The 144,179-nt window shown below is 41.5% G+C and overlaps 1 protein-coding gene and 2 long non-coding RNA genes across 3 annotated transcripts; 1 reads left to right on the top strand and 2 right to left on the bottom strand.

Moving 5' to 3' along the window:
- The first annotated feature begins 35,480 nt into the window (after window positions 1-35,480).
- LOC122970270 lies at window positions 35,481-58,216 on the top strand. The gene is made up of 4 exons (XR_006399181.1): window positions 35,481-35,556; window positions 42,811-42,864; window positions 43,518-43,545; window positions 56,816-58,216. It is a non-coding gene; the product is annotated as an uncharacterized LOC122970270 (long non-coding RNA).
- A 16,479-nt stretch (window positions 58,217-74,695) lies between these two features.
- Window positions 74,696-84,092, bottom strand: sox4a (SRY-box transcription factor 4a). The gene has a single exon (XM_044335200.1). It carries the CDS (start codon window positions 78,098-78,100, stop codon window positions 76,982-76,984), a length of 1,119 nt encoding a protein of 372 aa, XP_044191135.1. The 5' UTR covers window positions 78,101-84,092; the 3' UTR covers window positions 74,696-76,981.
- Window positions 84,093-84,147: 55 nt separating this feature from the next.
- On the bottom strand, window positions 84,148-136,180 carry LOC122969498. Its single transcript, XR_006399033.1, has 3 exons — window positions 135,968-136,180; window positions 114,191-114,327; window positions 84,148-84,347 (listed from the first exon to the last, which is right to left on the bottom strand). It is a non-coding gene; the product is annotated as an uncharacterized LOC122969498 (long non-coding RNA).
- Between the last annotated feature and the right edge of the window lie 7,999 nt (window positions 136,181-144,179).

Here is a 144,179-nt window from a genome sequence, read left to right as displayed (position 1 = left end):
CAAATATATTTCAAATAATTAACATGTTGTAGTCTACTTATCCTCGCAAGGCTGGTTCAATCTATTCATCTCTCCTTGGGAAGCATTGCTCACACATTTCTTTGCGCTTCTGTTTAACCACTCCTCTACAGTGCTACATTGATTATTGCCGCGGTGCACTCAACAAAGCAAAAGGCGCCTTCTTCTCTCTTCCGCTTGTCAGAGTCTGACGGACAAGTCTATTGTCGGCGTCCTTGTGTTCGCCGCACAGAAGGCTACTTGCCTCTATTGCCTTGGCCGCGATGGACGGTTTCCTCTCTGTCCGCTGTCCTTGTGGGCAAACTGGAGTGAAAAACAAGAGATAGGTGTTTAGGTTTTACAGGACTCCATGGATGTCTAGTAAAAGAAACACAAGCTGATCAAGCGGAAAAGTGTGGCAGGAATTCAGGTTTCAAGGTAGATGAGTTCCACCAGAGAGAGACGGCTGGTAAACCTTCATATCAGGCAGGGTCATGAGGTTGGTATATGTGCGCGTGTGTGCATGTGTGTGTGATGTATCGGGGCATATTCAGAAGGAGAGGCGGTCGGCTCCCATCCATAACATTTAACATTTAAGTGAACTGCAGAGATCTGAAGGCGGCTGATAAGCATGACAGCATGGCAGCGAAATATCACTGTACTGCTGAGGACACACACACACACACACACACCACACACACTCAGCAAGCAAGCTGGGCATGTATGTATAAATAGAAATATTTATTCACATGTGCTCACAAACGCACACAAAGACGGTCGTCGCACACAGACACACAATCACACACGCTGCATCTATAAAACACCCTATTAGGCCTCATCCCATCATATCTGAGCCCACCTCATCACTGACCTCACACTATAAAACTTTAACACACCTTGGTGTGCGTGAACACACTCTACAGTGTCATTACAGAAGCTCTAATAGGGTTGTGCGTGTGTGTCGGCTCCTCTGGGTTTATTTGCTCTGTGTTTCCTCTGCAGATGGAAGCTTTACAAGCCCAGGAGCCTGTTATTGGCCTCCTGTCACTGTCCCAGTGAGCTGTGTTAAATCTATAACCAGCTGACAGCTGAGCAGATATTGGAGGACTCTCCAGGAACAATAGCCTGGCAAGAGAAACACTGTTGCTATCACTCGGAAAAAGACAAGGCTTTACAAGCTACTCAGCGGACATTGCTGATGATGATCATAATCGCGAGTCGGTTTGCTGCTGTGCTGCACAGATAGATACCAGGTGTGTGTGTGTGTGTGTGTGTGTGTGTACAAGTATGTGGCCAGTCCTTCTGTTTGTTTGTCCAGAAAGCTGCTACAATAATGCAACCTGACTAATATCACACTCATGTACATACTTTTCACACAAACCTCATTAGCCTCTGTTAATATATGCGTGTATGCAGCCACCGATTCACAATGTTTCCTGCAACACACAACGAGCACAGATGCATTAGTGGTGCGAGCCATGCACATTACAGAGGATAATTGCCTATGCATATTTCCTCATGTGCGCTCCCTGCTCTCCCTGACTAGCAGTGGATTGGATTCGAGCGCCAGTTGCAGAACCATTAATAGAAATTAAGTGCCAGGGAGAGCTACTGGAGAGAGACCAGTGGAGCTGGAATGGAGTTTATGTGAAAGATAAATACATTTCTACAGAAGAGTGCCTCCGTTTATTGGTTGGGAAATGCACTGTGATATGATAGAGGGGCAACAAATGAGTATGGAATGGGACGATATGGCTGAGAGAGAAGAGAATGTGGTGGAATTAGAGGCCTGACTTGAATAGGAAATGCAGCAAATAAGTTAGGTTGCAGCTTGATTTTTTTACATTTGTGATCAGTGTGTTGGGTTCAGAGACTTCAAAGATAAAACGGATACACTCAGATGTGACAGCCACACATTTACCATCAAGACTGTAATTTACCAACAAACAACTGTAAAATCAAGCACTGCTGCCATCCAGTCACTCCGGGTTGCTCTCTCTGTCCTGTGAATGCCGAGTTATTATCCGTCATCCCTCGAGTGTCTCTCCCTCTTGGCTGGCTGGTGTCAGACAGATTACATACTCATCACACAAGCACACACAAGCGCACGTGCATGCGCACACATTCACTTGAGCTAATGAAAATTCAGCCTCATCCCAGGCTGTCTAATGGGCCTAATAACGGAGAGTCACTGGGGGCCTCGCGCGTGTCAGGCAGATTACAGGACGCCTGTGGACTAGACGGACAGGTCCTTGGCAGCAACACACCCACACTGACACATGCAAACACCATGGATGTATCCATGGCAAACACACACAACTCTCATCTTCAAGTGCGGGGCTCGCTTTAAGAGGTGCAACTGCCTCCCTGGCCACTAGGAGGCAAGGGTGAGCTTTGCCAAACAGAGACAAAAAGCCACTGAAGCTCCTCATAACAGGCTGAAATGTAGGATCTTCAATTACACACATGACTTATCCCATTGTCATTTTGTTCTACTGAGCAACAGATCATGTTATGCATAGTTACTGTATATTAGCCCTTATTGTCAGCACATTGCTCTGATAAAGTTTCATTATTAAACCATTCCTGATGACGTTCGTTCCCTAAAAAGCACAAAAAAATTGCCATTAAATACAAGTAAGCACAATGTCAAACACAGACGCAGCAGCTCATTTGATCAAACACAAAGTCCGAACCACAGGGGACTGAATTACGATTGCCATTCCGGCGGCTTTGAGCTCCGAGGCTGATCCCATGTCAAGAAGAAGCCAGGGGAGACTTTCACATGTCAGCTTAGACGGGGGAGAATAGAGAGAAGGGTACCGGGTCTGCATCTGAACTCTACCTGAACTCCAAATAACTTTCCCCGTAGTCATTTAAAGTCATTGAGGGAGTGAGAAGAGGGTGGGGAGGGAGGAAGGGAGAAAGGGACAGACAACAGAGAGAATAGATGAGGAGAGAGTGGCAAAGATGTGACAGGGTGAACAAATGTACATCATTCCAAAAGGACTGAGGGACAGAGGAGAGGACGAGTAGAGGACAAGAAAGAGGTAGAGAGAAAGAAGAGAAACAAGCCCAGGGAGGAATATAAGCACAACCCTTCCATGAAATACTCCTCAGGCTCTCTTTCTTCCTCTGCTCGAGTCTATATAATTCAAGATTTTGGCATTAAAGTGCAGCTCAACAAGTCTCCTCTTCCCAACCACAAGCTGTACTCTATTGATCCATGGTATCCAACACATATGGATTCCTACATATGCGCATATGATTTCCCAATTGCACTATTATTATTAATATGTATTGATTCAATCCGACTCAATATGAATTATTGAACCCAACTAAATGACTTCACCTGTGACCCTTTAGTATCCGTCTTGAGAAGAAAGTGAAGAAAGAGCCACAGAATCAGGGGAAACGGAAGTGTGAAGTTGATAAAAGTGGGCTTGGGAAAAGGGTTTCGGGTGAAATCCCCGGATCAGCGGGGGAAATAGTTGTTGTGGGAATTAAATAAGTAATAGTTTCTACTCCTTTAACAGCATCCGACATAAAACATATGCAGCAGAGGGAGAAGTTTTGGAAGGCATCGGTGTCCTTCAACTGAAGTGCTTGTTGAAGGATTCAAAAGCATCTGAATCCCCCAACAAACAATTCGGACTCGCACGGCCACTTCAAGCAGCGATTGGCGAGGTGTGCAGAGGTGAGAGAACCTCTCTCTCAGTGTTCTCTTTTACATTCTTGTCACTTTTTGTATGTACAAACATGTGCGACAATTTTGAGGAACTATTGTCCATAGATGTTATCCCCATTTGAACAATCATCACAGTCCGCCCTATGATGGCAGGCATTTTTCCCCACTTTTGAGTGTGGCAATTTGGAACAGGTATAAATACACAGCCTTCACACATGTGCGGACTAGTTTGTAGTAAATAGAAATAGAGTTAAAGGCTAATTCTTTATGAATTTGTGTCATATTTTTGTAGCTTTCTATTGGTTATGATACACTGTACTCACTGTACATTCAGACATTGCTACAACAAGGTTTTGATGGGCCCATGCAGAAACACAAGTGGTTAGATGATCCGACGGGGTTTAAACAAATCAAAAGTTTAGCAAAATTATCTGAACCACTTTATTCGGAGCTAAAACCAAAAGTGGTTTTCGCTCACCTAAAATGTTGCCAATAACGCCTCATTGCACAGGAAAACTCTGTGTGTGTGTGTGTGTACTATAAAAGTATGTGATGGTAAACTGTGATGGATGCTTACAATGGAGAGGTTGGGTAATAATTTTATAGCTGACCTTTGTTTTCTCCTCTGCATAAGTATGACTAACTTGGGGTTTTGTTTAAAACTTGTCTGACCGCACGTGTTTCTTGCCTGGCCTAACTTATTCCCAGACTTATGAAAATAAGTTGAATGATATTTCATTGATATTTCATTACCTGGATGGTATGTCAGTGGAAAGCGATGTGCCATCTCAATGATATAGAAAATGAGTTTCATTTTGTTTTCTATTGTAATTTTTACTGAGAACCGTGCAAGTAAGATTAAAAAAAGAAATTGAAAACAGAAATCTGGGAAAAATTAGGGGAAAAGCTCTATGTCAGGATAAACTTCAGACTTCAGACCAGTCAGCGGACTATTTATTTGAAATTTTGCACATTATTTCAAAGCATAGAAGTGCATATAATTGATGTTTTTCTTTTGGTTTTGTATTTGTATAACCAGAATTTGTCTAGTTATGCAGTATTTTTTTTATGTTTGACACATCATGATGTCTTGTGATCCCATGTGGGAAGTAAAAAATCACTTATCTGACAAACTAAGTGTAAAGAAGGAATTTAACCCCAACTACTGCAGAGACAGAAATAGTCAGCTGAAAGTGCAAGTGACAGTAACGTGTTGAGCGTGAAAGAAAAAAAAAAAACCCACTGATGAAGGCCAAATTCTTGACAACATGTTGTCCACATCTCAAAATAAACATCCCAATAAAGCCTCTCTGCTGTTTAGTCTGACTCTGCTCTGTCAGATAGACATTTCATACACACCTCTTTCCACCTCCCTTCTCCCTACAACACCCCCAACCACCCACTCGCCCACTTACAGCTCCACCTGCCCACGCCGTGCCCCCCCATCCTGTTAGAAAGCTTGGACATGCTTCCCAGCCCGCTGCCCACACATTTCTCAGCTCCTCTTCATTTTGGACACTCATACATTTATGGAGTGATTTGGTGCAGTTCTCCCTCCGAGGCATCCAGGATTACTGCACATACTGAGCCGTGGTGAGCAGAGGGGCTCGGGGTGTGGAGGGTATAAGGGGGAGACAAGAGAGAAGGTGGGCGGTCACTCAAAATAGGGGAGGAAAGGGGGATCTGTAAGTGAGTGGATGAAAAGACAAATGAAGGATATAGAAGGCTGGCAGTGAAGTGGTTTCCAAAAAATGAAAGAAAAATGACAAGAGAGAAGAATCAAGATTGTTTCTGGCCAATACAGGAACGCTTTATTTGTCCCAGAGAGTGTGTGTGAGTGTGTGTGTATAGATGTACAGTATATAGGCACCCCTACTGTATGTGTGTGGTGATGTGTGTGTGTGTGGGTGAGCCTTGTTTGAGATGTCACTAGTAATTTAAGGCCCTCTTTTGGTGCAACACCCACTTTTCTCTTGTGATAAAGCACTGTCTATATCACCCGTGAGTTTGTGGCCTCTCCGTGTGCGAGTACATGTGTGTGTTTGAGTGGGAGAGGGTGTGCGTTGTACTCTAATTAGCACCTAAACACACAGGAGAGTGCTGAAGCCAGACAGCAGATAAATCAGACAAGGCTATAAGATCGTAACACACTAACAGAAGATATCAGCTGCACTGCAGCTTTAACGCACTTGATAAATTGACAATATAGCAGTAAGGTGTAAGCAGCTGGCTCCTTTCCCAATTCTAAAGCATTGGATTGTGGGGACAATTTTGTGTTTGCATTGCAACTTTCTTTGTCCCAACTACAAAGATGCAATAAGTAATGAGACATGCACCGAGAAAGGTTTTTCCTTTTCTTTTTTCTCTCCACATTCATTTGCTAATACATGCCCACTGCATTTCTATATGTTTCCCTCCAATTACCAACATTACTCAAAGTCAGAGCCTCTCCCAGCACATTTTTCATCTTTCACTTTCCTCACTCTCATTCATTAATTTGAATATCCCAACCCCAACCGAGCGGTTCTAGGCAAACACAACAGTGGCGGCGGAAACGAGCGTGCTCCCTGATGTGTGTTGTTTCTTTCTTTTCACTCCGTCTCTTTGTCTCCCTCTTTCTCTGCTGCTCTAAGCACTGCAGGCGTGAAGGAGACAGATCCCAGCAGTACAGTATGGTCTGGCACCGGTGTGTCCCCGCCCCGGGGGAGTCTGGGAGAATGAGTCCCAGTGGAGGTTTGTTTAAATGCTAGAGGGAGTGTTTGCCCCGGACTAGCCTCTCTCGCGCTAATGGATATGTCTGTGTTATTGATAGTGGGACTGCAGAAAAAAATGTGTATAAGCTTTTTTATGCATTCATTAGATTGTGGCCAGCGTTTGGGGATGTCTCTTTGCCCTTGCGGGTGAGATCTTTGTATCAGAGAAAACTGTTTTGGCATAAAAAGATGCTGAATTCTGCAACTTCTCCAAGTTAGATATGTATGAAAAATAAAGCCATACTATCAGCCTCAAGCAGAAAGTGGGTTGCATCAGAGAAGAGTTTCAAATCACCTCTAAGACTGACCAAATATGTCTGAAAGAAACGGTAGTTTCAGGTGTGAACACTGGCAGGAAATCTCTATAAATAATAAACAGGAAAAGACAAAGTTCTATTATGGTGACCCCACTGTGTCAGAGTGTCAGTTTCTACATCATCACCACATCGACCTCTAAAAGGATGACATTTAACTGCTCTAATCAACGTTTTTTTTTTTATTTTTAGTTATTTATATTAACAATGACTCAGATGGCTTCCTGTAATTTCTAAGGTGTCACTTGAAAATGATGAACGTCACTTTGAAATTTGCTTTACTTCTGAGGATTTTATCTCCTTTCAGTGCCTTGTTTTAGTTTTCAACCCACAACTGTATTGTTTCGGTTCACCCTCACTGCTCTCTTCAACACATTTCCAACTGCAGAAGACAGTTCTTTTCAGTGAAAAGCTCTGATAAACTCACTGTATGTTGACCTGCCAAGCCCCAAACAACAGACAGACAAAATTAGCGACTATAGCTGGTGAAAATAGTTGAGCATTTAGCAGCTAAAGAGCTAAATATTTCCCCCAGAAATGGAGACCAAAACAGAGACAGAAGAAGAGTTGGGTACTGGACTCACATTTGCCAGGTGACCTGAAACACAATTCTGCAAATGAATGCTAATGTTACTCCGTACCTGCTGGATGTGTAAATAGGCGACTGTTCGCTAACACATTTGCAATATGAACTTTATAAGGTGATTATATAGTATGTTGTGCTCTCCCCAAGTGGCCAAAAAGATCAATTTCTGCAGGTTTACTAAAGTTAGATTTTAATATCTATTATCTATCTATTTATCTGCAATCTGTATAAGCTTACATACACATTTACGAGGAATCTACAAGTCTTCTGTTGCATTCATGTGTTGGAATCTCTAAGCTTGAAATAGTGTTGCATTCATGTGCTGTGTACATGGCCAGAGGACAAAGTGTAAGAAAACATAGATGTTGTGAAAAAATGTTGGCTGCCTCATTCTTTATCTTATGATAATTAGTCATGCATAATCATAGTCCAAGATTCACTTTTCTGACATGGAAATACAGATGGTGCAGCATCCTATCATTATGTGTATGTTCACAGCTATAAAGTGACATACTGTTCTAAAGCAATGTGTTTACTGTTCAAACTTAAGTATTTTGGGGACACATTTCCTCTTGTTCATGTTTGTCAGACTGTTTGTTTTCCCACAAGACATCTGTAAATGCATGTTCCTTTACTGTGCTGTACCTGTTCAACAGCCTTTATATCGCTTTCTGTCTACTTCAAACGGCTTTCATCTCTCCAGTTTCACAGTGGTAAAAGGCAAGATAAAGAAAGCACAATAGGAGAGACAGACAGAGTGAGAACGAAAGAGAGAACATCCTGTAAGTGAGAGTTTACCCAAGAACAATGCTGTCTGCTTTCAGCTGAGGCTGTCTGCAGGAGACATTATGTCATGTGTTACGCCTGCAAAGGCGAGAAACTGTTGTAGTCAATATCTTGCTGGGTGCATCTCGCTCTCCTTTTCTCTCTCCCTCCTCCTCTTATTGTGAGTGAAGAACCTGAGGACTTGTGGATGTAGTTGTGGGCTCTTCTCTGACACAATACATATTCACATAGAACCTCCTCAGCAGCAGCTCTCTCGATCGCTGCTGGCAAGGTTAGCTCTGTTTATGAAACCATCAATTACACATATTTAATTTAGTAAGAGAAGAAATGCCGCCACACTGACTGAATCCAGACCGAGTGTCCCCCTGAGCACTGGGATAAATAGAGCAAGGGAAGAGGAGGAGGAGAAAGAGAGAGAGATAGAGTGAGAGAGATAGAGACAGAGAGACAGACTTCATTAATTCTGTCGTCCATCTAATTGGAGTCCTGTTGGACCCTACAGCTAAAATGAAGTCCGAAACGAATTCTAATGAGAAAAAAAAATGTGAGGGGGAAAAAAGTTGGAGCGACTCATATCTAGAGAACAACCTTGGGCGAAATCAAGACTTCATGTACAATAGAGACCCTTGGGATACCTCCAACTCCCTTGGTTGGACGCTGATTAAAATTGGACGGTATTCATTCTAAATAATGAGACTAGAGGCCTACCTGAACTTTCTAATCTGACAAACCCAATGTAGTGAAGCAGAAAATGTGAAGGGTTTACATCAGAAATTCAACATCTTGCTGTGATTTGCATTTAAGGTTTACAAGCAGAAAATAAAACATTATGCACTTCGGTGCAGAAGGTCATGTTTAACACATTTTTATGTTCTCAAATCTATACTTACTTTGGAAAGTTGGTCTGTTTCAGACACTTCGAGTCTGCTGAAGTGTCTGAAAACTTAGGCGGCGTGATTCTGCATCTGACGCTCTGACCTTCCTGCGGAGGAGAGCAAAGGAAAAGAGTATTATCTACAGTGAGCAATAAATCTCCTTCATGAGAATAAACCCATGGTAAATTTTTTCCCAAGTCTTTGCAGATTTACTCAAAGAAATGCATCAATACATAACATAAAGCAAAGCACACACTCACAGAGAGGCAAAAACATGCATTTTTGGTAATTACATTTCCCTGGATGTGTATCAGAGCCCCACCCCGAAGCCCCAGCCATAACAAATGTGGCATCATAGGCGACTCTGGTTATAATGGCATCAGTGCATCAAGTCTTCATCTTTCATTATGGCTGTGATCAAAACCAAAAGCCAGACCACAAATTAGAGGAAACTGAGCTGAACAAGAAAAACAAGCACAACCAAATAAACAAGAATACTGTGTAAAAGAAGAGGAGAGGACAAACACAATACAATTGATCTTTTGAGTAGAGCAGAGTAGAACATAGTAGAGCGCTGTAGTAGATAAAGAAGAGTTGTACTGGGCAGAGCAGAGTGTAATAGAGTACATTTAAGTACACCAGAGTAAAGCAGAGTAAAGAAGAATAGGGTATATGAAAGCAGAGTGCAAAGAGCAAAGCAGAGTAGAGTAGATTCGAGTCAAGTCAAGTAAGACAGAATGCAGTCAAGAGGGCTAAAGTATAGATTAGAATAGGGTTTATTAGAATAGAAGAAATGAGAGAGGAGATAAGTAGAGTAGAGTAGAGTAGAGTAGTAAAGAGGAAAGTATTGTACAAAGGAGTAGAGTAGAAGTCAATACAATAGAGCAGAGTACAGTAAAGTGTTGTACACTGCAGTATAGCACAGTAGAGTACAACACAGTACAGTGCAGTAGACATGTTGTACATCAGATCAGAGGAAGGCTGTGTTTTGTTAGTGCCTTCACTGTGTAAATGTGCTGCGTGCCGGCTGCTGTAAAAAAAAAAACAGTGTCTTGTACAGGATGTTCAGTTAATTTGTTTGTGTGATGTGATGGCAGGGTGGAGTAAGCTCTGGCTTCTGCTGACTGTCAGCATGTTACCAGCTCACTGGGAACCATCCTACACGCCAAACCCACCAAATCTGAGGCCTCATAGTGAAAATGATTAGTCTAATCTAATTCATCGCTGAGTGTCGCCTCATCCCCGTCTTCATCCCCCATTCACAGAGACACACACACACAATGTCCTGTGCTGTACATCCCCTTCCCAGGAAAAGACACACTGTTCAGTGGCATTCCTACAGCAATCCAATTAGGTTTGATTTCAATTCAATTACTGGACCGTTCAGGGAGCAGAGTGGAGATCCATTGAATGAACTTTACTTGGGAATTCCATTAGTACTAAGAAAGTCCATAATCTGGATGGGAATAGCTTACTAGAAGCGAGAGCGGCCGATATTAACCATCACTATATCCCTTGGAATGAAGTGGAGAAGTAACCGTCTGCTGTCTGCCGCAGTGGCTCTTCTAGTCAAAGAGGGAAATCATTAAGGCTCTGGTTCAACAGAAAACTGCACAGCCTCACACAGGAAGACATCTGCTACGTGTGAGACCACAAACAGCAAACTGTCAACAACTATCTACCCCCACAACCTCCCTCACTGTCTGTGTGTGTTTTTGTGCGCACGTGCAGTTCGGCACATGTGTGTGCAGCTCTGTGACTGCAAGAACAACAGATAAGCATTAACGCACCTCAGTGGCAGCGTGTGCTACCATAAATTACTACCTCCTGAAGATAAGAGGCCGCTATCACTTCAACCCCACTGCAAGAAATGTCCGACTCAAAAGTTGTTAGTATCAAAGTCTTGGTGTGTGTGTGTGTGTGTGTGTGTGTGTGTGTTAAAAGGATGTAAAAAGTCAGTAACACTTTATTTTTACAGCTCTGCTATTTTCTTAATTTCTTATTAAGTTTCCTGGAAATTATTTTATAGGGAAAGTAGACACATAGAGCTCCCAAGTCAACCCAAGTAAATATCCATTCATTTTTTATTAATTATTGGAGACTTTACTCTAAATATGTAATTTGTTATTGTATTCAAATTCATGTTATGTTTCTCTGTAGACAAATTTCACATGTGTGCATGTTCAGCAGATCTGCTCTGGCTGAAAGACTTTCTGGGCTACATTAGAAATGTCACTGAGTAATCAACCAACTGATCACATTGCTGTAAAATAAAGCATTACCTCAACATTGAAAAGTTGTTTCCAATTCAATTTCATCCTGTAAAGGAATTTTCAAAATACAAAAGTGTTGAATATTATGAAACAAAGCACAATCAGGTAGAATTATGTTGAAGAATATATGATGAGGACATCCGAGCTGAAAATCAAGAATTAGACGGAGACAATCTTCAGATCTACATGAACAATAAATATTTAAGAGTCAACCCCAGACTAAATGACTTTCATTTTTTGCAGTGTGCAGTATGGTAATATACCTTAGAGCATAAAGGAAGTTCCCAGACAGGGGGAGCAGACGGTTTCTGTCACAGATAAGAGCTGATGTAGATCTAAGACAATAGGCTGTTTATGGCACCGTATCTATATCCAGAAGAGGAACAATGACTTCAGTAACTTTTTAATATCACGGTTTTAGAAAAGAGGATATTGTTTGTGTGGCAAACTCCAAACGTGCCTCTTTCTCTCTGCATTTGACTCTTTCTTCCTTTTCATCTCCTACACAAACAATGGACACACAAACCCCCTATTGAGAGCTCTTATATTTGAGTTTATCCATTATCCATATCCATCAGCATCAATCACTCACCCCATAACTGCTCCCCGTCTACGGCCACACACACGACCAGGTACACACACACAAACACCAAAACTCAGATACACTTCACTGCCGGCGAATAGACTATCAGTGTGGTTTTTACTGGCGTGTCTGAGGCGGTGACACCTCTGCGCGCGGTCTATTGATTTTGTTGTCTTATCCTAATGAGCCTTGTGTCATCCATCACTGCTCCAGTGGTAGCACTCAGGCGGCCAGGATGGCTGGGAGGACTGAATTAAGGAGGGACAGCGACTATCACCTTGCCACTGGGTATATATCAATGAGAGTTTCCTGAATACCGTTTTTGAAAGGCATCAACCGTAATAAAAAAAAAAGGGGTTGCACATCTGTTTGAGATATGTGATGTGAGGGTTTGGAATAGGATAAGTGCATTCTGACATGATTTCAGGTCCCTTAGCTGATGACTTCTGACCTTGCAGGCTCTTGCCTTTAACACTTGCTTCCTTGTGTCATGAAAGATGCTTTTAGGTTGTGTTTGCCTGTGCGTGTGTGTGTGTGTGTGTGTGTGTGTGCGGCTATGAGCGTGTTTGTTGTGCAATCTCATGTGCAGGTGTTGACTACAGCGATGATGGGGATGTTAGAAGGCAGATAGCACCCATTACTTACTTACACCTTTTGGAGGACAGACTGGAGATGAAACACTTCCACACCCTGCAGCTCCTCTACTCCATCCATCCGTTCATCCACTCAGCCGTTACGGAGGCTGTCCCCCTGCTTTTCCTCCTCTCTGTTACTGACTCCAAATGGTGTTTTGATGTTGCTTCTCCATCCTGTAGCGTCTGCCTCTGCCATTTGTGTCACCAAAGGAAAGATTCTCTCAGTTGTCAGTCTTAATGTCAGAATTTAAACTAAACGAGCACTCTTGCGCTGGTCAATTTCTATCTTTTCTGTAGAGTAGCAGTATTCCATGATTGATTTGGCAGTCAACAGTAAGATTATCAAATGTTCATACAGCCTTTACAGACTATATTATACATATATATAGCCCACACCCAATGTCCTACATTCCTACATCTTCTACTCTGTATACTGCATTCATTTTCATGTATCCTTCTATATGTACTGCATCTATAGCATACATCCTGCTTTCTACATATTACACAGTGTGTTTTACATTGTCCTACTTCTGTTGACAATCAGCAGATGTAGGAGTTACGTAGTTTTTGAAGACTAGAATTTAAAGCAAACTTGTCTGTTTCCACGATAAAAACACTTTCTACAACTTAAGGCTGCAAATGTTCTCCAAAAAAAGAACAAAACCTTGATGAGTAAATAACTGCGTAGGTTGGTAAAGTTGGGCCTAAAGAAGACCAAAAATACCCCTTCCTGTCTTCAGGGGGCACTTTGCTCAAAATTACTGGTCTAATCTTATTAAACCCAGAGTGTTGCCACTATTTACTGGTTTTAAAGAGGATAAGCTACTTACGGAGTGGTGGGGAATGAAGTGAAACTGTGTTGTGAGAATATTTCTCAATGTCACTCATCACACATAAGCAAACTGTTCATCCTCATGCTATGCTAGCACAACACACACCAACACCAGCCAAACACTATAGTTTACAGTGTGTATAAAAAGATAACGCACATGCTGTTCTGTCATGTGACTTGACTTTGACACAAAAACAGTTTGTGACTTTCCCGTAACATTAGCAGGCAGAGCTTCATGCACCCTAAGGCTAACACACATACAAATGCCAACACACACATTCAAGAAACACAAACGCATGCATGCACAAACACTTGCGCGCATCTAGACACAGAGTCACACACAGGCACCAAAGAACCCAGCAGGCTTTGGGAGCCATGCCCTGACCTTTGGTTTCCAGTCAAAGGGGTGCTGTTCACCAGTACACAACAGCACCACTGATCCCCTGTGTTCCTCTTGTAAATTTTGCTCTTTCTCCTCGGGGCTCAGAAGAGTCCTGTGTTGTTTTGTGAAAAGGAGGAGGAGGAGAAGGGAGGAGTGGAGAGGCAAGAGAACAGAGGAGTGAAGCCACAGTCTGTGTGTGACCGCTAAATCACTGTGTCTGCATGAAGGCCGGGATTGTGCATGTGTTTCTTTGTGTTTGTGTGTCTGTGTATGTATGTGTGTGTGTGTGTGTGTGTGTGAGAGAGTGCGCATGCATGCGTGTGTGGTGTGTGACCCTCTACAGTACATGTGCGTATAAAAAGAGCAGAGAACAAGGGACCTTTAGTCTGGGATGAAAACATAGACCAATGTTACCGGCCAAATAAGATTAACTGGTCTAATGGACACACTTATTTTCATTATTCTGCATCGTCGCTACAGCTCGGAGAGAACAGGCTTCTACTACTAGCGGCCCCGCGGCAATGACGTCCTGATAAAGGAGTCTTCACTCCGTCCACTTCCAATTTCCAAGAATTCACTCATTCATCCTCCCATTTGCCATATTAAAATGTTACCTCAACAGGATTTTCCATCTCTCTCTATAATTTATTCATTTAAAGTACGCACAAAAGATACTTATATCATTCGTGGAAGTACGGTTTGCTGTGATTTGTCCATGAAATTTAATACAATCCTTTCCCTATTACAGATAGGAATGTAGATCCAATTTATTTATACTTAATGAGTATAAATAAATCAGCGATATTGAGGGAGGAGCCACTTACATACCCCTCCTCCCCCGCTTTAATCTAGCCTTCCTCATTAACACAGGCGTAAATATGTAAATGAGATGAGACAGCATGGAAATATACAAGCCTATTACACAATTAACATGACTGCTTGATTAAGTAATATAAAGAGACCTTATAATATCGCCATGCCCAAGTTTATATATGCATGAGCATTAAAACTCATTTATTGTGTGAATAATTGTCTTCACTGGAACCACAACCACATCCACTTAAGTCACTGTTTTTTTCTAATTCAGGGATGTTTTTCTTTTTTTTCCACTTAAATACTCAATCATCTATAGTTTAACCTTGAACCAAAAACAAAGCCCCAAATCCAGATGTCATACATCTCACAGCCGGATGAGCGATGTGATGCAAGCTCATTGAGATTAACAACATAACCATATAACATTACATCTAATCCCATTCTCTTCCTGATTACCTCAGAGCCAGATACCATCTAAATCTGCTCAATAATTGCAATGCAGATGATGATGAAGCGGGATGGAGAGCGAGTGACAGTGAGGGGTATCGCCAGTTTGACATGATTACAGCACCAGCCTCCAGGGACCCATATCTTGATTTAGATTAAACCACGCTCGTCAAACAGAAAGCACCCGTCTTTAATACAGCCGTATATCAGCCGCCGCATAAAAATCTGAGGCTCCATCAAGTCCATGAACAGTCCACGAGGGGCTTGATTAAATGAAAAGAGATGGAATGAGGGAAAAATCTAAATACAGAGTTGATCAGAGAAAGAACGTGAAATGACACCCAGCAAATATTTTGACACTGAAAATAAGCTGATACGACAGCCCGCAATGGAAAAAAATGGATCTGAAATACTGTCCCTTTTGCTGCCATGTTTACTGTGTAAATGTGGCATCAAAAGGGATGAAATCTGCGGTCATAAATAGCTGTGTGCAACATTTAATGGATTTAGGATGTAATGTTTTTTTATTATCAGCTCCAAACCATTTTAAAGGGTCAGTTCACACAAATTACAAAAAAAAACTGTTGTTCTCACTTGTCCCTATAGCCACACAGATTTTCCCAGGTGTTGAGATGTACCTCTCTGAAGGTGTGTTTGCCTCATGTTATCTGCATGAAATTCGACTGTTGGACTGTTTGTGCAGTCTGTGTTTATTCGCTGCAAACAGCCAAAGTACCTACTAAAGCATTTTCAACAGACACACTTCACCTCAGTGAATTTGTGACTATTAGCGGCCATTTGCATCTCTCCATTGACTTGGTATGGATTTGTACCACATATTGCTTCAAATTCTGTATAAACACACCTTAAGATTTCTGCTTCCACCCTAATATGATGGAGAATTTGGTCTGAGTTGGTCACAACATTGAAAAACTGCATTTAAAGACTTAGGGCTCTGTTTTTCTGCTGGCGCAAAGCTAGTGCCAGGACTAATACAAATTTCTTTGTCTGTTTTGGGATATTTTTTGGATCTACACATTAGGTGTCGCAGTGCAATCTTGGTACTCATTTTGATGTTAAATTGTGCTTGTGTTCTAACTTACTCTAACATACTCCCTCAAAATCACAAAACACCAGTAACGCATATTAGGTTTGGCCTCTTTCAGTTTACTACACTTTTTGTCATTTATTGCAGATTGATATGTGGATAAAAATATATATATTTTTAATCTGACTAAGATAGAGTCTTTCCAATAATATCATCCTCATCAGTGTACTTCTGTGACTCTGAGTTCTGCAAAGACGTCATTACTGACTTTCTATTTGATGACTGAGCTGCCCACAATAACTCATACAATGTCTGATCTTTTCCATGCAGTTGATTAAACACCTGTGGTCATCACACAGCAGCAGAATGCTGCGTTTCATCTACGGTCTCTGATTTCAGAAAGGGACTGTACGTAATTTGCATGGATGGCACAGCAGGGATATCTTAACTAATTACTTAAATCTCATGACACGGCGACAGGATTGATCAGGATCTAATGGTAATTGACAAAGTTTTTTCTGACACCAAAATGGAAAGCTATTACTCACAGATTTCAAAATTTAAATGTGAAATCATTTGAAGTCTCGTGGCTGTCCTCAGGATGGGTCTTGAGCTCAATTAAATGTGGTGTAACGTTTTCATTAGAAGAAGAAGAAGAAGAAGAAGTCCAAATTCTGCTTGAAGAATCTAAATATTTCTCTCTGTTATGTCAAGATGATTATTACAGTAATAGTGTAGTCATATCTTAAAATATTTGCAGTGGTAATCAGTAAAACCACAAAATGATCCATCTGCAAATAACAACAAAAAAAAAACATGTTGGTGAAAACATTTCAAACCAATGTATATTAGTTGGTGGCGCCAGAGGAAGAGTTAAGGGATCACCAAATTTATTATAAATCATCCTATGGGGAACATGAATGTTTTCCAAATTTCATAGCGGTGGACCAACATAAACCACATTATCATCCATAGAGACATGTTGCTAACATGGCTAAAAATTCAACAGCAGCCTGTCTTTCCAGAAAGTGTATCTCTATTACTCTGGATAATCCACAGACCTTGCTGAGAAGATTGTACTGGAGCTTCTTTCTTCTGAGCAAATAGAGACTGAGATGGCAAAAAAACTGTTGATACAAACTGAATTTCATGAGAAAATATGTTTTTTGTCATTTGGGGGAACTGACCCTTTAATATTACTTTGTCATAGAAGTAAAGATGTGTTATAACTGGGGTTGAAGTCAAACTTGCATGTCATACCTGCCTACAGTAAGACTCTGGTCTTTTTCACAACCAGCTCCTTCTCATCTATCAAACGCTGCGACTTGGCATGAACTGATACTGATGAGGAAACACTGAAAGAGATACACAACACTCGGGGAGAAAGCTGACAGAAAACACAGCAGACAGTGTGATTTTCCCTTAAGGGAAGCCTGCGCAGGGGACCACTTCATGAAAGAAAGTGATGGATGATGATCACATGAAAATGTTCTTTCACATGCAACACATTAGCAGCGCGTCCACAGAGAAGCGACTGTGGCCTGCGCGAGAATCTTTCTGCTGACGATCAGAAAACAATGCTGTGTACTGTGTGTAAAAAGAACAAACTGCACTGTCTAAATGGAGGAAACCGTGGGATGCTGTATGTGTCACACAATGAGAACTGGCCTGAAGATTGGAATTAGCCTGTGACATAAGGAATGTGTAAGAACCAGTATATGTGCTAATGGCATGAGCTTTACCCATACAATACGGTTGTGTCTCTTATTTGAGCTGCAGGAGTATTAAGACAGAGCGCTGCTTCTCCACCGCTCCTTCAACATCTATCTTTCTCTCTTCCCCCTCTTTTCTCTCTATCTTGCACTCTGTTGCTCTCTCAAGAAAAAAAACATGTTTTAGAAGGTGTCAGGCAATCAATATAGTGATGAGGGCTGTTGTTTTGAGGCCTGATATACTACATGCACACCAACACAAGAGTAATGACTGCTATCCACGGGCACTGTAACAGTCATGAATTATACTTTATTGGCTGCACTTCGTCAGATATATGACTCTCCTGCCTCCCCGTATGTATTCTGCGGCTGACAAGATTTGATACATGCATGAACACACACACGCACAAACGCACACACACATACACACATAGGTAAAAACCACTGATCACAGAACATTCTATAAACTCCCCAACCATGACCTCAGGCACTCCGCCAGCACAGAGAAAAAAAAAATACAGATGAAAGCTTTGAAAATAACAGAACAAGACATTTTCAAATCAATACTTGTTTCTCTTTTTTTTTTCTCCATCTTGAACAGTGCTTGATGACCCACACTATTAGAGCAGACTGGGAGGCGCGTCGGTGACGTGCTCAATACGCTGAGCAGCATGAACAATGCCGGGGCTGATTGTAAGAGCCTGTATGCTCTTGGGGGGGGGGGGGGGGGGGGGGTGGGGGGGGGGTTAATAAAGGGGATTGTTCTGTGTTGTATTTTCTCTTTACTCATTTATGTTCAGCTAGGTGGAGGTCAGACGTAGTGTCCCTGAAGCCATACAGTAGGGTGTATGTTTTCAGCAGGATGAAAGTGGCCTTGACCAGAGAACACAGAGAACAGTGTGAATACACATTCTCTGCTTCACTGGCTAAATCAATCTTTAATACACAGAGCTGCTGCATTCTAAGAAATACTAAGAAATACAGGAATCGTGGACCATGTGGCACATACATGTACAGTGTGTGTCAACCCACATGAGTGAATGTGCCCATAGTGTGCTTGGATGCATTATAAAATAATAACACATACGCCATATAAATGTTAAAGCGTTGTGTTTTAAAGCAGGTTCAAGGTTTGAAACTGGTCCATACTTCTCTCCACGCCAAAGAAAGTTCAAGTTACAGCAGCCAAGGCAACAGCATGAAAAATACACATTCTCACCGCACTGCTACACACTCACACATGAGCAAAGACCTGGCTGCAGAAGCTGTAGATACTTTACAGGTCTTCCAAGCTCCTCCATCGCACAAAGCACCTCAACTCGACACAGCTTGAATATCCGACGGCTCCGAGCAGCCAGTTCATTCATTTCGCCTGTTTGGCTGAGAGAGTTGGCTAATGACATGACAGAGGAGCTCCATGCAAATAGCCAACATCTGTCACAGCGCTAGCTCCACTCCATATATTTATTTGCTGATCCTACTTAATATTTCTGCATATTACTGGCTGTTTGTTGGAGGCGGACAGTGATGCATGTTCCTGCATGATGCCGTACAAAAGAAAGCAATCTACTGCAACCCTCACATCCACTCCTGCTGCTTCTTCTAAATGCATATTTTGTGCTGGCTTTGCAGCCCGCTGAAGGTCAGAGGAAAGTAAGGCCCCTTTATTGTGGAAATAGGAGAAACACATTTGGTGGAGTTAATGTGTGCTGCATTTATCACCGACACAATAAGGAAGGCTAGATAATATATCTCATGCAATGTGCAGGGAATACATTACATGGAGGTGTTGTGATGGCTGCATCTGGGTGTTATCTGTGGGGGTTATTTAGGTTTATCTTGTATCACGGTGACATTCAGATTCTAAACATCCAAGGTGCCCGCTGACTTAGTTTAAACTCATTTCACCATGTAAATGTATATGTTTATATACCTATGCTAAAACTTTAATAACTCTGATGCCGCTGTCTTATCTTTAAAATAGGAGCCGGTCAGATATCAAATCCTCCTGAGACAACCTATTTGGCATTTAGCTGTCAGTACCTCATCCCCTTATACTGCTGTCTTCTCTGACTTCTTCTTCTTTTTTTTCCATTTGTGGGGGTGGGGTCAAACGTCGACATGGCTGGTTTTTTCCTGTCTCTGATCCAGTGTCAGCCTTCAGAAATGATCCCTCACCGACACGGGGCTGTCTCAGGTGCCCCCAGCGCTGACTGGCAGGCCTTGGAAGTGGAGAACTGCTTTAGCCCGACGTTCAGTCAGCCTGCCTGCTCGCTGACACATTCAGACAGATAGATCACTGAGGGCCAATGACAGCTCGTTATTGCTAGAGATGATAGAAGCTCACCATAGGGATTTGTATCAAAGCGGGAATGTTTGTGTGTGTATGTGTGTGTGTGTCTGTGTGCATGCATAGAACCCTTAGATGAGAGGTGAACACACAGAGTACGGAGGCTGCAAGCGGTTTTCTAACCTGAACATGGGGAAAAGGGTCCTTACTTTGAGGTAGAGAGAATTTCGAAAGCACCAACATCCAACCAGCTTTTAAACTCTAAGACATCCTTCCTTTTATTTGCAATGTGAGTTCTTGGCAAACCTAGTCTTAAGATTTGGAATCGAGTTTCTATCTCTGTTTGTTTGATTATAGCTAGAAAAAATATTTTTACATATTAAGGGAAACCACCATAATCAAAAGACTTGTTCCTTGGCTCAACTGCTAATTTGTCTGCTAACTTCTGTGGAAATCTGTTCATATTCAATAAAGGACAATCAAAGTGACCAACAAGAGTGAAAACAGAACCACACTGGTACAAGTAGACAATAAAAAAAGGCAGAAATTAAGTTTTATAAGCTTGTTTGAAAGGGACAAACTGCCAGATTACATAAATATCATGCTGCAATAATACTTATCCGCTGTACATGTGTGCAAAATAACATTATATATCATCATCATTATAAATTTACTGTATGTGCTTTCATAAAGCTATGGGGATTTGATGAATAGTTAATGGAATAGTTTGGCACTTTGGGAAATATGCTTATTATTAGTTTAGCATAGAGGCTGGAGGCAGGGAGAAACAGCTAGCCTAGCGCCCTGTATAAAAATATACAAAACATACTAAAATGTTGAAACAACATTTTTTAGTTATATGGTGAGTCACATGTTGGACTACCTCTTGTCTCTTGACTCAGTGACTTTTATATGTTCTGGTAGGCTAGCTATTTCCCCCTGCTTCCAGTCTTTATGCTAAACTAAGCTAAGCTAATTGCTTACTGATGTCTGCTTCATATTTAGCATACAAACACAGGGTTCGTATTGATCTTCTCATCTAACTCTTGGCAAGAAAATTGAATTGCTGAAAAAGTTTAAACTATTGCTTTAATCACTTTGTGTTATTGGCTTTATGGGAGAGTTATAATTGTGTAAACCTCTTTCAGATGACATAACAGGACATATTATATCACAAACCCCTGTAGTGAACTTTTATCATCACTCTTCAGAGCGTTGTGTGGGTGCAAATGTATTTTCATGTCTCTGTGTCTGTGAGGTGTCTGTATCCTGTTTAACATTTTAATCTTGTTCACACCCTCAAATCTCCTTTGCACAGTTTGATGAGACTCCCTGCCATATGATGCATGTTGTATTCTTCAGACTGTGTGTGGGACACATTGTCACCATAATCAACATGCCATAAAACAGTCAATCCCAGCTACAATCAGGCCTTTTCATGGGATGGCTGAGGCAAAATGAAGCTTTCTTGCTCAGACAGTAAGAGCTATTGATCTCAGCTATGTAATCTGAAATTATGTCTGTGTTATTATTTCTCTTGTACTCTGTGACCCAGATAAAGCATGAAACAAGTGTGTGTGTGTGTGTGTGTGTGTGTGTGTGTGTCTTAGAGGATGATGTGCCTCTTTTTATATCTGACCTCTGTTATGCAACCCAGGTTATTCAACATACTAGGCCAATGGGAGGGTTACACCCTGGAGTGTGTATGTTCTTGTTGTGCATGTGGGATTAAAATGTGTTTTTTTTCCTGTGTCACCCCCTTTTTTTTTTTTTTTAAACAGTCAGTTTCACTTACCGGTTTAGGATCAAAAGTGGTGAACAGCAGAGGACAGTGGAGGAGTGGTGAGTCATGTTCTGAATCTGTGATACATATATAACCACTATGAGAGGGGGAGAGAGAGAGTCCTGCTGTTAGATTGAGTGAATGATGTGATAGTAACCAGATCCTCCATGGATTAGCCTCTTTCTCTCTATAATAACTGCTGCTGCTTTTTGTGCAGCCAGACCAAAGCTCAGACTCAGTCTGACTGAAATTGTGCCAGGGATATGCTGCAAGAACAACTTCATCCTAGATTGTATCTCATTTTCATAAATAAATGTCAGGTCCTATTTCACAATATTGATTTAGTCTACATTCAGTTTATTAAAGGTTGTACATTTGGTTCTCTGAAATCGGTGCCTTGTTGGTCATTTCAGGGAAAAAATCAAGTGTCCCAAAGGAAGAAATGTGTATGATGTTACTGGTTTGTTTGGAACAGGGTAGTGAGCATGAGGAGCCATCATTGCTGGACAGAACCAAAAATACCTAACTTCCTTGGAAACTGAAGTTGTCCTTGGAAACTGTTTGGAAAAGTGCAGGCACTTTCAAAAAATACTTGGCAGGTGTTTGAATGAACCATCTGTATATCACAGGCTAACTTCTCGCTGTCATCACACCTAAACCACGCCTGTAGTTGCCAGCAGTTCCTCATAGAATGCTGATTGGTCCAAATCACTGATGGTTTGGCCACAAGCTCGTAACCTGAAGCCTGACAAGATGGATTCTCGTGTGATTCTTCGCAAATCCAGCTGTCTCGCAAGGTTAAAAAAAATACCCCAAACTCTCTGAAACTCAAACTGTCGGCCAGCACAAATTCTAAAACCCAGTTGATTAGACAGAAAAAAAGGGAGTTGCTAATAAGGGCAGTAAGGCATAACTTGCAAAGGTGCTCTGATTCCTTCTTTGGAGTTTCTCAGCAGGAGGTCTCCACACTGCCTGTGCATTTAACATCGCCTCTGTGAAGACTAACCACTGGAGGCTTTTTGGCTTCAATCAGCCAGGATCAATATGAGTGCTTGGGAATGAGTACGAAGTTTGTTTGGCAATATACTGAAGATTTACACTTGTCTGAAAAGCAGTGTGTACAGCTCTATAGACAGCACATATTACTGTAGTATATAATAAAATACTCAGTGCTACTACAGAGGTGATGCTTCAGTTTTAGATAGTTACACATCTTCCAACCATCATTTGTAGGATTCATACATTTTATCACATACAAACTACTTCTGATATTGTTTTCACCATTTCAGCATCACTATGCATTTCAATAAAGAGAGATCAGTTGAACGTGAATAAAAATATTTATTGAGGTTTGCAACAGAGACAGGCTTTGGCAATTAAAATCTATTGCTGTGAAGCATCTTCATTAAGTATAAGCCCATAAAGACAAAAGTTAGGGCATCCCCTTGAGTCTCGACGCTGGCGGTGATGGTGAAGTGGAACCAGCAGGTGGAAGATGGAACCTCTCAGTTGAATGTTCCGGAACAGCCTGAAGGTAAAAGTAGTGATGAGGGGGTCATGGGTTGTGCAACAATACCGTACGTCTGAAAGACAGAATGACAGGAACACAGCGATATTTCAGGAACAGCATCCAAGGACTGATTGCTCCAGGAACACAGGCAGAAAGAGCACTGGTCAGATATGGTGACATCAGAATTGTGAATGGAGAGGACGCAAAAAAAAGCAAAAAGTGGAGAAATTAAGTCATAGACCTTCATTATTGAATATTTGCCAAAGATTCTTATCATGTATCCCAAGAGCTGCTGATGGAAACTGGACTTGCTGCTTGATCACAAAGATTGCTCACCACTCACGAACAAGAGCATTTAAAACTCTGCCTGTTATTCACACTTTGATATCACAATCATCTGAGGTCACGTATGAGTCATTACGGTTATATGGCAGAAATGAAAGTGTGACTACATGAATGAGTGTAAGGTGTGAATTGTTGTGAAACTGCTTCCGATGTCTCCCTCCCGCTGATCATTTTAATTTAGCTGAGAATCTTCTTGGACAGACCTATTTCAGAGTCACAGTAGTTTCAATCTGATATTTGAACTGTAAAATATGCTCTTTCATCAAAGCTTTTCACTGCCTCTGAAAACTGTTTGATCCTTTCTTACTAAAGCATTAAATCTTCTCAGACTGTTCGCTTGTTGTGATCTGTTGTATTTAAAAGTCACAGTTACCCAAGAGGCCGATCTCCACCGTGATTATAGGGACCGTGATGATGCCGGTGCCACATACGTAGCCACATCACCATCACACCTGTAATCAGAGTAAAGAAGTCCCTCGTGGGTGTTGCTGCAATAATGATGCATGACTTCATTTCTGAATTTCATCACTTGAACAGTGTGTGTGACTCGATTTCTCCGTATGTGAGCATGTTTTGCATCCTTTGGGAAATGGGACTGTCAAGCATGCAGAAATCATGGCTTTAACTATAAATACTGCTGATGTCCCATATTTCAGGTGAACAAACAACAGTCAGCTTACAGTGCTGGTTTCAGCTCTGTACTTATCAGATTAGTCAAGTTTAAGTCTCTCAGATGGGAATTGAGTCCCATCATCCTTTCAGGGTTTGTTTTTGTGCGCAATTTCAATTGCACATGGACTAGACCACCATATGTGTGTATATATATGTGTGTGTGTGTGTGTGTGTGTGTGCGCGTTCATGTATGTCTGTGTATACTAATGCTCATCAGTATTCATCTGCCAGAAATATGCATTTTAGAATGGGCAGTCGTCTGGCTGTAAAAGTAAGATAACAAGAATATTGCACCTTTTTGAAAAAGACTGAAAGGGGACAAATCTTTAAGCACTTGACCCTCTGCCCCGCTAAAGAAAATAGCTAAGTATGTAATTTAAAAGTGTGAAATGTGATTGCATGTTTTTTAGCAGTAAAACCACTTGCAAAACCATTTTGAGATTTTCCCCGTGCCTAGATAAGGAGACTTTGAAGAAGCAATTTCATGTGATGTTAGTCCAAATCCATTCCCCTGAAGCCTTTAAGCTGGGGCTGAAATCTCGCTGGTGTGAGGAGTTTGTGTCTTACTGATCGGCTAAGCCCTGTGCCTCTTTAGCTGCCACTATTCACCGCAGCACTCCCTTATTGGGGCACACTTTAGCCTTATACACCTCCCCTCAAGTCAGAAGTCAGGGAGGTAAATGACAGCGAGACAGGTTCAGAGTTAACCGTGCAGCTCCGACGTGCGAGCGGAGGGACTCGTGTGATAGTTTCAGATAAACTTTTAAAAAGAGGAACGGGAATACAAAATAGAGTCTTGTAAGCAAAGAAGAAGAATAGCCTTTACCCACTAGCTGCGAAAAAAATCAGAAGGCATAAAAGATGAGGAGAGTGAAAACAAAACACTAAAAATCCAGACGATTGAATCAGCCTCAGAAGCAGCCGTGTACGCTACATATTCCATACGGTCCAATAACATTTGTTGATCCCTCGCTCTGTATTGTGCTCAGATCTCTGCGTATCCCTCACAGGAGTTTCCCGTAGTTTTAATTACCAGCTTGTCAGCCGCCAGAGGAGCATCAAGCCTGTTCAACTTTATCTGCAGCTTTCATGGTATAAAAACTACACACGCTCGGTGATTCTCTCCGAACTCGCTTCTCCTTTGCCTCTCCGTCTTGTTTCTTTTTTTCTTTTTTTTTCTCTATCAGTTTCCTCTTGTCTTTTTTCCTGGTGACATGACACAATTATTTTAAGCTGCGAAGACAATCGGTGTGTGCAGAGCAGAGCTGCTTACAAACGAGGATTGCAGGGCAATTGCACGAGCAACAAATATCACCAACCCACGACGGCAACAACAACAGTCATAGATCATCATCTGCAGCAACAGCAGCACATGAGCCTCCAGATTACATTTACTTCAATTAACACAGTTAAAACAAGAGAAGAAGAGAGGGGGAGAGATTGTAAATGACATTTCATGTTATTTGTTGTTTCTTTGCTGTCTAAGTGATGGGGGAGAGAGGGAGGTCAGATGGTTAAGTGAGGTTAGAGTGTGAATGTGTTTGTGTGTGTGTGTGTGAGAGAGAGAGAGTGAGAGAGAGACAGCAGAGTCCTCTACAGACACTAATGCCAGCACATCCGCCTCGGGGAGGAAACATAACGGTAAACCTGATGAACTCATGTTATCTAATCCCTACTGGAATACACTCTCTCTCTCTCTCCCTCTCTCTCTCTCTCTTTCTCTCTCTGTATTTGACTCATTCGGTCTTCCTGAACAGGCCCTTGCATGCTACCTTCAATAAGAACACTTTTCATCAGTACAACACCACACTGATGAATCTTTTATTTCTTATCTGCACCCAGTGATTATGACACTCTGGCTGAGGCTAAGACTTGAGCATTAGTCTCAATAATTGATGCAATCCAAAGGAACACAGTCTCCAATAAGGATGCGGTTATGAGAGCTTCCAACCGGGTTTGAGGAATCACCCGGTGTAAGCGATTAGTCACTGGTGCATACACACTGCAGGGTGATTCTTGGTTTAAATTTTTTTTTTTTTAAATGCAAATAAAAACTTTAAACCCCAGGCCATTGCCAGCTCCTTGCAGAGGGTAGCTGCTGTTTTGCTGCCTCGTTTTCTTCTTTTAAAAAAGTACACAAAACACTGCCCCAGAGCACATTCAAGTATGTTTGTATGTTTTTGCATGTGTGTGTGTGTGTGTGTGTGTGTGTTTGTGTGTGTGTGTTTTAGGTGCCCTCATCTTTCATTTGCGCGGTCAAAACACTGAAATTCAGTAATTGGATGGACATATGTACCATAACTCAAGCCACGTTTACCTCACCACTGCATGCCCTCAGGCAAGGTCTGAGCATAGATTAGCAAAACTGTCTGCAGAACTCTGCACTCATCTGCGGCACTGGGGCTTTTAATGTGAAATCCAATAGTTTCAGGGTCAACTGATCTCTGACAGCATGTCTGGATGTATTATTCAATGCCAGTGGAGGTTCGGCAGCAGGAGGACGGACACAGAATTACAGGCAGACAGGCCTGAAAAAACAATCCAAGCGCATGTCCTTCAAAGATGCAAAGAGCCGAAGTACACAGACAAAAACAACAACTGTTTTTTTTTTTTTTTTTTTTTTCCTGTGTGGGGGCACATTATGCAACAGATTGAAACTTGAAATCCACAGAGCAGAGCGGTGGCTTCAAACTAAAGCTGCGGTTAAAAAAAAAAAAAAAAAAATCAAAGATGGTGTCTGACCCCTGCAGGGTCACACTGACGTTCTGCTGAACAGATCCTGTTACAGCTCACGCATAAGGTCTCAACATTTTATTTTTATTGCTGTCATGTTCAATCAGCTCCCTTGAGAATTGGGTCACCCCTCCTTCTCTTTCTCCTCCCGTCTCTCCATCACCATCCTTCACTCCGGGCCTCCACTGCTTTCCCCGACACAAAGAGGTCTTCTCTGAGACGTAAACCATGCTGTTAATTAAAAGATTCCTCAATGGGCATCTGTGCAGTAATCTGTGTTCACCGCATCCCAGTCGCACATGGATCATTTGACTAACGCACAACTACCCATGCATTAATGAATGTATAATCATCCATATACAAAACTGTTCTGGGGAAAGAGAGAGATGGAAGAAAGGGGGGGGGGGGGGGGGGGGGGGAGAGATTGATTGTTAATAGTTTTATGACTGATAAACAAAGCAATCGATCAATCTGTGTGTAGCCGTAGAGGCACTTACATGGGTTCCTGGATGGTTGGGAATAATTTGTCGTCTTGCGGTGTTAACCCTTCCAACCGTGGAGGATGTGGATTAATTGTGAGATGGGTGAGAGGGATGGGCGGATTTCTCCACCATGCAGAAATGATTAACGCTGCAGTTAGGGTGCGCCACAAACATAACAGCTGCAGTAAACGTCTGAACGGATATGAATGATTTTGTCTGTGCAATGTGTGTGGATACATATATGTAAAATTCTGAGCGTGTTGCACGAAGACGGCGCAGAGAGGAATCAGAAATTGAGATAAGCGAGAAGATTTCTGCTTATCTTATTGTCTGTATTGATTGCAGAGAGGGTTAAAACAATACAATACACACGCTTTCATAGAAAGTCTAATATTTTTCACAAATGATTATTGCACACTGTTTGGGAAGGCCTGAAACTGTCCCAATAGAGGCCAGATCATGCGACCATCTGCAACATCCCATCTGGGATAGTCTATCATAAATGTTGATTTGGCCAAGAACATGCACTCTCTAAACATAGTGCACTCTGCCAACCAGAGCAGTTGCCAAGATGAGGGAAAACATTCGCACAGTTTTCACAGCTAATTGTAAAACATCATCATTAGGAGAAGCCCAGTATGCCAAAGTCAAATCAGCATCAGACAAAACTTTTGTCAGAGGGACTGTGGCGCAGTAATGCTCAGCAGGGGACAGGAGTTGTTGTTTTTTTTTTTTTTCAACGAATCTGCTTACGAATTAGTCATTTGTGCTCATGAGTTACTTAATTCGTGCACACAAATTAATAATTTGTGCTCTCTCATTTGTGTAAATGACTGTAACAGTAGGGACTGAAGTTACAGGTTGTCGTTTGGTCAGTTAGGAGCACTTGCTTTGTGACAGATTAACAGCTGTGTTTAGGTGTTGCAGTGCAAGGAAATGTCATAGCGTAAATGTGCACCGTGGTTCTCATTGAATGGCTGCAATTTAGCTCCTTATCTACTAAGGCAGCAGCTCATTACACAGTCAGCACCTGGACTGTGCTTGGATAGCACTCCACATGCATTCTGTGAAGACAGGAGAGCACAGCGCAGTTCAGCTCTGGCATTTCTATCAAATCACCAAACTCAGCAAATGTAAAGATATATAATTCTATAATATACAGTATATAATCAACTCATTTATATGTATAATTTTATATAATGACATTTTTTACTTCAACTGCAGTTACACTGTGCCTGAGAAAAGACAAAATGGGTCAAATCTGCGCCTGAAAAAGGTGTTTTAGCAAATCTGGCCCAGATCTCATTAGGTTATTGAATTCATTAAGTTTGTCTTTGTTCCTTCTACACTCTGTCTTTATACAGTTGTGATGCTACACATGTGGCCACGGGAACTAAACTAGGAAAAGCCCCTTTTGTGCTGCTTGCTTTTAAACATCATCTAAAGAACCACAAAGTTAGGCAATTTAGTCCAATAACTGATTAAAAAACAACATTACTGTTGCACATCTCTTATGTTTGAATGGATGTAATGAATGAAAAGAGGTTAAAACTGCTCAGTGTCTGTCTACAAGGTCTCAGAAAGTACTATCAGGGGTCAGGAACTATGGCTGAGGAGTTTACAGTTTACAAGCTGTGGCCTCCGGATGAAACACAGGTAAGGCTTCTAATGCTCCTGAGCTTCTAAAAATGGTTCCAGGATCCTCTTGCAATGAAAATAGGCTTAAAATGAGCTGCTTGGGGTTTTGCAGTGATATGAAGGGATACAGTATGTGTCAAAGTTTGCTTGTTAAACAACACTGTATCCCTTAAATATGTTAACAGTATTCTGTGGTAAGATATTCTACACTCAAGGATTACTTTCGACCTTGACTTTGGAATATTTTAACACAGATATGTATCCCCAAGGTCAAGAATGAATATCACTCAAATGAGTTATTGTTTAGCATTATGTTCTGTCAATTCAACAGGCCAGAACACCAAACCGTCTGTGCCAGAGCCCGGCAGCAGCAGCGGCAGATGAGGCATCTATCGGGGGCAAGGACTGTTGACAGTGAGTCAAAGTGACAGATCACACTTTACATCAGCAGCAATCCCAAAGCACAGAACGCCAGTCCTCTGCACCAACACCTTCAGTTTCACTCTGGTGTCATCACCCTGCCTTCCCCTCCTCGCCTCACCTAAACTCACCCCTCACCCTCTATCGCTTCCACTTTTCCCTCACAACCCAGACAACACACACAAGAGGGGGGGCCAAGAAGAACAGCACTTTATAACAACAATGTTCAAATGTTCATGAATATTCAAACACTAAAACCCCCGGGGCAATGTTCTATTGATCGCACACGATCAATGCCTTTTATTTCTTTCGTGTTTAAAAAGCAGTATTAAGTATACACACCAGGTGGGAGACTAATTAAACGCTCCAACAAAGAGATCTTGGACTAATCACTGGTCTGACCGCAGCCTCTTGTTATGAATACTACATCTAAAATAGTTTCATAAAATCATCCTAATGACCTCAACTGACTTCACACTGCAATAATGGGAGCCTCTGGGCGCCGGGTTTACTTTCTGCTTCAGCATGCGCGTTTGTTTGCAGCATACTATGCGCTGTTGTATTTGTGTACACTGTAAAAATCACAACTTTTATCGTAAAATCATTTTCATTCTTAAAACGACTAAATATTTTTCGGTCTCTACTACAGTGGTGTGTTTTATTTACCTTGTTTCAACACACTTGAAAAAAAAGTTCAGCTATTTATAATTATGATAAATATATTTATATCCTGGGCGTAGTAACGCAAAAACACAAAACTCAGAGTCTTCGTCACCTTGGCTGCTTGCACCTGTCGTGGTTGACAATGCCAATAAAATCTGTTCAAAGCAGTGCACTGGCGGTGACACATTCTACACCACTTCACACATCAAATCAACAGCATAAGCCCGGTAGTATCACACTCAGTCTGACTTCACGTTTCAAGTTTTGTGATAACTGATTCAAATAAACAACAGGCTTCCGCAGTAAATCTAGCGTCTTTGCTGTAGATTCAACCTCATTTCTGTTTCGCTGAAAGAAAAAAATATTATCGCAGCTGAATATGACATTTTTGCAGTGTGCATGTAAATTTGACCCTGTGGTTACTTGTGGATGAGCATCCCGTTTTCCCACAAATTACATTTACATACAACTAATTTGCAACAAAAACATTTTGAGAGAAACATAACGCCTCCAGGATCATTTTTTTAATCAAAATAATGTGGAAATATCTACGTATCTTCCTCTGTTTTCCTACAATACCTGTTCTTTCAATACAATATCCACTCATAGCAACTAATGCATGATTAGCTTTTTATGTGGTTATGTTTATGCACTCACTGCACTTGGTTAAAACAGCCATAATCAATATTTGTACATTAACAATCACACAACATGATCACATGACTATGTGTAATGTGAATGGTGATGAACTCACAAAAAACAACTACGTAACTCTGCAGTTTTCCTCAGCTCTGTGATGCATTTCAGTGTTTTTCAGCTAATTGTTTTGTTTTTATGGCTTAACTGTTCTGTTTCAGTCTCACCGCTCTCATTAGCGTCATTTTTAACTCTAAAAACCTGTTGTATACTACCTGCCCAGCACCAAACTGAAGACAGACAAAGTTAGAGACTAGCTGGTGAACATAGTAGAGCATTTAGCAGCTGAAGAGCCACATTTCCCTCAGCAGCTGGTAGAGACCAAAAACAGAGCAAAAGGAGCATGAATATCGCACTTACATTCATCAGTAAGACAGAAACACAACTCCAAATGAACGATAACTGTTGTAGGATGTGTAAATAAGCAACTGTTTGCTAACAATTTTGCCATATCAACCTAAAAGGGGATAGATAATTCCATATTTCCTCAAATAGTGGCCGGGGCCTTTATTTACCTCAACTGCAGAGGGTGCCAGGCCTTTATTGGAAGCAGACTTATATTAGAGAAAGGCCTTTATTTCTGATTCCCTCTGTTTGATAAGCATATTTGCTCATATTTTAGTATGAAGCCTCTTTGTTTTCTGATCTGCCTCCGTTTGCTCTGTTAAACGTTACTGCATTATGAGTAATACACTTACTCCAACGTGCAGAACAATAATTCTAGCGCTTGAGCTCCACCCAGAAGGTTTTGGCAGTGCATGTTAGCTGTTGCATGCAGGTAGCATGCTCATGGATGTATGCTCACCAGCTTAGTCAGGTTTTTTCCGCTGTCCCCAAGTGGTAAAGAAAGCAGTTCATTTGGTATAAGGTTAAGTAGAGATCATGGTATTGGTTAAATATTGAAAAAGTCAATGAAACAGGATTTGTTTTGTAGTTAATATTTAACCACAATCTTTTCCTAACCTTCTCTCACCAAAGTGCTTTTGTTGCCTAAATCTGGACTTGAGATGTGAACCCCAGTCTCCAGTGACAAACTTGTTGGATACCCACCATCCCAACCACCGATTCCCTGCAATTTGTGTGTGGTACAAGTACATGTCTATCTCTGAAAAGAATGTTTCCACTGAACATAATCCAGGCTGCATTTACATTAACTTTAAAACCTATTTGGCAAAGCAAAACGGTATTATATAAATGTAATTCCTAGAAGACAGGGCTGGTATGAGTGTTTTTATTGTCTTTTATTGCATGGTGAGCATGTTTGTGGTTGTAAGAGAATGTCTTTGTAAAGTAGCCTACTGTACCACTGGGGCCATAGACTAAATCTTACAAACTCATATCCTGCAGCCATTCAGTATCTGGTCATCTACAGTTTACAGGCCCAGCAAGACAGATCGGTGTGGTTTATTTACACCTGGGATGTAAATGTTTTGAGAGACTGTCATTTCAGAGATGCGCACGTGTAATGACTCGATGGACCTAAGGTGCTGAGGATTTTTCTGCAACCAAGCCACACATTTAGCTTTTGATTAATGCTGGAGAGTGATAGATGGGTAAATTGTCCCTGGCGTATGTCTCCGTAGCCTCCCCGCCTACTGTCTTTCCATTCATCTCACCCTCCTTCCCCTTGCGCTCTATCCCTCCCCTTTCTCCAGCAGCAGTAGGGAAACTGGGGATGTGAACACACACCTCTTTGCCAAGCCTCACAGCTCCCCTGGCACCACGCTGCAACATAACACCTTCCAAACCCTCCTCCTTCCTCCCTCGCACTGCTCCCCTTTTCCTCTCACAGCACGGCAAACCAGCATGTTTGATTTTACAGGGCCTAACTCTGCTAGGGTTTGACCTTTATGGGTTTTCAAGGCCGATATTTTTGGATTTTAACTGCTGATAGTTTTTTCAGTGGCTCCTTCATCATTGGTTCAGTGTAAAAGCATCAAACACAGTATCAGACCATGAGCAAATAAAACATGAAAAACCATTCATGTAGTTGGATCATCAGCTCTTAATTCAGGTTTACTACTTTGGATATATATTTGGAGGTTTGCTCATAATTTCTATCAGTAGATTTCCAGTTCAGATGCAGTAAACAGCAAGCCAGGAGAGTTTTGCTGAAATTCTGGCTAACACTTTGATAAAACCCAGAGATATCCATCAAAATGTTGGTTATAATCCCTATTTGCACAGGAAAACTATGTAAGTCCACAACTGCAGCAAGTAGCCTAGCCTAGAGTGGGTCAAAGCTGAATCAGGAAGTCAATCTATAAACTATGATGGATGTTTACAGTGGACAGTTTGGGTAATAAATTCCTTGTTCACCTTTGTTTTCTTTTCCAAATAAGTTTGGCTGTCCTGGGGGTTTGTGTAAAACATATCTGATCATCTAACTGCTTGTGTTTCTTCCTCATGTGACTTGCTGCATTTCTAGATCCCAGCAATTAACCTGGTGAGTAAAAAGTTATCACACCCGACAGTGACAAAAAGAGTCCAGGAAGTCTCTGTGTCCGGCCAAGACACAGTCAGGCATATAACCCTTTGTAAATCCACATTTCTTTTTAGGATCATGGTCATTTTTACACTTATTTTTTTGTTCAAATTAAATGAATGAGATTCAATGTGTTGATTAGTGAGCTTTAGAGGTGCTGGTAGGCAGATTTTTTTTGGACAGTGCCATCTGTTTCCCTGTGTTTCAAGTTTTTATGCTAAGCTAAGCTAATTGTCTCCTGGCTCTAGCGTCACACTGAGCTGACAAACATAAGAGTGGAATCAATCTCCTCATCTAACTCAGTAAGAAAGCAAATAAGTGCATATCTTAATGTGTCAGCCTATTCCTTTAAGGCTCTACAGGGTGTAATTAATTATTTGGTCAAGATGTTACAAATAAAGATCTAAGAAGAACCTCTAGTATCAAGCATTCACTGGCCAATATGTGAAAGGCCAGTATTGGCCATGGATATTGGTCTAAACCGAAAGTCTACAAGCCAACAACCCTGACAGGATGTGCTCTCTCACTCATATTTTTCTCTTATTCTTTCTCTCTCACCCTTGCACCTCGCCAGCTGCCTCCAACACGGTAATGACAGTTTTATCAGTTTAACCACGTTTGCCATCTCCAGGACTGGGCTCCTCTCCAGTTCTGTCTGCTGTGTGCTCAGCTCTGTTCAGCTAAAACCAGACACTAACAAGAGCCCCTTGTATATCCATTATGCAGATCTACCATCGGTGTGCATGTGCTGTACTGTATATGTGCTGAAACCTGTCCAGGTTTAACATATGGAACCTGCCTGCCAACACCTATTTCACTGACACCTAGGCTCTTCCAACTACAACCTGACTGTTACGTGTCCTGGGCCATGTGGAAGCTAGATGGGGATTTAAATGAAAAAGAAAAAACAAGTATAAATCAAACAAATGAGAAGCACATTTGCCAGATGTACCTGATTAATTTTCAAGAAAATTCTGAGAATATACGGGATTTGACCATATTGCATCATTGTAACAGAAAATTAACACTGCCTTCACACTTCTCTTGCTTTAAAACCCACAGTAAACGTTTTGCTCTGAGAGTAGGGGGTCAAATACCAAGTATAGTTTAGGTCAATAAGGCCTAAACTAATACTGTCTTATTACTCTTGAAGTCATCACTAGATCTGAACCAGCATTCACACCGCAGTTCTAAATCTAACTCCCCTCCCATCTAAAGATAGACTCCAGCTCTTTTTATAGAGGGCCGAGCTGCAGAATTGCATATTCTATTTCAGACGTCCTGGGCTCACATCATTGTTTGTTTTAGCAGACTAACCTTCCCCATGTATTTATAGGTGTCGAGGCCAGGAGAAAGACCACAGTAGCTCCATAAATAAGCTGCCCGGGCCTCCAGCGAGCCTCCCGACCAACAAAAAGCCCAGTCATTTCACAGTCCATTACCTGGAGCTGCCTCGCAGGGAGGCTGGCCTGGCCTCAGAAGCAAGGGAGGGTCGCACAGCTTTGAGGGTGAGTTGACCCGGTGGGAGGAAGGGAGATGTTTGGATTAATAATAAATATGGTGATCTGTTTTCTGTGACCGGAGCCTATGAAAATGCGATGGAAGTAAATGGAAAATAACCAACTGCGATGCGCCGCATCTCAGGCTGTTCAGCACTGTAGCTCACATCGTTTTCACTGTCATCCCTCATGTCTTTCATCCCCTTCCCTTTGCTTTCATGCACACAAGCTGCCACTCGCTCTTCTCTCTATCTGTCTGTCTTTCTCTGAACTTTTGGCCTCAGGATCCTGTTGGAACCTCACCCAGATGCCCCCTGGCTCTTAAAAATAGATGAACCAAAAACATCACACACTTGCACAGACACACAAAATCCACCCATGACGTCATACCTCAACAGAGTGTGTGTGTACTATGTGTGTGTCACTGCTTATCTCTGCCTCCACAGACGCTGTGCAGAAAGCCAGTCAGCAGAGGCCACAGCCAGCCCGCTCCACCGCCTCTCTGGCAGCCAGACCTCGCTGCGCTGAGGAAACTGCACCCTGCAACACAAACAACCCATCAGCCACGGCAGCGCTGCAGCTCTGACTGCTAATTCTGGTACCTCCCTGCAAGGTACAGCACTGCAACACCCACAAAGCTTTAGGAAATTGATGTCATCCCCGCCTCCTCCCGGCTTTAATATAGCTTTTCACAGTGATGAAATATTCAAAAGCATTGTTTCGCAGGGCCATTCGACAGTGGCATTTGTCCTAAATATTGCTGTGCTCATTTGCTGGGTGGCGACAGTGATGATTCCATAAAGCATATGAATGGAGAGAGTTGTCATGCGGATGTGGCTGAACACTGAAGGCTCATGATCTTAAATCAGAGGGGAGTGCTGCTGACTGGCACAGTGGGGGTTCCAGTGGAGCAACTACAACTGCTAATTTGTCTCAGAATGGCCCTTTACGATTTCAAGGGCACAATAACTGTTAGATGAAGAGATGTTTTTTATTTTCCGATTGTATCCTAGCTGCATGTAGTGTGTGTGGTAAGGTGAGATAGCAATATGAAAGCCATATCTTTGCCTGTTCTCGTAATGTCTTCAGGAATACCTGATTCAAATATACTAGCTTTCTGTGACTGCACAGTTAATATCATTGCCAGTGTAATACAGTCATGTATGGCAAAGAAGACTTATAATGAAAGTTTCCCAGTAGAAGGTCATCCATCATTTGCCTGTTGGGTAATAACCTCAGTCTTTGCTGTGCGTCCTATTAAAATAAATCGAACGTTCTGTGCACAAGGTTGTGATGTAACCAAGAAGATTGTTTAAAAGAGTCGAACAAAAGTCTGTACAAAGATTGACAAAAATGAGATTGTGTAGGTGCAGTTTCACCACATTGAGAGGGAGACCCCGAAGGATTCATGGGGGCCAGACTAGCTAATCCCGGAGCAAAGGAGTGACTTAAACATGGTCAATCCATTGGCCACCTGGTAGTAATGACAGAAAAAAAAAGATTGTGAGTTATATACATATAAAGAGAAAAGCCCAATAATGTTACAGTTACAGTAATGTTATTATTTTATGTAGTGTTGGACTACTTAAAAATTTAAGTAATTATATTACAGTTACTAATCCCAGGAATGATCCGTTACTTTGACATTTTGAGAGTTAGCTTGTTTGCTGTCTTACTGGTAATTTGATGAGGGGCTGATATCAATTTAATCTATGTGTGTTCAGTATATACACACTGGCCTACAACATGTTACAGTAGCTTGCTATAGCCAAAAAAGGAGAGATGTACCTTCCTGCTAATTCCAGAGTTGTCTTATTCACATGTTTTGTGTTCTTAGCTGGCTGGTCAGTCAGAAGTTTCATAGTTTGTCAGAGCTGGTGAGTGTGTGAGCAACGTGGTTTCACGGTGGGGACAGGCCTTCTGGTGTGCTACTGCAGACAGTTGCTAAGGCTAAGCTAACGCTGAGCTAGCTGTTGATGTTCAGTAAATACCTCCAAACTGGAAACTGGAAGCTTATATTCTGTCTTATTTTCTATTAAATACACAAGATGTAACGTGAGGAATTGAAGGCTTTGTTGGAAAGCTCCTTCACAAAGCTGAGCCAAGTGACAAATGTCATGTAATGAGTGGGCCTAATATAAGTAATTACCTCTGTTGCTGACTAATCAGTAAAGTCATAAAATTACTCTATCAGTGAGTAATATTTAGAATGAATAACTGATTACATTTTCACGTAACTTGTCCAATAGTGTTTGGCAGTGAAAGAAATAGTGATTATTCAGCCTACATCACCACGACATGCAGAAATAAACTGAGTAAGACACAGATTTCTGCCAAAATGTTCTGTCATTAGAGAACCCAGAGTCCTTGTAGTGCCTCTGGATGGTAATCTTGTGTAATCTTGATGTAATCTTATGTTAGACACGCCAGGTGATGTAGTAGAATATGATGTAAAATTAACCGCTATTTCAGATCAATTAATAATACTTATGTAGCGGTACATTAGATTTAACCTAGGAAAAGGAAATCTGAAGAGCAGACAAAAACATTCAGTATGACTAGCATGGCATTCAAAAAAGATGAAAATAATCAAAGTGGGAAGAGGGCCTACGCAGAGACGTCTTTTCATATTCTTTCAAATAAAAAGAAAATGAGATGAATGCTTTAGAACTAATGACTCTTTATACAAACATAGGAAGAAATTCAGACCCACACTGATCAGAAAGTACTTTCCTGGCTGAAATTATGTCTATAAACAGCACTGAATTCAGACATTAAAAATCTTCTCATGGCTGTATCTTTTCTTTGTGAACGTATAGATTTGACTGTATGAGGGAAAAGGCCTCAGAGTAGGTGGGGAGGTGATAGTTACTAACACATACACACACATATGGCTTCAGGAATGCCAATCCACCCCGCACTTTTCTTTATAGAGCGAAACAACAGTCATTAGAAGATGTAATGGATTAGCTACGGATAGAGTGAAGGGAGACAGAAAAGAGAGGGAAGAGGGGACAAACCAAGATCGAAATGATGGAGATTGGCAGATGGGTAAAATGGATTGGATAGACCGCTCTACGGATGAGAAGACAGGACGGAGAGCTGATGCCTACCGCTGCGGTGAGAGATAATGGAAACTGATTACAGAAAAAATCAACAAGGTTTCTCTCATTCCAGGAGCACTGCTTGAAAACGTGGCAGTAATATGATTGGCGAGGTCCCAGATCCTGGTTAAAACTGAATTTGGTCCCCAGCATCAACAAGTTCTAAATATAGAAAGAAAAAAAACACACGAGCAAGGTGACAGAGGATAAAAATGTAAACCAGAGACCTGACTGACAGGAATTGCAGTTGTTTTTAGGAGTTCTTTGTACTTCCGTGCCGCCTTCTCCTCAGAAACTGCTCCGCTGTTTACACCGTGCCTCCCTGGCTTATGTTCATCTGAGGGAGCAGAGGAGCTGCAGGAGACAAACAGGATGTCTGTGGGAGGACAAATGAGAGGGGGTAAATCTGACGAGGAAGTTTGTGTATGTGCCTGTGCCTGTGTGTGTGTGTGTGTGTGTGTGTGTGTATTAATCCCAGGAAGGACTTCCTCTGAGTCTGAGCTGCCTGGGAGTTCTGTGGGAGTTCCAGACGTTGACACGGGAAAAAGCAGAGGAAGAGAGAAAGAAGAAAAGAAAGAGGGCTAGGGAGAGAGAGGTACAAGAGAGTGAGAGGGATCAAGGGCAGTAGCACTATTGAATCCCACTTCTTAAACACACACACGCAGAGGAAAACCACCCACAGTGAGAGGTTGCGATAACAGAAACCTCTCTCTGGCGTCATTATGAGCTGATGATGATGATGAACATAGGCCCACCTCGATGACACACAGCCTGAACCCACTCAGACACTTTGGCTCAATCAAAGCTGTGCTCCAAACCTCTAACTGAACAAACACACCATCTGACCTGGACTGAACAGTGTGAGCAGTCACTGTTTGTTTTAATCTTCTGGGTGTGCCAGGAGGGTGGGGGTCGTGGCACAACAAGACACTTTGAGTTAGAAGATTTGAACACCAGATGTGTCAGCTTTACATAGTGTGAAGAGCAATGGTGAGCAGTTAGATTTTTTAAAAGCTATTTGATTGAGTAACACGCTTTATAAATTATTTATAATTTGCAATTAATGTCTTTATTAGTAGTTAATAAATCCTTTATTAATGCTTTATAGACCAATAACAAACCATTAATAAGGACAACTTTTGTTTATGTGTATCAATGATCTCCAGCCTTGGGATGAGGACCCCCCCAATGGTTTCCAAGGTAAACATAGAGCTAGTGGGTAAGAGAAGGGGTAGTGAGATGATTAACAAGATAGAAGAAAAATAAATAGAAAGAAATATATTTCTGCTACACATAGTTGTACAGTATTTTTTTTCCCCCAAATCCTTTTTTTCTTCCTTGCAGTTGAGTTTTGCCTCTTCAGGACCCTAAAAACTATAAACACGATACACTGTATTGTATTTCTGTAGCTTTAAAGTAGCATTTCACCCATTTTTCAAATGAATATAATTTTATTCATCATGAAGAGTAATATTAATAGTAATCTAATGTCTTCTATGGCTCTAGAGAGGCTTCCTCAAGTCTGAGAAAGTAACCCTGATGATGTCATCATCAAGCTCGACCCATACTAAGGACAAAAGTCAGAAAGTCAGGATATCTCAGCCTCCACTGCTTCAATTTTGATCGTTCTTGTTTTAATCTCTCTCTCTCATGTCTCCCAACTTTATGGAAGTGCAATACTAAAACACTTCAGTACACCTTTAAAATGAAACAATCCGGGAAGAGAAAATCTCACAGTTCATAGACATATGCAGCCTATGAAGAAAGTTTGTGAGTAGGCCCTGCTATGATATAAAGGCTCACGAGCCAAAAAGGTTGGGAACCATGATGTACGTCATAAATGTCCGTCTTGAATATTTATGTAAGCCTATAATAGCAGATAATGTTTAATGCAATTAAAAAGAGTGGGAAACCTTCGGAAAGTTTAAGTAAATTCATCCTTCCCTATATCCTTGAACTGGAACTGAATCTATGTATAATTTACCCAGATGTGTCATGCTGACCATATCACTTCCTAACCAGGAAGTTTTCAGAGGTTACGTAACTGGCAGAACCCACATCTTGTCCACTAATTAGACCGGGGAAAAGTCTGGCCGGTAAAATGCTGCGTAATATATATTCCAAACTCCCTTGTGAATCCTGCCTCTGTGTCAGGCAGAGCTCTGGATACCACACGCATACCCACTCCATCATATGTCTGCTTACTCATCATCACACCGCCACATCACAGAGGACTCATGCACAATACACTTGTCTGCCAGCCAAATGTTGAGAAACCACAGCAAGGAGACCAAAGAGACCAGAGAGGCCGACCTCCCCGCTATCCCAAACGATCCCCCCCCCCCCCCCCCCCCCCGCCCCACTTCTCACTCAACCTCCTGAGTCATAAACTATCACTGCCTCAGAAGTTCGGGTTCACAAACTAACCATCTCAGTCTCTAACCCCTGCTTGAAAGAACAGTGTTTCCACCATAAACGCATCTGTCAAGGCAAAGACAATGGTAAAGAAAAACACAAATTTAACACTTATACTTGGCATGCGGGGATGGGGGCGGGGGGCAGTGGGGGGGGACATTTGAAGCAGGAGAGCTGTGTGGTCGAGAGATGTCAACAACTATGACAAGGTTAATCAGTGCCCGCTACTTTCACTCCCAAACGTTTCAAGGCCTGCATGAACAAGATTTTAAAAAACCAATTATCTCTTTTGAATAAAGGGTGTTCGCCTATCAAGAGTGAGCCCACTTAAACAGGGTCAAATACAATTCGCTATCACGCCACTTTCAAACAACATATCAAATTGTTGTCACTTCCATTTACGACAGTAATGTGTACCTAGTAAATTGCACTACTGCCTTTGACTGCTGACAACAGCTAATTGTAAATGTCAGAGTTATTCATGCGTGTCTCACCATGGTACATGATTAAAAATCACCTATAGTTCTTTTCAAATGTGTGATAGAGAACATCTCATATAAAAGCTGTAAACATATATTTGAGTGGGAAGAATCTCTCATTAATTTGCCGGTGATGTATCGAAAGCAGACTGCAGCATGGGGACTGGTGAGGACTCCACAGTGAGACAATTAAGACAAAGTTGCTCTCTTGTGTATCATTCTTCTCACTTAGTGGAAAGTGTTAGCGTTGCTCCTGGCAAACGGACTCAAAGAAAGGAAACAAGATACACGTTTGTATTTCTGGATTTAGATTTTTTGATTTTTTATTGTCTCTGGTCATCCAATATCTTTACCCCCCCCCAGCAGCAAATCAGGAGTGTGTGTGTGTGTGTGTGTGTGTCCACATGTGAAAATGATTTGTTTTCTCCCATGACCATGATTACAGGTTGTCAGCCATGCTTTTACTAGAGCTGATGGCTAATTTCACTCTTTAACAAGGTTTAGAAGTGACGGCTAGATTGGCACACATGTGAACGCACACACACACACACACACACACACGCTTACACACACATGAAACATATACACGCGCGCACACTCTTGAGCACCCAAGGGTACCGCGTACACACATCTGCACACACACTGATAGACAAACAAATCAAGTGCCATGTCTTTTAGAGTGGACTAATCAACAAGGCCTACATGCTCTGTCACAACTCACACAAGAACATTATGGATAATTTGTGTCTATAACATTGCATGCAATTATTCCTGCATACATTCCTGTGCGCATGGCGTTTAATGAGCCAAGCTAATTAAATATGGAAATTAATGAGATACAAAGGAAATAGGGAAAAGCACAGTCCTGATGCATTTGAAGGAGCTGCTAAAAGCCTTTTATTACATTAGGGACTGGGAGGGAAACGTGCCTTCCTCTAAGGAGACTATTAACAAACACAGTGATTAGCCCAAGCCGAAACACCACAAACTATTAGATATGTTATTCTCAATACTGTGCATTAACATCAATCTACACATTCCAAACATGAAATATTAAAAAGTAAACTGCTGTAACTCCCTATGTTGCTCATTCATATATTCTTTCATTGGAGCTTTTTGATAATGAAGCTTGTTGTAGCTGGAAAATGTGTATGTGGCAGATTCATCGCCATTTGAGCAGTGAATCAAAAGCGTATGCAGTGTGAATTGCTATTGTACGCTCGCTCTTTCTCACGCGCTATACCCATCTGCGAGCCTTGCATGAGATGATGAGAGGCTCGCCCCCCACCCCCCCCCCTCAATCAAAGAGGCCTTTCACTGAGAGGCAAGTCATCACATCATGGTGAACGCAGTGTGTACCCCACTAAGGAAGCATTCTTGTGTGTGTATGTGTGTGTGTATGTGTGTGTGTGTGTGAGAGAGAGAAAGAGAGAGACTTTGCATCATGGGGAGAGCCCTCCAGATACACAGGGTCAGACACAGTTTACAGACGGGCCGACTCCATCCCAAAAAAGCACACACACGCCATGGGACACCAGCCGGGTCAGAGGGTGTATAATCTTGAAGCAAAAAGAGAGAGTGGGGAGGCGGGGGGTTACAGAAGGGGGAGAGGGCTAAAGTTCATCTGAAATCACCTCACCCCCTGGGGAAGTACCCGTTAGGCAGCCCCGAGGACACCCACAGGTGACCCACGCACACAGGTCACAGCAAACGAAGCATAACGCCTTCGCCTCTCGGGTCCTCACCTTCGATAAATTCCAAAGGCTTGTCCCTCTCTGCGAAAAACAAACTATCATCTGTTTAGCCTTTGACCCCTGTTCTTCCTGATGTCACCGTTGATGTCACTCCTTTTCTTTGCTCTTCTTTCAGTAATCTCTCCTTCTCGCCGCCTCACCCTGGAAAGAAGACCGACGAAGGAAAGAGGTGAGGAGGAGGAGGAGGAGGAGGAGGAGGAGGAGGTTGGAGGGGTTTAGCAAGTCGGCGCAGGCCTCTCCCATAGGCCTTACCTCATCCTTCTTTCCGTTCCCATCCCTCCCACCTCTTTTTTCTCTGTCTCTCTTTATTTATACTGTACTTTTTTTCCATCCCTATCCCTATCCTTTTCTAGTTTCTGCTGCTCTTTCCCTTGCAGCTGAAGTTCTGGCTGCATAGCTGATAACAGAGATGTAGTGGCATTTAAAAAAGAATAGTCCATCATCATCCAAAAACCAAACAAAAAAAAAAAAAAAAATCAATATCATACAGTACAGTCATTTTTGTTTTCTTTCCCCTCATTGACTCAAGTGGTTAATCTGAGTTCAGGTGGGTTTATCCTACACTACCGTACATTACTGGGTGACACTAATAATAGTGATAGTAATAGTAGAGCTGCTTGGATAGGTTTAGCTATAGTTTCACCCCTCCGAGGAGCTTCATTATCAGTCTTCAAAGAAAAGGTCAACAACAAACAAACAAAAAAAGCATCATTAGTCCCTTTTTCTTTGTGGCAGAAAAAAACATAATCATTAGTGTGTTTCTCTCTCTCTCTCTCTCTCTCTCTCTCTCTCTTTCTCTCTTTCACCATGCCTGCAAGACAGCTTTTCTTCTCAGCTGCTACTGTAAAAGGTATGTTAAACATCTCTCCCTGAATCTCACCAACACACACACACACATACTATGCACACGCTAACTGATTAAAACCATCACAAACTACTCACATTTGCATAGATAGCAAAAACAAGTGGTATGAAAGGAAAAGTTATTGCGGCTATAGCTTTCACCCTGACAAAACACAGAACGCTATATATGCTAATTAGCCATTTAATATGAATGTCTAATTAATGGAATGCAAATGAGACACTGCCATTATTGGACCTGTGTGATATGGGGATGGACGCGGTATTGAAAATCCTTGGGAAAACAGACATCCGATCCTGCCGCTCAACACACACAGGAAATCAATTTGGTTAATTGTCAAATATGCAAACATGTAAATTGAAGTCATGCATTGCCATGGCCGAGGCACCTCAACCATTGTCCCTGGAGCATGAATATGAGCGGGAGCACACACACACACGAGCAAACACACAAGCACACACTCCTCTTATCTCATCAGCCCTTTAATGTCGTTGGTATTCAGTGCTCTGTCCTCTGACACAATGCATGCCACTAATTACCAATTCCCTTGATAAGAGCAGTGCCCATAGAATACATGATGGAAGATGAAGGCTCTGCCTGCTAGGCCGCAGCTATTGAACATTCTGACTACACACCACTTTGAAAAATTGGCTTTCAATCAACATAGTGAGGACTGCTTAATTCTGCCACTGTTAGGAACCTGCGCTGTCTTCCCGCAATGGCCCTCTAAAACAGCTGCCATCCAGCCTACGCAGACAGCGAAATGTCAGAAGACAAATACCTGACAGTCTCCTTCATAAAGCGTGAGGGCAAAACATTTTCATTCTCCCCGCACAAGGATGCCTGGCTGCGCTCTGAACTGTATCACCTTGCAAAAGACCATAAAGCATTCATCAACAAGAGAAAGTCACCGCAACGTTGGCATTCTCCTCCACTCACTGTGACTAAGATGAAGATAAAATGCAGGAAGAGTAGACATCACACAAAAGATTTGTTTTCTTTCCCCCCCCTTTTTTTTTTGTAGTGAAAGTTAATTGAATTTGTATGTTAATGAGGGCTGTGCATAGCTAACGAGCTCAGTGTGCGACCCATTAACACATTGAATGATTGTTATGCCTGGAGCAAGAATCACCTATAGGAGCTCAAAACACAGAGACAAAGAGCCAATCTGAATACATTATGGATTCATGTTCATCTACATTACATACGTTATGCTGATATTTGTCCCTCAGTTCAATCATCAGGACCTGAGTTGGAAGATCTTTGTGGGCTGAGAGGAAGGAGGGAAAGGAAAGGAAAGGAAAGGAGGAGAGGAAAAGACAGGAAAGGAAAGGAAAGAGGACAAGTGGGCCAGAAAGGAGAGTGGTCATTCAGAAATCTGGAGAATGATTTGCTACTTACTCATTGGGTGTTTTAGCTCAATGACAACAAGTTCTCACCTTGTTGGAAATGAGGAACTGGTGTGATTCAGTCACCCCACTCATCACCATGACAATGTGTGAAGCACAGTGAGATCTCCCGGCTATCATTAGGATGAAAGCAACACTTCTTTAAATAGCCGCTCTCTGCAAGTATGAAGAAAAACAAATGCATTTCCATCTATGCGTAATCACAGCCACCTATTACCACCGCTTCCATAATGCATACCAGGACATCTAGTAGCAGAGTTGTTGTTTTGCCATCTAACATATTATCACGGTTGAGTGAAAAAAATCTACAGTCCAAAATTTTCTGAGGCTTGCAAACACAGCCTTGCATATTTGACATTCAACTAGTTGACATAAATTAGATGAGTTCTTTTTATAAGTCCAAGCATGCAGTCCTTCCACTTAAGTTCTAATACCTTGTCATAATCATAATAATAAAACAAAACAAACAACAAAAACAACTCATGATGATTTTTACAGCATGGCTCTAAGGATGTCAATTTCTGTCTTTGTTGGTCGGTCCACCACTTTGGCCCACACTGAACTATCTCAACAACTACTGGATGATGAAATTTTGTACAAATATTCATCATCCCAAGAGGATTAATTAATGAATCATGAGGTAGATATTTTTGTTTTTCAGTAAACTGTCTTAACAACTATTTGTTGAGCTGCAGTGAAATTTGCAGATATGCATGGTCCCCAGAGGATGAATCCTAACAATTTTGGTGATCCTCTTACTTTTGATTTAGTACTACTAGAAAATAAAAAGTTTCTTGGTCAGTCAAATATCTCAAAGTCTACTGGATGGATTATCCATGGATATCCATGGTCCCCAGAGGATGTGCCCTAAAGACTTTGGTGATCCCCTGACTTTTCCTCTAGTGCCACTATAGGGTTGACCTTTATGATTTTGAGTGAAATGTCTTAACAACAACTGGATGGATTGTAATAAAAATTTAGTTCAGACATTCATGTTCCTCTCAGGATGAAATAACTTTGCTGATCCCTAAACTTTTTGTCTAGCACCATCATCAGATCTAAATTATAATTTGTCCCGTACTATGTTTTATTCTTGCAGAACTTATGACATTTCTCATCAGCTTTAGCTGTACTTTGTGTTTGCTTTGTTGCTAGTGAGCAAATCCTAGCATGCTAACACGTCAAACTAAGATGGTGAACATGGTAAACATTATACTTGCTAACCGTCAGCACATTAGCATTATCATTGTGAGCCTGTTAGCATGCTCATGTTAACAGTTAGCTCTAAGCACGTCATGTTCAACAGTTAGATTAAATTTCTTCATGTTGAAAAGAAAAGTGTGTCTTTGCTCCTTTGGCCAAGGTCACTTCACTGAAGAGGGTAAACACAGCGGAAGTCATTTTTCATCAGTCTTTTCCTTGTTCCACCATCTGCCATCACAACAAATACTGAAAGCTGTACAATGGTTCCATTTGAAATCAAAGAGCAACACCTAGTACTGCTCTTTTGTGTGTAAACTATCTTCTTTTATGCTGGAAAGAAATGCAGTGTAGATGCCTTTGTAGACTGCCAATCATCTCTGCACAGATCTGAATTGTTTATAGGAATTATACTAATATCTTTAAATTAGAGTAATTCATCATATATTGTACTTAATAAGGCACTGCATAGCATCAGAACTGAGGATACAGTGTATTCATATTATAGTCATGTGTCAAAGATAAAGCGATAAAGTGTAGGCTATATACAGAAACATAATCTCTCTCTATCTCTCTATTCAATTTGCCCTCTTCATCTCTCTTGTGATGACTTGATTGGGATTTGACTCCTGCTATTGGATTGTTGCATAAGGCCACTGCAGCAGTTGGATTGCAAAGTGAATATGAGCCTCTTCATAGCTGCTGTACAGCAGATAATAAGGCTTCCTTTCTGAATAAGTCTAGACGTCTTTGCTCCCCTGGGGTCTTATTCATATCGCAGAGACATAGACAGGCTAATCACCATGGGCTTTCATAATGCACACACTCAAAGCACATCAAAAGGAATGGAGTACATGGAAAGTTCAGATCAACCTGGATGTATCATTCATTCCTCTCGCACTCCTCCCTCGCTGTCTCAGCTGTTATATAAATTTACTGTGCATCCACAAGCTCTGCCTACCTCCTTCCCAGCTCTCACTTCTCTGGCTTAATGGCCGAGTGTGTATGTATTGACACAACTCCTCAAAGCTACATAGCAGTGTGAGGGCAGTGGAGTCCAGCTGGGGGTCAGTTTAATGATAAGGTTAATGAGGGTGGCTGAGACTCAGGCATGCCTCCATGGGCTATTATAGGAAGGAGAGAAGAGGAGAGGAGAGAGGAGAGTTGGGGAAAAGGAAAGAAAATGATAGGATAGGAGGAGAGGAGGGTAAAGAAAAAGAAAGGCAAGGTAAGGAGAGGAGAGGAAATCGGAGTAGAGAAGAGGAAAGGAGATGAAATGCAAAGGAAAGGAAAATAGGAGAGGTGAGGAGAGAGAATAAAGGAGGAAAGGAAAGAAAAGAAAAGGAAGAAAAGGAGAGGGGGTTAAAAGAAACGAAAAGAAGGAAAGGAGAGGAAATGGAAGGAGACAACACAGAAGAAGAGGAAAGGAAAAAGGGATGAGGAGGAGAGGGAAGCTAAGGAAGAAGAAAAGAAAAGGAATGGAGAGGAGAAGAAATGAGAAGACTGGAAATGGAAGGAGAGCAAAGGAATGGAAAGAACAGGAAAGGAAAAGACAGAAGAGGAAAGGATAATGAAGAAGAGGAATGGAAAGAAAGACGGGGATGTTTAAGGAGAGGGAAGGAAAGAAAGAAGAGGGAAGGAAGGTGAAGAAAGAACACGGAAAAGTGAACGAAAATGAGAGGAAAGGAAATAAAGAGAAGAGGAACAGAAACACAGTGGACACAGTGGTTTATTCATTCATTTTCGATAAATATTCCCAGCAGTCATGCCTGACCGCTTTGTACTTGTGGTTCATTTTACTGGTTGGACAATAGAATGAACTCAGTGAGAACATGTGTCACTTAATCATCAGCACAGTTGCTGGTAAAACGGCAGTCATGCTTCCAGAAAGATGCTGGCATTCATATCCTCAAGCTGACCAACACATACACACACACACACACACACACACACACAAACATGCTCCTCACCATACAGAGCATATGCCCCTGCCCAGACAGCCCTGTAGGTGTAAATCCTCAACTGACAGACATATTGTAGGTGTCCGGGCAGAGATTAGCCCATTTCCTTCTATAGTCTGAAAAAAAAAAAAAATCCTGAATCAGCGTTAGAATACTGCTGATGCTCATCTCTAATAGCCTAATCTGCACTAAACTCTCCTTCTATGTATGGCCGTGTATGTGTGTGTGTGTGTGTGTGAGTCTAAACTGCCTCTTTGTGGAGATTAACCCCAAGGTGTCAGTGAGGAGCTGTGGATGTGCACCTCAGCTTTTAGCGAAAAGTACCTCAAAACAGCTTATGCTAAGGATCAGACCAATGGAATGCATTCAGTGATTTTCTGTTTTCCATTTATTCATGTCCGTTAGCTATTTAGCTGATGCACTTATCCGGTGTGACTTAAAATGTGCACAACTGTAGAATAAGCTTCAATTCCCTGATATCCAGAAAAGTTACAAGAAACTAAGAAGTGCAAAAAGTCATGCCATGAGTTCCTTGACGATATTCCGCTATCACGAAAAAAGCAAAGTTTTAGAAAAATAATTAAATAAGAGTCATTATAGCAAGAAAGAAAATGAAAATCAGATGTTTGGTTCTTCTTGTAAACATTTTGTGGCCGAGGAATTTGTAGAGTACACATCGACAACACAGGTATATTCAATCACAAAAAGAAGAAGAAAAGGATTAAAGATCTCCCATTTATTAAAATAAATGGTTAACAAATTCACTGAGTGTGACTGTCCTTCCTTGTTTGGGAGCCAAGATGACTCAAACTTGTCCATGACCACAAGAGAACAACAACACTTCTTCATTGACTGTCTTCTATCAATCCACTTTTGATTGTATTATTGGTTGAAGATCAATACCTTGAAATTTTAACTTTAAAATATCTTTTATTGTCTTTTAAAGGTGTGATAGTGATATTTTCTCAGTTTGTCCCTGGTGGTGGCAAGTACAGAAATATGACTCCTTTATCTGTAATTTACACCAATGATAAGGTTAATACTTCTCTGGCTGATTCAGTTGGGAATGCACCCACACATATAAACAAAGGTATGATAGTGTTCCTGACCATGAATCATCTATTTTTCTACAGTTTCATGTCTTTGTTGCTTGTCTTTTTCCTCCTTCCTGTTCTTTCACAATGACCCTGACTGTTTCCCCATTGCGACATGGACTGTGATACATTTCAACACAGCAATCTAGCCTTTTCCTCTTCATGCTAATTGGTCCAAAAGGGTCTAGATATTATTACAGGTCAAATCAAGGAAACATATTTATTGCTGATTGGCCCAGAGGGGGATTGCATCACATATGGGGGATGACAAGTTTTCTGTTGCCGCAATCATGTATCTGAGTCATTTACCTCAAGGAATTTAAAGCTTATTTGCATGTAACAACTGAAACCATGAAAACGGGCTCACAGTCAGAGTTAGAGGAATTACTCCAGGATGTCTATGAGATCTGAGATCTCACATAAATGTTTAGATAGACATGTTACTGTACATCACTGTTGTTATGCAAACACCTCTTAGCTCCAATTTAGTTGATTGTCACATTAGATTGTAATGTAAAGGATTACAATATGTGAAACCATTTCATCATCATTCCTGAAAAAGCCTATAGTGCATCATGGAGATGTTTTTTTACCAGTAGAGATAAAAAAGAGTCCTTAAGTCAAATGTAAATCTGAAGTCTCCTTACATTTAGTGTAAGAAAAGTTAATGATACTGCACCTATTATAGGTAAATAATTTTTGTAGGTCCACTGTTTAAGCTTCAAATCTCTCAGTGGGTGTTTCACAGGGCAGTGGTTGTGACTGACAGCTGGTTGCTAAGAAACGTGCTCTCAACCTCCTTGGTGACAGGAGAGCTACATACTGTATGACCTACGACCTATGAGCCGTTTGCCAACAAAAGACATTTGCTGAGTTGTTGTCAAGCTCCTCTATGAAGGAGGAGTCTAGCTAGCATTAGCTGTGTCTCCATCAAAAGTCCCTGCATTGTGTTGTCCTGTTACCACAGTGCTTACTTTAATCATGAACCCCTGATACAAAATATGACATGGAGCAGGCTAATGTAAAGAGTCAAAGAATAATGTAACAAGCTCTTACGTCAACCTCTCAGCTCAATAACTGCCCGTGTGGCCATTGTAGCTGAAGTGATATTAAGGACTGAATTATTTTTAGTGACAGTAGTGTCAGCACACAGATATTGACACCAATCAAAAATTGTCAATCAGTACCAAAAATTCACAAAAATTAATGCAATTTTAGGTTCTTCTCTTTTGTGATTTCAACTTGACCAAATAAGTACACAATAAACAAACAACAAGGAGTCATACACTGTTTTTTTTTTTCTTTTAGCCAAAATACATTTTAATTTAACCTGGACTTAAAAACCGGTGTATCAAACAGTTCCCTTCAAACAGTTTTGACCTTGAGAGCAGCTGCGAAAATCTTGTCAGAAAGAGGAAGCGAATAAGGAACTCTGCCCCATCCTTTCTTCAAACACTCGTGAATGTGTCCTTGAGCAAGGCACTTAACAGACCAATTACAGTGGGTGTGCGGCTCAGTGGCCAGACATTAAATGTACCAGGAAGCCGGGTGTGAATGTGTGAAACGCAGCATGGCTTGAAATTTTTTTTTTACATGTGTGCCCAAGTGTCCCGTTATATAAATTTGCTTGAAAAAACTTTGATCGGACCATTTGCCATGCTACCAAATGTGTGCACAAGCCTGACTGACCAGCCTTAATGCCCAGGCGCTCTGGATTACACACACCACTAGTCTGCTGGCTCCACAACCTAGTCGGGGCCTATTGAGGAGAGATAATTGAGTGTGTGTACATAGACCCATATACAGTGACACTTCATATGAGCAAACATAAAGGCTGATCAAACATGTGAACACAGCGATACAGAATGCTGATTGGCTTTCTATCTGTGATCTTCTGTGTGTGTGAAAGCTCTGCATACCGTGACGCTTTGTGCTTTGTACATGTTAATGGTACTCACTGATTGAATATCCTTTGATCGTTGGCAGGGATATGAGGTTGACGTGAAGTCAATTGACCCTCATACATCACACTGGGCATCTGTGCATGCAGGAAAGTACATGCAAACTAGTTAGACAGATTTTGTTTTTGATATGTAAGTGTGCACATACTAGCACAATTGTTTAATCTGGAGAGCATATTTATTTTACGAGCTGTTTCTCTATCAGTAGCCTCTGTCAGACCTACGCTGTCACATAAATATGAGGACAATTTTACATAGTCTCATGTTTGAATGAGCACCCGAGTGACTTTTGCATTAAAGTCACAAAGGTAATCTTACTAGGTCAGACCTAATAACATTTCAGTATCATTTTCAACAAGACTGAATTGAATGCTGTCAGATTAACATAACAGTTCACCTTATTGAGGGTGCAAAGTAACACATACTTGTACACAAAGGAAATAAAATCAGCTCAATAAACCACAAAACACGAATGAGTCATTTTTTAAGATGTTGAGGAGGTTCCTCTCATGTCAGATTAGACAGTAATAAATATTTTCCACTCACTGTGTGAGGCAAAAGCACTAAAAATAAATCTCCTTCCCATATTCTTAAATTTTCATTCATCGTAACTGCGTGGACTTTATTACTGGTAGACACTGGGAACTGGAGACAAGTGGTGACAAGTAGGCCAAAAAGGTTGGGAACCAGTGTTATACCCAGTAGATCATCTCCATAGGCCCATGTGTTGCAATACAATGAGACATAGGAAAAGAAGGTCAGGGTTAAATGAAAAATAGAGGAAAAAATCATATATCCTTCCTGGTTTGGAACCTCTGGGATTTCTGCTTGTCCACTACTGTCAGCGACAGGATATGACAACATAAACCTGTTGTGTGAAACTAATCCTGTCTCATCACACTGCTGCTGAGCAATAAGAGTTAGATGAGTGAGTTGGATAAATATTTATGGCTCTGTGACTGGGCTGATCCTGCTCACTGCCCACCAGCTGACAGGGGTCTGACAGTCCACTGTGGGAGGAAATGGAAGTAAAAATAATTAGTGTTCCCAGTCAAAAAAGTAAAAATAAGACTCTATAATGGGACCGATAAAGATATATTACATCCTTGGGGGTTACTTCGTCCTAGACTGGATCTGACAGAATCAACTTTAGCTGTTCAATAGTCTGAAAGGAGGAATTTAGTCTGACCCAGGCATCCAGAGGACTTGGAGTGGCTTCAAAACTGTCGGAGGGACAAAGCCAGAAACATAACAACACAGCATAACAGGCTAAACACAGGCGGAGAGATAGATGAGTTGAGAAGGAGAGAGAGAAGGAGGTGATGAATGGTGTTGTTTTTCTCTGTAAGGAGGATAACTGTATCCTCCTCTGGGAGCTGCGGAGCCGGAGAGCGTCGGTGAGCACCAGTCATGTGTCTCAGAGACAGCCAATGGAAATGTGGAGACTTGGTTCATACGTGAGTTTACTGGGTCAGAGTCAGAGCAGCGGAGGAGGCAACAGCCAATCGGAATGCGTAACAGCGTCTGGAGGATTAGCCAATGAGGTTGGAGTCTGGTGTCTGGTACCAGTTGATGTCTGACAGACTGTATCTAATTACCACAGCCCAGGCTCAGCATGGGTCTGTGTGTGTGCGTGTGTGTGTGTGTGTGTGTGTGTGGGTGTAACTGAGGAGAGAGGGAGTGAAAATTAGAATTAGAAAGGAGGAAGGTGGTTTGGAGGTTTTGGCAGAAGTTGAAAACAAGGCATCAGACGTGAAAATGAAATTGTGCCAAAAGACAGCGCAGATATAAATATACAAGCCCTGAATTTAGAATTGACTTACTAAATTAGCCATATTAGGTAGTGATACATCCCATTGCACTACATGCCCATTATTCAATAAACTAATTTCTGCTACAGTGTGTGAACAAAGGAAACATGTGTAATAGCTGGATGTGTGTGTGTTAAAGTGTGTAGATATCTATGTATTTTTCCATTTCCTGTATGAATGAATAGGCCCTGAAAAGAGAGTCCAGTTTCCCAGAGTGTAATGGTCTCTTATTGTCTCTAACACAATGTTCCTCTCACTACAGGCAGCTTCACCCCATTCAGCCACTCTATTACTGACTGGACAAGACAGAGACTGCCAGGTGTTAATGGGACACACACATACTGTACACACATATATGCATTCACACACAAACATGTGCTCAACCTCAGCCCCAGAGGTGAGTGGGGGTGACAGACAAGGGCAGCTGGTTGGTGGGTTTTTCCTGTTTTGACTGCTTCTGTCTGGGCAGAAATGCTGTACACACACACACACACACACCAACACTACTCAAGTAACAGACAATGGCGTCACGTGGAGGCTGCCATGGCCTGTTTTTCCCCTTACTGCTTACTTGCAATTTTTGATATGTGGCAATGTTGCTTAGCTGCAGAGGGAAACGATGTCTTGTTGCGATAAAAGAAGCTCACTTTACACGGATACTGGCTTAAAAGAATAGTTTGACGTTTTGGAAAATCGACTTTTTTGCCAAAAAAGACATATCCTTTTAACAACATATTCTTTTAACACATCACTTTTGGTACGGATTAAACAAACACGGTATGACATGTTCATTAGCCAGCATTGGATGTTCTGATTGGTGTATGAGTCTAGACTTCGGGCAGAGCCGTGCTAGCTGTTTCCTCGTTTTCCCTCTTTGTGCTAAGCTAAGCTAACGACTGCTGCCGTTAGCTTCATATTTAGACAGTGGTATAAATCTTCATGTCTAACTCTCTAGCAAAAAGTGAGTAAATGTATTTCCCAAAATGTTGAACCAGAGCTATAAACTTTATTAAAAGCTGAATTGATGCTACAAGACAGTCTTAACAATAAGTGAAAATTATAGGAGGCACAATTGGAAGGAGTGCCTTCAAACAAGAGAAAAAAACATGTGAGCATACATTTATGTGTATATGAGTGTGTTAATTTGTCTTCTTGTGTGTGTTCTGACATAGATCACTGACAGTGTACAGAAGTACCTCATCCTAACATGACATTACTCAATTTGTTGTAGTGAAGCGTAATTAAAAAAAGCTTTTCTTTTGCATATGCCGGCCAACATTGGCATCAACACGGCGGGGTTCAAATCCATCTGGCCGAAGACCTTTGTTTTAACTCATCTCCCCTTATTTGTCTCTGCCGTCCTCTCTCTAGGATCCCTCTCTTCATGAGTGAAAGCTTGGACCATTACACTAAGCAGTGAAAAAACCCTGATTGAGGATCAGTATTAGAAAGATGAAATAATAATCCTGTGTTATCCAGTCAGTAGAGAGCATCAGTACTGGTAGTGCTCCAACCCTGCGAAGGGCTGTTGTTGTTATTCTTTGATCAGACCAGCAGGAATAACAATCTATAATTCATAATGCTCAGTCTAGTCTGGGAACACTAGGCACTGCACCTTTAATTATAGATCAAACAGAACAGATTTAATATCAATCACTGAAGCATAGGCAGAAGTGAGCAAAGTAGGAGAAATGGAGGAATCTCTCGGGTGCTGCCTTCTAACCCTCTAATGAAAACAAAAAAGAAATACAGTACAGTTAATACTGTGGTGGTGGTGTGCAAACAGGAACTCAGGCTTAGCTTGGACACTGATTCACTGAGACTAGACTTTACAGGATACAGGGGTTTTGAAGGCTGACACTGATAGTTTGGGATCTGAAGCTGCCAATAGTCAGTACTTCATTCTACATTATTCAATGTTTTTCCATGAATGTGATTACAGGATAAGTAGAGACAGAATACCCCAAATAATCATACTCCTATTAGTACTGATACTACAATTACCTCTACTACTGCTGCTGCTGCTACAGTTACTGCTAGTACTGCTGCTACTACTACTGTAAACTACTACTACAATTAGCACTACTTTTACTTTCACTACTACTATTACTACTATTACTGCTACTATTACAATTTCCTTTATCACAAATATACTATAAAATAATGACAAATAGTACTGTTACGACTAATCGTGGTATTACCAGTACTACTATTGCTACTATAACTGCCGCTACTACTGCTACTCCCAGTATTACTACAATTATTACTAATACTACCACCTACTACCTCAACTATCACTATTACAACTTAGCAAATCTACTCCTCTACTACTATATCTACTACTACTGCTACTGCTACTACACTTACAGTTACTCTTACTACTAATGCTACTAATATAACTACTAAACTAATTCAAATACTACTACTTTTAATACTATTATAACTACTTTTCTTGCTTCCACTGCTAGTATTGCTCCTATTTCTACTACTACCATTACTACTAGTAGTGCTATTTAGTAGTACCTTTGCCTCTGCAATTACTATTACTATTAGTGCTAGAGGCAAAATTACCAGTACTGCTATTACCACTATTGCTAATACTACCACAGCTACTACTGCTACTATTGCTACTGACTCCTACTACTACTATTACTGCTGCTAATATTACTGCTATTACAACTACTGCTACTCCTACTGCTATTAGTTGTAGTAAAAGTATTGCAAGTGTTACTATTACCACTACTAGCCTCCTATTACCAACTACTTGTGCTACTGGTATTACTACTACATTGACTGCTACATGTGGTGGTGCTAGAGACTTTGTAGAATCCAAAAATGGTGTCATCACTTCATAAAAAGGACTTTTCAAATACTCAACCAGATCCAATATTTAATAAATAACATATATAATCTGTAATATTTACACATAATAAATGTAATGCAAACTTTCATTTCAAGCAACAGTATTGCTCTAACTCTAAATGAAGACATCAGTAAGGAAAGTAGCAAGGCAAAATGGCTTTAGTCCACTGAGTGGGAGAAATGTGCAGCTGAAGTGTACTGATTACACCGGGCCTGTTAGGGGCTTGCAGCTGTAGAAGCAATTGAACACCAACACACGCTCACACATGCACACGTACACACACACACACAAAAACCCCACCGCGTTTTCAACTTCCTGCCTTTTACTGTCTATTGTTATATTTAGTGACACAGCTCTTACAGACCACTTTCAACACTAAGGGTGCAATTAGAAATGGACCGACATTTTCTCACACTCGCACAACTTTGACACACACATATAGACACACACACACACACACACACACACACACACACACACACACACAGTAGAATTCCTGCAGCGCGAAGGGGCCCTTGCCTTCTACTCGGCACAGGAATGCAAGGAGGGAGAGAGAGAGAGAGCGATTGGGACTTTCCCCAGGATCTCAGAAAACGGAGGGAGAGAGGAAGCAGACAGTGGGAGCGACGGAGGACAGGAACAAATACAGGAGGAGGGAAAATGGATGGGTTGTCTTGTGTATGGGCTCATTTCTCTTTCCCACAGTGGAAATGACCCAGTTATTACTGCACACTGTGTGAAGGAGGCCGTACAGCATGATACACGAGAAGAAGATAAAAACCACGAGAAATGTATGAGAGAGATTGTATGACAACTTTCCTTAAACTGTACTGTGAAAGCAGGAGAACTTGTAGGAAGTTGTCTGGAGCTGCAGCTCTGTCTCACTCTCAATCTTTTCATCTCCCGTCTCTCTCTGTCTCCCTGTCTGTCTGTCTCTCTCTCTCTCTCTCTCTGTCAAGGTTAATGGTGTGTCTCCAGAGCTTACTGCAGTTGCCACTGGTGTTCCCATTGATCCCACACACCACCACCACCAACACTGTTCCCCATATGGCACTGCTGAGGGTGTGTGCGTGCGTGTGATAGGGATCAGTAGTCTTGATTGTGACTCAGTTTGTGGCGTGTATGTGTTTGAGAGAGTGTGTGTGTGTGTGGTCTTCTTGGTGAGCCAGCTGTTGACATTCAGGGTTGCATGTGTGTGTGTGTGTGTGTAACAGTAGAAGAAAAACCTCTCTGACATTAGCAAACTTGCCATGTCATCTCAATCCAGGGAGGCCTCATTGTGATAAAAGAACAAGAAGTCCTTTCACCCCAGTGTGTGTGTCCACAGTAGTGCATGAACATGTGTGTTTAATTGTGTGTCTTTTAATATGTGTGTGTGCATATTTGTGTCTCTATGCATGTGTGTATCCACTGTATGTATATAACCAGGTGCTTTTGAGTGTTTGTGTGTGTGTGTGTGTGTGCAGGTTTGTCTGCCTTTGTGTGCTTTTGCCTGCACGTCTGTATGAAGGTGCATGTGTGTGTGTGTGTGTGTGTGTGTGTGTGTGTGCTTTCAGTGAGGGTGGTCTCCACCTGTGGATTACACTGTATAGGCCTGTATGGAGTTGCAGAGGAGGACTCTTATTTCTCTCCAGAGCACACAGTTCCTCCACTGAAAAAAAAAAGACCAAACTCTGCAAGTATGTTTAAATTACAGCAGGTAAGATGTAAGCGAAAGAAATGGAGAAAGTGAAAAGGAAAGGAAAGCCCGTCATTCAGCACATACCAGAATATCTATTTTAATCCTGTTTGACAACTTTAACTGATTATAAATCAACTGGTTTACACAGGAATGTGCGGGTTAGCTAGGCCTATTATGAAAAGTGGATACTGTGTTCCAGGATGGTGTCCATTCATTTCAAATAAAGTTGATCATTCAGCGTATACTTCAAAATACTTTCTGGTTTTCTTCTACCCACAACATATGCTCATTAGTGTCTTTCCCTGGCCACACAAGCCTGCACCATGGACTTTACATTGAGCTCACGAATACACGAAAAAGACTTTACAAGACTTTGAGAAAGTTTTATACATACAGATTCAGAACAACAAGCATACTGTATATATCAATATGTAAGTCTCACCCCCTTAAACTAGCTTCTGTTCCACTAGCCTCAACCAAACTTTATCAAAGCTATAAAGCAAGCCTTTTAATTCAAATAGCTAGCTTATGACTTTCTTTCTTTATATGGTGAGTATCAGTGTTGGAAAAGGTATTTGAAAATTGTAATTAATTACTGATTGCAGATTACTCATTTTAAAAGTAATAGGGCTACATTACTTTACTTATCACTCTGCAGCAAAAGTACAAGTTGCTTTACTTTTTCCGTCAAAATCCTCCACACTCACACATTGCATCTTTTGTATTTTACACATGTAGAAATAGAAAACGATGATGTCGTTTAACAAGGAGGCAGGATACAGTTTGGAAGGAATTACTGACCTTCCAACAGTTAGTGTCAGCGTAGCCTCAGTGACAGCACACAGCACTCCAGATGTCCCGAGCCCAGCTGCACAATTCACACACCCTCCAATTCTGAACATGATTGAGTCTGAAGTACAGAAGCACTGTCAGAGCCTCATGGGAGCTGTAGTTGTTTTTCACAAAATAATCTTTTGTTTTTTTAAAAGAATAATTTGGGGGATTTTTGCCTTCATTGGATAGATGACAGGAGATCGAGGAAAACAGGAAACTGTGGGAGAGAGATGTGGAGGACATGTAACAAAGGTCCCCAGCTGGAATCTAACTGGAGACTTTGTGGGTATGTGGTATGCACCTTAACAAGTAGCCTACTGAGGTACATCACAATTAACCTTAACTGAAGATCCGCTTATGATTTTTCTTTACTTTTACTAACTTTTTCTGGATCTTTCTTTTTAAGTGGAGCTTGAGTTAAGATTATTTTGTTCAACTACTGTTCTCAAGGTCATGAGTGAACTTTTGAGCTCAAATTTAAGTCTTTTACTTTTTGTCAAAATTACAAGGTTTTCAAATTTACTCAGATAACAAAATCAAGTGTCACGTTTCAGCTTTTTATAAAGAATGATGACAGATGCCCTCCAAATCACACTGAGTAATAAAATCTAAAGAAACAGAAACTAACTGAGAAGTAGGCTTAAGCCTTATAGTCACGCGAGACACTGTGGCGCTGGCCTCCACAGATGGCACCCGAGCTACAAGCATGCATGGAGGGGTTAATGTTCAATGTGTTGTTCGTTGCAGTTCTCTCCGAAATGCCAGCGGGCATACAAATGAAATATTGTGTGAATAAGCAAAGAGTCAATGACAGTTACTGGAAGAAGGTCATTATCCAACATAGCATGCTGGGGAAGAATTTATCTGCTTATGGCTATTAAAACCACAAACACAACACAAGAGGATGTGGTCTGTCCGTCCCTTACATGCAGAGAGACGTCTCGATGGGGAATATAGCTGTATTGTGAGGCAGATGCATGCTATCGATGAGGAAATGCGTTTCAGCTACTTCTGCATGTCTACGTGCAGCGCGTGCCTAGTTACAAAAATCCAGAGGTTCACGACCGAGCTCCACAACAACTTGCGAAGTCTTCGCACTTGACGCAAAAGACGCAATTACGTTATTTTTGGGATGCACACCCTCACACCAGGGATACTGCGTCGAGCGTAAACCTAGCTTTACATCTTGATTCCACCGGGTGATCCCACCAGACGCACCTCAGCACGTTTCAGAGGCGTCACACAGGCGGCTCTCCGCTATACATACACACCTAGTCTAGTTTGGTGGAAGCCACATCAAGCTGCACAGAGCAGATTGAGCCGGGCAGGAAGTCAGACACAAGAATGGGATAGAGCTCCCAGTCAATTTTCAGAATAAAACACCCTGTGTAGACTCCCATTACATCATAACCGGTGGCACCAGGCCAGAAGTCAACCGGTAAGAGGATATTTGTCACCATGGACAACGAGAGGTTCATCTTGGAAGTGGAAAATCACAGGATTTTATATGACGCCACCGCTCCCATGACTGCCCTGGTCCCTAGCTTCCTCTCCAGGTAGAGGGGTGGCTCTCTTCTCTCTTGGCGCTGCCTGAGCAAAATGCTCCACTTCTGAAATGCTCCCAGTAGAGTATGACACCATGCAGAAGATGGAACAAAACCACGTTGCAGCTGAAAGGTGACGCAGACATGCCCGGTGGAAGCAAGGCGTTAAGCTTTCTATAGAGTTGAATCAAGAAAACTGCAGATCATTGTGATCATTATCATCATCCTTGAACATGCTTTTGGCTGTTGTAAAAAATGATTTTCGAGATAAAACTTGTCCAGACCATGTCAGACATGACTTTCGTATGGTGTGGGAGGATTTACTCCCGCCTTAAGTGTGGGAAATCCACCTGTAAGAATTGCATCAGTAATACAGCTGTTTTAGGAATCTTCTGACATTGAAATTGATACGTTAAAGACACAAAATATCACAGAAAAATATCAAACCAAAAGTATCAGTATTGGCCTTCAAAATCCAATATCAGTCTAACCCCGGCTGGCGTGTGAGAGAGAAAAAGAGGGAGACTGCAAACCACATCTTAGTCTGCCAAAAATCACATTTCCCCTCTACAGTATAGCTGGTTTACATTAACTCTCACACATGCATGATGAAGCCCGAGTCCACCCACTTCACATTTCATTACCAAGAAATGCTCAAACTGTTATACCAGCCTCTCCAATACAGCAGAAATCTCTAATGCGATTCATCAACATTTAAGATGAAAAAGAACGGTAAAAAGTGGTGGTTAAGTGGTGGAGAGAAGGTATAGGGGAGCAAACCACTATAAATTCATCCCGTGGGATTAGGAGCTATGGAAACTAAAGAATCTGGGGTCAAACATGGTCGCTACATACGTGATCTATTGCCCAGAGAGGTACAATACCTAATGGCAATGGAATAGCAACATATCATATGCTCCTGTTGCTGTCTTAATGAAATTGGTTCTTTAGATTTGTATGACAGCAGAAACCTTTTCTGGAGCTTCTGTAGGAAGAAAAAAAGTATTGTTCATTCTCTGTAGTGACATGCTGGGCTTGTTTGACATTTTAGCAGTGCGAATGCTTCAGGAAATTGATTAAATCCACTTTGAACCTGGCTGAAAGTCCAACCTCAAGCCTTTGGGTACTCTGTGTAACCCTTGCATTCTTACAGATGTTCAAATAATGTATTTAGTTAAGAGATTATATACACTATATGGCCAAAAGCATGTATCAGTAACACGTTACAGTAATGTTCAGATTCCAGTTTCAAAAACTGTTACTTACAAATCCCAGTAAGTATTCTTCATTACTTGGACAGTTTGGTTGTCAGTTTGTTTGCTGTCATAATAAGAGTTTGATGGAGGGACTAGAGGACTAAAGGTGGGGGGAGGCAGCTGCTGGTAATTCCAAAGTTGCTGTATTTATATGTTGCGTGTTCTTGCTAACGTTACCCACTGGTGAGTCTATATTCAGGAATCAGCTGGTTTTGCCCTGAGTCAGAGGTGTGAACCCTGCAGCTGCACTGTGAGGAAGGCAAACCTGCAGTGGAGTCCTTCCACACCACACCGTTTTTTTTATGGGACTTTGACTATGGGCACTATCATGTTGAAACAAGAAAGAGAGCCTTCACCAACTGTTGCCTCACATTCACATTCACACGTTGGAAGCACGCTATCGACTAAAATATCATTGTATGCGGTAGCATTAAGATTGATCCTAATCGGAACTAACAATGAAAAACAGCCCCAGACTAACAGTCCACTTTTAGTCTGGGGTGTCCACACACTGTATATAATATAATGTTCTGCCTTCTGTCTCCATTTTTATTGATTTATTCACATAATATATTGGCATGAGTTTTAATCAGAAACACTGCTGCCAAAACAGTGAGCAAAACGTGATATTTCAAAAACATATACCAGTTTATACTGTACAGCTATATTTCAACCTGTATTAGAGGCTAAAGTCTCTCTCTCCCTCTCTCTCCCTCCCCATATGGATCAGTTTAAACACACCCTGGTTTGGCCCATTTTCAGAATGTCACAGGACATTTATCTTTATTCCCTTCTTCCTCTCCATACCTTATAGAGAAATGGCTTTTACAGATGTGCTCTCTGTACACCCATCCACTTCTCTCTCTCTCTCTCTCTCTCTCTTGCACTTAACTTACATGGTTTTGTACCTTGTGCGTCGCTCTGTGCCTATGTACACTTATAGAGCCTTCCATCTGGAAAATATATCCCTCCAACCGACTTATAGAAGCATAGGAACTTTCATCTTTTCTTTCCTCCTCCTTTCATCTCCTTGTCTTCTCTTATTCTCCTAATCAGAGCTAGACAGGAGAGTAAAGGAACCAAAATCCAGTTTACCCACATTTGTATTTAGAGCAATGTACCCAGCTTTGATAACATGTATGATATGATGATGAAATATGTAGTACTTATCATGCACTGTGAAACTGATGCAATTAATAGAAGGATATGGTCTTTTAAGGGAAGTCAAAGCATGAATTAATCATTTTCTGAAAGAGTGAAAGGTATATTAAATAAGCTATTATAATGTGGTTAATAAAGTGAAGAAAAATATAGATAATAACTTATTGAAAGACAGGCCTGCAGCTTAAAAAATGTGGGAAATATAATCATTAGTATAAATAAAGAACTATTTTTGTTTCAGTCTCTGCCAACGAGTACAGTGACTCAACCTGCAGCCAGATCATGAAAGCTTTTTGTTGAAAACACCTCACAGAAAATGATGTGTTTCGCTCCAGCAGAAGCAGCAACAACACTTCGTTGAAGGTAAGAGTACCTGATATAGAAATAAAGGTTTCATCAAAAGAAAACATAGAGAAAGATGTTCAAGAGCGAAGATGCTGTTTGAGTGGCATACAGTGGCATACATGCCACTTGAACAACGAATAACACTCTGAGACACAGTTCAATAGATTCACTATGATATAACATTCTTAAAATAAAAACTATGTTGACTGAATACCCTTTGTAGAATTCATCCAAATTCAATTTTGTCCATAATTTTTTATGCCCCCAATTAAATGCAAGTTGTTGTCTTTCGCACACTAATAGAACAGACGTGACTTTTTTCTTTTCATGGCATTATCTCATCTTAACTCAGTTGTTAATTCAACTTAAGATTTCCACAGTATTACACAGAACACATGTGCTGGAATTATCATTTTTCACAGTATATTTAGCTTATCATGTTAAACTGACAGAGAGATATTACCTGGTTAGCTAACAGTTGAAGTCTTCTTTCCCCAATGATTAGCATTTCCCCTCTGAGTAATTGCAGGTTGAACATTGCATTACTTTATCAAATTCATTACTTCACTCCATTATCAATTACCTAACAACAAACTTAATTAGTTACATTACTTGTTACATCGCTGTAGAGATAGGTCTGGCAATGTGAGACTACTTGTTACATAACTTCTGTAAAACTGAAGCCAAAAGCCAAACTGTCTCTATTTAATGCATTGAAATAGAAAACAAAACATTAAGCTAACAGTTAACTTTAGCTTAGCCCTGATGACTGGCCGCTGTGTTTAAGTCCTGTCCTCACATTTGAAGCTGAAGTTCCTCCAACTCTGAACAAAACAAGGTGATTCAGGTGAATGTAGGCATAACAGCTGCTTTTTATTAGCAAGCCAGCTGAAAAAACACATGTACATTTAACTTTAGAGTTATCCAAGCCCCTGTGCCAAGCTAACACACTCTACACCATTTTCTTTGCTGAATGCAGAGAGACCAAACTGACCAACCCTCCCATCAAATTCATGGCAAAATAGTGAACATGTCAACCCCCAAATTTTCCAAGTAATGAAGCATTACTAGGATTAATCGTAATGTAATTACACCAGATTTCAAATTCTAATCCCTTAAACTACTTGTTACTGAAAAAGTATGACATAATTGGAACATGTTAGTAACTGTGAAGTGTGAAAGTCAGTTCACTGATGCAACAGCAATGAAAAATAGTCACAGCAAGTGCAGTAACCTACAGGCGGCAGCTACAGGCACATTTCAGGCAGTTCAACAAGGATCTAATGACAATCTTCTATGACACAATAGACTGTTGAAATGCTTGTTAAAAGGGGTGAAATGTGTTTGTATACTTCATAATGATCTGTCTGTAGGTCACACTTTACTTGCTTTTTTCTTTATCGACTTCATCACTGCTCCTACCCAACCTGGATGCCCTTCCTTTTGCTACCTAACTGTTTCCTAAAAAAAAAACACACACACACAAGAAAAACAAAACTCTGAAGAGCCTCCGTGTCAAATCTCATAAGTTTGCCAATATTCAACCTTGATCAGCGTCTAGACGAGCCATGACACACAAACAAAACCCGAGTGCTTCTCCTGAGTGCACTGTATCAGATGTAATGACCCCGCCTGCCTCCAGTCCACTTATATAAGGAAAGATTACACAAGCAAAAACACCGCAAGGAGCAGATGAATATAGCTCAGTGAATCTCTGTGTATATTTGATCAAGCGTGTGAGCTACAGTATATGTGAGGGGAGCAGTGGAGTGTGTTTGAAAGAAAGGATGTGCATAAGTCTATATGTCAGAGAGAGGTGGAGGCAGACAGACAGAGATGGAGGGGATGGAGGCAGGGGGTTACACACATTCTCTGTGGTTTGGGAGGAGGAAAGACATTTATCATCTCAGTGAGGCTTGTATAAACTGGGCTGTTGAAAATTTACATTTTATACAACTACTTTGGCAGTATTGTTTCTGATGAAAGTCACAGCAGTCAAGTAAATGCATTGAATTAGTGTGAGAACAAAAAGGGGAGTTGGAGGTACAGGAGACAGGGAGAGGAAGAGGAGGAGGTGTGGGGAGTGGAGGTGTGGGTTTGACTTAAACAGCAGAAGGACTGCTCGAGCTGCTTCCACACTTCAAGGGCTTTAGTGACAGGGAAGCTGCTCTATTCGGCACCGTCAGCAGTTTTGCTCGCGTGTGTGTGTGTGTGTGTGTGTGTGGTACATGTGCGCCTATCCACAGGGAATGACAACTCCCTGTGTTGTTGTTCCATAAAGCAAGGACACTTTGCTACAAAGGCGCAAAGGACATGTACACACATGCTATATGGCAACATACTATTCAGTACACTGATATATTGGTGGGCTTATCCACTGAGCTGATACTGGCCTTTTATTAAAATTCAAATATCAGCTGCTCATTTTCACTCCTCTTTGACATGATGAAATATATATAATTTAATATTTGATGTATAATTACTCATCATTTCTCTTGCCGTCAGTGGAAAGCCTTTAAATTTAATAAATTCTCATGTGACATTTTGACTGGATTGTGCATGAAGTGCATGAATATGTATTACTGATACTGCAGTGTTGGGCACATTACTTGAAAAAATCTTACTTATACTTGAAAATCAGTTACTCATTACACATTGCTGATTGAAAAAGTAATTACAGTACTAATTACCCACCCGAAAAAGTAATTAGTTACATAAGTCATACATACTAATAAATAGTATATATACATACTAATAAGCAGCCAGCTAACGTTAGCTTAACCTAAGTAGCTGACGGTAAGCACTCCAGAGTAGTTCTGTCTTAAACTGAAAGCTTTAAAAACTGAAAGCAGACAAAGCTACTGGTGGCTAGTTGTAGACTAAGAATATAACACAACATTTAGGTGAGATAACCTTTTCAGTTACCACATTTTCTACAGTTTCTCCTCTTTTGGTTGAGGCTAACCACCTCCCCACACCTCCTGACCCTGCTCCAAGCTAACGTGTCCTGTAGCTCTCTTTCCACTGAGCGCACAGTGAAGAAATTCATATCAAGTCTCATCACCATTCTCCTTATATAAAAGCTAACAAGCCAACCCAAAATGGTCAAAATAACAGAGCTTTACTGGGATTTTTAACTGTAGTGTAATTACTGAATTAAAAAAAGTAGTAATCCTTTACATTACTTGTTACTGAAAAAGGTAATCACAAGACTGCAGCTACTAGTGTCCAGTCCATTTGGATCCAGTGATCCAAATGCTGCTGTATCAGGATATTTTATATTATTATTATTATTATTATTATTATTGTTACCAACTGTAGTCTTTGCATTCATTGTAGTAAAAATCTGGCTGCTTCAGTCCAGCATTGGTTTAAACTTACTTACTGTACAATACAAGCAGAGACAACAACCAACAGGAGAAAAGCCCCACATTGTGTAGCGTTGTCATACCCACACTGACTGTTACTAAACGATAGCAAAGGAACCATAAAAGAACACTTTGTATCATTCAGGAGGCTATGATGAGAGGAGAAAAATGAACGTCAAAACACACACTTAGTTGGAGTGAGTCCGTAGTATGGTGGCGCGATGGCACCCAGCAGTAAAGAGCAGCCATCCCTGGCTGGCACATAGGACACCCATTCACTCTGTGACAGGGTGTCACACCACATGATTTATGACGGGTAATTATGGTTATGGAGGTGACATCATATCCTACTTGCTGGCTCCCCCATGCATCCATGCTGTGTGTGTATATGTGTGTGTGTGTGTTCACATGTGTGTTCGTGACTAATTAGTTATGCTGTCTGGATCCAGCAGCGACTGTCTTTGTTTTTTCTACAGAACGGAAGACAAGGCATGTCACAACAACATATCTCACAGTTCCTCCAGACGAGCAGCGATGCACACACATTCATGCACGCACACTTAAATGCACAGGAATACAAAATACGCACACATGGGCCCACAAAAGAGTGTCTCTACCTAGCTTTCTTGCTCAAATTTGAACACTTTGTCCAATCCAAGAACAGATTTGACATTTTGGGGGTGGGGGTGGAGGCAAGGATGGGCCAAAAGCAGAGAGAGAGAACGGGAGACGATCTCTCACATTTCTTGACAGAGCTAACCATCAGTTTACCACGGTCTGAAATTGGCGGCAGCAAGAAGCATACAATTAGAAATCATTACTCTGCACCTAACTGCTGCTGACAGGCATGGGCACGACAAATGAGAAAATGGAAAGATTATAACACAATTTCTCTCTCCTGTACACATCTGCTAATTCACTTGCCAGTTCTAAATAAATGCATTCATTTAAAATGATTTGACAAACCATACCCACCTCCTGGATTAGAGACATGGAGGCTGCTACTGCTGCTGCAAAAAAGTTGATATATTTAAAGGAGGCTTTGAACAGTTAAGTTAAATCCATCATCAACCTGGAAGGTATTTCTTAACACATATTTCTCATTTTCTCCCAACATAAGACCAACTTTGACAGAGCACACTTGCATGCTGTTTGAGGAGTTTGGAGGCTAACAAACTCTGCTCAGGTCACAACTGCGGTTAATGCGCAGAGGTCACTGTGGGACACATGAGTGTCCTTAATAAGCCACTTCGGAGAAAACTAAATAATGCAAAAAAAAAAAAAAAGATTAGACCAACTGCCAGTGAGTCACCCTAATGAGTAGCATTACTTTTTTTTCCTGTTGAGTGGACTCGTTACGGTACTCACTCAGAAGCATGGCCATAGCCACAGGGGCCTCATTTGGGAATGGGCTTCAAAAGTCCATATTTGAACTTTAAACTGCTATTACGGCAGTGGCAGAAAATCAAAGCAGCCCTATTCCTCTTTAAAGTCACCACAGATCAGCATTTAGATACCATGTAAAAAAAAAAAAAAAAAAAAAAAAAAAAAGAAATAGAACTCCTTGCTCCTTGACCCTGCAAATATTTTAACAAAAGTGACCTCTTACAGCCTTTCACCCTTGGTTCAAGCAAGAATGAAAACTTTACAAACTCCGTGGCCCGCACTACTGTTGTTCAGCCAGGGTCAGTTAAACAATGTACCCACTGGCCTGAATTTAAATTCACAAGGTCATAAAGAAATAGTATTCATATAGCACTGCTGGGCTGATGTCCAAAAATCTTTTTTTTTTTTTTTTTTTACAATTCTGTATTATGATTGGTTAAATAACTGAATATTACAATTAGAAAATAAACCAAAAGAACCAGCCTACTGTACTTGATCCTGGTCCGGTCCATCTTCACAGGGTCCTTGATATAAAGACAGCAGTTTGTGTGGTTGGCTCTCTATTCTCCTACTCCTTTGCTTTTGCGGTTAGATGCATCACAGAAATATTTTGCTCTTTCCCCTCCTCTGCTGCCTAAGCATCAGACAGTGCCTCCTTCTCTGTTCAGGGCTGCGTAATTTTGTGGATGACACGAAAACTGAACAATTATTGGTCCGTATCAGACCTTTCTCGAAGTGGTGCTCTTAAAGCATCACAACACACGAGCAGAGCGTCAGAGAAAAGACAAAATAACATATACTTTAGGGTAAATATGGTAATGGTAGACTAATAAGCTAAATGCATTTGTGAGATGTTTATCCGTTTATTGTACTGAAAGAAAGAATCTATGCTTTTCAATGGTTGTGTGTTGCATTTGAAGTTCTTTTCTAAGAAAGAAGCGGACAGTCTCACCACGGGGGGGAGAATAATAACTTTCAGAGCTAAACACTGAAACCTGCAGGAAGCATAGAGGACTGACTTCTGAAAGAAACTGCCTGGTCATCATCCCTTGCAGATGAATGGCTCAATAGTGAACCCAGCTGAATCTGTCATGTTTTGATAGTCCACCATCATCCCTCAAATAGCATGAGAACATCTCCTAAAGCCCACCAGAGGATTTATTTCCAGAAGGCCCGCAGGTAGGCTCAGAGCTTCACAACCAATTCTTAGGTTTAGTAATCAAAAGCATCTTCACATCCTCCATTCCAGTCTGGCTCTGCACTAAGCACCGCTGTATTGCTGCTCAGTAGGCAGCCCGCAGAAGGACAGGACAAGAGAGATTGTCATGAAGTCTCCTATTGCTGTGTTTCATGAAAACTTTCATCTGAGAGACAGCACTGATCCACTGAGAGCTAAAGAAACCACAACACCTGAGCAGTTTGTTCAAGTGTTAGTCTGTTTGCCTCCGTCTGGTATTGACAGCCTTCCAACCACCTCAGGCCCCCATGGTGCTGTAATCCTACCACTGGAGCTGTTTAGCATATCCTATTTATTAGTAGTCTGCTTTCACACCTTCCTGCCTTCTGCTTAATTGCCGTCTATTTCTGAGTTTATCTCACGGGGTGTAACTCAGTCTTTCCTGCACCAACATGAATTGACAGCAGTGACAAAAAGACACACCTCTGCTCAGTAACAACGCAAAAATCATCACATAAGTCTTTGAATCTACGTTTTTTTCTATTTTTTCAAAAACATTTTATTTCTTATTAATGCCTCTTTACTTTAGTATGCCCAGTTGTCTCTGCTAACTCACATGCTGTCCAATGAAAATGATGTATCTCCAAATTGGGTGATTTTGAATTGAGTGAAAAAAAAATTTAATGAAAATTCTCCTACTGAGACTGAACTTGGGCACAGTGGTGCTTTGAGCTGAAGTCAGCATGCTAACATGCTGGCAATGACAATGCTAACAGTAAAGCAGGTATAACATGTATCATGTTCAGCTTCTTAGTTTAGCACGTTGGCATGCTAATATCTTCTAATTAGTACTAAGTACAACCAGTGTTGATGAGAATGCCATTCATTTGTAGATATTAGGTCATAAAGTACTGGACAAACTGAAGTTTTGAGACCTTTCGCTCAAAACCACAAATGTCAACCTCATGGTGGCGCTGGAGAAGTCAGAGGATCACCTAAGTAATAGAGATACATCATTTAGGAACCATGACTAATAGACGTTGAGATACAGGATAAGTGAAAACTTTGACCAGCCGGTGTAACTAAAGGAAAAATAAGGGAAGGGATCCCTAAAGTCATGCCACAAGCATGTCTCTAGGGAAAAATGCTGTCACAAAGCCATAAACATGGCTGTTTTTCTTAGCTTGAAAAAACATTTTGGAGATACATGGTTTTTACAGGACAGCGATGCACTGCTAGTCTGGGGGGAGGTAACAACCACATTCAGCTCTGATACACAAGGATTCACCTGCTGCTTCTTTTCATCTGCAGGCAAAGAATTTAACCAGATTCAGAAGTTCACGCTATCCATGTGAAAAGGACATGATCCCTCACCGGCTTCCCACCCACAACATTGCCAATTGCTTTCGACACAGACGCGCCAAACAGACTACTGTTGGGGAAAAGTCTTTTTCCACCTGTGTGTGTATTTGTCTGTATTGTGTGAACCAAGTTTTTTAACTTAAATCAAAATTGAACCGAATCTACCAAACAACTCAACCTATTTCCCTGGTATTACATTATTCCTTTTGTTGTCCTCCACGTTGGCACTGGCTCAGTCAAGCTGAGCGCTGAAATTATGACAACTGTCCAAGGAGATGATGTAATTTAGGTTGTGCCACAGTAACAATGACACATTCCAATTTGAGCATTTAAATTCAGGCTGCATGTAGATCGCTGCCTGACCTACTCGGGATACATTTTCATATTTCAGGTCCATATGGTCCGGATCAGAGTTGAAAAAAAAGTGTCCTGTCTGTGTCGTGCGTGAGAAGGTAAAAAACATACATAATTTAGTCACTTTCGGCGTCAGTGCTGCTTTACAGAACAGTGTTTACACGGTGTTCTCATCTGCACAAACCTGACTCTACACTATACCACATAAGCCTTTAGAAATTATGATCCAAGCCTCAGTGTTCTCAGAACTTGTCTCTATCTTTTCAAGCATACTACAGTACAACACCTACCAGTATGACTCAGAATTCCTCTGTCATGCTAAACTGTTTGAGCACAGTGCTTAACAATGAGTCCTCGATGTGCAGTACACAGTGTGCCGTGATGTCTGAATGCACACTGAGAGGCTCAAGTCTGGATGTAGGTGGAGTGATACTGTCTTTTTTTGTGTGTCTCATAATGTCCATGTGCTGTTATTGAGAAGACCTGCTGCTATTTTCCACTCACAACTTCTTTCTATCCCTGCACCCATGTCACCTACGTAACCTGCTACGAACTTAATGGACTTGGCAAACAAAGCTGATGCAGTAAATCAACATCACCGTCAATCATCAAGCATCTGGTGCCTAAAGCAGGGTAAACACCAGGATTTATTTTAACTAGCTCTGTTATTGACTGACACGGTGATGTATGAGGTGTGATGATGTGAGCATTGGCTGCGTTGACTGATTTTCATGTTGTGTGTTATGAGAAGCAGCTCGCCTTTTAAGAGCCACAGCCATGTGTTTATAACTGTTTGTCGTGTCATGATTTGTCAATTTGTGTCACTCCACAGTTTATCTACTGATGGAAGTTTAATGGGGTGCTACCCTGTTTATCCTGCCAGGAGCCCCCGGGACAAACATGTCCTATACCCCCAACCCCCCCCCTTGCACTGCCAGATAGCATTTAACCCTGCACTAACTGTCCACTATTGGATTGTACTGTAATGTGCGTTGTGCGTCTGTCCCAGCACAGCCCATAAGATAGGAGAGGTAAACAAACTGTAATCATTGCTCCATGCGCGCGCACCCACACACACGCACACGCACTCTCCAGACAGCCGCTGTCCAGCCCTTGCTGTGCTGAAACAGAGCAGTCAGCAAGCACCTTTAACAGTATTTAATTATCAGAATAATTTACTAGACAAAAGTTGGAGTAACATTTGTTCTGTTGTTGGCTGTAGTTGGCTGGCAGAAGTTAGTTGCCTTTATAGTACAGAATCAGTATCAGGCATCCTCGGATCTAAAGTCCAACAAAATACCTTTACAGCACTTTTTTTTATATAGCTACAGCAATAAAAAGATGCAATTCCACCTTTGAGAGAGAAAAAAATGTTTCTTTACCAGCCTCGAAGCCAGAAAAAAAGCTTATCTTTAAGATGACAGAGTCATCTCTATATAAAAAAAACTTTCATGGCACGGAAAATAAAGAACATGCGAACATATGGCTTTAAAATAAAACATATTATAGCACGTTATTAATAGTATCGAGGTGATTACAGCCTACCTGCCTCCTCCAACTGTGCTGTTTCCACTTTCCCCTCGAACATTACGCATTAACATCCCGGGTTGAGTTCAACTCCTTTTCCTTTGTCTCCAGCTCATAACGCTGACACATGACTCGGGATAAAAGTTTAGTCTCACTCCTCAAACTCTTTATCTCCACTCCTCTGTCGGATAAATTATGATTCTTTTTTTTTTTTTAATTGCCTTTATGTTTTATTCGTCCCTTACAAGCTGCAAAGACGACGCGAGCGCAACTGGCTGGAATCAATGAAACAAAGTTGGGCTGAATGCCATGACAGCGGTGTTTGTATATTTCTTTGTCTGTTCATGCCTTATGAATTTGTGTCCCGCCTTCAACTTCAGCGGCAGCGTGCCAGGAATCACTCTAAAGCCCCTGTAGTGTTCCTGTAGGGACCGTCAGTGCGTCTCCGCTGTTCAAAGTGCCTTTATATGCACCTAATGATATTTTTATCTCCTCTACTGTCAATGTAATATTCTGTATTATTCCTGTAATGTTTCCATTGAGACTTACATCAGCTCAGGAGGGAGCAGTGATCTTTTCTGACTTTGTGGTAGTATATTTATCCTATATGGTAGCACGGTGATATTCCTGGGGACTTTGATGTGACACTTAAGGATAAATGAAACCTCCTGCTCTTACCGGAAGTATCTACCAAAATTGTGAAAAATAATTTAAATAGTCCCCTCATATGAACTCTGTGGCTGCTAAAAACAGCCATACTGTAACCTTCAGGTTGTGGTGGGAGAAGTATTCACATCTATTACTCCAGTAAAGGTAAGATGCACAACAAATACCAGCAATGTTTTGCCTGTTTCCTGCAAAACCTTACTGCTAACTACAATACTATTAGCATTCAGATGAACAAACATTAGTGAAGAATAAAGCATCATTTCATCAGAGAGCTCTCTTTCAAATCTAGAAGAGGTGACAGAATTGATTTTTTTTTTTTAAAATTTTGTTTAATTTGAGGCCTGAACCCTTTAAAGCTACATAACCCTCATTAAAAGTGCCTCATATTGAAATGAACTCGGTCTTTTTAAAAGATCTTACAATACTCAGCATGAATAAGAAAACCAGAGAAATCAAATGTTCTTGATTAGATGCTCTTCTTCGTGTAAATTATGAAATCTGTAGATACCTAAAATCTAAATTAGTCCTGTGGGTATGGATTTCCTATAGCAGCTACATTTAATACTCTACCAGCATATCATCCCCACAACTGAGTTGGTTTAAAGATCATACTGCGCATACTGAAATCACCAAACACCTAATGTTTTTTTAGTAATAGACTATATTCTTAAGGGGGGGGGGGGCATCTTCCCTCATCTTCCTCTACCACACTGCAAAAATAAAGTGGTATAAAGTAGCAGTAAATTGAAATACTCACATAAAGAACAAGTACTTACTGCACTGTTTGAGTAAATATACTATATACTGCTGCTTCTAGAGGAGGTGTAATAGGAATATGTGGTGATACGGTGTCATTAGGCACAATAGAGTTGTCTTTTGTGAAGGAAAAACACACTAGAAGTGTTGAAAATATCGATCGGTATGATTTTGATTTTTTAGAAAGAACAGACTTTGAGAAATAAATCCAACTGTTTGAATTTTTTTTTTTAAATAAAACCTGTTAATTTGATATCACACCTCAAACTTTGATAGTTGTTACAGAGTGTAAATGATTCAATTCTGCTAATAATATTTGGACACGAGTCAAAAAGACAAATATCTTTACTTTTGTCCTGCGTGGCTGCGCGCTCATGTGACTGTGCTTGTATTTTAAGCAGGTTCACAAACACAGGAAACAAATGCGCTGTTGTGTCAACCATGAAGGTCAAGTGCACCGTGCACTCCAGTCCTCTGCTAAATTCACCCATGTTTACACTCGTGCATATGTCTGTATGTGGGTCAGAGTGCAGACGTGTGCGTGTGTGGATAAGGAGGACAGCCACATCTTTTTTTTTTTTTTTTTTTTCATCTCCCAATATCCATCAGACCAAGGGACTTTACTAAAACAGGGACACCTCAAAGACTATTTCCTGTGTGATGTCAAGCTTATTGCAGACATCTGGGGCCAGTGTCTCGTCTTTAGGATGGTGTGTGCAATGACCATGCCTTATCTTTCTCATTACCCAGCCAGAGATGTCAGAGTAAAACTGGGAGACGACCCTGCTCTCCTGACAGAGAGAGAGAGAGAGAGAGAGACAGAGAGAGATGGAAATAATTACCAATGTCTCTTGTGGAATAGGGCGTAAATTGATACACACTAAATACTGTACCTTAGGGGTCTCTTGCTCTCTCTCTTTCTCGTCAGATGTACTAGACAAATGAATGCATCCAGGAGGAATTAATTGGATTTGGGAGCAGTCTCCTGCACGATCCACCAGGACAGACAAACACCCCCCCCCATGCACCCTCTCCTCCCTCCTTCCCTCCCTCCCTTTGGCACACACACACACACACACACACACACACACAGAGACAGACAGACACACACCTCCTCCTCCTTTATTCCAGTCATGCCTTGCAGAAATGTCTGACGCCCCCACCGCCACACCACACCCCGATGGATCAGTCTGTGTCCCTTATCCCTCTCTCTCACACACACACACACACACACACACACACACACACACACTCAAGAGTGGCACGCTGCTCCCCAGAGGATTGCAGCCTCTCTCTTGGATACAGTGTTTCCATGGCAGCCACGTTTTCTGCACGTGTAGAATCAGACGGAGTAAGGCAGGGAGAAAGAGACCACTCCTATCGATTCAATGGCTGGCTATTGATTCACAGTCTGCTCCGGCTGCACGCTTACCTACAGCAAACATGCACGCATACATATTCACATGCACACATGTACAAACAGACTGTAAATATCTGATCGGGGCTTTTGAATAAGCCATGGAATGTGATAATGAAGGCTCACCTTTTTGTACTGCATATTTTTCACCTTTACAAAAGGGGGGCCTCAGTATGTTCGACTGCTCCAATTATCTCTTCAGAGATACACAAACACACAAAATACTCACTTGGGGCTCTTTTGAAAGGTTTCAATAATGGAAAAAACCAGAAGAAAAAACACTTTGTACTTTTCAGTTCCAGCTGATTTTATTTCCTTCTTGGAAGAAAAGAAAAACAAATTTAAAAAACAACAATCTGTACAGAGGTCTGAGAGGCAGTGATTGACCCAAACATTGGCTGGTTTTGAGCAATAAACATCAAATGATATTGGCATGATTGGACAAAACATGATCATACACAGCATATTGCACAAATGAAAAAAGAAAAAAGGACAATAGAAAAGATGTCTTGAAGGTAAAAAAAAAAAAAAAAAAAAAAAAGTCAAAAACAAAAAAAAAAAAACAAGAAGAAACTCCTGGACCACAATCATCTTCAACATAAGGATGTCCAAAGATGGCTGCCCTAGTGCCTGTCGTTGATCATCATCATCATACATAAAACACACAATCTTTGCTTATAGTACAGTCAGTTTACATAAATATCTTCATGTTATTATTCTTTTAAAAATCTTAAACACAACAGCTATAGCTACATATACCTGAATCTGAAATACAAATGCTATTTGCCATGCCATAATATAGGAAAACAATTAGCCTGCTATACTTAGCCAACAGGTACAGAAAGGTTAAATACTATTTTTTGATGCAATTTGCGCAATAACAGATGAAGCACTTCATACATCTCCCTCCCTCCAAAGTCTAGGCAAAGTGGAATGAGTGTGAAATTCCATCCAGTGGTTCAAATAAAACTTATCTTGATAAAAAGCACACAGAGGTATTAGCTCTATCCAAACAGTGACTCTCTGGGATCTTTCACTCATATACTTTAGGTCTATGTGTACTGTAGCAACACAGTCACCACTCAAGACTGGGAGCCTCAGTGGTGCTTTGTTTACTTGGCTGGTGAAACTGGAGTCACTGTGCCATTAAGAAGCATGTGGGTAAATACTGTAAACACTGTGTGAGGTCAGATTGTGCCAAACAAACCCCCCTCTGCACGTCTAAACACCAATGTAGATCCAAACAACAATGTTGTAGGCTACCCACTCGCTGGAAACCCCCTTTCTATAGATTTTGTACAAAAATACAAGTAAAAAATCATGACACACTCAAATCTCCTTAAAAGTGAGAGAAGTCAGACATTTTAAATAAGATACACTTCTAGCCCTTCCGCGCTGGATACAGACAGGTGTATGTGCACAAACACAAACGAGACCTGTACGAGAACAATACTTCTATGTATAAAAAAGTTTGGCCGGTATAAATACATCAATATAAAAAAACGTCATCTGACACAGGAACTACAAAGTTGAAGCACTAGGCAGAAAGGATGCGCGTCGGGGAACATTGGTCCTGAATTGTGCACTGAGTGTTTTAAAAAGGTTCAGAAAAGGTTTCTGAAGTTTTGAGTCAGTCTTTGTTCTAAGTCCTGCCGTTGAAAGAGAAGCTGGTGATCGTGAATTGTGTCCTATGGTCACACAAATTGCGTAATTACGCAGCAATGAACATTTTTACGCATTTAAACAACAACAAAATCCTCATTATCCCGGAGGGCATGCGTGTTGATATTGAAACTATTTTGAGTTTGGAAAAAACTACACCTGAATAGCAACTTGATGGTCAATGTGAATTGGCTATATCATAAACAAAACCCAACATGACGAGCTCTTCACTAAGTGTCCCTTTCCCAACCCAAAATAACATTAAGATTCAAAGTTTAGTCTCAGTCCTCATCCTCTGCGGATTGGTTTGAACATTTGAGCTTGAAGTCCGTGTGTTTCACTGCTCTCTGCTTACATTCACTCCTCCTCTGTGTCCAAATGCAAACTAAGCATTTCCCCCGTTTGCGCGTTCCCGTCAAGCGCACCGAGCGCTGTCCAAGTCTGAGCGGCGCGTACCTGGGCTTCAACGCGCACACAGGCCACCTTTTCTTTCCTGGTTTCACTCTCCCTTATTTAGTGAAAGAATGGCGGAAATATTCTGGTCTGGACGCACACACGCCTGTCTGGGGGGGTTGAATTGTTCAAAACGTGGGGGGACGTCGCGGTTCCTCTCCACCTCGGTTCTTTCAGTAGGTGAACACCAGATTGGAGATGGTGGACTCCAGCCAGTCTCCTGAGATCATCTCGCTGACCTCGGGGGTGCAGTAGTCGGGAAAGTCGAAGTGAGATCCCGCTCCGCACTCCCCGAAGCTCCAGTCCAAGTCCCGGTCCAGCTCTGCGTCAGAGAAGCCCATGCCGCCCAGAGACATGCTCTCAAACCCGGGGCTCGGGTTCAGGTCGAGCCGCTCGTCTTCAAACTCTTCGTCTGATGATGAGGATGACACAGATGAGGAAGAGTGAGAGGCTGATGGTGTTGGAGAGGATGCGCGAGCGTACCTGAGGCGCGCGGTGTGTGATGACTCGCTAGCCGCCGGGCTCTGGTCCTCGTACAGGCTGAGCGGGTCGCTGGACTCCGCCGAGCTGCTCAGGGTGGGACTGGCCGGGACTCCTACTGAAGGAGGCCCGCTCTCCAGGCTGCCTGCCCCGCCGAACATGTGGCCGCGCCTCGCTTCTCCGGCGCGCTTCTCCGGGATCTGTCTGGCCCCAGACACTGACCTGGATTTGAAGAGCGCCTGGTGGTCACCGGGAGACGCATAGTCCTGCCCCGGAGCGCTCGCCTTCATGCTGCCCTGCTTGTGCGTCCTGCTCACTCCTTTGGACGCGGGGCTTCTTTTGACACCGGCTTTGGCGCTGCGCTCCCCGCTCTTCTCCCCGCGGTCCGTCTGCTTACTCGCCCCGCTTCCCGACTTGACCTTCTTCCTGGGCCGGTACTTGTAGTCTGGGTAGTCGGCCATGTGTTTGAGTCTGAGCCGCTCCGCCTCACGGATGAACGGGATCTTGTCTGTGTCTTTCAGCAGCTTCCAGCGCTTCCCCAGCCGCTTGGAGATCTCAGCGTTGTGCATGTCCGGCGACTGCTCCATAATCTTCCTCCTCTCGATCTGTGACCAGACCATGAAGGCATTCATGGGTCTCTTGATGTGTCCCGTCGGAGTTTTGCACCACGCCAGGTCGCTCCGCTCCCCGGAGGAGGGGGACTCGGGGGTCGGAGACGCATCCATCTCCAAGTCCATTTCTCCCGTGTCCGTGGAGTCCCCGCCGGGGGAGTGAGCGTGGGCGCTCTCTGTCTGGCTCATATGCTGCACCATCCTTCCCTCCAAGTGTCTGGAAACACTCTGTTCAGTGCAGTGCTTTCACAAAGTTCAAGTGCGCAAAAATGCTCTCACCGCTTTCACAGGAAATTATTCCTCACTTCTTATTTCAGGCGCTTTAGAGTCAGACTGATGGATACAGATCTAAAAAAAAAAAAAAAAAAAAAGTTCCTCCAAGTCTCTGTCTGTTTTCAGTTCAAGCCCGTTTTGGACACGCTTAGTCTCTCAACTTTTAGCAGTGCGCTTCAGGGAAACCAAAAATAAATCCCAACACTATTTAACAGCAACTTTCAACTGCCTGTGCGGCTGAAAACTCGTCCTGCAAGGCTCAAAACGCGCCGCTGTGGGCAACAGCAGTGCAAGTCCCTTATGTGAACCTGGCTGTCTGCAGCGCAGCTTGTCTGTGCGGTTGCGGAACCATGTGGTTGAATGAAGCAGCTGCGCTTTCTCATAGTCTCCCTGTTTCCTGAGCGCTCTGTAATATTACTGTAAACACAACAACGAGAACCTCGCCGTTTTATACCCTCATCGCGAGATATAAAAACCAATCAGCGTCTGTCTCCATCCTGATTTTTCAGTCAAACCACTCCCCCCTGGCTTGCCATTGGCTGAATAAAAAAAACGGGTAATAATAATAATAATGTGCAATGAGGATCGGTGTGTCTGACCTCATTCCTGTCAGACTCCACTGGAAGAAAGACGAACTTGCTGTGTGTGTGTGTGTGTGTGTGTGTATGTGTGTGTGTGTATGTGGTTGTATGTGTTTAAAAGGAACACAGTGTCCTTTCCCCCTCGCTGCAAGGGGAAGCTTGCAAGGATATACTTAGAACTACATTAGTTTCATGTGGATGAGTTTTGACTAAATTTAGATTGTGTGTAATGGGGGGGAGGTGTGTGTGGGGGGGGGGGGGGGGGGGGGGCAAGGAAATGCTGAGAAAACACAAAAACAGCCACAACATGTTGTGTTAGTCAGACTGAAGTGTGGTGAGCAGGAATGTAGCCGAGAGGGTACACCCACCCCAACACGGCTCATCCAACCTGTTATTTACAAATCATTACGACACCAGCTTACATCATTACATCACAGCAAGCGGAATAAACACTGAGGTGATGATAGTTTTATTTGCAGCGTTCATCACTGCATCCTGATAAACCAACAACCTGAAAACCAATAATTATAAATATTATCAAAGTGGGTAGAATTACACACACAGTGTATCAGGACCACACATGCTGCTGTGTGAGAGAGAAAAAAAAGTCACACTCAGTCCCTGCTTCCTGCTGAACAAACGTGCTCTGCAATGCACAGATTCATCATCCCTCACAAGCCCACAAGCCCCATGATGTTAACATGTCCGTGTCATGTAGGATCACATTACAGCCTGTGTCGCTAGATGTCAGGCTAGAGCCAAAGGGAGCTGATGGGGTGTATACGTTGTGTATGTATGTGCGTGTCTGTTAAGATTTATCTCTCCGTCCTGATCATTAAATCATGCAGGTGATGTCATCAGCTTGTACTGAAGACTCCCCTTCATCCAGCAAACGTAGCTAACCGACACGCCGAGTGTTTTTCACACCTTCATCACACAACCCGGTGATAAATAAAAAAAAAAAAAAAGTGGGCAAACTGTCCTTCAGTTAATCATGACCAAAGAGAAATCAGCCACCATTCAAAGCACAAAATAAAAACATTGTGTCTATTTATTTTTTTTTTCTCTGATTAGATCTTCATGTAATCTAACATAACATCAGTTATGCAGTTATGATGTGTATTATTAATTCATGACAAGATTTATGTCAGGATAAAAAAGTCATAAACTCTTTAAAATTTCACAACCCCAACCCCTTTACCCCCCTCGGTGCTTACATAAATCAAACACATAAATAATAATGAGCTCCTTCATCAGTCTATATCTTTAGCTGCCCCAATTACAAGCGTGCACCTGCCACTGGATTAGTTTGCTATCTCCTTCTCGGGCTTAACACACACACACACACACATACACACACAATAGACGCCATGCATGGAGGTTTGTTTAAACAGGTGTAGCAGGTATACCTGTAATCTTATCTGATGTGTGAGCAGCAGCTGTCAGGTAGCTTTCCACTCTGTCACTGGCAGATGTACGGCTCTGGCAGCGGCGGGATGCCGAGCCCCATCACGCTGGCCTATCGCTCTGTCATCTTCAGAGCTGCTGGAGCCATGTGTTTACCCCAAATACACCGGCACTTTGTTTCAGCTCTGTTGACGCCTAAAGGGATAGTGTCATTATGAGAGAGTGCTGTGGGAGAATGGGGCTCTTTACAGCGACTTCTTAAAAGTGTGTGCAGTGCAAACTGGAGGTTAGACTGTTGTGGGTTTTTCAAGGTAGATGTGCTGATGTTGATATTTCTGGGTTAAAGCTATTCGGTATATTTAAGCTGGACTGTTTTTATGGATAAAAAATGTCAAAAGAAATTGATGATTCTTTGTTTTGGACAGCGTTGTGCTCTTATCAGGGTGAAAATGCCTGTGAAACAGCTTTTGGCTCATTATGGGACACTAAAACGATGCATTAAAAGCTAATTCGTGGGGGAGAGTAAGTATATTTAATCAATTATTGTACTTAAGTACAGTTTTTGGGTACTTTATTTTAGTATTTCCAGTTTCTGCAGTTTTATATTTCTACTCCACTACATTTTAGAGGGAAATATCATTTCTTTCACTACATTTTTTTCACTGTTAGAGTCACTAGCAGTAACTAGATTTCATCTTAAAAAACATACGTTTGCAAAATACAACACATTGTTAAACTCCCTTTTGGCTTGTGAGCCTTTACAAAGGAGCAGTGTCGGGGCTCCTTGTTACGTCTCAGATGTCTATGAGTTGTTATCACTTCCACCGGTCCCAACTTCTCAGATGGTTTCATTTAAATAACAGCGTCAGGCCAAATTATCCAATATTTCACAAAAAAACCCCAAAGATTAGGAAAGTGTTTCCACAATGATGCATCAGTGTCATATGTGATAATATATCAGTCACAGGGGATATTTTTTGCAGAGTGATTCATTTTACTTGAGCTACATTTAGCTGATATTTCTTCTGTACTTTATATTAAATTTTAAATTCGGGACTTTCACTGGTAATGGAGTATTTTTAGATGCTTGTACTGGTGTCTTTACTAAGTAAAGCACTTTAATCTTTCTTCTACCACCGTATTAATAACATTACTTTAATAACATCTAATCCAGCTGTAGTGAGGTAGAAAGCTTCATTATTTCAGAGTTGACTGACACTGTGTTTAATATGCGATTTTTAATAAAACATAAACACAAACCCCATAAGTCAGACTAACCCTAGAGCAAACTGCAGGCTAAATGAGCATACAGCATGTGACTTTTTGTGTGTGTGTGTGTCTCTGTGTGTGTGTGTGTGTGTCTAGTCTGCCTCTTCGCAGGGAGTTGGGTTTATTATAAGCGAGGCTGTCGTATATCGGGCTGAAAAGAGGGAACACAGTCGTCACAGTGTGTCGTAAAGCGACGGGTGAAATTAAGTATCCAATAACAGAAAGCGAAGAGATGGAAATGGAAGACGCAGGGAGCCAGCTGTGCTGAGGAGAGAGTGTGTGAGGGGAAGCGTGTGTTTCTCTGCGTGCAGTCAAACAGAGGTACTCATTACCATGTACTTGCCTTTTTCAACTGCCTAGGAATGACGTGCCACTTTGACCTGCCTGCTCGTCATGCGGGGTCAAACACAATGAGGCCTTTGTGTGTATGTTTGTGTGTGTGTGTGTGTACGTGTGTGTGTGTGTGTGTGTGTGTGTGTGTCCAGCCCTAACTGAATTGGAGCTTTTCCAGGGATTGAAAGTTTTAAAACCAGTGGGAAGTCCCCTCCGCCCTGCAGTTAAACAGAAAAACTGAAGACTAAGCACTGATTTGCATACACATTCTCTTTTTTCCTTCTCTCTCTCTGTGACTCATCCGCAGTCAGTTTTGTCCCCTCCGCGTTCTGTGTGGATGTGGCAGACAGTGCAGGTGGCCATCTCACCATATCATCCACCTACTGCTGTCAGCCTTTACACAACAACACTATCAAAGACGGTTATTTTTAAGTTGCCATGGAACACACAGTACCCTATCCTTCTGTGTTTCTTCCTCAAATTTGACGATATGGATTAAATACAGACTTTCTTCCTTTTTTTTTATTAACTATCCCTTGATATCAAGTACATGCAAGCAGTGGACAAGATAACAAGAGCAGCTTACAATTTAATATAATCCAATATAATAAACCAGAAATTAAGGGAGACTGTGTCTATGGTGATTTTTGAGGCCTTATTTTGCAGTGTTGCTGCACTACATTGCATCACATCAGACAGACGTACATGTAGTTCTGTAAACCCCCCCTCATATTCTGTCTTTATGACCACAAGTCTTCTTCTACTTCCTTCTTTAGGTTTGATAATCAGGCTTATATTTAAAGACGCAGAGACAGAAAAAGTTGTGGAGGAGAAACAATTCTTTCCTTTCTTTTCATCCTTCTCGATTGCCGTTGTTTCATCCCTACTTCCTTTACATTTTAGAATCCGGGGAGAAACACATAAAGAAGATAAGCGGTACAGAAGGAGAGCAAGTGATAAGACAAGATTAGAGCGTCCTGGACGGTATAACATGAACAAACTGGATGTGCAAATGAAGATTGATAATGCAAAACAGGAGAAGAGAGGAGACAGCAAATGCCGCTCGCGTTCCCCTCCGTCACCGCTGTAATCCAGAGGATTCGGTCAAGGTAGGAAAAAAAAAAAAGAGAAGGGAGGCAGATGAAGGGAAATGAGTGAACGAGCGAGAGACAGAGGTTTGAACAGGCCGGCGACGCCACGCCCCGGGAACTCCCAACACCCCTCGCTCCGGATAGTGACGAGTCAGGTCAGATGGTATGCTGTATCACGGCGATGCAGACAATCTCACATGAACGCTCGCTCGTACACACGGATGCATAAACACACACAAACTCATGCTCGTGGCAAGACAGCTAAGTACCAGTGTACCGCTTCAGGACCCAGACATGCTGCAGAGTCAAATCGAGAGCGCAGACACACACACACACACACCAAACTCACGCACAAACGTACACACACACACACCCAGCCACTCTCACAGCTGCACTCTACTACACTCAGACACTCTGATACAACGATCGTTTTTTTGGGGGCATTGTCTAAAAGCCAGAGGAGTGAGAAGGAGCGCAGAAAGAGAGCAGAGGAGAAGGAAGGGGGGAAAAAGGGAAGGAAAGCAGAATCAGAAGATGCAGAAGTCATCAAACGTCGCATTTTTTTACTCTTTTGCAAAAGTCGTCGTCCTCGTGCTGCTTTCCATCAAAAGTGCACCCGATATACGACGGAGGCGGAGGACGGACACTTTCGATAGTCAGCGTTTTCGGGAAAAAGGACATCTCTCAGACCTGGATCCGTATGGAAGAAAGCGTGGAGCAGCACAGGGGATGGATATACTGCAAAAGAAGAAAAGAAAAGAACAAAGACAGGTTTTCTTTTTCTTCGTGGTGTTGTTCGGGAGGGAAGCTGCGTCTGAGTTGCCGGAGTTTTGCTGGGTCGCTGCGGTTTCTGAAGAGAAACGTCGACGGCCGCGGACGCAGAAGAATCTGGGAAAGAGACAGAAAGCATCACGAAGAAGTTAGGCAGCGAGGGGAGAAAGAGGCAGAGTATGGAGTGTGTGTGTGTGTGTGTGTGTGTGCAAGGGGGGGGGGAAGCGGAGGCAACATTGCAAGAAAATTTCTCCCCCGAAAAAACTCTCTATTGTGCCGCTCATCACAGAGGAGAGACAGCCGACTGCATCGCCTATCTCCCTCCGATCTCCTCTGTTTTTACCTTTCGCTCTGCCTCTCCCTGTCTGTATATGCATCTACGTATTAGACCCACATCCAAACAACATACGCTGACTAAGCCTTCTAATGTACACAGACATCCCATATCACCCTGCACAACCCCTGCTCCTCCTCCTCCTCCTCCTCCCCCTCCCCACTCCTCCTCCTCCTCCTCCTCCTCCTCTGTTACAGGCATATCCTCCTCCAGGCAGGTCAGGTCAGGCGGGCTGGTGCTGTCCTCACGTAGCCCAGGGATCGGTGTCCTCAGCTCGGGCACGGAGGCAGCCGCTGCAGGGGTCAACGAGGACCAGGCGTGGATCTCTGAGGCTCTCTGCAGCTCCAGACAGGCTCCAGACGCACTGACCTACATCAGCCTCAGTCAGACTGGGGAGAGAGAGAGAGAGAGAGAGTGAGAGAGGGAGAGCGAGGGATGGGGGGGGGGGTGCGGAGAGAGAGAGAGAGCGAGAGAGAGGATGGGCGAGGATGATGGAGAGACTGGTAAAAGCAGGCACACGGGTGGAGAGGCTCGGTTGCAAAACAGCAACATTTATCAAATAAAGTGCAAGACGGTGGCATGATGCGGGGGAGGGGGTGGGGGTGGTGGGGATGGGTGGGTGGGGGGGGTTTGGAAGAAGACAATTGAATCGACTGAAGAAAAAAAATCAAAACCTTGCTGCTTCAAATTCCTAACTAACTCAGCTCTCCTCTCAGCCTGCACGCACTAATAACGCTTAAAAAATCTCCTTTTGTCCTCATCGTTTTACTAATCTCTATCCTCGCTTCACTTTTCCCCTTTTTGCCTCTCATCCCCCCCCCCCCCGCCTCATGTCTCCCTGCTGCCTCCCTCTTCCTCCCCCGTCCTCCTCTCTCTTTCTCATCCTCTTTCTCTGTCATTTTAGCTTGATTTTCATCATACCACCCGAAATGTCTCTCACTGTGGGAGGATTAGTCCGTCTCTGGCTGCCTGCTTATCTGTCTGCTCTGGCTTCGGCTGCGGAGGAGAGGAGGAAAGAAGGAGGAGGAGGTGTGTGTGTGTGTATGTGTGTGTGTGTATGAGGGAGGGAAAGAAGGCGGGGGGGGGGGGGGGGGGGGGGGGGTTGGCATCTCTCGCTCAGTTGTTGTGGCTATATCGGCTCGACTCAGCTTATTGCGAGTGTGTTTTGTGCCTCAACATTGCGGAGCGGAGCAGCAGAGGCTCTGCAGTGCGGCAGGAACAGAAAGAACATTTTGTGCTACTGTGTATGTTCTCTGATCAGGCAGGTGTGTGTATGCCTGTCTCCTTCCATGCTTAGACTGATTGCGTCCATTCCTGCAATGCTCCGGCGGTGTGTGTCCGACTGGCTGTGTGTGATCATTACTCCCCAGTGCCGGCATCGACACTAAAAGTGGATCAATACCAATAGCGAAGCAGATAGATCAGGCTCCCTCAGGACCCTGTGTGGCAGTGGAAGTCAGTCTCTAAAGCAACATACCTCAGTCATACTAACAATGTCTTTATCCTGAGGTGAACATCTATAGGCCCTGGGGAGTTAGAAAATAAATGCGAGTATATTAGAAGGTACAGTAAAATCCAGCAGGGTCAGTGTATCCTGGTAAGGTCAGCAACTCAAATTGAAGATGGTCCAGGCATTTAAAGGGTTAGTTTAGTTTTCTTCTCTAAAGCCTACGTGATTTATTGCGAGCTGTCAGTCCACTCAGTTCATCTATGAAGGACTAACCCCCTGTGTTATGGCTGTGGACGTATTAGAAGAACTGGTTCGGTGAGATTGTACAGATCAGTGGCAATCAAACAAACACTGGTGGAAAAAAAATCCTCTTTCTGCACCTTCTACACTGTTTCTACCCACAGTCAGCCAGACAAGAAACCTTAAAATGGCATTTTTCACATTAATGACTGATACTGGCTAAATAAAATATTTTTTATTTGGTGTGATCTGTCCTATAATCACATTTATGTTACTTAAGAAACTCATACAAAAAAGGAAAAGTAAAACAAGAGTCTTAAGGGAGTCACTGCACCCGGCCAAGACATAGTTACGGCACATACCTCCCTACTATGACTTGTTTTCACTTTTCTGTTTGCATACGGAAAAGAAAAAAACATTGGAAGGAATTGTTAGATTTTTGTTTTTACTTTTGAGAGAGCTAGGCTAGCTGTCTCCACCTGCTTCCTGTCTTTATGCTAAGCTAAGCTAAATGCCTCCTGGCTCTAGCTCCATACTTTGCATACAGACATCTAACTCACAGCAAGAAAGCAAATATGCATATTTCCCAAAATGCACACCCACATTGATCATTTCGGACCTCCGCTTGAAGAGGCAAAGTAAATTTCAACTTTGGTGAGCTCTGACAAACAAATTTGCACTGATCACCAGTAGCGAACTGTCTCAACAGTGCTAACCTTTGAAGGCACAAAGGGAACCAGGGAGGAAGCTATCATATCAGTTCCGTAACACCACACAACGTCTCTTCTCGGTTGAAATGAGAAGCAGTAACCACAGACTGAGCTTGTCAATTAATTTGTTAGCTTTGAAACAGTACTTGACAAAACAATCTCAACTCAAGAATGAACTTGTCAAGCTCTACTTTTACGCCAAAATCGTCAAGTCATCGTAAAAGTGCTCAGAATAATGGACAGTTTGAACATCTACAGTTCCAACTGAGCAAACGTTATCTGCAAAGACCATGTGATACGGTTAAAAGCTCCAGCACAAGCCGCCAAAGACATTGAGTTGATTTTTTTTTTTTGTTAAATTCCAATAGAGCTTCCCTCTTTGTATCAATTTTGCTACAAACAAAACTAGCCAAAACCAACGATAGCCACTGCATGATGATCCCAGACAAGATCCCAGAACCAAACCACTTAAATTTCCTTCCAGCTTGTCGATGATGAAATGTGTTACTGGGAACTATGATAAAATCTGAGTGTACCTTACTCCTAGAAAATGTGGTTTTTAAAAAGTTAATGACTAAATGGCAATATGCAATCTCCATCTAATCAAAACCAAACAATGGTGCAATTTCTTTCAGGATGGATTGAAAGAGTTCTTACTTCATTCCATATGAAATGTAAACCATCCACTTAAATCACAAGAAACCAAGAGCAGCTTTCCAAACAGCACCGCTCCGCACTGCAGCTTATGTTTCTACACGGGACGGCGAGGAGCGTGTTCCTCATCTCACATGGCACGTTCCCTGCCGCCTGATTATGGATGAAACTCTGGACTGCTGCAGCCAAGTTTCAAAGTCAGTCAGTCCTGATAGAGACAGATAGAGATGTCACTCTCTAGATCTCTTTCCCATTGCTGCTGGAGAGAGAGAAGTTATTAGGTCCAGATGCAAAGAAAAGTGGGTCACCATACTTAACATGTGCCAGACCCTATATTTCCCCATATGTACAGGGACCCACTGCTTACACTAGTGCACATACAGTATGTATAGTTGCCAAGTCAGACCGTTTACTTCCCCATCTCCCAAAATAGCACAGCGCAGAGTTAGAGTGAGTGTATATATGTGTGTCTGTCTGCTTCCATCTGGGGTATATCTTACATCTGCACATACATCCCTGCATGCATGCATGCATGGTTCCCCTACAGCAAATCTCACAATTTTATCATAACTACAGGGTGTGTTTCACATCAAGCTTTCAAGTTTGCTTGTTTCCCCGCACTCTTTTGTTTTAATGTCCTTCTCGTATGACATCCAAACTAGTAGCTGCCTTAAACCCCCAGACCCTTTCATGCTGTGCCTCTGCCATCACAAACAACAGCCATCTGACAGCGGTGGAGGAGTGTGGTTTGGCCCACAGATCTTTTTTAATGGGGAGTTTACAGGCGAACAAGCAGTTTTTGTTTTTTTTTGTTGTTGTTTTTTTTTTTTTTTTTTTTTTTTTGTTCACAGAAGGAGTTTAGAGTTTCTGTGCTCCAGAGGTCATGAGGAATTTGTTGGGATGGGGCCAGCTCGATTTCAGGAGGATTCAGCATGGAAAGTGTTTGTTGGGAAATTTGAGGCTGTTTGCGGAGGCTTTATTTGGGTTCTGAGCCACGGTATATCATCAGAATGGCCCAAATAGCTTCAGGCAGAGTGCTATTTATGAGCATAGATGTATTTAAGTCCAAGAGTGCTCCATTAAAGCCCTTGCAGAGTTTTCCAAGTATTGCCCAGTGTGACCTCTTTCTCAGAAAAAAATGCCGCGGTACCCGGTCGAAACCCATGACACACTTTTTCTCCCATCCTGTTGCCTTCAGCTTTTTGTCTTTGGTTAACACTTTACGCGTAGTGACAAATGACGTTGCTGAAAGCGCTACGGAATAACAGTAATATCCAGATGAACCCAGAGCATGTAAACACTTTGGCGCAGACAAACACACACCACTGGGCCGGCTGGGATGGGTAATATGATTGGACCGGACAGCGAGTGTCAACCCATGGGGCAAATCAGCTGTGTTATGATGCGTAATCTCTCGACTGTCTGAGGAGGTGTGTATGTGTGTGTGTGTGTGTGTTTGTGTGTATGTCACACCGCCACACACACACGGGTCATTCCCTAGCAATGCCCAGGGTGTATTGCATTGATTAATGTCTGAGTGTTGGTCACATCTTGAGCCGGCGATGTAGCGGCACTGCTGCCATGAAAGAGGAACCCTTACAGAGGCAGGCTATTGTTGATTCCTCTCCTCCGTGTGTGTGTGTGCGTGTGTGTCCAAGCCAGTGTCACATCAATAAACCTGCCTTCTAATATAGTACCATGCCTGTAGAGAAAGGTTTAAAGGATAACTGTTTATTACAATTTGGGTATTATTTTTGTTGGATTTGCCATCCTCTCTATCAGGAGAATAATATTATACTCACCATTGCTAGGAAAATGGTGATATAGTGAGGCAAGAAACCAGCGGTCAGACACGTGTGGGGAAGCTACTTTGAAACGGTAGCTAGTGAAGATACGAGCTTCTTTTTATTGGAAGTTGGAAAAGTACAGAAGCTCAACACATCCATGAGCATCTACGGCTGAGTAATACAGTATAAAACACAAACACATTCACTATTTTCCAGTGTAATTTCCTACACCACAAAACCTCCTCACATTTAGCTGATAAATGATTGGCACAGAATTACTGTGTAATACACAATTATCAGATATTGTTAAGTTTAGGTAAGTTTCACTTCTTTGTCTCTGTCTGTACCCACATGTTTTTCTCTCTGTCATTCGGTTATGTGACTTCAAAATGTCAGTATCATTAAACTAATTTTAGGTTGCGTCATTTCTGAGCTTTTTGTTTTTCTTAAAGACAAAATAAAATCCAGCAATGTAGCATTTGGTCCTGCTACCCAGCTGTTTGGTGAAGCAAGCAAAGAGTTTAGCCAGGTTATCTAAATAACTTTTTTTTTTTTTTTTTTCTTTGGGAGTAAAACTGTAAGCAACTGCTGAAACGTTGGTAATAAAATCCTCATTGCACAAGAAAACATGCAACTAGGTCAAAGTTGAAGCAGAAAGTCTGTCTGTAAATTATGATGGGTGTCTACAAGAGTACTTCGTTTTTCTTTTAGGTTTGGTTAAGTTGTGGGTTTGTTTTCAACCTGTATGATTGTCTGACTGCTTGTGTTTCTTACCTCACCCCTTTTCTTTTTAGTGATTTTGCCATGAATTTTATTAGTACAACCTTATCAGTACCAATAGGAAGGGTGGCAAAAACTACAAGAATAAGACCCAAGTTGTAATAAATCAACATTATCTGTTAAGAAATTGGGCTGACTGTTTAAATGATTCATTCTAGTTTATTATAGAGATGTTGATGCCAATTTTCTCTCTTGAAAAATGAAAAAAACTGCTTATATGGTGAGATAATGTCACTTTACTTCACCCAATTTTGTTCAATCAGGAGATCTACCTTTTTAGGTAGCATTCATCATAATAACAGAAAACCTCCCTGAATAATTTTTCAACAAAAATGGAGACAAATGTGATCATCCCACAAGGCAGAATTACCCACCAGTATTACAAAACACAACATTTGATAAATGCTCTAAACAGCTTGTTAAAAAGAATATCTCACACTCTGCTTTTTGGCTTATTTTTAGAAAGCCCTCCTCTATAAAGCTCTGAGGGAAGGTTGAGATATTCGCTCATTAATGTGACCACTGCAGTGCTGTATGTGAGATGCTGAAATCAAACAATTGCCAATTTGTTACACAACACTGAGTCAACAGTGGGAAGCTGTATGTACAGTAATAACAGACTGTTGGCACACAGAGAGAGAACAGGTGGAATAAACAGTTTTTTAATGACAATTTACATATATGAGGATGTGTGAATGTGTGTCTTTGAGCGAGAAGCAGTTCACATTGCTCCAGACAGACCGGACAATAATATTAATAGCATAACGATGCAGAGGCCTCGAGGGATTCCACGAATAGACATTTTCAAGAAGAGAGGAGACAGGAAGAAGAAGGATGAGACAAGAGAAAGAAAATGGGTTGTCTGTGTTTGTCACCCACATATATATATATGTGTGTGTGTGAGTGTGTTCATGGCTTCAGAACAGCACATGCTCTGGTTTTTTGCCTCCGTACTTTACACTTGCTGAATGTTTCTGCGTGTCTGACTCTCCCCAGGCTCTGTCTTGCTTTTAGCCCAGGCGGTCTTATCTAACCAGGTCTCCTGAGAAAACCAGAGACGGGGGCTGTGGGGGCAAGCAAGGGAAGTGAAAGAATAGAAAGTCATATCAACAGTGCAGCTCTGCCCTGCAAAACAACATCCATCCTAATGAGTCACATAGTCTAGCCTGAGTCTTAAAATATTATTTCCCTGTTAGAAAATACAACAATGTGACACAACAGTCTGTTTCTTTTTTGCACAACATATTGGTTCTTGTTTGTAGAAAATTGCTGAAACAAGCAAAACTGCTTTTATAACAAGTGGAAACAGGTTTACAGAGGAAATGAGCCAGTATAGACATTTTAAAAAGGGGGGATTTCTAGGATGTTGCAATTTTTTTTGTGCTTTCAAGTGAGAATTGTCGTGTTTATGTAGACTTGTTGGAAAGTGACCAATCAGCTGGGGGGTAACTCTCCACCTTTGGGGCTGCCAATCACAGCAGTAGCTCATGACAAGAAAAGCTACTTATGCAAAATGATACATAGAGTGGCGTCATCACACACAGGTGAGAAAGTAGTCCCGGGGCTGTCCTTGTACTCTTGATTCAGACTGTAATACAGTGGATTTAACCACAAATTGTACACTGAGATGTTCTGTAAAAGCCAGTTGGCTGAAAGGTCAATATAAGGTCCGTCTTCCTGCTTTGGACAATGCAGCAATTTAATTTACCATACGATGGACCTAATACAAGAACATTTTCAAAAAAAATGTATCCAGAAAGTCCACTGACCAAAAAGATTTTAACAAACTGTAATTAGTATTTTTTCTCTGTTGTCCCTTCAATCATCTTGTGACCCCCTTCATATCCTACCTTATGACCCCTGATGGACCCTGACCTATAATTTGGGGACCACTGCTCCAAACATTAACTGGTTAAGGTGACTAGTGAGCCACAACTTTTTCTGAATCATATTTGCAAAAAAGTTAAATAGACATTGAAATCAGATCATTTTAATTTCTCCTTTTGTTTCAAAGAAGGGTTGTTTTATTCAAAAATGCCCCCTCAAAAAGTTTAATTTATCTGGGATTGTTTTGCTGACCATGAATACTTTTTTCTAGCATCTAGGTGCCTTTTGGTTCATACGTCATCTTTTCACCAGTACCTGCAGCAACACGCCTGTACTGATCCATGGGTCAGTGCATTTGGAAGAGACCACCAAGAATCCACAAATTAGAAAATGCTTGTATCATGCTGCAGTGTGGATAGGGAAAACTGATTTTTCAAAAGCACTGTTTACTAATGTATCCAGATATGGCATACAACAAGTTAAAAAAAAAAAAAAAAGTTCTGTTATCACTATTTTCTGTTATTTTCGTGAGATCAGAATTTTGCAACCAGGCACATCTGTAGTAGAATTAACTCCCTAATTGCCAGAAATTTCCCCTCATTTGAAGAAAAATGTGATTATTATCTAAACTGGCTGAATAAAGGGCTGATTGACTGGTTAGCATGGACATGCTTGGCAGTGTAAGGCCATCTCCAGTGTGTGTGTGTGTGTGTGTGTGTGTGTTTGTGCTGTGAGGACAGTGAGTTCACTGAAGGAGTAATCAGACAGCTATCACATGCAGACAGATCTAAATTTCCGCATGTTCCCTCCTCCTCGCGCTGAGATGCACATTTATGTTAATGCCACACTACTGTACCATAGTGTTGCCTCAGCATCACATTACTGGAGCGTGATGTTCCCTGCTCCAGGGCCAAACTCTCTTACTCCCTCTGTGTGTGTGTGTGTGTGTGTGTGTGTGTGTGTGTGTGTGTGTGTGTCTGTTCTCCAAATCTGTTTGCAAACTGCTGAGCACAAGCTAGTGAGTGAGTTCACACTGGATTAGCTCTGAGTTGGCTAAACACCAGATAGCAGAGATAACAGTGTTTGTGTCTGTAGGTGTGTGTGTGTGTGTGTGTGTGTGTGTGTGTGTGTGTGTGTGTGTGTGTGTGTGTGTGTGTGGAGGCGGAGGGGCAGCTGATATCAGCAGGAATAGGGGAAAACACTGATAAGGCTTTTTCAGGATCTGCACTTCTAATGGTCATGACGGTTAGATGCTAACGAACAGGGCTGATGTTTACTGACCTTTATTGTGATCTTTAATGTGATATTGTGATGATTATATATCTTTGTTTACAGAAAGCAAGAAAGAAGGAAATGAGGACAGAAAGGGAAAGGAGTGAGAGTAAGGAAAGATTAAAAAAAAAGAAAGTGAAGGGAAGGAAATGAAAGGAAGAGATGAAGAAAGATGGGAATCAAGAAAAAAGGAAAAAGGATGGAGGAGAGCGAGAAAATAGGAAAAGAAAGAAGAATAGAAACTAAAGTAAACAGGAATGGAACTGAAGAGAGAAAAATGTGGGCACAAAGAAAGAGAGACAGCTGAAAGGGAAGCAAAGGGGGGCATAGAAAGTGAGGGAAGGAAAAGATAGGAGGAATGAAGGAGAAAAAAGAAGGGAGGAAGGAAAGGAAGAATGGCAAATATAAGGAGTAGAACTCGGAAGGAAAGAAGGAAGGAAATAGGAAAATAATGGAGGGAGAAAAGAAGGTAAAAGGATGGAAAGGAGGATAGAAGAGAACCAAGAAAGAAAAGAAGCAAAGCATTCTCAGTTTCTTCACAGTTTTTTCTTCTTTTTTTTTTTTTTCCTCCCACCAGCTGGAGCCAAACCCAGTGGGAGGAAGCCGTCATCTTCACTTTCCCTCCTGTCTCCTTCCTCTCTTTCACCTTTACTCCATCTTTTCTCCCCAGAATCAAACCCATCAAGACGAGGCTTCATCCCCTCGTTTCGTGGGAGGGGAAGGTGAATCTATAAAGGCTTTGGCTGTTCCCCAGCCGGTCGATTGATGTTGAAGTATTTAACTCACAAAGGGCCGCATAAACGGCTCAGCAGCCTGTGGTTTATGCAGAACACCAGGCAAAATCTTTTACAGGACTCCATTGATGTTGCTTGTTTTACCTGAGAAATAAGACGCTAATCCCCTTGATGCGCACCAAACGGAGAGGAGGTGATATCTGTGGGGGCGAGAGGGGCGGACCTCCTGTCTGTCACCTCAGCAGAAGACAAACAAAGCTGTCTCTGATTCGCCTCACAGCCAAGCTGCATGAACTAAAAACAGAAATGCCAATAGATCTCATGTAAAACTAGGAACAACATCTCCTTCAGAAAGCCAACACACTGTATACCTTATTGACAGATGAATTATGGTACAGAATTTATCGTAGTACCACTACTAAGAGGATTGGCAGCCTCTACTGGCCTTTATGGCACTGTTTGTATGTTACACATGTTATCAAGTTAAAGGACCAGTGTGTAGAATTTAGTGGCGTCTAGCAGTGAGCTTGCAGATTGCAACCAACTGAATGAAAAGTACTGAAAGTAAAAGTATACGATTCAGAACACAGCACCCAGATATAGAGGGCTCATTCTAAGGGAACAAAAACATGAGTCTTATTTTCATGGGACTGCACACTAGTTGAAACATACTTATTAATATTCCATTTCATTTCTGCCAAGTCTGTTCCGCCAGATGCCACTAAATTCTACACACTGCACCTTTAAGTTTCAATGCACTGCACTGTTTTATGGCATGAAAATAAGGAGGGCAGTTTTGCAGTAGAAACATAGTGAAAAGGTACAGCGCAGGCACCATTTTAGGAATTTAAGAACCTTATTTGCGTTTCAACTGGACAAATCAAGTTATGAAAAATAGTGTCAGAAAAGTGGCCACAAAGATAAGTACTAGCTTTAGTTCTGGATTTAGGTTTAGTTCCAGTGACTCCTTAGTACCAGGAACTATTTGGTCAAAATGGGCATAACTGTGCTAAACTGATAAATTATGGAGCGAAAAGGCAAAAGTGTTTTTTATGCAATGCATGTTCTATATGTTAACAAGTTAATAACATACCACGATGATTAGGAAGGATTACACGAGGAAGAGCACTATCAGCTACGGAAGGCCAGAGAAGACTTTAGTCAAAGATTTTACTTCTTTGACATATGAATTACAGTACAGAATTTATGGTACTACTACTTTAAACAAACAGGAACATTAGTAAGAGAATTGGTGGCATCTACTGGCCTCATTGTAACTCTTTGTCATTAAGTTAAGTTTCTATAGGAAATGTGCTGCATTGTTTTTTGGCATAAAAATCGAGGAGGGTAGTTTTTGCATATAAAATGGAGCAAAAAAGTCCCTGATAACCCTCTTTCTCCGAAGGAACTTTTCAGGGAACCCAAGCACCATTTTAGGAATTTAGGAACGTTACCTGCATTTCCAATGTGGGAATCATGGACAGCATTGCTCTGCCATAGTTCTTGCCCCCCAAAAAATTCCTGATCAGGGGGGTGGTACTTTCTGATGGTCCTGGAACTACGTAGCTGCTGCAATTAGCACATAGCTTCATTCACATAGTGAGCACTAGTTGCACAGTTCTGAACCATCACCCACATTTCCAGTTTGTTCAGCATTTCTAATTGATCCGGTGTTGTTTGTGTCATTGACAACTGTTTCCACCGACTGAAGAAACAGGAAATCAATCTGAGCTTAGTTGACAGCATTAAAAGTCAGTGTCATCTTTCCACAGAGCTACTTACATATAAAAAATAACCGCAGAAAAGTGTCCACAAAATGAGTACTTGCTTTAGTTCCTCATTTAGAATTAGTTCCTGTATCTCCCTAATACCAGGAACTATTTGGTCAAAACTAGGCATAACTGTGTCATACTAAAAGATGATGAAGTGAAGAGGCTGAAGTGTCTTTTATGCAATGCATGTTCTATATATGTACAAGTTAACCACATACAGTTTTCCACAATGATCAGGATGATTAGGAAGGATTACATGAGAAATCTACGGAAGACCAGAGAATTTTTTTTTTTTTTTTTTTTTTTTGCTTTCTTGTGATCAAAAGAAAATAGCTCATTTCCTTACCAACTGTTTTGTGATCACAAGAAAACAAGGGGTTTTTATCTTGCAATTGCACATGCATGGGAAATGATTCACGCATCTGGAGCCAGATGCATAAATGATGCATACACACAAAAACCGTGCGTACCTCATTTCCCGCACGTAAACTGGTATTTATCAACACAGAATGTGCAGTGAGAATGTGCACACTTCACGCATTCTTCAGACCAGGAGTACACATGTTTTTCTAAAGTGATCTAGGGGTGATGTGATGAGGTGGAGATGAAATATAAGGTGAGAGATGCAATCTTTTAGTAAAACAACCAGCTACACTGATTGTGTGATTTTTAGTGTTTACACAGAGTTTTGTAAAATGCAAATCAAAGACACATTTACAAATGTAATATTGATCAATCATTTTTGTTTGATTCATTTTATCATTCTTTTGATTTACATAGGAATCAATGTTTTATTTTGCTGTTAATATATATATATATGTTATCCTTAGTTGTGACACAGCTTGTAAAAGTCAGTTTAGATACGACCACTACAAACTAATCATTGATTGAATTTCTGAGATATCACTGCTGATGATGTTTTACAGGTCCATGTAATGAATTAATGATGTGGACGCTATAAAGAGCTGCACAGCTGTGCATAATGTTGGTGCATAACGACTGTTCTGGCTGAACCTTGCCAGTGCAACACAATCTGTGAAACTGAGCATCTTTTCTCGTTTGTTTCATGACAAGACTGGCGGAGCTGGCAGCAAACTGATATGAAAACAGCTGGTTAAAGGCATGCTTTCATCCATTTATGGCTCATTGTGGGAGTGGAAATGAGGCTTGTGCATATATACCTAGTTCCACAATGACTGAGATTTATAAAACAGAGCCATGCGTTCGCACAGATTTATTAATTTGACAAAAAGAATGCGTATGTATATATATATAGAGTTTGTCACAGAGTTCATCTGGCTCCTGGCCAGATGAACTCTGTGACTCTGTGAAACAGATAGTGTTCTTTTGGCTTTTTGTGCCGTTGACACATAATTCTGTTTGTGTCTCTCTAAAGTTAAGTTGAAGAAAAAGCATCATCATCTTGGCTGTCCAGACTGGGCTCGCCAGAAAAATAACAAAATCGGTCACTTAACCATGACCATGATCTTTCCCTACCCTTACCCAAGTTTTATTTGTCTGCCCTTGAGGTTAAGTACCACTGGTGTGTCTTTGTCCTACCAGTGAGGGTACCAAACCATTTATATATAGGACGTTTTGAAATACAGCGATAAATGAAACTTAGAAATAAGGACAAGCAATAGAGTTCAGGGAAAAATGTAGTCTTCATTTTTGAAACACCAGCACTACTGGCTTCCAAGGGTAGCTGATATTGTACTTTGTGTCTTTGTCACCTTCAGACACACATGCACACACACACGCACACACACAAACTCACAGGACTCATCTTTATGTGCGAGTGGGAAAAGAGAAGGCTTGAGTCTCCACCAAATCCCTAAAAGCTGTCATTGACTTCAAACACTGTGAATTCTTCACAGTGGAGTGCCTCTGCCGAGCGGCAGAGCTGTCTGTCTTTATTTTTCTATAGGCTCCTTTTGATATGGCCTCTGCAGTCCAGACCCTTCACGCTATAAAGTAGACCAGGGCTCTTTCAATTAATCTGAAATGAGCCGAGAATTGTGTTCTGTATACACAAAAAAAAAAACAAGCTGTCCTTTCTTTTAACACACAGCCAATGACAGAACAATTATACTAACACCTAGTCAGACAGGAACTTTTATAGAATTCCTTATGATGTTAAAACATACATTAGTCAATGTTGAATATTCATACTGGACCCACTGCTGTATACACAGTTCATATCAGTCTACAGACTGATCATCTACCAATTTAAATAGTGAATTAATTTTCATGAGTGAAGCATGTGTAATTTATGAGTGGTGTGGGATCGCGTGTACATTTGTGTACTGTATCTATCAGTGTCAGAGTGACATGTGTGGGGTGATAATCTATTCTGTGACCCAAATTTATGTGTTGAAAGGCTACAAAACCACACTCCAGCCCTCCCATCCGATTTCACAGCACATCACTGTCAGTACGATATACAGTGTGTGTGTGTGTGTGTGTGTGTGTGTGAGGGAGAGAGAGCATGATACAAGGAATGTGTTATCCATCTTATCCAGAGGAGATGTTTTGAAAGGAACTCTTGTTATTAATAAATGCATGAGAGCCAACAGAAAGAGGAACATACTGCGGCTTTGCAAAAATAAAAAAGAAGGAGAAGAAGAAGAAGAAAAAAAAAAACGCTCCTTGTTAGCATTCTCTCAGACGCTGCTTGCGCTAGGAGCTACGTCCTCAATGAGAGGCATATTATCTCTGGTCAGCTTTCCTATCTATTATTCACAGCTCTGTGAGAGAGACTGGTGGCGAGATCAACAGCAGTCACTTACAATATATCCTGGAGCAACGCCGTCCTATTCATGTGCAAAAGAAACCTTAATAACCACAGCTGGAGATAGTGGAGAGGCTGCAAAGTTGGCAAAATCTTGTGGAAGCACAAGAGCTTTGATTTTCAGGGCTAGTATGGATTAAACACTAACTAGATTAAGCAAAAAAAAAAAAAAATAGGATGTGTTTGATGTATTATTCAATGGCAGGTAATGTATGGGCTTTGTATACTGGAGATGTTCAATAACAGGGAATCTTGTTTGTCCTTTGGGGGGAATCTCCTCTTGTCTTTTTTGTCTGATTTAATTTACAGCTGACTTTACAGTCAACAAACAACTTCTACAGCTTATTGCTTTATTCAAATCTCCCAACCTGCAGGACAACCAGACATAATGCATCCACGAGTGTCCACAGATTGAGGATTCATGTCTGAAATGTTAATAAATTCAAGGGGAAATTGCTTTGTGTTTATCTGTAATATGACAAAACGCCTCGACTTTGATCCCTGGCGCATGTTATAAGCTCACAAACACACAAATGGCATTTCAAATGCTAATTCCCCATTGTGTATAGGCTTATTAGATAATATGTGAATGCAATATGTGCCTTCCATGTGGACAATGAAATATGTGACTTGATGCTTGCAAACTCATCTTTTTGTCAGACTGAATATTATATCACATGCAACTGGTCATCTTCTAAAGATGCAATCACTTTTAGTGTGAATAAAGGATGTGCTGTATTCATGTCCATGTTTGATATTCCACAGATAAAAATGTCAATAAAGTCACAGTTTTGAGGGAAAAAAAACAGATGAACTGTTGGTTTGTGTACAGCTTCCACCTTATGTGCCTTTTTTTTAAGCAACATTTCTAAATCTGGTTCTATGGAAACGCATTTGGCTTTGAGTGCTGTCCTGGCAGGCAGGGAATATTTAACAAGCCAAATAGCCTTGCTTTTTTTTTGCTTTTTAGGTACTTGGCTGCTGTCTGTTGCTATGCAACCGCATCCTCCAAATTGTCAGGTTCAGGGGCACATTCCCCTCCTTTTCCTCCACCCTTCCTAAAAAAAAAAAAAAAAAAAAAAAAAAAAAAAATGCAGAGGGAAAGGTACTTTGTACATGAACTGAGGCGTGTACGCTGCAGCACCACCCTCAGGATTCCTCATTTAAATAAATCCCAATATTTCAATATATTTAAGTTCTGCTCACATATTCGAATTTGCAGGGCTGGTGGTATTTTTACCAGCCCACCTTTGTTCAGCGCACGTTGTGTTCATTCTGCATTCATTCATTCTAGCCCTCCTCTTGTTCTCCCCCCTTTTCTGCTGTGTTCTTTTCATCAAAGATCACCTCCCTCACTGTGCTCGTCTTTGTTTGTCTCCTCCTGCACACACACACACGCGCACGCACGCACATGCACACACACACACACACACACACACACAGACACCTCTCTCTTTCTATCCGTGTACATACTGTACTGTATGTCTGTGAGGCAGACTGTCTCTATAATTGGGTTATTCTTCTCTTCACCGGTCTGATGCACTGAGACACACATGCACTCGCACTCTCACACACACACACACACACACACATCTATAGTTTGATATGTGGAGACATTTTCATACAGATTGTTGCTGAGGTAGGAGAAGTGCACCCATCCTTGTGTTTTATTTAGGCCTATAAGGGAATGTAGGGCCTGTGTTGTGATTGGATACACAAGTTGTATCAAAAACAACAACATGGACCACTATAGAACTCCTCTGATCAGCGCACGCTCTATTCTACATGTCTGACATCGTCTTTACCATAGCGTATTCACTTCTGATTACCCCTCGTGCAGTGTAACTTTGAAACCTTTCCAAACAAATCAACCCAATATATATCTGACAGCTTATCATGACCATGTACAGTATATGTGTTTTCTCCAGAGCCAGGGAACACAAATACATATGGACAGATGCACACAGGAATACAGTGATGATGAAAGGGCACATTTTCACAAGGTATAGTGAAGAGGGCACCCACATGCAACCCCTACCCCCCATCTGTGGCTCCCGTCTTGCCTTCTCCGAGTCGCTCTCCCACAAACCTGTATCTCAGTGAGGTGACCCTGTTTTAATGTGTGTTGAAAAGGTCGCTCCGGTCCTGTCCACTGATTCAGAAAGGCCCTCCTAGGCCTGTATGCATGGCTGCGCTTCAGTGTAATACCTCCAGACACTGGGGACATTCACTGTTTACACCACTGACACCCCTCTCACACACACGCACACACACACACACACAAAAAAAAAAACACACACAAAAAAAAAAACACAACACAAAATCAAAGGCAATAGCACGCCTGAGTGGGTGTCAAACCTAACTGCTCGGGGATTTAAACCTGTTTGAAATCATCCTGACACAGTAAACTGCACTGTGTGACGGACCATCCTTTACACTTGCGTTTTTCGGTTAATGAGGAAAAACAGAGAGGGAAATAGGGCAACTGCAACAGAGCCAAAATATGATTCGGTGGTGCCAACAAAGTCTACACATTCTGGCGGAGGGAAAAAAAAAAAACCACAAAGAAAAGAAATCCCTCGCAAGGGTGTGATGGATGTGTGATACAGGGAGGTGGCCAAATCCAGCCCATTAGGTTTGTATGGGGCTTATACAACAGAAACAGATTTAAAAAACTGTTTTGAATTCATATCAACAAGATATTTAGCTTCTGATTTGACAAAAAATGACGCCGCTAAACAGACACTGCTCTCATTTCGGCTGCGTGTTTACATGGATTTGCTGCTGCTCTGTAATTACGTTGCACACTGTAACTGTAGTCTTTGAAAGTCTGAACTGTTTGCTTTGATTTACCATACTCCTGTGTTTCAGTAACTGCGCCATAGATGCTACGTCTGTGTCCTGTGGCTTTGATAATGGCTGTACAGTGCAGTGAGAGCATTAGTATGTATTAGCTGGCAGATGGGCTACAGTGCTCCCCTGGTGCTCCCTGTAATGATGAGCCATGTTCCTGTTTATCAGGCAGGACACACTTAACTCTCCCCTCATCTGCTTTTGTCTCAATCACCCATTCCTCTTCCTCCGGTCTTTATCTTTCTTTCTCTACAAGCGTCTGTCTGTCTAACAGCCAAACACGTTGTCTCTCTTTCAATCTGTCCCACCGGTAAGCGCAAGCCCTCAGGAGTGCATCTTTACCTTTCAGACACGATCATCAAGTATACATGTGCATGTGCAAACTCTTAGATGCAGCTTTTAGTTGCGTGACAGCTTTGCTGAGCTCCTGGGGGGGAAGCCAGGACTGCGTTAACGATATGGTGTGCTGCGTTAATTATCGCCCCTCTCTTGATACGTCGCGCCAATATCTGTCCCCTAAGGTACCTGTAAGTGACAAAGTCTTTACGGTTGTGTGACATAGATGGTTGATGTGTAGTAAGAAATACTGTGAATTTAACTGTGATAGTTTCTCTGGTTTAGGTTACTTTTCTCAACCTCACTTGTCAAGCGAGACATCGACTAATGACATATATCGGGTTTTTGAAGGATGATCCTCACTCTGATCATTTGTGTTTTTGCACAGTTCCATTCTCTCAGGTTTAAATCTGAAACATCGCTGCTACTGTAAATTGTTCTATGGTGGTTAGTAGATCTTTCTGTCTTTTTAAGGCATTGCAGGTGACAAAAGTGTAAAAATGAAAACAAAAAGAGTATCTTCTATCAGTGGACACATACAGTTTATGAACAAACCAACACACTGACTTAATTCTAATATGAGATCATACCGAAACCTCCGTCATCACTCATCTCAACAATTTAAAATTCCTCAATTCAATACATTTCAGGGTTTGCCCACTACAACCTTACTTGGTCTGCTGTGACCAGCATCTTATGGTGCCTAATGTTAGCAAACTTATGATATTTTTTTCCATGACATTACTAAGTCAATTCACTGACTTGATGACTCTTCTCAACTTGATACTGTTACGCTACATTTGACCATTTTGTTAAACATGTTGACAAAGAAGCTACAGTTGAGCAAAAGTTATCAACCAGTCTAAAGTTCAGGTGTTCACAGCAACAGCACCTGTACTTCACTGCTACATTATCAGTTAACTCTCACTGGTAGAAACAGTTACAAACAACCCTAATAAAAAGGGTTTACAGCTTCTCTTTTGGTAAGTGGCCATGGGATGAGTGCAATAACACACAACATGTCCTGACTTAGAATGCAACTCAACAAACTTCTGTTATTTTTGTATATCAGAACACCTGCTCATGCATTATTGCTTAAAAATTGGCGTGGGAAGCACTGGTGTGTGTGTATGTGGTGTTTTTTTTTTTCATTTAGCCTTGCATTTCCCTGCAAGTCTATAGTGTGTATAGCACAGCGAGTGTGTGTCCATTTGTGTATCATTATCTTTCACGCTCTCATGTCAAGCAAAATGGCACACTGACATCCAGTGAAAACGTGCACCCCCTCTCACACACCACACATTTTCTCACTCCTCACCCTCTTGACCTCCATGAGCAAACTACTCTGCAGGTTTACCTCCCCTCCCCCCGCTCTGAGTAGTGGGTAAACACCCCGACTTTGAGTGATTATCCAGAGAATATCCTGACATGCTTCCCCGGGCTATGCTTGAGACAAGCCATGGAGCTGCTGAACCCGTACACCTTCCCTGCATAACACACAGGCCACCCTCAGGGCTCTTACTTCTAACCACCAGCGCTGCTCACAGGAGCCACGAAGAGGCCTGGTAACAAGTGTGTAACACAGCAATCCCCGGCAACAAAGCAGGCGATTGTAGACGGTGGGGAATACAGAGACAGTCTATTATGACAGGAGAGCTAAATTAGCATCATACTGGGACAGATGGTGGATGTAGCTGCGGGTTGAAACATATGGACATGCAAAAACGCAACGATTGGCCATCAATTCAAACACAACCTGTGCCACGCTTCCAGCTTGTACACAAGGGCTTGTATACGCACGTACACATGCATAAAAACACATACACACACACACACAGTCACCGTCTGTCACTTCAGTTACGAGTGCCTTAGGGCTCCAGAAATGTTGGGTGGACAGATGACGCAATAATGTCATATTATGGATCAGAGTAATAAATGTAGGCCATAGCCCACAGGCTGATATCTCTGTTTCTACTGTGTAAAACACGTCAAGAGAGTATTAGCAGCTGTATGTGGGGAATCAAATATGATATATATATGTGACAGTAATCTTGAACGATCTGAAAATGAAATGGGAGAAATGTGATTCTCCTTTGAAGCTCGGAGACGAGTTTCATTTTTATAATTGAGATCTTTCCTTCCCCACTCTCTAACCCTTTTTCCCCATTCTTCTTCCTCAATTTTCCACCTCTCCTTTTATAAAGCGTAATTGAGGGGAAGTGATCGTAATCTATGTGTGTCTCCATGATTGACACATTTACCCCCACCCCAAACCCCATACCGTTTCTTACTTACACACACACACACCATTAAACACACAGGACCTATATATGTCACAGCAATTGAGTGCTCACTCCATACCTTCAACATATACAGAAGAGAAAAAGCGAGGTAGAAACTAAAGCGAGGCAGCCGTCGCGGGGGGTGTGATGTGTTTGGCATCTATACGTGGCGCGGCTAAATGGCAGCCGCGCTGTAGATTGGCATGTACATTCGTAGCAACTCTAGCCAAGATGCCTGGACCTCTTGCTGGGGAGCTGGAGATGATGTCTTAGCCTTAGGCCTCAAAGATGGAGTGGGACTCAAGCCTAGTGGCAAAGTTCCTCATCATCTCATCACACATTTGTATACGGCTCTGGAAGAGACCTGACATTGACAGCGCTTCAGGTATCTCAACACAGCCATGACATGTACATGACATGAAGAAGTGGGTGTTGGCTGACTGATGAAAGAAACAAGAACTGGGGATGTAGGGGAGGATAAACCCAGCAAAACTGGGTTTACTTGGCTTTTTATTTGCAGGAATAGATTTTACCAACCTTTAAAGTGTTGCCATAAAACCTCATGACCTAAATTCATGCAATACATCAAAGTAAGAGGCATTAACGGTAACGGCAAGTGGTATCAATAGCTGATGCACGTTACATGAAGATGGGCTGTCTTGGGAGTCATAAATGAATTATTTTCTAAACAGATTTTGAGTTTGATCCATATGATGATCGCTGGCTGGAGGCTATAGTTCACACATCGTCTTATTTAAAATTACACAAATGTACAAACTATATATTCTTATTTACACTTAATGGTATCAAGTTATGCAGATACTTTCAGCTTTATGGGGGTTTTAATAAATTTGTCTCTAAAGTAGCATGCTTAACCCTTACATACTGATCAGGTTAAATTTGTTCAATGTTTACATTTGAAAGCGGTAAAAACACCCTGAAAAAACATTGTTTTAGTTATTAAATGAAAAAAAATTAAATAACATTAATTGGAAACATAATGGCTGTTGGGTTCTACTGTTTTAGGTAAAATAGGACCATAATATAGTGTGATTGTGAATGTTTTTTCTCCATAAACAAATAAAACCTAAAGAATACACTCTCTCTGCTCTGAAAAATAGATTTGTGGTTCTGAAGTTTGGTATAGAGACTAATTATGAGGGGATACTGTGAATGTTTAAAGACAGTATGTAAGGGGTCAAAGAAAGTGCTTGTTGGATCATCAGACTGCGTCTGAAAACGCCTTCCCCTGACAGCTGTCTGACATCAGAATTGAGGAGACTGCGCCTGGCAATTTTTGCAACTTTCCATCAACCATCAATCTAACAAGCGCAGTGATTGGCCAGGTGTGCAGAGGTGAGAAAGAAAACAGGATTTGACCTCTTCTCTCTCAATGTCTTTCTTTTAATTCTTCACACAACTACTTCTGTCACTTTTTGTGTGTGTGCCGTTATCCTCATTTGAACATTGTGTCTTGCTCCTCTCTATAATGACAGGCTTTTCAAACCACCTTTGAGTGTGGTCATTCAGAACAGTCATAAACACTTTTGCCTTTAAACATGGTCGGATGTATTACTCTGAATATAAAACAATTTATGGAATTGTCTTTTTTTTTTCTGGAAGTGTTTTTTTTTAAAAGTGTAGGACAATTTCATATTCACAGCATTTTGGGGGGTTTTTTGAATAGAGAGAGCTCTGGTGTAACAGAAGCTTTCTGGGTTATTTGTAGTCTTAATGTTGCTAGATTAGTGAGTTTCTTTATGGTAAAGTTCAGGTAAAGTTTGTCTTTTAGAGTTAGTCACCAATAACACTATTTAGTTAGGAAGAAATACATTCCTGACAAGTGAAAAGAAGTTGAAAGTGTCTCCCAACATCTGTACTGCAAGAAAAAGTTAATAGAAAAATGTTAATAGCCAGATGAAATAACAGTGTGAGCATGTACATGAATGTGGAATTTACATTCCACTTTAATGGAAGTCTTTCAGTTTCACTGAAACTGACTCTCTTATTTTTGGACTTAAAGTTTCTCAAGGAGACATTACCAGCAGGACTACAATGAAAGTGTTTCATATCTTCAGACTCCTCACAAAAAGAAAAGCAGGGGTTGTCTGGGTTATTTGAGCCAATATGGTAGTTCATTCAAAGCATACCCTGACCTTAAGATTTCCGCCATTATCCCAACACACTCTAAAAGTGACATTTGAAATAGTAGAAACAATAGAATACTTCTTCAGAAAAGGGTGAACTGACCCTTTCACACAACATCTACAGCATGAATTGGAAAGTATTCTCTAGCACATTTGCAAATATAAAGGAGAACAGCAGATAGAAAAGGTCAAAACAACATAATTTAAAAAAAGCAAAATTCCATAAATACCAGCCCTCGACCAAGTTCTCATCTCACATCACCTGCAGAATTGCCAAATTAGTTCTTCTGAGTCTGAATCTCATCAGAAATGCAATGACCACTACTGCACCTGTATATGCTGTACTGTATATATGAAAGTTTAATGAGCATGCATTACGAGCGTGCAGTGCATCCCGAGATCAAACAGACACACACACACAAACGTGGTTGCATGAATTTGGCAGGCCGCCCTGAGCATGTGGGGGAAATATAAATAAAGAGATTGAGGAATCAAGGCATAAATGAGGCTCGACACTCCTTTCTCTCACAATCCATTTCCCCATTACGAGGGGGGACACCGGCACCAAATGATCTCCCTCCATCTTTCCACTGGCTCAGAATAGAAGTCGACACCAGCAACAATTCTCATTTACCTTCCGTCTATCTCACACAAACAAAGATGCAGGCCGCCATTGACCTCCCACACGAATTCTGAACTCACTCAGCCACGGAGGAGAGCGAAAGATAACTCTGCTGAACCCAGTGGACAGTTTCCAATTTCATTTTAGACAGAACTTGATATCATAAACACATCCAGCTTGTTTATGAAACCAAATCCTCAGAAAAATGTTGAAACAGAGAGTAAGCTTTGGAGTAAACAGGAAAATGTATTGGTGAGAGGCAGGAGAGCAGTGGCCTGGCAGAGCTCACCCTTCCAGATTATGGGTTGACATTTGGAGTCAGAGCCAGTGAAATGTCAGACGGGTTATGACAGGAATGGTGATAGGCAGATTATGACTGACCTCTGACCTGGAAGTTCTGAAAGGTCACAGCTCACTCAACCATCTGTGGGCTTCAAAGTGAGGTTGTTTTCATCGAAATTGACAGTTCACTTTGCCCTGCCCCCCTTAGTTACCTTTGCAAGGCCTGTCAAGCTTCCTTTCTTACAATGAAAACGAGTGCAGATTTACCACATGAAATTATAAGCAATGGGTGCTTGATCACAGACAGAGGTATTTGAAAGCTGCTTCTCATTTGTAGCTGTTGATTTTATTGGCTGAAATGACAACTATCGTCAGCAGATTTTATCAACTGTAGCTAGCTAGCTATAATTAAGCTAACACTGGCTTCATGAGTTGGTAGAAAACAACTGGGTGTATCACAAGAAAAAATGTAAGATTAGACTGTTATTTCATTCTAACATCGCATTGTTTAGCTCCTTAGCTTACATACTTAGACAAGCAAGACAGAGCTTGGAGTTGTGCTTCATTGTTTGACACATTGTTCAACACAGAATGTTTCACTCTTAACTTTTCAAGAAAAAAGGCTTTTAGGAAGAGGACTAACCAATCCATTTGGTGAATGTAACACACATAGAAATATAAAGAACAGAGCAGAGCAGCTAACGTTAACACTCTATAGTTGCATCCACGACTAGATTTCACACAGTTGGGAAATAATACAGTGAATGTCGTGAACAGGGCTTTTTTACATAACCTATCACCCCACAAAATAATAAAGTATGAATGCTCCTGGCATTGGAAATAATGCTTGTTGTCGGTAGTAAGCTAACATGCTAACATTTGCAGCTTACATTAGAGCAGATTCAAACATACTGTTCCATTCCTTACACTTTTGCTCTTGTATTTTGGTTTTGGGGTGAATTAAAAAAGAGGAAGAAAAGAAGAAGGTACACTTCATCACATCATTGTATGGTTACTAAGATATGATTGGACACCACTGTTCGTTGGAGGGGTTAAGCAATACGGTCAATTGATTACTACTTAAATACCACAAAAGCATGACGTGCCAAACAAACAACCTAGGGAGCCTTTAACCACTTTAGGTTCAGCAGAGTTCAATATACAGTCCTTCTCTCCCTCAGCGCCATGATACTAACCAGATTACCTTCTACCATTACGTCAGTCTCTAACAATCAATATGTACCATTAGTGCTAATCACTCTTTAATTAGTGATATATGCAAGGCCTCTTGTTTGCCTTGTGTGCATTTGCTCTCATGTGTGTTTAGTCGGAGTTTACATAACATCCACCCACAGTGAACATTTCCAAACACTCAACACTAACACACTCCATCAGATTATGCTTTAAAGAGATCTGAGGCGCTACCTGTTTCACCTGGGGCAGTCCCTCGCCTTTATCTATAAAGCAAATTAACAAAACCCACAATTCTCCATCATCCAGCTGAGAGATCTCCTTTCTTACGGTGCTGGATTTCCCTTCACAAGACACTGAAACAACAAGGATCAACTCAAAGCTGGCTGAGAAGAAAAGGAGCATGTATGGGCTTCTCTTATTGCTCATACAGCAAGGCATTAGCAATGCCTTTTATACACTATGAATGATCCTCTGCACAGACTGAGAAGGAAGAAACCATTCGCCTTTGGGCATAAAGAAGGTGAGCTTTGATTATTGATTCACTGTCTCTCTTCTTCACACATAAGGTACCATTTCGACCTGAAAGAACTCGCAAGCTCAAAAAAGAAGAGAGAGAATAGAAGAAAGGGGGTGAATCCTTCGAGGGAAATGTATGTCAGGGGATTTAAGCCCAAGCTGAATTGAAATTTAACAGTTTGGTAGAGTACAAGATGAAAAAAAAGAAAGAAAAGACAACAGATCAACTTTACTGTAGGCATCTGTGTTTGATGATTGTAAGAAGTAAAAACCAAAACGGTAGAGAAATTTATCCATTCATTCAGATTTGCCAAGTTAGGCATTATGTTTCTATTAAAAGTACATGTATCAATTGAATGTTGCAGGGTAATTTCATATGAGAGTGTGAAAACAGAGCCGTCTCCCCTTAATTTATTATGTCTTTGAAGAGGCAGTAATGGTCTCTAGTTTTCTGATGCTATGTTTGCACATTTACATAATATGTTATGCCAGAAGATGTGAAAAAATTTCAGTTTTTTGGGGGAGGGGTATAGCTAAAAATACCCAAGATGTTGCAACACAACAGCAACATGCACTGTTGTTGATTGCTGGTTTAAGCTGCCCTCAAGTACAGGCCTGGGATCAATTCTTCCCCTAAAAACAAACATGCAAAACCTCTGAGGGAGCCGAAATTTAAAACTGACCAGATATCAGTGTTTCATTGTGTATCCTTTTCAATTGTTTGTTGTGAAAGCAGTCTGGGAGGAGATTAAAGCACTCTCGAGCGCCCATTCGATTCAATAACCACTTGAAAACAAGAAAATGCTCAGCAATCCCTGCTCCCTTTTAATGCTGAGATTAAAATACATTCTCATTTGTGTGAGACGTTTTTTCATCCTCGCTGTGGATAATACAAAATATCTCCTCAGATTGCCAGCTGAACAATGGCGAGCCCACGTTCTTACAAGGCTTTAACAGCACTACTACAGGCCATGCTGCCCCTGGCTCTATAGTGTTGCAATGGTGGGTTTTCAGGAACAGAGACCCAATTTAACTTTTACAAGACAAATCTTTGAAATAATCGCTACTTATGACTGCATCTTGTATACCACACAATAACAACCTTTTCTGCTGTGGTGATAGCTTCAATCGGTCCTACAACTAATCAATTAGGCTCATATCTACGTCATGCCAACCCTCCTGTCTCCTGGATGCCTCGGTTGCATCAAACTAACCCAGCAAATCAAGGAGCTTCAAAACCAGGTTTCCCATACACTTCATCAAATAAAGGATGGAGAAGCAGTGGAAAACACCATGGGTATGAGGCCTCCCTGCCCCAGTTCCACTCAGTTTCAGCAGTTTCCGAAGACCCATGAGATAGGCTCGATGCTAAGCCAAAATCACAGGCCTGCACAGTGAGCCACTGTCTGCGGTGCAGGAAGAGCTGGACGTCTTCCTTTACAGATCAAGTTGTCTAGTTGTCAAAGAGATTCTCTAAAGATCCGGCCAGATCTTTAGCGTCCGATATTGATGCAAGGATTCCTGATCTTCTACAGAAGTATCCTTCTGCTGAAGCAGTCCTCGTCCATGTCGGAGCGAATGATCTCAACCTCCAAAGCTCCAAGTTGCTCAAACAGATTTTAAAACACTCATAAAGAATTTACTGGCTCCTACAAGCACTGTATTATATCTGGTCCACTGCCCTTACCTCGCTTTGGAGATGTAAAGTTTAGCCATGTTTGCCAACTTCACATCTGGCTAAAGGGCTACTGCTATGCGCCATATGTGGACAATTTTACAACTTTCTTGAATAGGCCGACTTTCTTCAGATGTGATGGATTTCATCCAAATAGGCTTGGATCCAATCTGATGGCAATGAACATGCAACTCACGATATAGTCTTGTAAAAAAAACTGATGCTGGGTGAGTCCATCTCTTCCTAGCAATGTTTCACAGTTTTGATATTCCTGTAATCATAATGCATAGGTCTGTCGAAATGCACATATACCACACAGAAATATTAATAATCTATTAAAGATTCAGACAAATGCATCAACTTCAGCTTCCAGCAGAAATACACTTATATTGGTACTCTTCAATGTGAGATCTCTAAATGATTTTGAAAATGATTTTATCTTGTCTGGAAAATTAGACTTTATGTTTTTAACTTAAGCTTGGTTGCAAACTAATGATCATAGCCAGCTTGTTGAACTGTATCTTCCACAGTATGACTGTTTCAACCAACCAGGGGTCAGGGGTCATGGTGGTGGCCTAGTGAGTGTTTATGGTTAGCGCTTCAAATGTCATCAAATACCTTGTGATGAAGTTTAAGTTTAAAATTCTCATTTTTAAAATTGGCAGTGTCCATCCAATTATATTTGCTATTATTTATCACCCCCCAAAACCAACTGGCAACCAACTTATTTGTGGCGATTTTAATATCCATGTTGATGACAAATGTTCATACTACTGATTTTTTACACATCGCTACTTCTTTTAACTTTACTAACAGTATGTGTGAGGACAAACACATAACCATGGTCATACATTGGACCTTGTATTCACCCGGGGTGTAAAAATATCCTCTGTGGTATTACTGGATGTGACTGTATCTGATCAAAAATGTATAGTTTTTAACTGTGAATCAGTTATTAATTCTGTCTCACTCTGCTCCTTGTGCACTTGCATCTTTAATGAGCACGGCATCTCAGAGGTCTGTGAATTATTTGATAGTCAAAGCCTACACCTGTCTGAATATTCCCACACCAATGAACTAGCCTTTTTCGTTTGATCTGCTTGTCTTCACTAAATATTATTGAAACTCTTAAGGTTAGGTCTAAGTCCTCAGAAAAAAAAGCAGCCTTGGATACAGTACTCGCAGCTGTAAAAGGAAATGTAGGAAAGCAGAGCGCAGATGGAAAAAATCCGGTCTCCAAGTACATTAAAATATTATGGAGTTATTACACTCTAATGATGTGGCTAAGGATGCAAGAAAACACTATATTTCAGAAATTATTTCTGCCCATCAACTTAATAGCTGGTTAATCCAGCCCGTCCTTGTGCCCCAGCTGAAAGTGATGCTGATGGTGAAATGCTTTTATCTTATTTTACTGATAAATTGAAGTCAATTAGAGGCTGTGTTACCACCAATGCCACTTACTCTGATGTCCTTCACACACAACAAGATTGTTTGAGCCAGTTTTATCCCATCACCTTGTCTGAACTTTTAGAAACAGTATCATATATGAGAGTGTCTTCCAGCCCTCTTGATGTAATGCCAAGAAAGTTTTCACTAAAACTAATGCAATCTGCCGGGCCCTGTTTGCTTTCTGTTTTAACCGTTCTCTGTCTAATGGTTGTGTCCCTGATTATTTTAAAACTGCTTGTGTGCACCCTCTGCTAAACAAACCTGGGCTGGATCCCTCCCTCCCTCAAAACTAGAGAACAATTTCCAAGTTCTTTCTTTCTTTCTTTCTTTCTTTCTTATAATAACAACATTTTTGAAAAGTTTTAGTCAGGTTTCCAGAAGTATCACAGCACTGAAACTGCCGTGCTCAAGGTTACCAACAACCTTTTAATGGCTGCTGATGATGGCATGTGCTCAGTCCTTGTACTCCTGGACCTTAGCGCAGCCTTTGACACAATCGATCACAGCATCTTGTTAGACAGACTGAGGCACTGGGTGGGGATATCTGGTACAGCTTTAAAATGGTTTTCATCTTACCTGTCGAATAGGAGATTCTGGGTCTCTGTGAACAACTATGTCTCTTCATTTTCTTCTGTTGAATATGGTGTACCTCAGGGGTCAGTTTTGGGACCTTTGGAACCTTTTTATTTTCCTTATAAATGCTTCCCCTTGGGAACATTATTCATAGACATGGTGTCTCTTTTCATTGTTATGCTGATGATATACAGATGTACCCGTTAGATCTACAGACCTTGGAATGCTGAGTTCCCTTAACGACTGCCTTTGTGATGTCAAAAACTGGATGTCGAAAATTTTTCAGTTGAACTCAAACAAAACATAGATCCTTGTCATTGGGTCCCAGCACATGGCAAAACAAATTCTGCCATCTGCTGGTTCCCCACTGGATCATATCAAGCCTGTTACAAGGAATCTTGGCGTCTGGTTTGATAGTAATTTAATTTTGAGCAGCACACCACAAAGCTTATGCAATCATGTTTTTATCATCTTAGAAATAGCCTTTTTACTTACCTGAACCAAAAATCTATTGAGTGACTCCAGACTGTACAGAACTCAGCTGCCTTTTATCCAGAACCAAGAGACAGGATCACATTACTACTGTTTTAGCTTCTTTACACTGGCTCCCAGTATGTTTTAGAATAGATTTTAAGATCTTACTGATTACTTTTAAGGCTCTTCATGGCCTCTCTCTCTGCCATATTTCTGACCTCTTAGTATCATATGTGCCAGCAGGTACTTTGCGATCCCCGGGCAGAAGTCTTTTATCTGTTCCAGGGGCCAGGCTGAAAACTAAAGGGACAGAGCATTTGCAGTCAGGGCCCCGAGGCTCTGGAACGATCTGCCTGAGGAAATCAGGCCGGCTGAGTCAGTGATCTCTTTTAAGTCTCTTCTTAAAACATATTTTTATCGGAGAGCCTTTCCTGATTTTACTTGAGTTTTAATTTTCTTTGAACTGTGTTTTATTTCTTTTTTTTAAAAAAATGTTTCTTTATCCCTGCTTTTTCCTACACTGAACTGTTTTTATACACTAAATTGTTTTATCTGTTTTCTTTTTAAAACCTGATAATTTTATTACTTGTCGGTTGTAATTTGCTGCCTTTGTGAAGCACTTTGTAATGTGAATTTTGAAAAGTTCTCTATAAATAAAGATTATTATTATTTTTATTACAGAAAAGAAGACATCTAAATTTTGATTTGCTCAGGCTCAGGCAGGAGATGTGTGTTAATGGTGCCTTGTGTTTATTTCCTCTACCAATGGTTCAATTCACTGCTGCTCAAGGTCACTGTCTTTATCTGCCTCTTTTGTAGAGGATTATTTAGTATTTCTTCATGACAGCACTGTGTGTGTGTGTGTGTGTGTGTGTGTTTGTGTGTGTGTGTGTGTGTGTGTGTGTACAGGCTGGCCACTCATTTCTTCTCTTTCTATGTCTCAAACACACACACACACTCACAAAGGTATCAACAGGGGCTAAATGTGAGTGGCGAGCAAGCCATGTTGCTGAGCAGAACTGTCTATTATGTTGGGGTGGTGGAAAAAGGGCGCGTGTGTGTGTGTGTGTGTGTGTGTGTGCGGGGGGGTGGACGTCAGTGCAAAACCTATTAGTATGTCTGAGCCTGCATCTCCAAATCTTGTTACTCTGAACTGATGCAACAGGAATGCAATACAAACTCCCTCCCTCCCCCTCTCTCTCTCTCCCAGCCTTCCTCTACCTCCCTCGCCCACTTACTCGCTACCTGCTCTTCTATTGCAGTGCTTCTTCCCTGCCCCCTGGACACACTCTTTCTCTCTCTATCGTTCCAATTCCCCTCTGAAAATCCCCTCTTCCCTCTCTTTCTCTCAATCAAAATCACTGTCTCTGGGTGCCTTCTAATCTTTGTTTCTGTTTTGTTTTCTTCTCTTCTTCCTATAGCAAAATATTTCACCTCTGAAATTGTTTTGTGCTGTCCAGAGTTCTGCATCATCTTGTTTCTTGTAAATTGCTCTTTTAAACTAAAAAATAGTTTCCTTCTTTGATGTGATGTCTTTTATCCTTTTTTTAATTACATTTCTTACTCTATCCTTTTATCTTATAACCACTTTCTGGTTATATGTCTTGAGTATGATTACTTTTGATTACTAAGGCAGATTCAAGAAAAACATAATCCAAGAAAGGTGTTTGGGAGAAATATGGGACTCACTGGCTTTGCCTATATGTTGATACAGCCAATATCTAGCATTGATGGGAAATCCTCTCTTCCCAAAGGAAGTGACAAGACAAAACTGTAAAATATATGTTTTATGAGCAAATATCAAGTTACCTTCAAGGAAAAGGAAAACAGTTTCCTTCTTTGTCTCCTTCAGTTGGTGTTCTTTTCCATGAAGTGACCACGGACCGGCCTGGCTTGTAAACATGACCTCGCTGAGAGTAGTTGGCTGATGTCACATTAAAGGAGTTCTAGGAAATGAAGTGCTCAGTGTGAAAGAAAAAAACATATACTTGAACATAAACAGTGCAGCTTTAAGATGGTTAAAATGGCTTTAAATCTATATATATAAGGCATACAACATTTTCTGATCCGCCAACTCTATTGTTGTGCTTTGGTTAAATTTAAGCAGCTATACCACTAAATAAAGGTTAGGTTAAAAGAAACTAACATTGACTGTTCAATTCAAATCACGATCGCATGTGTCGTTTTCTGTGCCCAACCATCCACCACAACCTCCTCCTTAAGAGGTTTTGCGGCCACTGTAAGTCTCTTGTCAAAAAAACACGACAAACCACACTGTTGTTTGTGAGGACAGAGATCTAAATGAGAGACAATGTTGCATGTAGTATATCATGTCATACCTCTCTCTCACACCATGTTTCATGTCTATCTCTACACTGTGACTGTCAAATAAAGGCAAAAAAGCAATAAATAAGTAAAACAGAATGAGGATTTTGTTTGTTTTTCTTATTGTCAACAAATCTCATGTGCAGAGCTAAACTGACAATGAATTGAATTTACTTACAAGTATTGTGTGTGTATCCAAAGACTTGAAACTAAGTTCACTGAGAAATTTCTAATGTAATACAGAGTCAAGAGGTTGTGATATGTAGCAAAACAAGCTAGTGAAGCTCTGTAAACTGAATCGTGTTTCCATGCATGTGCAATGGCGTCTGCCATACATGGAATTACTCTCCAGAGACAGAAAACTGATCACTGTTATTAGTCTTTGGAGCTGTTTCTAAACAAACTACTGCGACCATACTCGTTGTGGCCAAGGAACATATGACCCAGTGCAACAACAATGAAGGTCACGGATGAACACAATATATCAGGCTTCGCATGCACACAAAAAACTTGTAAGTAGTTCATTGTTAGCTTGGCTCTGCACATGAGATTTGTTGATAACAAGAAAACTATAGAAAGCCAGCCTTATCCTTTAAATGAGACCATTAATGAGCCTGTACACTGTAGGAGGTGTGAGTGGAAACACTTGTGCTTCTTAGGCCTGCTGGCAACATGCAGACACTGTAAAAGCTTATTCTACAGCGGCCTTCCCATAGCCTGTCCACAGTGCCCACTACAGTGTCAGAGAGCAAAAGCAGCTCCCTGCACAGATGAAAGTGGGACTCGCACAGGTATGTACTTTACACAAGACCAATGCAGGCTACAATGGTGCACAGGGTGGCTCAAGGACCGTGCTGAACCCTTTATTGTAAATGAGTCCAACACATAAGAATTTAAGGATGGAATAACTTATCATTGGGCCTTATGCAAGAACATGTTCTTATTTTTATCCTAAAACTCTCTTACGTTTTTCTGTGAGGTTTGCTTGTACGGAAGTCGTTCAAATTCCTGAACTTGTCCTAAATCATTTCAGCCTGATGAATGTCACCTGTTCATGAGTAGGTGTGTGTTCATGAGAGATGAGATCATTAACATAATCCACACCCCTAAAATTACAATGTAAGGCTCCATATACAGCTCTGTTTGTGACCGAGTTTTATCCACAAAAATGTTCCCAAAGAGTAATAACACCATGTAGCTCCAAGTCCTGCTTTCAGAAATCAGTAGGCAAAAACATAACAAATTTAGGAATGACAGTAGTAGGCCATCCAAAACAATTAGACAATATGAATCCAGCTGCCAACGACGTGTCATCAGAGCAGCTCTGCGCTGTGACAGGAATAAAGAGGGAGTGCTTTGACATGAAGTTAGAATTTGAGGTTAGTATTAGTATTTGAGGAGAAAATATTATAGCCTACAGTAAGTGATGTTACACTTTCAGCTGCAATACAAGACGATATTGGACAGAGACCTGCAGAGAGACGACAAGGCAGCTGACAGAGTGAGAGAAGTTACCTGACTACTACTGAAATGTAGAAGTTGCTGCACCAAAATATGCCAGTAAAAATAATAAAATCTAAAAAAAACCTTTCAGCAGGTTGGCAGCCATGGTGATGATAATATGGTAAACAAAATACAAATGAAGTATAAAGTTTGTTTTAGTCATATATTTAATTTTTGTCCATTTTGGTATCATATTTAAACTCCAAATGAATTCAGATTGAGGCAGTATACAGGAATTGTAAGTCAAACAAGTGTAAAGAAAGGCAGAGATGATTTATTCATGAACCCTATGACAGGTCTGGACCACTCTTAAATTTTGTTTGTACCAAAGAGAAAATTCTGAGCACGAGAAAATTGATGACTGCCACAAAAATTCTTAAATCACTCATAAGTGCCTCTTAAGAACAAATCTGTTCATACGAGTGGTTCTTGCATGAGGCCCGTTGTCAACCAATTTGTTTCTCTTTGGGCATCTCATGACTATGCTGGATTAAACGTACCAGTTAAACAAGGGTGAGAGCAGTGATCCTTTACTAACACCAACTGTGGTTGTAATGTATGTTGTTGGCTGTTATCTTTTAGCCTGTACGTCAAGTCACAGTGGTGTCAAAGGCATGCTGTTGACATGCAGTATCTGCCTACCCAGTGGGAAAACCAGTCAGTGTGAATCCTCCTGCACCTACAATAGACTCTTCTTTGTCTTTAGTCTCCCCACCGCAGGGATTTCTCTAATACTCTGTATTCCCAACATGGATTGTCAGTGTTTCCTTAAAGCACATGAATCCCCCTGTGGGAGAGCATCTGCCTGACCCGCCTCCCCTTGTCACCACACCCCGAGGATGCTGCTCTCTCCCTGGGGAGAACGGTGCTTGTCTCCCTTGGAGTTGGATAAGTTATGGAATGTGCCATCCCCTTCCTCAATAATAATTCATGGGCTGTGCTGGGCGCTGGCAAGGCCTATATGTTGTTGTTTTTTTTATTATTTTTCATTTTTTTTATTGATATCTAATGTATCAGTCTCCTCTGAAATGTATGTTTCCATTGTTAAGACCTGGCATTTCTTTGTGATGAACTACTTCATCATGTTAGCAGAGGGTGTGATTAAATGTGTGTTGTTTTATGACGATGGTGTAATTGAGGGAAGGTGCAATAAAAGTTGCCCGCGGCTTTTTTTTTCCCTTTTTCACCGGGTAAATGTAGAAAGGGCTAAATAAGAGGTGGGCTGCTAGAAATATAGAGGGCTTCTCCTTATAACTCCCCTGGCACGCCTGCAACGCAGTGGCTCTCTCAGATTTGAAAACAGAGCAGGTATCACACACAACAGCCGTGAATTGTGTCCTGTCTGGGGATTCAGTGAAATAACCCAGACTCCAGAAGTCATAAATCTGGCTGAAATTGGTCTTATATGCGGCCAAATAAAGCCTTCGAGTGCCAGCGCCTGTGCATTAGAATGTCTGCTCCACCGTTGGTTGGGGGGTGGTGGGGGTGGGGGTGGGTGGGGGGGGGGGGGGGCAGACAAACATGTAACATATAATTTGGGATATGCATTATACATGCTGTGTGAGCAAGAAATCATGTCACATAGGAGCACAAGGCACGTACTGATACACGCTGGCAGAAATTTTAACGTCTCACACACACACACACATACACACACACACGCATCAGAAATGAAACAATAGCACGGAAGTAAATCATTTACCTAACATTGCCCTTGAGACTGTAAAATCATTTATATGACGCCCAGAAAAAAAAACCTGGTGCACAACAATGAAACAGAAAGCTGCTCACACACTCTTGTCACTGTCGTACTCCACCACGTATCACAGAGGCCAGGACTTATCGGCTGGTTATTGAGTTGACACAGCTCTGCTACAGTACGGGGCGCTATCAGATCCACTCTGAGAAAAGTGAAATAGAGGTAGTGGGTGTGAATGAGTGCTGAGGAATGACATTTTCTGCAAATTGGGAAAATATTATTACACTGAGTCAAGAATTTCCTCATTACGGAAAGATTTTCCGCTTCAGTCTTGCTCAGCCTTGCAAATATGCATCTCCACCTCTGCTTTTGACTTTACTGTATGTGAGTGTGTGTGTGTGTGTGTAGGCAGCCGAGCCTGTCTTCAATTATTCACCTATGACGGCTTTTCAACTCAATACGATCCCCCGGCTCTCCCACCCCCCCCGTGTCGTGCTCTGCTCAGCCAAACTTTCTCTCTCGTCCTTTTTTTTTTCTCTCCTTTACTTCCCTTTTCCGCCTCTCTTCACCCCATGTCTGCCTCCCTTTCATGCCTCAAACCTTTCATCCTCTCCTGCACCACCACCAACTCTCACCCTCCACCATCCCTCTCTCTTTACATCTCTCCCAATCTTGAGGTATCCTGTCTATACTCAGGCTTGACAAGTAATGGGTGTGTCTCAGCTTTTTCTCGCCTCCTCCCTCTACCCTCCAAAACCCGCTCTGCCATCTCTCTTCCCGCCACACAATCTCCTCTCATGTCAGGGAAACCTGTAGGCATCCGAGTGCTACTTTTGATCATTGCTTTTGCTGGGAACCCTCATCGCCTTGCTCTGCCTTGGGGTGGCAAGAAGAGGCAGAGAGTGAAAGAATGAAAGGTGGAATAGAGTAAAGTTATGTCAAGTCTGGCTGACATGTGCAGCCAGGCAGCTGCTGCATGCAGCAGAGAGCAAAGTTGGCACATGCACCTCTCAGCTATAAGCAGTAAATAAACCTCCTGTTAGAGCTTTTGTATATAACACAACACCGGATGACATACACGCTCTCTGTTATTATGGTGACACAATTTTTGAGGTATTCGCAGAGGTAATTGAAGGGAAGATAATAAGAAAAGAAAAAACACAGGAGAGTAAACACTGTGCTCCCACACAGCACCCAAACCAGGCCAATCAGTAGCGATTCTGCCACCCTTTGTTTTGTTAGGTAATTGTAGTTCTTCCTTGGGCTGATTGGTGTGATTTTGAAAATGCTTGAGTGCAGAGATGACATGCATAATTTATTCAAGTTTTGTCAAAATCTTATCTTTGACAAGTGTGAGCATGTTGCATGGCACATGGACAAACAAAACTATTTCACTCCCCCTTTTTCCATCAGTACAAAATGTGAATTAAAGAACACAATGGTGAGATGCATCATTCCTCAAACTTCTGACAGAATCTAATAGTGGGATCCATATTCTGAAATTAAATTAGACTAAAGAGTCTACAGTCATGCTAGCAGCTGTACGAGGCTGTACGAGCAGTGATTTGAGCTAAATTCTATGCTTACAATGACAATACTGTTATTAGGAAGTATAATGTTTACCATGTTCATCATCTTAGTTTAGCCTGTTAACATGCTAACATTTGCAAATTAGCACTAACCACAAAGTCCAGCTGATGTAATGAGTTTTTACAATTAGCAGATATTTGGTCATAAATCAAAGATGAATAGACAATCAGTTTTTACGATTCATCCTGAGGGGAACATGAATGTCTCTGCCAAAATTCATGAAAATACATAGAACATAGTTGTTGAGATTTGACTCAACACCACAAATGTGAACCTCAAAGTGGTGCTAAAGGGAAAGTCAAGGAATCACCAAAAACATTATGATTCATACTCTGGGGAAGATGAATGTCTGTAAAAAAAAAAAAAAAAAAGGTTTGGGTGCACCCAGATGAAGTAGGTTGTAGGGGCTTTGTGGCCAACACAATGATCAAGCTTCTGAAGAACATGGGACTCACAGCCCAGGACCAAATACAAGACATCAGAACTCTCTTTGAAGCTGCTAAAAGTAGCAGCAATTGGCTTTGGTATACAGTTAATTTGCTCTGGTCCAAATAAGTGGATGAGTTGGTAACTTTGTGTGTTTTCCCTTTTGCTTGGTTTCGTTTCACACAGAGAAAAATCCAAGCAAACCAAAATGCATCACTACAAGCCATGTGAGAACATTCACTATGCTCATTAGTTAGACATGTCTGGGGTGGGAACAAGAACATAAACATAGGAAGAAGGTCAAGAAGAAGCTCTTATCTGCCAACAATGCAACGCACTGGTCCAAGTTGGACATTAATTCATTCTCTGGCTAAACAGACACAAAACAAGGGCAAATTGCACTCAGCTGCAAAACTTTACGGGCGTGTTTGCGCCAGTATATCATTAGCGCTAAATCTTTTGTGAGTAAGACCTTAACATGAGGCAGATTGCAGGTGCAAATGCTACGCAATTCACAGTGCTATTAGCTCACGCAATCCATTCTTTGTGGATTTGGCCTTTAGTATCCAAAGCAACATCTTAGCATTTTGAACCAACTGATTTACTGTTGACTAGTGACACAATTCTCTTGCAGCTGCACTGGGGCTGTTATAGATTAAAACAAATTTTTTGCTAAGTCAGGGCAGGTCATACATAATTGAGTTCTCATTATTCTTTGGTGTCATCTAATGTTTGCCATATTTCATGTGGTTTGAAAACTAAAACGCAGATATGCACCTTGGGAAAACCACAGTGGTTATCTTGCTGCATGCTACAACAAATAACTGGAAGAGACGATTTTTAGACTGATTGCATGATAAGTTTATTAACATAAAATATTTTTGCCCTAAGCAAGTGTTTAAACTTTTCTTTTTATGTGAGTTCTACTGCTTCCATTCAGTCTGTCTAATGCAATACCTCATAAAATACTTGGAGGAAAATCCAGCTATTGACGCTCTCATTTCTAATGGTTTCAATTATGTGCCAAAGGGTGGAAATTTAAAAAAAAAAAAAAAATACAAAATGATCTAGCTGAGACAAAGCGACAATTAAATAGTCGACACATGATAAAGGGAGAATTTTTCTTGGCAGATTAACTCCCTATAAAATTGCTTTATTTAATACAATCTAAGGAAGAGAGACGTATAGAAAGCCCAGCCCCAACCCCATACCCCATGAGCCCAGCTCAGTATGGGGTTCACACAGCTCCAGTCACAGAGGCATTAAAATCTAACAGAGGTGTTAAACTTTGGACGACATGCAGGACACGTTGCATAAAACAGCAGTAAATTATGCCAATGAGGAGAAGTGCAGACTGCTGGATATAAAAAAGTTATGGATGTGGCTGAGGGTGCGAGGTGAAAGTGTGCATATAGCTCTGCCCAACACACACAAACTCTCTCTCTCTCTCTCTCTCTCTCACCCACACACACATACACACATACACACACAGTCCTCCTCTGTCTGACAGGTGGCATAAAAGGTTATGAGTCTGGATAAGGACATAGCGATTGCCACAACCCTGGCTTTTTATCACATTCCTGGAACGGGTTCTGCATCGCTGTCATGCTTTACAGCACATTCAAAGTTTTTACAATAGAACATAAGAAATACTCTTGCTGTACATAAAGAGAGGTTACAGTACATTGAAAAATGCACAAAGCTCGCAGCTTTGACTGCCACCACTGTTGGATGTCTTCTCAACGTCTGTTAACATGACTTACAATTACGTGAAGAGAATATATGTGAGGGAGCCGACAAAGGTCCCTATAGCTTTGATGCAGCACTGCATACCTCACATGAGAAACACGCTGTAGATGCACATACACACAGCCTATTATTCTATTAATAAATGGAATTTATGGAACAGTCAAATCAAGGTGCTTTATATAAGAGCCTCAAATGGAATAAAGTAACCCACTTTACAATGAGTCCTTTGATAAAGTTTGGATAATCTCTTCAATCAGAGAGTGTTAACAGTGTAATCCTTGAGGATTTATATCATATGTCGTCCAACTCACTCTCTCTGTCTTCTTCTGCCCATGTTTCTTCACACTCAACTGTCAGCTCTCAAATGAAGGCAAAATGCCATCACTTACAGAGATGTCAGTGTGCTTTTGGACAGGACTTGCCTGTGGGCTGTACTGCATGCTCTCAGAAATCTGGAAATAATTAACTACTGAACACCTTGAAGCCAACTGGCTTGAAATGATGACTAACATTGCTTACATGGCATATGTTTGTAGATGTATAGTTAGAGTAATCCTCCTTTATGATTGTGTGGGATGTCCAATTATTCTGCTAAGAATGTGTTCCAGGTCTACAGCTGAATTACTCAACTCTATGAAGCTAATCTGGAGGTTTGTGGTGGTCCGGTATTTTACTGATATTGGGTTAGATTCCCGGGTTAGCCCACTTTAATCCTGCCATGCCAAGTTATGAACATGTGTTTCTGCTGAGTCTTCACAGCAGGGGATAGTCGCACTGAGCCCTGCTGGAATTGTGTCAGGAAGGGATATCTTCACTATGAGTATGTGCTAGAGGAATGATTACAGCTCCCGGTAACTATTCTATTTGAACCAAGCGGATAGCTCCAGGTCTGAAAAGTGAAGCCAATGCGGAAGTGACTTAAACCTGCATTCTCTCTAATGGTCAGCAGGGGACGACTCCACTAGCTCCAAAAAGAAGTCTGATTGTATGGAAGTCTATGAGAAAATGACCCTACTTCTTACTTGATTTATCACCTCAGTAAACTGTTTCCTAATGGGTTTATGGCCTCAATCACTAGTTTCAAGTTTTCATTACAATATGATGTTCATTTGTAAATTATAATCCCATTTAGAGTAAGTAAAGCAGGCTATGATTTACGGCGTGGTTACATTGTGATTGACAAGTTGGTTAGGTAACGTAACCTGGTGTAACCCCAGATTAACAGAGTATAGCTGTAGCTGCTGTTATTTCAATGTGTTTTCAGTTCATGAAAGTCAATTGCAACATTTTGGTTGCCTAAAAAAATCCTGGTCAGTGTTTGGTTGTACTAAAAGACTCTCTAAGGAGTTGGATGTTCAGTTTTTCTGGTAAGTACATTTTGTTTTAATGGTTTTATGCCTGTTTTTCGCTAGCGAAAATTAGCATTATCACAGTTAACCATAGACTGTAAATGCACAGTGCTAACCAAGGTTGCTAGCGTTAGGGTTAGCTCCACCCTCTCATCCAAATATGGTCACTTCTGACTCCAAAAATCCAAGATGGTGATGGTCAAAATGCCAAACTCGAGGCTTCAAAACAAGAGTCCACAAACCAATGGGTGATGTCACAGTGGCCACGTCCATTATTTTTTTACAGTCTATGATTTGAACATACATGTGGTCTATATAGGTCTATTAATATAGATTTGAAAAAAATGTGAACCTGTCCTTTAGGTAATATTTCCTGCTGCTGCTTCACAAGCAAGAGGCTTTTAATGTGAAACATGTGAAAGAGCTATTGGAAATTCGATGTATTTGTCACAGTTAGAGCTTTAAAGAAGTGCAAATATAAATTCCCCTGCAATTTGATCAGCTGATCAGTTTTAACTATTGTTTGGAGGAAAGGTTCAAGCAGAGACAACTCAGTGAGCTGTTTGATGAAGATGTTTGAAAGTGGTATCAAGGATGCTTCTAATTTTTGATACATTTTAATTTTCAATTTTTTATAATCAATTCATCGTTTAAGTCATTTTTTCAAGCAAAAATACAAAACATTTGCTTGTTCCAGCTTTTCAAATGTGATGATTTTCAGCATTTTTCACCAAATGCATAACTAAACCTAAATACCTTTGGGGTTTGGACTGTTGTTCAGTCAAAACAAGTAGTATGAAGGTGTCAGCTTGGCATTTCTTACCAAACGATTAATCAATGAATCGTGAAAACAAATAGAGATTAATAAATGATGATAATGAAAATAATTGTTAGTTGACATTAAATTATAATTATAACCAACAGGCAAACAAATGAGCAACGGTGATGGCCAGTTCTGGGATTTAAAGGTCAATGTTTGGTAGACAACTCCACAGTCTCCAGTCTCAGGGCATCTCTGAATACTCCAAACAACTGTGGCAACAGCAATCAATGGCTCACTTAAAGGTAAGAATTCAATCTAAACATCTATGATTTGCTTTGGAAAATGGTCAGCAGCAATGTCACCATTGACATCTTTATCTAAAAGTTCATTTCCACTGTTCAACTGACAACCTTTGAGGAATAATAAAGTTGCTGTCATCACATCTTTAACAAAAATATGTTAATGCACTTAGACAAACAAACACAATTAGAGTCACTCTAGTTGGTGACAGACTCCGTTATACGGCTGACTTCACATGTTGCTCCACGCTTTGTTTCTCTGCTTTTTCCCCTGCTCCTGCTATTCTCCCTCTATCAACTCTTCTGTCTTGAGTGAGCCATTTAGCTGTCGGACTCTTGGAGCTGTCAGCATCCCTGCTCATCTACCCCTCCGCAACACTGAAAGGCACTCATTTACCGCCTCCTCCCCTCTTTTAGTCTCCTTCTGTCTTTTTTTATGTTTTCCACTTCTCTATCACCTCGCTCCCTCTCTCACCTCCCACGAATTGCAAAGTTCACGGCACAGCCAACCTGTTGTTTTTGTTCGACAAACGTCCGCCACTCGCCCTTGCAATCAAAGTTAATAAGCAAAGACACAAAGACCCGCGCACGCTCTCGCAATCAGCAGACAAATAGTGACACTCTCGTACTACCCATGCACACACACACATTCAGAGTCTAAAGTTTTATGGGTGAGTGGTTTTACAAGCTTAAATGGGTTCTTAAGTACAGGGTATCTACCCATTGAGACCAGAACTACATCAGTCACTCTGTCATTACTGAGAATACACACACACACACACACTCATACACACGTCACAGCTGAGTGTGTGTGCACAGTTTTGTGACCATGATGAATTTCCTCTGCCCTCCCTCCCTCATTGCTCCATCCTCCTGTCCTCACTCTTCCCATCCTCTCCTGTTTCTTTCATACCTCACTTTCCACCTCTCCCTCCTTCTCTTCTCTTCCTAATCTCTCTATCCCTCCATCCCTTCGTCTCCGATCATACAGAGTTCACTGTTGGTGTGGCTGCTGTGTGTTTTGGCAGGTCACACTGAGCCTCTCCGGTCCAACCAGAGTCGGCTCAGCGTGGGCTGGAAAACCTCACAGGGCTCGCGGTAGGCCGTCTTAGACACACACACACACATATACATACACACATGCAAGCGCAGTACACACACACACACACACACACCTACGCACAGATTCACACATGTGCAAAAAATGTACATGCGCTTTTTATTTTCACAACACCGCTTCAAAAGGTTAGGTTTTAGACTGACCCCTGACAGCTGTCATTCGTCACTGTGCCACTTTGGCAAAGGATCATGGGAGATGTGTTTTTTCCAGAGATGCCACATAAAACCACCAAGTCAAATCCCAGAGAGTAGAAGAGGTAAATTATGCGTAATAGTTCAACCTGAACTGCTGTGGGCTTTGGCCAGTGTCAAGAGCAGTGCTTGCCTTTCATTTAGAGAGTATGAACCTCGTGCTGTGGTGGTGACTAAAAAATACCATTTGCATCATTTTACATGGGGACAAATGTACCACATATATACTGTATGTGAATAGATGGTAAGTCATATGAGCCACAGTTCATGCATATAGTACTGGTATTTTTTTTATTGGATTGCTGATGTCAAATAATCTCTAAAAGTTGAACAGAAATTTGAATGTTCCTCCATTTATGTAAGAACATTTTTTAACTATAACGGTACTACAGTATATTGTGTATATTTTCCATTTTTGAAATGAGGGCTAAACTATTTTTTGACATATTTGTGGAAACCGTGTCAGTCACAAGCATCTGAGTGGGCGTTTCTCATGGCAGCAGTTGACTGACAACAGAGAGCTGTAATTGCCAAGAGACGCATTGTCAACTTCCGTTGTGCGCTACTAATTGGAGAACTCCAAACTGTACATCCTATGAACGTTGTGTCAACAAGCCCTCATAGCGTTGTTATGTACTGTAAGAGATTTAAGATGTCTTGTCCCTTAACAACATTCAACATTTAGGAGAACTCGTCAGGGCTGTTAAGGAAAGAGGAATGCTAGGCTAAATAAATGCTAGCTTGATACTTTTTACTCCACAAGTGGTAGCTAGTTAGCCTAGCTTGTTAACATTAGCAGTGATTCCAACCAGACTTTTTGTTCATATTATTTCAACACTTGCTGAGTTATTGGCACTGAGTCGTGTCTGTCTTTCATTGGTCCACATGCGACGGCAAATGACCAGACTATCAAAACTTTGAACCATGATATAAGGTAATGTACAGAAGAATCACAGAGAAACGCAGGGAGGACTATCTGTGTGGCTGTTGGATGTGAAGTGATATTTTTAGTGCCCGCCCACACAGGTATTGCTTGAATAACACTACCGGCGTCATGAGTCGGAACCAAAAGTTCACGTCTGGTACAGAATACCAATTCAGGGGTTGCATCTCAACAGCTCTTTCTTAGCAAACATGTCGATTTCAGTTCAACTTTAATATCTTTTCTGATGATGTTCCTGCCAGAAATCTATAAAATATCTTACATTTTCAGTATCTCTGGCAGACATTTATTTTTGTTTGCGTGGGAAGAATACTGTGTTTACACCATCATTAAAAACATAAATTCTTTATAGGAATATGTGGATTATTATTATGTTTTTCAGTAAAGTTTATAAAAACTGTTTTGCTGTATTGGAATCAGTTCAAGAAAATGTCGTCCCACTGCCAATCAGCATCATATTGATCAGTTCTACAGTAAAGAATATGTAATCAAGCTAACTGCCAACTGCCGAGGGACTAGGGGTGCAGACAGCACAGATTGCCTGATTTTGGACGAGGCCTCCAACACCAAATTGTGATTCACTCTCTGGAGATAAGGAAGGACTCTCTGACTGTCTGTTTGTCTGGGATCTTCAATGTGACAGACAGATGAGTCATAACTGTGTCCCAGAGCTGACAGGCTGTTGAGACGAAAAAGAGGAGATGTGGAACAAGAGGTTGGACAAGAGGGGAGGACAGGAGGGGGGGAAGGAAGAACACCCGTCTGCTTCCTGCTATAGGCGAGTCAAAGAGAAAATGAAGTGAAAATTCATTTTTCACCCCATCATGTTATTCATGTATTCTAATACACGATATTTCATGCCTAAAAATCACTTTTCTCACTTTTCCTTACTTTCTTGGAAGACATGATGCTTTTTCGTAGTTGTTACATCACATATCAGTGGATGTACATGAAAATTCAAACCGATAACCCCATCAAATCCTTTTGAACGATCCCTTCTGTCCCTCCAGTCATTTAAAACTTTCAATTTCACTTCCAGTGTCCATCAAATGCAACACCAGTAATGAAATACATTCCACCTCCTCCTGTTTCTCCTTTCTTCATCCACTGAACACTGAACTTTGACAAGTAGGTGTACAGTATGTGGACATAATTCCTTATATATATGCACCTGTGGAAATACTCAGAGATATCACACTGTAAAGATTCTTGTCACATGTTACAAGTTAAAAAGTACAAGAATGCCAGTATTATCTGAAAAATGTACTTTAAGTATCAAAAGTAAAAGTATTTCTTATACTAAAGTGAAATATATGGATTATTTGACTGATGCATTAGGCTGTCAGCAGCATTTTGATGTTGTAGCTGGTTGAGGAGGAGTTGATTTGAACTACTTAATACAATGTTGGGTAGTGTAGGAACTATTTATAATTTGTTCTGTGTTTGATTTAGAGCAACTAATGTTTTCATCATCGACAAATCTTCTGATTATTTTTTTGATTAATTGTTTTAGTCTATAACACACAAAAAAGAGTGAAAAATGTCTATCACAGTTTCCTATAGTCCAAAGTAATGTCATCAGATGACTTACTGTGTCCAACCAACAATTCAAAATTCAAAGATATTCAATTTACTGTAATATAAGACGAGAAAAAGCAGCAAATTCTCAAATTTGAGAATCTGAAGCCATCAATGGTTGGCATTTTTGCTAAAAAAAAATGAATTAAAATGATTAATCAATTATCAACATAGTTGCTGATTAATTTTCTGTCGATTGACTAATCGATTAATCAACCAGTGGTGGCAGGACACACTTTCTTTGTTCTTTGCTTCCTTGCCCAGGATTTGAAAAACAAAACAAAACAAGTAAAATACAAAAAAAAAAACTTTTATGGACAACGGTCTTCTTTCTCATGGTGCATCAGTGGCTTTTTGATTTCAAGTTAGTTGGATTTTGACTATGCAAAAGTAGCACTACAGGAAGTTTAATCTGTTACAATACATCATATTTTATATACTGATTATATGTTTTGTATGTTAAATTTTAAAACCAGTAAATCCAGCTGTCAGATAAATGTAGTTTAGTGTAACATAGAATATTTCCCTAAATGCAGTGGGGTACAAGTACAAAGTAGCAGAAAATGAAAATACTGATGTAAAGTATAAGTACCTCACAATTGTACCTCACAATTGTTCTTGAGTACAGTGTTGTACAATAGTAAATGTACTTTGTTACTTTCCAACACTGTGTATATGTTTGTCAGCACTTCTTTGAAACTAAATTTCACTGATTTGACAGTCCTGAAGAAAATCTGAAGGGAACATGGTTGTAATTGTTATGTCTATCAGCCTCCAGGCCTATTATACTACATACACATACTGCATATGCACATACACTACTGTATCTCTGTTCTAGCCTCATTTGATTTCATAACCATTGTTTGGGACGTTTACCTCGTTATGTCTGCGTCGAGCACAGGGCGGCTTTTCTGCATGAGCGTGCATATGTGTGAATGTGATTATGTGCACTCGTGTGTGTCTGCTGTTAGTAATCTCGGCGGAAATGTGAGTGTGTGTGTGTGTGTGTGTGTCTTTCTCTTCAGCCCCAGGGCGAGCCGCAGCGAGGTGTCCCCTAAGGCCTCTCCCTCTTCCTCACATACCCCCCCCCGACACCCTGCACCCCCTCATTTCCCCTGTCTAGCTACCTCTCCTCCTCCACCCCCCCCCCCCCGTCACCCCTCCTTTTGCCCTCTTTAGCCACGACACTTTGAATCAAGCAGAAATTAATGCAGATGATGCATTCACTGTCTCATTGTCTCCTTCATTCTGTGGATGGATATCGAGATGACAGCGACATTGGGAAAACTACTGACGTAAAGCTTTTAGCGACGCTGCAGGGTGTTTATGTACAGTATGTGTAAATGCAAAGATGCGTGTGTGTGTGTGTGTTGTAAGTGTGTGTGTGTGTGTGTGTGTGTGTGTGTGTGTGAGAGAGAGAGAGAGAGAGATAGAGAGAGAGACATAGTATATGTGAGCAAGTTTGCCTTTTTGTGGGCCTGTGTGAGAGAGCCTTGTAAATGAAACTGTGTGTGTATGATTGTGCATGTGTATATGTGCTTGTGTGTGTGTGTGTGTGTGTATGACGACATTTGGTCCTTTCTTCACGTGTTTATGTCCGTGTGTGTGTGTACATGTGCATGTGTCACATTGTAATCCGCCACCTGGAGAGAGCAGAAAGGGGTTATGGGTAATATGCGAACTGCTGTTTGATTGATGAGCCAATCAGAGCAGCACAAAGGATTTCATTAACAATAGACACCCTGCCACAAATCAGCAATCATCCACACGCACTCACGTATCAACACTTATCAGCGTACACACACACACACACACACACACACACATACATCCAACAAACACACTTACAGTCACTTATCGACACTTGCAAGTGCGTCGACCTATACCCCACCCACTCGTCCACACCCACACTGAGAGTGTGTATGTGTGACATAAGTAACACAGTGTTATCACAAAGTCAGCAGTAATATTGTGGCCATTTCATCAGGACCGGCTAAGAGCAACGGGAATGCATATGGGTCACCGGTTTGCTTTTGGGGAAAAAAAAAAAAAACGCGGACGGCGAATCAAAACCGAGCATGTGTTCATTCTTTCCCCGTACATTTGGCCTGTTTCTCAATCACTGTGCTTTTGATGAAGAGTGGGGCTACTTGATGACGGGGGGGGAGAAAAAACGAGACACTCAGCTGGCAGAATTACTTTTAAAAAAAAAAAAAAAAAAAGTAAATTAGTTTTTATGCCCCGTGAGCCCTTTGCTCCGTTTTGATCTCCTCGCTTTTTAAAGAAGGGGGACACAGCTGCTCAAACACACACACACACACACACACACACACACACACAAATACACACACACACAACAACACACAGAGCATGGTAATGGGCTATACTTTCTCATTAGGGTGACAGGGGTGTTATTTTTGTGTATGTGTGTATGTGTGTGTGTGTGTGTGTGTGTCGGGGTGCTTCGTTATTATTGATTGCAATAATAAGATATGTGGACGCACAGATTATTTGCATCCCTGAGCAGAGTTATTGTTATCGGGGGGGATGATGTGATTATGATGGTCATATCCACACTGCCTGGGGCAAGACGCTGTCTGACTGCCTACACGTGTGTGTGTGTGTGTGTGTGTGTGTGTAGGTGTGTGTGTGTGTGTGTGTACAAGAGAGAGACAGAGAAAGTGCGTGCATCTGTGTGTGCATCTGTGTGCGCCCTGCCATCTCCATAGCATGTCTATGTCTAATTGGCTCGGGCTGATTCCACCCCTGGAATCCATTTTACACGGTTACCAAGGTGACAGCATCCGTTGTCTCCATCGTCGAGTAGACAGAAACATGTCAGCCTGCACACATGAGCGTGCGCGCACACACACACACACAAATAGGAACGGCGGCAAACGTGCAGGAGCCCCAATCCCTGTTAATTAGCTCCATCTATTAGCAGCAAATCCACTAATTAAAGCCGAGCCAAGACACGACCCAAAGAAAGCTATCTACATAAGCCATATGGAGGGCTAAATGTGGAAGGGACCCAGTAATGACAACATGCATACACACACACAAACACACACACAATGGTACTTTATGTATCAAGGAAGGTCAACGGAAACCCTTGGCTGTTTTTATCTGCCAACCCTTCACAGAGCTGAAGAATATCACGGGTAAACTGCTTCTCAGAGGCGGATGAATAGATGTCATACAGAGGTGTTTAGTGCCTTAGCCTTGATTCAGCTTGTCATGGTGAAACGCCACAGCACACCATGAAAGCCAGAGCTGAGATAGAGACAAAAAGAGTGAATACAATTAATAAATGTTTTCTAAAGAAGCCTTTTTACACAAATAGCAAAGCCTCAAGGCCGCTGAGGGAGGTTCGGTAAATGCTCTTCTCATTTATTTTTATCTGCCATCTCTTTTGAAAGGAAAATAACCTCATGTAGTTGCGTGCCGAAAAGTACCTATTGGTGAAAAGGTGAGCTCAGCGTGAAAAGGAAAGGTACGGTTTTGCATTTAAGTTGGGTTTCTTTTTGCTTTTTGTTCGCGAGGGGAGCAGAGAGGTTTCTGAGTTGGCTTTTAAGGTGTCGCGCTGCGATTGAAATCCTGATGTTGATAAATGGAACGGAGGCCTGCTGTGAAGCTCTTCTGTCCCCAGACCCTCCCTCCCCTCTCCTCTCCTCTCCCCTCCCTCCTCGTCCACCTTCAATGGAGACGTAAGATGAATGAGAACGAAGCGGGAAAATAGCAGGACACAACAGGAGTGATCAAAAATATTACGTGCGAGGAAGATGATGAAACAATAAAGAGGGGACTGACAGGTAGGCAGCGCGTGATAGAAATGTGCAAATATTCATTCTCTTTCAACAAATGTGACAACAAGATGACACAGTTCCACTTAGTTCCAATGCAAATCAACTTGTGAATTTTTTTCTTGAATGAATACTAGAGTGACAGTTTTCTTCACTGCATTCTCCTCTAAAAGGATATAAAAAGTGCATTATAACCACACTGTGATTGTCTTATAATTATCATAATCACATCATGATCTAATAAACATAATCTGAAAAAATTAGATGCTTGAATACTTTATGATGCAAACTGAATAATTTACGACATACCATTAACTCAAATGTGATTTTCTGACTCACCCTGCAAGTTTCTCTTTGCTTTTAATGAGCTCACGAATCTACTTGCGATACATTCAAACGCACTTCAGGCAAAGCGTGAACATGCTGTTTACCAAATAAACATTTTTAAACCCGATAACTGACTAAGTGTGTCATTAAGATGGATATTTTATGCAGCATCAGGTAATGAGGAGATTCTACGAGGGAGAAATGGATGCAGGAGAAAAATGGAAACAGGAGAAAGCTCATGCTGGGGGTGGCGTGAGGGGGTGGCGGGGTGTTGCCACCCAGCGGTTTGCTGCATGAAAGCACATTCAGGTGTCAATCTCCTGGAGGAATTAGAAAGCTCTGCTGGATGCCACTTATTTCTACCCTCAGCACGCTCCGTCTCTCCCTCTCTTTCTCCCCTCTGTTAACCGAGTGATCAGCGCTGCATTAGTGTCGGAATCACAGCGCCGCATTTCTCTCTCTCAATCAAAATGGCTTTAATAGCCGTTGCATTTACTACAAGTATATTTATGAATCAAAACTATCACGCTCCTTAATACCTTTCAGGGAGTATGTTTGTCGGGTTTTTTTTTTAGCAGTTTGACTGATGTGATCCCTGCTGTACCACTGGTAGTTTGGTTGGGGGGGGGGTCTATAGTGGAACATTGTATATATAGAGGAATCTCACTTTGTTGTCTGTTAATCATGTGTTACCAGTCTGTGAGTTAAATACTTAAATTAAACTCTTCTTAACACTTCTTCAAGGTTATTCTGGAGTGAGATGTGGCACCATGAGATTTTAAGTTTCCAGGTTACAAGGCAAGTCAGCCTGGAAGTACTGATATGAAAATCTAATTAAAGCTGCACTAATAAATATTTCTATATTAACAATGGGGGAAAAAAATTACTACCTGTAATGAAAGGAGTCACTCGGAGTGATAAACCCACAGATAATTATCACCCGACTCTGCAATTTCCCTCAGCTCTATAAAATGTTTTCATTGTTTTGGTTTTTATGGCCCACAGCTTCACCATTTTGATTTACTTGTCCGGCTTGTCTACATAGGAGGCGACCAGAAGTGTAGTTTTACACTTTCTGTTTTCGTCCGTATGTGCTACTTTTGCTACACAGTCTTTGTAGACATCGTGTTGCAGTTCTCACTAATGTTGCTTCCAGTTGCAGCAGGAAGTTGTGTTCAGCAAAAAACAAAACAAAAAAAAAAACTACCTGCTGAACACCAAACAGCAGAGTAGACAAAATGAGTTAAAGAGTTAGATATTTCCACTCAGGAGTTGGTGGAGACCAAAACAGAGCTAAAAGGAGAGTCAGTCACTACATAAATGCTAACGTTGCTGTTGGATGTGTAAATAGCCAACTGTTTGCTGACATGTTTGCCATAACAACTTTATACGGTGATATATTAAGTTATTGTTAAGTTATGTTTAGTTTGTTGCCCACAAGTGGCCCAAAAACAATAATGTAGTTAAGTAACCAACTTAAAGAAGCACATTAAGTAAATCAAAAAAGTTAATTACAGCAACAGAAGTGACTTTTTTTAACACCATCGCAAATTACGCTTAGTTACAGGCTGCTGTTATGCAATATTATGAAGTATACTAATATTATGAAATATCATGGTATCACCCTGTTAAGACAGAGCCTGACATAACTGTTGATGATGACTGACTAATCAGTGTAATATTTTTAGCTTTGTGGGCGAGTGTCAGAGCAACAGGCCCAATCGCTGTTCCAGTCCTCCTACAGATCAAGCGCTGGCCTTCTGGGTGACGAGAAATTATGCTGAATTCAAATCAGCCTCTTCCCCCTCTCCTCTTTTATCTGGCAGGCAGCCTGAGGATCCATCACTGTAGGACACCAAAACGTTTTTCTCAGCCCATTTTCCTCCTCGGTGTATCTCCACTTTAGTTGTCAGCTGGAGAAGGCGCGATATAAAGAACAGTCTGGAAGATTATAGGGCAGGAGTGCAGATGGAAGCCCTGACGCCCTCCACCTTTCCCCCACCGAGTGCCTTTTCTCCACCGAGTCAAGCCTAATGAATGTTGAGAATCTTTCAGGGACTCTACTTAAATTGTTTATCATGCAGCCTCGCATTCACCACTCTGTCTAATGGGCTGTGTATAGGTGGCACTTATATGGTCCACAACATTCAACACTATTGAACGTGACCCTGTCTTTCATAAGGGATCTGGCCTCCGAGCAGTCACTCCGCTGAAAAAGAGGCTACAGGTATGCGCCGCCGTCTGTGTCCTTCTCAACACCGAGCCTTTTCCATTCTTTACACTCCATTGCTTTTGCCCTCCCCTCTCCTTTCACCAGACACAGCGGCACTCAGTCTCTCTCCCCTCAAATCACCGTCTCCATCTATGAGGGGGGTAAAAAATCAATACAACACCAAACAATGGCTTATAGGCCTAAGGGTGCAGTGTGCAGAAAGGTCACTGCTATACATTATGTATGGTGGCCAGCTAATGGTCAGTGTGCTCGCAGACAAATGGACTGTAAGCATCTCCCCTGTGTGATGATCGCACAGGGGAGATGCTTACACACACACACACACACACATACACGCAGGCACTAATACAAAGCTGCACAAGCAAACCTATAGGTAGAATGGATGTAAACAAGTACATGTAAGCACCAGCATATAAATATGTTCAAAGGCCGCACACAAACAAACACAGTCACACTGACCCTCACACACACACCGCTACCTTCATACAATATATAGTGTCTGAAATGGTCACAGATACATTCACAGACACGTTCACAGAAGCACAAGCACAAAGAATACACACATACACACACCTACTCTCTCACACCTTTTATAATTTATCTATCACTCTGGTCCACAGATATGGTTCAGAGAGCAGAACTCAAGCTATGCTGCATGTCTTTTATATCGTTTGTGAAGATGTACTGCTTTGTAAAGTTTTCACCTCGCACCTGTTTCACTCTGAGTCACATGTGTGTTTTTTACACCATGTTTTGAATGGAATGTATTTGCCCTCTTTTATTCCCAATGCCATATTATTATTATTTTCTATAAAAAGGATAAGGCTGGTGTTATTTTATATTTTCCTTACTGTCAACAAATCTATTGAGAAGTCCAAAACTAATGAGTGCTGTCACCAGAAAGCTGCCAGTTACGTTTAGTCTTTTTATGAATTAATTCAAACAAGATGTGTAACGTGTTAATTAACGAGCTTTAGAGGCTCTGGTAGGCAGCTTTTGTTACCTTCAGACCGAGCCAGGCTCGCTGTTTCCGCCTGTTTCCAGTCTTCATGCTAAGCTAAACTAACCAGCTGCTGGCTGTAACCTCATATTTACCGTCCAGACATGGGAACTTACTCTTGGCAAGAACGCGAATAAAAAGTATTCCTTTAAAAACAGGTCACACATATTTTAGACTCAGTATTTTCCTAAAACAGCGGAGCACTGTAGTTTTAAGCAAACGTTACTCAAACAAGAGTAAATAGTGCTTTCGTTGGGGACTTTTTACAGCGGCGTATTAATATACATTTGGTGTTCTACTGTAGCAGGACAGTGTATTGTCTCAAAACAAACTACAGTGCCCATGTTCATGTCACCAAGAGCAACAGTGTGACTCACTGATGTGTTTTTAATAGACTTTAGACAATAGAGCTCTATTGCTCAAAGGAAAAAGTGATAACAGGTTTTAGATAGACAGACAATGTTGCTTTTGTCATATATAATATAGAATACCACCCAACCATCTGATTAAAAATGATTTCTACAGTAAGTTTTATTAAGATTATCATTTTATTTTTAATGGCTGTTTAATTAATTACTACAACATAATTCAGACCGCATAATTCATATAAACAAATTCTCATTTAGTCTTGTCAGCAACAGAGATTCAAAGAACTTATCACTTTATCCGTCAGACAACATACATTTACCTCCCTAATGAGCACAGTAATCCCACCAATCAAAACTACAGCCTGCCGGGGATCCAACCGATGGCAACAGCCGTGATGGTGACCACGGTAACAAGACTAGAAAACTGCCACCACCAAAAGGGAAAAGGAAGAAAAAGGGAAAAAAGAAAAGAATGAGAATGACTAAATCTGCAATTATTGCCTGGTGGGGAGCAGAGTAGACGCATCAGTATGATGTGGTAATTGCCTGGACATGCTAGCGGTGGCAGAGAGCGCATTATTTATAGAGGAGAGGGGAACAACATGACAGGAAACACTATGTATGTAAGTGTGTGTGTGTGTGTGTGAGTCTGTGTGTGTGTGTGTGCGTGCCCATACTCCAACAGGAGAGAGTTTGACCTTCATGTAGGAGTGCTGGAGTTGACACAAGCACGTCTGCACTGGGACAAGAGCTCAGGTTTAACAGGCATATTGAAAAGGTCAGAGCTGTCACTCACCCAAACACACACACACACACACACACACACACACACACAAAGATGCACACACAACCAAAGTCCATATGTACATATCCACACACACGGGCACTAACACACATGTGCACTTTGTTACACTCACACACACACTTGGAGAGGCAGCGAGCGCATGCCAAAACGGTGAACCATGTCAAATTAAAAGAGAAGTCTGCGCGCTCTCTGCCCATCTCCTTTAGAAACACACACACACACACATTCACACACATACACACACACAATTTGGGCAGCTGCCAAAAATCCCTGGAGCTGGCAGTTTTTGCCTGGTCTTATTTTTCACCCTCTTTCCACACCCACACACACACACTCACAAACACACTCCCAGACAGGGTCATTGGTGTATAAAGTTGTTTTGGTCTGTTTATGGATTGTGATTGGTCGCTGTGTTGCTAGCCAAAAAAAAAAAAAAAAAAGTCTTTCCTCTGTAGTAACAGCTCCACCTCACCCCCCGCAGCCCACCCGTCCTGCTAATCTGCTTCCTGATTGGCTGATTAAACTCCTCACTCTTTCCTTTCCCTGCCTTTACCTTTCTCACAACAACACTCCTCCTATTCTACACACACACACACACACACACACACACACACACACACACACACCGGCTGGTGCGGTGTTGACACATGCTGGCACAATCAAACACACATACATATACAGAGAGAGACTTGATTGACACACACACATTATGAAGACAGAGGGGTGTGGAGTGAGAGAGGGGGGCTCTAAACATAGGTAACATTGTCCTTAATATCTGTATATCAGAACTTCATAGAAAATTGCAGTATTTTAACTAAATGATGCTGTCAAACAAGTGTGCAATGATCATCTCCTCAAGATTATACACATAGCAATGAGAAAAAAAAAGTGTAATTTAAACAGAAGCCAGTATTTGAAATGATGGAGAGTAAGATGACTGTGATTTTATTTACTGAACATGCTGTACTTATAGATGTAATCTAGAGTCAAAATGATGTACATCACCGCATCACTTCACTTTTTCAGTCGTGTTTTTATGCAAGACATTACGAAATTTCAATCACTTTCTAAGTTTAACCATATAAAATAAAGTGAGATACAATAATACCATAATGTTGGAAAGCACAGGCTGTCACATTAAAACACAACTGACACTACTGTAACAGGCAGTCAATACGGTGCAACATTTTGCCAGTAAACAAAAGGCCAGAAATTGTGTTTCTCTCTCTGTTTCATTACTGCCACGCATTTCAGCCGCAGTGGTGAAGTAATTATGTTGCAATGTGGCTCACCAGGGTAATGTTTTTTAAAATAAAGAGAAGTGCTTGCAAACACATGTTGCATTGATTCAGTGGTCTGTACGCTCATTGATAAGCATTGAGACTTGTGCAGTGAGGTGGCTGTATTGCACTTTGTATGTAAGGGCGGCACTTACTGTTGAAATGTAAGAATTTAGCAAGAATATCAGACTAGATTAATACTACCCCGACAACATCCGCTAATGCAGAAAGATACCCAGCAAGCATTTGACATATGGTGACATACCATAATCAAAAACACCTTATAATTCTCAAAAATCTAATTAAAACAGTCTTGAAAAGTGTTTTGGACTGATGTGGACATTAACTGATGTTTCATTCTGCCCACATATTCTAAGATTTTTTTTCTAATGGAACATAATATCTGGTTGTCAAAATATTTGTTGGGCATCTTGTTTTTCTGTTTTACCACACTGGCTCATTTAGTTCTGTTGGGTGACTATCAGCAGGTTTTATATGCATGAATAAACATGCTTTTTCTTGTGTGCATATTAATATTGACTCTTACCGATATCCACAATTGCTTTGGCAATATAAGAAGATGCATATCGTGCTTGTAAAGCTACCCTGTTTGTGAGAAAGAGAGAAATATAAAGGTGCAAGCCCACACATGTTCCTCAAAACGCCGTGCCACACTCTCAAACACCTTTCCCGGTAATAATCTGTTGAAGATGATAATTTATTCTCTGTCTTCACCCCCCCCCCCAACTCTCTGCACTCCAGCTGGCACAAAATCCACCCGCATTGCGTGTCAGATGGGCGGGACGTTACATTTTTTTGGAGCAAGTTTCAATGCCACAGACGAGAAGTAATTGTCTTGCATTTGCTGCCACTGTGGGTGTTTTCGAATGCAGAGTGCCTCCAACCCCGCCAGCTGTCGACATGTAGCCGAACTGGATATTTCCACTGGATACCACATAAAGCTGGCATGAGGCCAGGTAGTCTCTTAGACAAACAGACAGACAGACAGTCGGGCAGGCAGGCGGCAGGAATGGGAATGCAATATTCATCAGGTGATACCTCCAGTAACACTCTATTATTTATTAAGTCTGAATCAGCTCTGTCATCATCCACACTCTAACAGGCTGAGCCTCCAGCACAGCCATAAGGAGAGTGTACGCAATATATAGGCGGATCTCCCAAATGAATCAGTGGACCTGTTGCAATCTGGTCAAAATAGAGCTAATGAGAGGCCAGTCTTCATCTAAAAATCCTCTGCGAGGGGATTACACAGGTTGCAGTGCTAATAATATATTTCTCTGGTGAACTCTCCCAGTTTTTTTTTTTTTTTTCCTTCTTCTTTCAGGTGAACAGCCGTGTTCCGCCTGTATAATTTGTTTCTATTCCTGTGAATGGCATTAATCAAATCATATGTACCTCTAATGTACTTCCACCGCTCAGTGTGTTCAATCTGGCCATTAACACATGAAACCTCCTGTCCAAATAGTTAATACGAGCGGCTTTAAATAGCCATGGGATGGATTAATGATGAAGGTAATCATTTACGGTATGCTTTATTAATCTGCTCTCCTGTTATTAGGACAGTTATTAAGGCTGTCAGTCGTTATGGGGTGATGGTGGTGATGGTGGAGGTGGTGGGTGGGGCAGTCTAATTTAGACTTAGGATCTTTACTATTGATCTGATGTAATGTCTTTCCCTCCATCCTTTTGCCTTCGCTCACTCTTGCATCATTCCTATTACGAACTGCTGACAGCTGAGCTGACACGCTGACTTATGTAACATCGGGCTCTGACTACCTATAGAGGCCTGTACAGTGAACAGATAATGCACATGTAGGAACTGGTTTGAATCACTTTCTCTAAGGAATATGATTCTTAAGATTGTTTTGTTTATCTTTAAAGGGGCACTCCGCCAGTTTTACACTCAAAACAGCTCTGTCTTCTTTGGCTCTAGAGAATCTTTGTCAAGTGTGAGAAAATAACCGTTGATACTATCATTAGGGGTTCATCTCAGCTTGGGCTTGTAGACTTTGTATTTATAACAGAAAGCCTGTGTTGCAAACTAGGGGTTTGGAGTGGGCATTTACCAGGTAGGAATGGTCTAATAAAAAGATGCTTGTGGTTTAATTATGGAAAGTGTCCACCTTATTGCCAGAAATAAGACTTATATTGGACCATTCTGCAAATCCACAGTTTCTGTTCTGTTTCTCAATGACTAACACTGTTTTTTTAAAAGTTATTCTTATACCTGTGCATGGCTAATATGGTATGGTTAAGGATATGGGAAAATGATGGTTATGGCAAATAAATGATGGTTAACATTAGGCACAGTTGTGAAAGATCGTGGTTACGCTTTTTCTTTAAAAAAAAGCATTTTAAATATAAATTGCACTGTGACAAGACATGAACTCTAGTCTCTCACAGGACAGACTACATAAAGGGCACACTTACTTTCTGCACTGGCATTGAGCATTGGCATTGGACCAAACTGCACATTGCAGATCTGTCCAATATGAATGTAATTTCTACGGATACTGGGCTGGAAATGTAAGATCCAGTGTTTTTGGAATACATTAGGGACTAAAAGTCTGCTGCTTCAATTTTGACAAAATTTCAGGGTATTTTATGCCTTTATTTGATAGCAATAGTAAAGCAATATCAAGAAATGATGACAGAGAGTGTTGGAAGAAAGGTCCCGAGCTAGATACAAACCGAGGACATTGTGATTCATAGTCAGCGCCTTCACTCCTGTGCCCCAACCACCCTTTCGAAATGTGTGGCTTGTGAGTCCTTAAAATGGAAACAAAAATCTGTCAGTGTGGTTTAGAAAAAGCAAAATTTGAGACTGTCTGGAATAAAATAGTATTTTGCTGATAGTAGTGGAACGATCAGCAAGTTGAACAGTTGAACAGTAGCCTATTGGCACATCTCTTTATTTATTTAAACAATAATAAAACTATATATGGCTAAATGTCTTCCAAATGTCTTCTTTATCACTAATTCACAACAAAGAGCCTTTCAGTTGTTGATAATGTGCTCAAATTATACACTGTGTTCTGCAAGGCTTTCACAGGCTTGCCAGCTTTTCACGCATTAACATCAATACCATTGCATATTTTCTTAAACTGATTAACTCCACTTCTCCAAACCGCAGGATTAATCATCTCCATTCAGAGAGAGGGAAGAGACCAGGAAGCAGCTGCAATAAAAACCTCAGGAACAGGACCGCGCTCGAATCAACCCTTTTAGTTGCTGCACAGACGGTCCTCAACCTCACAGATGGATATCTGGCCAAAAAAAAAAAAAGTTCTGTCCTGTATCCTGTTGCTTTGTCTTTGTTTCCCAGCACTCAGCAGAGAGGATAGAGAAGTCTTACAGCACATGTCGACGACGTTGTGTCTGTAAGGAAGTGCATGGGACAGAAAAGGCTTGGGTACGAGATGTAGACTGAATAAACATAATCCATAATTAATAAGCTAAATGAGGCACTGCTACTTGGTGCACCTGACTGCCCACTGAGACGAGCTTTCAGGCCAGTCAAGTGTTGACTGTTTGGGCTGCTGTGCGCCCCATACACTATGTATGCAGTTATGCCTCGGTGCACACACACTTATTCTGGAGCTAATGAGGCCTTGGGAGATCGTACATATCTGAAAACGTTTCTCTGTCTGCTTGCCTCTGTATATGTTTATTTGTGCATGAACCTATGCGAGGCGCATCGTATACATACTGTACATACAGGACATCTCACAAGGCGAGGCATCATGCTCCCATTCACCACCCTCGTTTACCCCGTTTGTGTTTTTCCTGCTTTCTCCCATTACTATCTTTGCATCTTGCCATCACCAGAGTCAGTGAAGCATGGGGAGTTATTAGAGTATTCCTGTCTTGAGAAAAGCCAAACACGTCTTTCTTTTTCAAAAAAAACAACTCCCGTCTTATTACCGCATGTAGCCTCACTGCTAATGTACATCCGAGTTAAAAGATGAAGAGCCTCTTTTCAGCGCAATGCACTGAATTTCATATATAAGATTTCACATATAAGTGTGAAAAGGAAGGCCTTGCCTGCCTGATCCTGATAGGAAAACACATAAATGTAAGTGGACGCACACACAAACACGGAGCCCAAGTGTCATAACAATTCCACATCGTGAGAGGGCCCCTGACTCCACTTCAAAGCTCTCCGTCTGACAGTGGCTAATGATGAACACTCAGATGAAGACCAAAGAGACAGCGATCCAGACTCCACATTAAAAAGGCCTCTTCCCATCTTTTACACCGAGATAAAAGACGAGAACTCGTGCCCGACTGCGGCTAATGTGCGTTTAAGCACTCATACATACATACATAAATGCGTACACAGGCAGACACACTTATCATGCAAATGTAGAATAATTACAGTCTTGTCTGCGGGAGGAAAGCTGGGTTGCCTTTTGAAGATAGGGATCCTCAAAAGATTCATTGATGTTACTCTGGGTAATGGAGGAGAGACACTAAACACAGAGCTGGTGTCTCTCACTCTTTCTCTCTCCTTCACAAAATCCACATATCCTGCATTGGCTGGAAGGATGGTGAGTATTTACATCTGCTGTTCAGACGGGAGAGGCCCAGGAGTTGTGATCACCTGCGCCCTGTCAAGATGCCCTAGGACTGAGACTTTGTCCACATCTGAAAACGAGTCCACACTCAGGTTATTTTTGCACAGAAAAATACCAAATGACTTATTCTTTCTCCTTCACAGCCACGTGGAAAGGAGTGAGACAGCTCACTGGTGACTCTGCTGGGTCTCAGCTGGTTAAACCTTCACTCTGTCCCCTCCTGCTCTCTGTGATCAGCTGCCGAACTCTGGATTTACAAGTTCTCATTTACATATTTTTCTGTTTTTGTTATCAGACAACTCACCAAGCATAAAACAGCAATTTGATTGCTGCTACATGTTAACCAGGCAAACAGGAATTCCTGTGCTGATGCGTCAATCAAACCATTATTGGAGTCAGATGAAGCATTTGAAAAAATAAACATAAATGCAGCTTAATGACAACAGAAGTGTTGTGATCGAATATACTATACACTATATTATAGCGATTGACCACAGAGATGTTCAGAGTTGAAAATGCCCCAGAAAACCAGTATTTCCCAGTAAGTATTTCTCTATAATATTAAACAGTCATGACTGAATAAGCAACAATCAAAGGTTTGAAAAAACACAAATTAAGTATTATTTATTTAGAGTGTAACATAAAAAACCTCAGTCTGTTTCATCAGGACTGTGTGGGTGTTGTTTGATCAGATTTTATTTGACAGTGGCCTGGTAACATAAGCAAACAACCCCTCAACTGTCATCAGATTTGATTCAAATGTTGCTAAATCCTGACTGCTGCACAGAAGTACATGACATAATATTTTTCCAACCGAGACGTGCCCACCTCAAATCAATGACAAAAGCGCAGACAAGGCAAAAATTACACAAAATCTTGAATGTGAAAGAACCAAAACGGCTCCAACGAGGCTCCATTTTTGAACTCCGGCTCAGTGTGGACAGACTGCCAGAACGGAGAGAAAAGATGCATCTAAAAACTGATATAGTGTTGATTACCTGGCAACCGACAAGACTCCAGGAAGTCACTGCACCCCGCCAAAAATATGTGACACCCCCAGCATAAGCCTAGCTTGGCATCCTGGCTCCTATTTCATACTGTAGTTACCATACAGATATGAGAATGGTATCAATGTTCTCCCAGCGAGAAAGCAATTAAGCATATTTTTTGAAACGTATTTTGTACTGTAAGTGATAATAAACAAATTAAAACAAAAAAACTTCACTCTGCAGCAGCCCAAAATATTATAATTGAATTATTCCAACAAAAAATATATTATATATGAGAAATTAGGAACAAAAACAAACCAAGATTTAATGAGTACAGTAACAGTGTTACAGTGTGGATGTACTCTGAGAGAGAGTGTTTGGGCAAAGGTGTCCACTGCCGGCTGCATTACTGCCAACCTTGTTGTGTTTTCATGGACAAACTGGGGAGCCGAGGCCCCACACACACACACACGTATATACATGTGCATACAAATTACCAGGCAGGACTTTAAACTCAAACCCTGGCGCTGACACACACACACACACACACACACACACACACACATACATAGACACACTTCTGCACAGGCAAGCACACAAGCTAATTGGCCACCCCATTAGTAATTTATTAAGCTTGTCCTTGTAAATTTTATCAGGTATCCAGCAGGGGAATAGATTTATTGATTCGCTCTGCATTCATCAGGCCCAGAAAACAGAGCGAGAGAGAGAGCAGAGGAGTCAGAGAGAGGCAGTAGAGGAAAGAGAGAGAGAAAGAGAGAGAGAAAGAGAGAGAGTACATTTATCAGGGTGGACAGCATCAGGTTCCAAACGGCTTTGCAGGAGATCAGGCTGGAGTGTGT

Source organism: Thunnus albacares, chromosome 19 (assembly GCF_914725855.1).
Source record: "Thunnus albacares chromosome 19, fThuAlb1.1, whole genome shotgun sequence".
Lineage (NCBI taxonomy): Eukaryota > Metazoa > Chordata > Actinopteri > Scombriformes > Scombridae > Thunnus > Thunnus albacares.
This window is presented reverse-complemented; position numbering and strand designations above follow the sequence as displayed.

Excerpts from the sequence above, each read along its gene's own strand:
- sox4a (XM_044335200.1), bottom strand. The coding sequence starts at position 78,100 with ATGGTGCAGCATATGAGCCAGACAGAGAGCGCCCACGCTCACTCCCCC.